At 45.3% G+C, this 119,768-nt stretch overlaps 3 protein-coding genes and 1 non-coding gene across 5 annotated transcripts; 3 read left to right on the top strand and 1 right to left on the bottom strand.

Moving 5' to 3' along the window:
* The first annotated feature begins 13,264 nt into the window (after positions 1 to 13,264).
* ZCCHC14 (zinc finger CCHC-type containing 14) lies at positions 13,265 to 64,376 on the top strand. The gene is made up of 13 exons (XM_074157948.1): positions 13,265 to 13,828; positions 27,259 to 27,382; positions 50,897 to 50,970; positions 53,967 to 54,038; positions 54,244 to 54,353; positions 56,234 to 56,328; positions 56,424 to 56,478; positions 57,891 to 58,164; positions 59,521 to 59,612; positions 61,053 to 61,180; positions 61,589 to 61,729; positions 61,815 to 63,293; positions 64,321 to 64,376. The coding sequence occupies exons 1-13, from the start codon at positions 13,265 to 13,267 to the stop codon at positions 64,374 to 64,376; spliced, it is 3,264 nt and encodes a 1,087-aa protein (XP_074014049.1).
* A 4,989-nt stretch (positions 64,377 to 69,365) lies between these two features.
* Positions 69,366 to 78,963, bottom strand: MAP1LC3B (microtubule associated protein 1 light chain 3 beta). Its single transcript, XM_074157960.1, has 4 exons — positions 78,833 to 78,963; positions 75,995 to 76,050; positions 73,429 to 73,535; positions 69,366 to 71,308 (listed from the first exon to the last, which is right to left on the bottom strand). The coding sequence occupies exons 1-4, from the start codon at positions 78,870 to 78,872 to the stop codon at positions 71,134 to 71,136; spliced, it is 378 nt and encodes a 125-aa protein (XP_074014061.1). The 5' UTR covers positions 78,873 to 78,963; the 3' UTR covers positions 69,366 to 71,133.
* A 7,848-nt stretch (positions 78,964 to 86,811) lies between these two features.
* Positions 86,812 to 86,884, top strand: TRNAM-CAU (transfer RNA methionine (anticodon CAU)). The gene has a single exon. It is a non-coding gene; the product is annotated as a tRNA-Met (tRNA).
* Positions 86,885 to 87,238: 354 nt separating this feature from the next.
* On the top strand, positions 87,239 to 111,914 carry FBXO31 (F-box protein 31). 2 transcript variants are annotated; one of them, XM_074157941.1, is made up of 10 exons: positions 87,239 to 87,617; positions 94,926 to 94,997; positions 97,407 to 97,493; positions 101,834 to 101,910; positions 103,273 to 103,440; positions 104,163 to 104,237; positions 105,935 to 106,044; positions 106,787 to 106,940; positions 107,567 to 107,931; positions 109,150 to 111,914. In XM_074157941.1, exons 1-10 carry the CDS (start codon positions 87,239 to 87,241, stop codon positions 109,370 to 109,372), a joined length of 1,710 nt encoding a protein of 569 aa, XP_074014042.1. In that variant the 3' UTR covers positions 109,373 to 111,914. The 2 variants fall into 2 exon arrangements, with proteins under 2 accessions (XP_074014042.1, XP_074014043.1); XM_074157942.1 differs by lacking the exon at positions 97,407 to 97,493.
* The last annotated feature ends 7,854 nt before the right edge of the window (positions 111,915 to 119,768 follow it).

A 119,768-nucleotide genomic window follows, 5' to 3' on the forward strand; every position in this document is an offset into this window, starting at 1 on the left:
TGGCTTTCAAGCCACATGCAGGCACCCAACTGATTACCAGAGCTGCTGAGCACTCAGTTTTGATCTTCAGCTCCGAATGCATTGATCCTACGTGCTTGCACAACGCTCTGGAGTGCTGCAGAGCATCCTTTGCTCCTACTGACATGCTGGCAGCACTCAGCCCCGTACAGGATCCGTCCCTAAATCTGTGTGCAAACCTCCAAAATTGCAACAGCATGCTTTTCCTGCTGGGGAGAGCGTGGTGGAGGGACGTGTCCTAAAAACAGGAAATCACATCCTGGGAAAAACCAGAACCAACTGAAATGAAATCCTGGCCCAGCTGAAGTCAATGAAGGTTTCGTCATGAGTTTGAACAGGGCTGGGATCTCGCTCCGTCTGCAACAGGCGGCTGTTCCGGTGTCCCAAAAAGACCTCTTTAAACGAGAGCAGGCTGCCCATGGTTTTCATCAGGCTCAAGTATTTCCTATGTTTATTTTCTTGGCCAAGCCCCAGGTTTGCCAATTGCTGTACCGTACGCTCTGCCGGCCTGCGCTCCCTCCCGTGTAGTCAGATGTCGGGAGTATTTCCCCTTCCTACCCTGAACTGCTGAGCCGTGAGTCCCACCCCACGCTCCTCCCCAGATACCTCTGCTTTATATTTACTCCGCAAAATGCTTCGGGATCCTTTTGGGAAGACAGATGCCCCAGCAATGTAGGATAACACCATCCTCCAGTGGATCTTTCCATGCAGCCCCGGCAGTTTGCTATTCCCATCCCATGAAATCAGAGGTACAAGAGGGACTGGAGAATTGGGTGCAGGGTTTCTTCTTGCCACGGCAGCAAGGGAGCAGTTGGAGATGGGCTGCCCGTGGAGGTCCACCTGAACTCCGCATGGACTGCCTGTGAACCACAGTTTCCATCCTTGTGACACCAGAGAAACCACCGCGACCAAAAGGATGGCCTCAGCAAACACCGGCACTTGGTCAAGCGTGGCTTTATTGCAAAACTGCTGCCTCAGATAAGCCATTTGCTCCTTTACCACCCCTGTTTCTTCATCTGTCAGCTGGAACTAATTGCCGGCACGTGATGCTAACTTTTGGGTCCAGAAGGACCAGCTTCCTCCCAGCACCGGGGGAAAAACCAGGCTGTGTGCTGGCTGCCGACATTGTCCTCACCCACCTGGTCATGACACTGCTGCTCCTGCTTTATGCTGAAATCCCGGGCAGGATAGCACAGCTCAGCCTTGCTGGTGGGGCTCAGGGTCGGCCCTTCATCCCATCTGCTCTGAATCACCCACAGCGGCTGGGACAGGAGCAGACGGCTCCAAACCCTGAGCCACCTTGGCTGAAGTCCACAGGAAAAGCTGTCAGCGTGTGACGCAGAGCCAAGCAGCGCCGGGCTTTGGGATCTAGACACACTACCCTTCCCTTCCCAGCACTTCTCTTACCTATCGCTTTCCAGCCACCAACCCCACAAAGCTTCATATCCCCTGGTTAACCTGCCCACCAAAGAGCCCCATGCTCCAGAAGAGCCCTGTGCTGGCCAGGCAGATGGGGGAAGCGAGGCACAGGGACGGATCCGCCCAGCATTGCACTGTGAATCACCGCAGAGGCAGGTCAAGGACAAAGGTATCTCCTAGTCCAAGGCTTCATCTTGCTTCTCCCATGTGTTGGCACCGGAAAGAGGAATTGGTGTCCCATGTGGCCACCTCAGCTCTTTCTGCCGGCAGAAGAAGAGCCGGGGTCTCCACACTGCTGGCAGTGAACAACTGATCTGAACAGTGTCACCAACACTTCTTCCACAAAGCTATAGATCTTCAAATTGTTTTTCCAAAGGTTCAAAACCAAAGAGGAGACTTTCATCCCGCTCTGCCTCTGCTCTCTCCCAAAGTCTGCATTTCTTTTCAAAAGCCTAAATGGGGAGGACTGAGTTGCTTTCACATTTTAAAATTTCCTCTTATTTTTTTCAATCTCATGCTGTTAAAACAGATCTCCTAATTTCTTTGGATTGTCATTTTTAACCCTGTAGATGACTGTTGCTAATAATTTACCAACACCTCTGTTGAGAAGTGGAGACCAAAGTCCTGTTGGTTATTTCGGTGGTTGGATACACTGCATTTTGAGAGCTGGACACCTGTGGACACCCCTCCAACCACAAAAGGATTAAAATACTGCTGGGTGTCTGCTGTGTACAGCACAGACCTGAGGCTGATCCACTTGATAATTGGGTGGTTTGTGCTGTAGCTGAAGTTGGGTGATTTTCAGCAGATTCAGACTAGAAGATGGGGACCCCGTCCTTTACTGTCTGTCCTCATCGATAGACCCAGAGCACGGCATGTGATAAACATACAATTTTTCCCAGAGCATCACTCTCTAGAGCTACTACCTGTGGGTTTTTTTCACTTTTTGTGGTTAATACCCTTTTTTTAATGATGATTTCCTATTTATGTTCAAATAGTGCCTGGAATTCGTCGGCAGCATGGATATCCCACGCTCTCCGCATTCACTTCTTCAAAACACATCTCTGCCCCGTAAAACACCCACCCTGCAGAGGAGATCCAGGAGAGACCCCTGATATTTCACAGTCGAAAGGCTGGGAAGCGCTGCAGGAAGGTTTTCCTTTTCTGAGAAGGGACTGATGACCCAGGGGTCATCCCCGACAAGTGTCAGTCACCCTTTTTTCTTACAACCATCCAAAAGGATGCCACAACACCGTGTATTTGTATTTTGGGTCTAGTCACCTTAGTTTCCAGGCAATTCAGCTCTTTGCGTGTCCATCCTGTTGTCACTACCTCCTATCGAGGGACAACCTAAACTGGGGAACACTGGACTGCACCCAAGTCTCATCAGTGCCACGTGAAGCCCAGTAAAGACCTCTCCCATCCCCAGGAGATGTTCCTGGTCACACACAGCGGTGCGAGGAGGGCTCCGTCTCATTGAGTTTGCTGCGGGCTGTCACCTGCTGATGTGCTTTTGATTTACAGCTGCCACATGAGCTCTTCCCCATCTGCATTTCATCACAGCAGCCAACTTACTTTAGTTGGCCTGGCTGGGCAGTACGAGGATTGGGTGCCCCAAAATGGGCACGGATTTGCCCGGTCCCAAAATGTACAGGGCAAAGTCACGTTTTCCATGATTTCTGGGGTCTGCAGCAACAGTAGGTTCCTGGCACCCTCTAATGGAAAAGATAAGTCACTGAACTACCATTCCCCCAGCCTGCGAGTCTTGGCTCCTGTATTTCTATTTTTAATCTAATATCACGGTAATAACTTCTAGCCAGGCACAATCTGCCCCGTGCCAGCACGGACCCGGAGAATGTGCCGAACAAATGTCAAGGCTGCCCTGGGGAAGGGGAGGCTGCCTGGTGATCCCCCTCCCCGAGCCCTGGAAGCCAGCACGCACAGGGATTGCTGCTTTACTTATGGAAATGCAAGGCAATAGCTAATCAGCTGTGACATTTGTGCCTTGTTCGCGAGTTTAAGACACATGCTACTGGGCTAGTCATGTTACATTGCCCGTCCTTCCCTTTCCCCCTCCTCTCCCTTGGCCACATCGATAGGGTGGTATTTCTCAGGTTATTTTTTCAAGCTTGGCAGCCTGGAAACATCTCAAATCTCTGCCCAGGTTACACTGGGGTCTGGAGCTGGTCTGTAAACAGAATTACTGCTTGAATTATAAGGTTTTTTTAAAGCGTAGCTCTTGCTGACACCCGTAGCCAGAGAAGTTCTGCAGAGCTCTTCAAAGATTTGTCCCTGGGTGTTGGGGGACACCTGACATTTAGAGGCATGGAAAAAGCCTGGGTGGTGGCAAGCACAGCGTTCCTACGATGATCCAGCAGCCTTGCACAGCCCACGGCCAGGCAGAGGGGACATCGTGCTCTTGGCATCTCATACAGGAGCCTGGCCTGGGTCTGAGGATCCCTGGATGGACCATGGGGAAGGACTGGCTTTTCCTTGGGTGGCTCGGCGAGATCGCTGCCCCAGGTAGAGCACGGCATTTCTGCCAAGGCTGAGCCTGCCCATTGCTGACCTGCCAATAGAGGATGCAGAGCGTAAGGAGGACCCAGCCCATCAATCACGCTCACGTCCTCTGCACACTATACCCGGAGACAAATAAAATCATTTAAATAACTGTTTAACACAGTAGAATCCAACTTCCAGGAAACACTGACCCATGCCAGTCTCAAAGCTCTGAATTTACTGCAGCGCGCAGGAGGTTTGCAACCTTAGCTGCGTAAGGTGGTATTTCCCTGGGCAAAAAACTCCCCCAAAACAACGAAAGCCAAATTAAAAAGCAAACTGCCCTGAGCCTGGTAAATGTGCCATTGCTGAGACCAAGAGTTTAACACCCCCATAACTACCTGCGCATCTCTTGTCTCACAACAGAGACAAAACCAGGCTGCAAAGTGCCAGAGCATAAAAAAGAGTAGAGGACCAGTATGCCCTGAGGGCTAGCTGAGACCGTCGGATGTTATTTTACTGGTAAGTTTAAGGCACAGTGGAACACAGACCTCTGGAAGTGAAAGCGAGTACTCAAATTCAGCAGGTCTCTTCTAAAATCCCTTTAAAATCCTTGTACTTTTAGAATCCCAGTTTCCACAGCAACAAGACACACAGCTCTCTGCGGAGTTTAGGGCTATAAATAAACCCCAGATCTATAGTTGTGATATTAGCTATGAGGGCTTTAAAAAATTGCATGTGGTAATGAAGTGAAAGGATCAGTGCTGAAAGGAAACAAATTTAACCAGGAAAAGATGGTTCCTATCTTGGTTTAGAGCCTAGCTTTGAACAAAGGAAAACCGACCAAACACCCCTCCTGGTAAGATCCTGCCTTTTCTAAGGGTCGGATTGATTTCAGTCGAATTGCTGGAAGCGGTGCCTTGCGATCTTCGCTTTATGTATGTTTAAACTCTGTGTTTAAATGGTCGTCTTCAAAAAAAGAAGGAGAAATGGCCATTCTGTTGCGGTGGAAGCGATTAAGCAGCTCACACCGGGCCAGATTTTAATAGCCTTAGGTATATTGAACCTTGCCTGCCATCCCAGTGGCTCCACTGCCTCTGCTTTAGTGAGCGTCCTGATTTAGAAAAGGGCTTCTACGTGTGCTAACTTTAAACACATATTTTAATCCTAATTGCTGCTCCGAACTGGGAGCGTTGGCCGCTGTGGGACCGCCTGCAGGGGAAGATGCTATTCCCTGAGACGCAGTCAGAGGGCAGGAATTCGGTCTGCTGGATCTAAAGAAGTGCTGTCCTTACCCCTTGACATCAGCGTATAAACAAAGACGCAATCCCATAAGGAAAGATAAATATTAGCTGTGTTAGAAGCAAAGAGGAAATTAAATAACTATCACGTGGCATAAAAACCAGCTTGTCAGGGGAGAGAGAAGTGGTGGTTTTGAGCTTGCAGAACAGATTTGTATACAGTAGTGAGGAGGAGGAGATGAGGAAGGAGAAGAAAGGAAACACAAATCAAAGAGTTATTTGGAGTTTCCTCTGTTACAGACAGAAGGTCCATGTTATTCTAACAGATGTACCGCATGTCACCAGTTTTCTGGTGTTTGTTATTTTAGGGATGGTCTTAGGAAGAAAATAAATTCCACTCTAAAGCTCCTTTTTATCCATTTTAGGCAGTCTGTGGAGAGAAGCCCAAAGAGTGGGGCTGTGGAGATTCCTCCAGGCTGAGCTGGTGGGACATCCTCTGCTCTCTCCCCAGCAGACAATTGCTGGGAAGGCAATCCACCAGCAGTTCCACCTTGGTTTGGGTCAGGTTGGGGCAGAAACCCACCAGCAGCACCATGGAGCTGCATTGCTGCTGCTCATCAAAAGAACTGGGAAAAAAAAAGACATGTGTTACAACATGGATAGACTTGGACAAAATTGAGGTAAAACTTGTGTGGGTCTCCATGCAAATGGGAAGCTGCTGCCTGGCCAGCGATTCTCTGCACAGTCCCCTGAAGCCTTGGGCTGGGGGGACAGAAGGGTTCTGCAGCGAGGCTGGGGTAATTCATTTAAATGTAATCCCTTTGAGTTCAACCTGGGATCTGAACGTCAGTCTGGGTTCTCCCTGGCCTCAGCAGCAGCAGGAAAGAACGTGGGTGATGGTCTGCAGTTGTGCCTCTCCGGATGAGTTGGCTTTGCAACCCAGTCTTTCATGAGCAACACCAAAATCAGGCTTTGCTTCTCCTGAAGGTGTTGGCTTGCCCATGGTAAGAAAAGCAAGACATAAAGCATGTTATCCTGGTCACCAACACAAAGTGGTCTGATGGAGAGACCGATGCAGACAGTATGGTGTGTTATAAATCTGAAAGCAGGACAGAGCAGTCTGCTGTCGAGGCGAGTCTTACACAAGGCAGCTCTGACACAAAGGCATGTGCACCGGTTTGAACTGATGTCTGGTTTTTTTAATGTTGCCACATTCACAGCCAGACTGTGCTGTAGGGACCTTTTGGTGGGAAAGAAACACCATAAACATCATCCTTACACAGAAAAAAAAAATAATAATTAAATGCCCAGCTGCAAGTTCTGGGCTCAGAGTGCAAATATTTAATTCTTGCACCTTCTGCCCTAGTGACATTTCTGGACGGATTCATGTTTTCTAAAGGGCTTTCAAGCTTCTGTGCTCCTTGGTACCATCTAGTCTGGAAAAAAGCAAAGCAAAAGAAAACATATGAGAAACCTTCCCTTTCAGAGAACACATCAGGCATAAGACACACACTCTGGGACTGACGGTGCTTTTCCTTCCCTGCGATTAATTGATCATCACATAGGGCATTTTAGAAGCAGTCCTTTTAATGGAAGACGCAAAAAGTTGGAATCAATAAGCAATAGTAAAAGAAAAAGAAAAAGAAAAAAAAAAAAAGGCATTGCGGAGGAAGCAGGCACCAGGCCCATTCTCTGAGGGCTGTCTTGCTCCCACTGAAATCAAAAGGAGTTTTGGAGTTGGCTGCAGTGGGAACAGGAACAGTCCTTAAGGCACTAATTAGTACAGCTGGCTGAATAATGCATAATGAACAGTTCATTCAGCTAATTTAATCTCTTTTTCTATTCATGAATTGCCCGTGAACCAATCCCAATTTTCTCATTTTGGTCTCCATTCAGAAGTTATTTGTGGGTTTCTCCAGGAAATCATCCCATCCCCAGTGTGCAATCCCAGTGCTCATCCCAACATGTAAATATTAGACGTTTGCACAGGAGGGCCTGAAGTGTGGGGCCACCAGGTAGGGCAGATGGCATCATCTCTTGTGCCCAAGCTGATATTTCTGTAGCCAAGTGTACCATGAATTTTTACATGTTTGCAAAGAAGCACTGAACTTTAGATCCATATCGGGTAAATACTTGTGCATGTTCCTTCTCTTCCTCGTGCCTTCTCCTTGAGCATTTTAAACAGATCTAGCTGGTTAGTGGAACGCCGACCAAAGGCAGAGAGAGGAGGGATATGATGTGAAAACACCCCGAGGAATGTCACTGGAATAGTCAAGTAAATACTTCCAGATTTTCCTTTCCAGCTGTAGTGCGATTTGGCTGTAGCGCGATTTGGCTGTAGCTGGGAGTAAATGAATGTTGTGTAATGGATGAGAGCTGGAATCGGCCTGTGGACAGGAGGGGACGACTCCATCCCGGGTCACCACACGTCCCCCCCCGGCTGCCGGAGCAGCACCCTGCACATGGGGAGAACATTGGCTCTGGCAACCTGGACCCCAACGTGGCAAGCAGCCGTGCTAGCTCAAGTAGAAGGAAGAATGATTGCAACACACCCTTGTTTTGTAAAGTGTCACCCAAAACGTGACTTTCCTGGGGTGAGACTGAAGTAAGGAAGAATTCAGAGCAGGAATCAAAAGGAAATAGCTGCCCCGTGATGGAGATGGTGGGGACAAGGAGGCTGTAGCTTCAGCAGAGGCCGAGACATCCCCGTCCCTCCAGCCATGCGGAGCACGAGAGGGGGGGACAGGCCAAAGCACGGGCAGGGAAAGGCAGGGAAAACCAAGAATGTTTCTTTTGCAGCGGTTTCCAAGATGGATGCAAGGAGTAAGGGAAAGGAGCTGGGGGAAGCATTTTTGGCAGCCCTGGACTGTGGATTTTCACGCTGAGGCAAGCCCCAAGGGGAACCGCGCAAAGCCAGAAGGTCTGCCTGGCTTCTGGGGCCAAGAAGGGACATGCCAGGGCTATCCCGCTGGGGTAGGGACTCAGGGGACACTGGGTGAGGGAAGCTCAGGGCTGACCTGCACTTTGAATTTTGAAAGGTGACAGATGAGACAGGGCGGTGACAGAGGGGGGACCTTTACTCAGGGAGAGGCAAGTCTATCCCTTGTGCCTCCAGCCGGACAAAAAAAACCCAAACCCTGAAAAATCTCTATTTAGAGACACGTCTGTGCCTGCCAGAGTCTATCGGCAGAGGGCAGTGACACTCGCACGCACACGTGTGGCACACACACACACACACATCTCTGCCAGCCTTTAATCCGTCCTGCTTCTGCTGCTGTCACAGCAAGGACACCTTCCACCACCCCTGCCCAATTTGGTGTGTTACTGGGAAGGCATTCTGCAAGGGATGCTCCAGGCCTGAGAGCTGGCCTCTTTCTTTTTCTATTTTTTTTTACTTTTTTTTTTCCTTCCCTTTTCCCAAAGCCCACGTGATATTTTTCTATGTGCTTCAAAGCTGGGGCTTGTTTGTTTTTTCAAAACCAAGAGCTCCGACTCCAGCGTCTGCGAGGAACCTTAGAGGAAATAACCCTCGTGCACAGAAGTAGTTGAGTGAACATGCAATAGCAATATTTAACTTTCCCTTCCCAATAACAGCGCAGGCGGCAGGCAGCGCTATGGCTCCTGTCACTCCCGGCATCCTCTGGGATCCTCTTTTCTTCTGAGAAAAGGAGAGCTTCGGGTGGACCTGCAGGATCAAAAGCCTTCACTGAGGCTGAGCGGTGAAGAGGAACGGGAGAGGTGGACCTTGGGCAGGTCAGAATGGGCAGTTTTATTTGGCAACGGGGAGCAAGGTTTTTGGAAAAGGGCAGCCAGGAAGGGCATGTGGGGAGAGGCAGGGGGTGATCCGCTGTGGAAACGCTGTGGGATCGAGCAGAGGAAGTGCAAGGAGGGAGTGCTGAGTTCCACAAAGGAGCCAGCAGCTCTAGGGTGAAAGTACACAGAGGTCCCACTCAAAACAACTCAGAGCTGGTGGGGTTTTATATACACTGATATACAGAGGTCTGCTTTCTCTCTGCACGGCGTCCTGGGACAGCATTCAGTCCCCAAAGTGGGGAAAGCTGGCTTATGGGTGGAACCCACATGAGGGAAGGAGGCCCATCACTGCTAACTCGTAACAGCAGCAGGTTCATCTGTGGCTTTGCAAGTCATTTCGGGAGAAGACTTAGTGTTTCCAGGTTGAACTTCTGGCAGAAGCGCTAAGATTTAAGCCACGTTTAGGAGGTCCAAAAATGCCAAACACACAAAAACTTCTGCCCATTTAATGACAAGCGTTGAACAGCCTCCTAAAGGAACTGGAAAACTTTTAAAAGGTGACAGACAAAAGCTCTGAAAAGGTCCCTCTGGAGGAGTCCGTGGGCTGGGAGCATTGGACACGGGATAGATCTGGGTAACTCAAGTGGCCTGATAACCAGCAGCCCCCTAAACAAAGCCCTCCCCGCACCGTCTCATTTCAACAAGTGGAGATCTTATCTCCTGTTGACTCTGTGGATAAAAACCTGAAATAGCTCCTGCACTCAGTTACCCACCTCATGCTGATTTATTTTTCAGTTAATTTTTATTTGCTTTTCAACTTTCCATGTTGCACTGAGTCAAACTCACATGAACAAGAAATTATCTTTGTGGATTTGGCTACGTTTGCTCTGATATAAAGGAAAAGAAGGACTTCAGCCAGGCTCCTTGGTTAAACAGGATTGAGGAAATCCAAGGACGGGTTCAGATCCTCAAGATGGCAGGTGACAACAAAAGTAGCTGCATCCAATGTTGATGAAACGGACCCTCTCCCCTCTCCTGACTGGGACAGCTTCTGCATGTGCTGAAAATACGAAAACAGAAAATTACTTTACTCTCTGTTACTGTTTACTGATTACTCCAACAAGGAATCTTCTCCAGCTGTTTGTCTCAAACACACACGAGAAGAATTTACAAGGAGAAGCTGCAGGAAATAGGGTGATCTGAGGATGAAACAAGGAGCCAGTTTTGGTGCCCAGAGGGCTGTGCTCTTCCGGGGGCCATGGCTGTACAGGGACCCCAGAACCACCCTCACTCACAACCCGGTGCCTCCAGCAAGTGCTATCACGAGCTCTTACAAAGTTGATTTATCTTGCTGAGGGTGGTTCCTTGCTTTGCCCACTGGCTACCCAGGAATTCCTGGTGGCTTGTGACTAAATTATATGTCATGCTCCTTTCGGTTTCCTCTGGCTTCACCCAAAGCCACTTCTAATCAGAGAAAAGGCTCCCAGTTCATATACAACACTTCAGAATAGAGTTTGTCTGACTGTCTGGCATTGAAGACAAACAATTTCTGCTCTGGCTGTAAACCACAGACTCGCTCTTTAGCAGCAAAATTCTCAGTTAAACTTTCATTTGGGCTCAGGCTTAGACCTGGTTCCCAAGCAGAAAAGTTTAAACCTTCAGCATGCTACAGACCAGGCAATCACCAGATACCTGACTTTGAGCACAGCGTCGTGCTTTCAGGATGGATTAATGCTGGGATAAAGACACCAACGTAAGCAGAAAGGCCACCAAAGAACTCGGTGTCCTTATGCCTACTGCCTGGCCCATGCTGCAATTCAATGCAAACCTTTCCTATGGGACTGAGAGCCCTTCCTCTGTTTTCCGCACGTCCCTTCCTCCGATGGACAATACCGAGCGTGGCAGGAAAAGGAAGCACATATGGTTTGCACTCAATGACGGATCACTACAAGGAGAGGACACAGAGAGGCTGTGGGATTTTCAAGGACCCTCTCACAGCAGGAGCCTGCAACACAGAAGCAGAGTTGTGTCGCTTTACAATATAGGACATTATGCAACCCCAGTGAGTGTCCTTTGGCTGCTTACCCTCGCATTTCAGTGGAACTTCAATAAATGCACTTGATAGTCTATGATATTCCACTGGGAAATAAAAAAGGATAAACTACCAGCATTTGGAATTTTTGTGGTGCAGCAGTTCATCTTAGCAAGGTGTATAATGAGATTTCCAATAAACCACCACCCAAAGGAATAAGCCTTTTTCTCTTATAGGGTACCAAGAGAAGTGTTCACACAACTCATGCGACAGAAAGCAGCCCGCGTTTGGGCATCGTGTGCATCCCATAAAGATCAAGTCCCGACAAAATGCAATTGTGCTTATAAAAACATCAACGTTAGCTCTTTTGTTTATCTGCGTTGCAGCAATATTGCACTTGCTAAAATAAAACACACCGTCCATCTTCCAAGAAGATTACAATCATATAAAAATCAAGTCTGGACTCATCCTTTGCCTGCCTGGGGCTGCATTTAAAAATGTTATTCCTGGCCTGCTCCACTTCAAGATCTCCACCCGCACCATTTATCGAGCTGATGTGCAGGCTGGCTACTGGGCTACAGCAGACAAACAGCCCAGTCCCGGGGAAAAACATTATGAAAGAAAGAAATTATGCGTCCGCCTCTTGGTTGCTGGATGCCACCTGTGCAGGCAAATCTGGGGACGATGAAACCGCTTCAAGGCGTGCATCGCTACACTGCTGTCAGCCAGAATCCCGGTTTAGAATGGAGAGTGGGAACGTGGGGGGAGAAAACGTACTATTTTGAGAGGCCTTTAGTACCTCTTTTGTTCCCACACTGTGTTTAGAGACAATCCGAAGGGCAACTGCCACAACGGCTTTGACTCCAGAGGGCAGCTTGGTTCGGTGACTGCTCGGGCCAATGCCAGGGCCAAACACTTCATTGAGATTTTGGGATCATGCATCCCTCCGCTCCACCCTTGGGCCTGTCGCCAGCCTAAAGCGACAGCTGAGGAAAGAGGGCACGGGCACCATTCCCTCTTCTAGGCCATAAGGCTCTGCGAGGATGCTGTTGCCAGAAAAGCGAGGGGAAAAGGTGCGTACCACACTGGAGCTGGCAAAGAGCGTGGGGAGCACACCTTGGATCAGTGGACAGACTGCAAATGCACCTGCCGTGAAGGGGGGAATGAAGCTGGTCAAACATGACTTCAGAATCAGTCAGGATAGCGCCCTGACGCACCCCTCCAGGCCAGTGCTGACCGAGCCACAGGGACAACCCTTGCCCTAAGGGGAGGGACAGGAGCCCCAGGCCTAAATGAGTCACCACAGCTCCCCTGCGGGGCCAGCCCGGCGCGGGGCAAGGCACAGATCTGCCCTAAGAGGAGAGCACTACCTCAGGCCCGATCCCCCATCCCCTCGCAGCAGCTCCACTCCCACCACCGGCGCCCGGCCGCAGACAAAAGGCGGTTGCTCCCGCCCCTCTCCTATTTAAGCCTCTTTTTGACCAATCAGCGCCAGGGGAGGGATCAAGGGAGGGGGCTAAAAGCTGGTGATTGACAGGCCCACCTAGACCCCGCTCCTGTACGCGAGGAAGAGGGTGGGAGTACAGCGCGCTGGCAGCCAATCTCCGGCTGCGAGTAGTCGGCTCGGCCAATCAGCAGAGCGGTGGGCGGGGCCCGCCGCGGGGTCAGGCCGGGAGTGAAGGCGCTCCATCGCTCCTTCCTCTGTCTCTCTCTCTCTTTTCCCCCCCGCTCCGCTGCCGGCTGGGACTTCTCACCGCGGGATCCCTCCGCCGCGGACCGGCGGTGCGCGCGCGCGCTGCCTGCTCCGGTCCCCCTCCGCCTGCTCGCTGCCTTCTAGCGAGGGATTATTTCCCGCGGTTGTGGCGGCGGCCGCGGCGGGGCGGCTCCGGCGGGGCCCAGCGCGGCGGGACGGGCTTGCGCGGAGGATGGCGGCAGCCGGCGCCCGGCTGAGAGAAGGAGCCGCCCCGTGAGGAAGGACGCGGGAGCGCAGAGGCCTGCTCGGGGCCGCCGGGCCCTACCGGGTGGGGACCCCGCGGCCAGGCCGCGCCTCAGCGCTCGGGCCTGCGCCGCCGCCGGCGGCCACCCTCGGGGGGAACCCGGCCCGGCCCTGCCCGCCGCTGGGGGCTGCCCCCTCGCCCCCCGGGGGGCGGGTTTGCCGGGGGGGCGGGAGCGCGGAGGGGGCCGCTCGGGGGGTGTCGGGGCGCCCGCCTTACGGGCCCCCCTCGGGGCGCTGCCGCCCGGCCTCGCCGGCGCTGCCCCCAGCAGGGCGTGCTCCCTCCGGGCCGGGGGTAGGCGAAGCACCATGGTGGAGAAGCGGTGCCCGCGGCTGCAGCGGGACGGCGTGTACCGCTGGTTCTCCGAGCTGCCCTCCCCGCAGCGTGTGGAGTTCCTCTGCGGCCTCCTGGACCTCTGCATCCCGCTGGAGCTGCGCTTCCTGGGCGCCTGCCTGGAGGACCTGGCCCGCAAGGACTACCACTCCCTGCGCGACTCCGAAATCAAGGCCAACAACCCCGCCGACCTGGGGAGCCTCACTAACCTGACGGACGAGGTGGTACGCAGCAAACTTTTGGTCTCTCTCGCCTTGCTCGGGTCTGCCCACCGAGAGGCGGCTGGGGTCCTCTTCCGTACCCTCACCCACATCGATTCCGTCATCAACAACTATGGGCTACAACTCAACGAGGGCCGCACAGGGGATGAGTTCCTGTTGCTCTTTACCATGGCATCCAACCACCCTGCTTTCAGTTTCCACCAGAAACAGGTGCTGAGGCAAGAGCTCACCCAGATCCAGAACATCATGGCCAGCACCAGCAAGAATCCCAGCACCTCTACCCTCAACACCATGGCAACCTATCCTGGGTGCCATAAGGTGGGTATCCTGCTTCTGCACACTGTAAATGGCACTGCTGTGGGGCACTGGGTTGTGTCTTCAGCTCTCATTTTAAACCAGGCATTCTTAGTGATAAATTGCAGCGTAGGAGACTGGCAGAGATTGCTTGCTTGGTTGATGATGGGGATGGTCGAAGAGGGGATGCATGGAATTTTTATGGGCTCATGACATTTAAATGAGAAGGGGTTCACAAGCTGATCAGCAGGCAGCACTATAAACCTTAGCTGATTGGTTCTGGCAGTACCTCTGCTGAGGGGACAGTCCTGCCAGTTGCGTGGAAGAGCAGTGATTTAATAGGGGAAACAAACATGTAATATCTCTAGATTTGGGAACAAGCACCTGTTTAAGTTTCCCTGGAAGAAGTTGGAAAGGAGGATCAGCTTTGGGAGTAGCTGTCCAGTGGCAAAGGCATCTTGGTGAGTTTGGGTTTTGTTTAGATGAATGCGATGGCAAACATTTTGAGTTTCTGATAGTGAACTTAAATAAATGTTGTGGTTGCCTGTCTCCCAGAATCTCTCAGGTATTGATCCTGGTGTCAGCGGTTCACTGTCATTAACTTGCTGTTCGTTTATTCAACTGCTAGCAATTAAGCTAGACAGTAACGTCTTAAGAGGTGCTGTTAGTAATTAGATATGTTACTGACTGCTTAAGTGCTCTTAGCCTGCTACAAATTAGGGAGTCAAACTGTCTTCTTGACTGAATTTAACCTGCTTGAAAGTTCAAACTAAGTACCAGCTAAGTGGGTGCATCTGCTTAGTTAACAGGCTGCAGCTTTTGAGGATGTACAGACTCAGTCAGCAAATAATGATGTTACCCTTCTATTGGGAGAGATGGTGTATGCCTGAAGGCTGTGAAAATCCCTGTGTTGGAGTAGTATCCTAAATAAAGCTGTTTCTGAGGGCTCAGTGTAGATTCCATTAAGTTGAGCATTGAATTTCAGATTGAGACAGAAACGTATGCTTGGTCTTCTCCTGAATACAAATTTCCTTCCGATTTTGAGTTTCTTTGAATACTGCTGCTTTAATTATAAAATTTAGATGAGCATTATTAAACTTCATATTTCTTTTAATCTTCCCTTCCTATGTCTTTAAACAGTGTTTCTTCCTGACATTGTGTTTTAAGAAGAAAAAACAGGGTATGGGAATGCCTCTTTATTCAGTTTAAACCTCTACATGAATAAAATATAAATGGAAAGAATATTTCATGCAGAATGTAGAAGAGTATAATTAAAACCAGAAAAAGCTTCCTTTCAGTTACTTCACTACTTGAAACTTCCCTTAATCAAAAGATGCACAGACGATAGGTTTGAAAGGAAAGACTGTAAATCATATAGAAGTTTTCCCAAAATAAGATGAGCAAAAAAAGACAAAAATTATGCAGGCAGGAACATTTTTCAGAGTGTGCTTTCAAAGCTTTGCAAACAGTGCAGGATTTATGTAGCTGAAAAACTCTGGCACTATTTATGTCAATCTAAGATGGACGGAGAATCCATCCTACCATTTTTTTTTGCCAGCAATAAGGTATACAGGACAGTCATTGGATTATCGGGTTGGTTTTCTCCTTCTGAACTCACTGAAGGGTTGTCTCTTCAAAAATACTTTTTTTTTTAAGAAATTGGTGTTGAAGAATACTGGTCGTTAAGTACAGAATTGAGGCGGGGGGAAAGGTGGCTTTGCATTCACAGTCTGTGGAATATGTATTTTGTTTGAACACATGCAGATTTCCTCTTTTAAGTTTGTTACATTTTTTTCAGTGTTGATGGGTAATTTTGCTACTTTTAGAGTAAGAAGTTGGCTTAAAACAGGAGTTGGATGAAGCGAGTGGAAAAAACAATATCTTTCTCCATTCAGCCCCGTTTAAATATGCACAGAATAAATTCCAACACTCTGGGCTTAGATCTTGTGATGTTACTAAGTTATGTTGTGACAATACTTGTGTTGTAACATCACCTAGGGAAAAAAAAAAAAAACAATCCAGATGTCAAGAGAAAGTGAGCTGGGCTGCTGCCTGCCAAAAGTCCTGCGCGCTTCGGCCTCTTCAGAATTGGAGGAGAATTTCTTCCCCGGAGCCAGCGCTTTCTCATCGCTCTCTTGTTGCTTTACTACAGCTCGAGCCTACGCCGAGCTGGTACTTGAAGTCAGCGCTGTGTGCTCGATTGTATGAATGCTGCTCCGAAAATGCTCAAGCGCGTACCTCTTTGAGCTCGTCCTTAGAAAATGAGCTGGAGAAGTGGTCGCCACTCGAGGCCCTGAGAAACTTTGGGAAGCTGGAATGGAGTGGCTGCCTAATGGCATGCAAATAGGGAGCTCTTTGTGCACAGGGCTGGTTACCCTTCAGCCTTTCCCTTGTGCCCAGTTTGGGAGTAGGGACTAACACTGGTGCGACTTTTCTGTATAACTAGAGGTCTGTTACAATTCCTGATGATTTGTTTATTCAGGGAGATGCAACAAAAAAGTTGAACAGAGCTCTCTTCTCTTTTCGCAGAAACAAACAAAAATGTGCTGCTTCTGCTCAGTCGGTCCTATTAAAATACAACTCAACTTGATATTAGCTACAGCTTTTTTCCAGAGGACTGGAGCTTGCAATCCTCTTTCCATCTCCTGTCTCTTTCACATCTTAGAGTGAAATTGCTCAAAAATATCTTGTGTACAATGTGTGTACAATACTGAAGAAACTGAACAGTTGATACAAAATTGCTGTAAACATTCAATGAGTCTTAAAGTTGCTTTGGTGCAGGTGGACACATTTAAAGTTGATTAGTGATGCAAACCACTGCTTTTTGCTGTTGTCTTTTACTGTCTGCTGGAATTGCTGACTGCGAGGAGGCTCAAAACAGCTGCCAATATCTTTTTACTTTATTTTGTGCTTTTTGAGATTATTATTATCCAAGGATTGCATTAATCTTAACTTCACAGGAAAAGGTGGCTGTGGCTGGCTTGAAGTAGGTCAGTAATTATTAGATTCATGGTTTCTACTGGATAGCACAAAATGAATATTCAGTTTCCTTGCCCTAAGAAGGGAGAACAGTGCCCTTTCTACAAACAGACTATTGCTTTAGTCTCTGTCAAGATGGTAATTTCTGCCCCTTGTCTTGTCCTGTATTTTCTTCTGGGTTTGAGTGGTTCCGACACTTGAAGGACTTGAGGTCTGGATTCTTCAAACTTTTTGCTTGTAGGCATAAAATCTAAGGTATGGTTTTAAAAAATGGACACAGTGCAAATTGTCTTCAGATGAAGCCCAGGCACATCTAACGAATTAGGTCTTTAAAAACTTTTGTTCCTGGGATTAACCATAGTGGGGTTATTTTGAACTGGAAATGATGCAGCTGAGTTTTCAGGCTGGTTTTGCACCTTTTGCCTATTCAGCTGACTTTTATGCCTTTCCCACAAAGGAGATAGAATGGTTTTCTGGCCAGCACTTAGAGCCTAGGATCTGAAGGCTCATTTCTGTGCTGAGGTACTGTGCTTAGAGCTGCAAACTGCGGCTCTTTTCATAGAGAGGGAGCTGGAAGCATCAGGGCACAGGAAAACCAGTAGCCAAATGTCTCCTGCTGTGCAAGTACCATCCAGGTGCTTAGACAGGCAAATTGCCACTGCTGAATTTGTGACCCACAGAGAAGGGAGAAATGTCTCAAATCTGGCTCCCAACATCTTGAACCGCCCATTCAGCCTTCTGTTGTGTGCGACTTGTGACAATGAACATCTGGTTTTGCTATAGGTAAAAAATTTAATGTTTTTATTCATTCTTGGTTGCTTTGAGGCTGCAGTGATGCTGTCTTTACAGAACCCCTTAGGCTCATGTCCTGTAGATAATGACATACCAGGACCTACTCGGATAGTGGCACTCATCTAGCCATAATAATATGAATCTCTGCATGGGCTAACTTTTTCTCTCTAGAAGTCTACTTGCGTTAGTAACGCTGAGGACATAACTTCCAGAACTAGAGAAGTTATTCATGAGTCTGTCACCTTTGTATTTCTTGGAGTTGTTTCATCTACTCATTGAGATCTTTCTGTAAAAACAAGGAAATAAGGTAATGCTTTGGCCACAAAGTGCCTGCTTTGCGAGCTGGCTGAGAAGAGCTCTTCGGTGCAGTCAGTGCAATGATCTGGTGGTGGCTTCAGCTGCAGAATCGGGGTCATAAATAGTAGGTCTGACTACAGTTTGTTTGCAGCTGAAAGGAAATAAGAGTCAGTGACACTGTAGTTATGTGGCTCTTTCGGGTTGATACCTTGTGAATGGGAATATGGCTCTTGCCTAGTCAGCTTCCAAATACTGCACCAATGGCTATTTCAAGTTTATAGCATAAGATGCTATTTTTCACCCGCGCTAATTCCCTAGGCTCATCTAAAAGTTAGAAATAACTAAAGACTGTTTATTGGGAGCTGTGTAGAGATGATGTTCTGGGGCGTCCATTTCAAATACCTTTGCCTTTCTGCACTGTTTGCTACGAGTGATTGAAGTTACAGACACCATCTTCAGAGTTGATTTCATCTGTGGAATGATGAGTTGGAAAAAATATTATTTGTTGGGTAGAAACCAAGTCATTGAGTCCTCACAGAGTTAAGCAATCTAGCTATTAAGTGATCTGTGCCAGATGCTTTTATGCTAGCTTCGTAGGGATAGAATAAATCATGAAAACCCTAACTTTTAGCCTCCTAACCCACTGAAGGTATTTTGTAGCTTTAGTAGATTACCATGTTAATAGCAGTTGCTAGCTGCTAGAAGTGTTCAGAAGTGTTTACTTGCTGATAGCAGTAGTTGCTATCTCGGGAATGATCTCATTTTCAAAACCACACAAAACTAACCTCAGGAGCTGTTGGGGCAGGTCCTGTAGCTTCCAGCTGGTGACATGTGCCAATCCTTGCATGTCCTTTTAGTGTTCAGGGTACTTGAGGCAACATGGATTACACACGCCTCTTGATGTTTCAGTTAAGAAATGGGAGGCTTCCAGTTCTGGCTCATTTCTTACTGATACTCTTGTTTGAAAGTTTTTGTGACTCTGATAAAATGGTTCAGTCTCAAACCTGCAGTATTTTCAGAAATGAGCTCAACATGTAAAGGGATCCTTGGAAGACAACGGTCTCATGTAGTTACAGTATTAATTACCACCAAATTGACTTTGCCCAGTTGTATGTTACGCGATGAACTTGAATTTAAGAACCTAAATTAGTTTGCTTGGGAAATGGACTGTACATCCAAACATCAGGGGCAGAGCAGCCAAAAAATATGTGTTGAGCTAATAATGATGTTGTTTTTTCCGTGAGCTGTTTTCCCTTTCTTTTTGTGCAGGCTGAATTAAGTTTTTAAGAGTGTGTTCCACTTCACTTTTTTTTTAATTTACTCTTTTTTTTTTTTTTTTTTTTTCCTCCTCCCTACTAATTACCTTGTAACTGTTAGTTGTCAGTTAAGCAACATTGAAATAGGCGTCATCTCTTCTGGAAGACAAATACATGGGTGTTATTCTGTGCAATGTAAGGTGTTGGAAATTTTGGACTGTACCAGACTTCAAACTGTTTTAATTGAATCAGCGTACAAGCTGTATGCAGATCCTCCTTGGGAAAACGGAGCCAGTGGTAGTTAACCACACCTAACAAGCATTCCAGTGTCTAACTTCAAAGGTACTGAACAGCATCCTTGTTTGGAAGTATGTAGCCATTTGGTTTAGCATGGGGTTTTTTGTAAATGTTTGAATTGCTAAAAGTGAGATCCTGTCATCTTTTCACTGGTTATTCGATACAGCACGGCCTCTTTCTAGCAGGGCAGAGCTCTGATTCTTCTATGGACTTTAGTGCTGCAGTACCTGTGAGGCTTTTAAGCGTGCTCTGGTAAAGGGACATGTATAGTCATCACCTATATTCAAATACTGCAATGTCAGTTTTACTACTTGCTCTTGAGCCCTTTTTCTCCTTAAAAAAAACCAAAGTTATTCTTGAGACTATAGATAGGAGTTTCTGTGAATCCACAGAATCTTATAGAAATGCTAGATCTAATTTGTCTGTTGAAATGAGAACCGTTGTCACGCTTAAACTAGAATTTGATTTTACTCTGGCAAAAGAATTGGAGCAAGTTGAATTGAAGTTGTTCCCTATTTAGATTGGAAATGGGTATTAAATCTAGCAAAGAGATGTTGATGTGTATTTCTTTGCATGGGTTTTGTAATAACCAAACATCTAAATCCCTCACTCTTGCCTCATGCTAAAATGGAATTTTTCCTTGGGTCTCATTGGTACCAGTATCCAATAATAAGCATTGGAAAGGATACACTTTTTAGCAGGTGTTCTGGCCAATACAGGATTTCAGGATTTTTGTAAATAGCTGAAGTGATCCAGAAATAATAAGATCAATTACTTCAGGGTAAAATCTTTATTTTAATTAAAGGCCTGCCAAGTCATGATGATAAATAGTGAAAGTGAGCATTTTTCATGCATATTATAGATTCTTTTCCAATGTCTTTTTCTACAATAAGCAATTGTATTACAGTCAAGCTATAACTTAAGTAGATGTTGAGGAGATGAAGGAGGGGGAGATTAAAATCAGCGAGTCTGTGATTTGTCAGATTACTTCTGCCAAACTTGTTAATCGGTGAATTGTTGCAGAAGAGACCAGAGTGGCAACGAACCATTCTACCAGGCAAAGGCTTATGCCTTAGCAGATTTTAGAATTGCTTCTTTATCTTTTACCTCCCAACTGTATGTACTGGCCCCGTGGGGTCAATTTCCCACCCATATGCTGGCAACCAATAAATACGGTAGCTCTAAAGTCAACACAGTATTAGCGTTAATATGTCATTAAGGGCTGAAGGTTTGTATAGCAGAGAGGACCACACTACACTTTGAATTCTCTTGGGAGATTTAAGATAATCTTCCCTTCTGGTAGCTGTGCTTTTAGCTTTTGGTAGCATTCGGGTGAAGAAACAGAGATATACTTGCACATCAGTGCTGGGGCATAGAGCAGTAGTGTCCCTTTCAAGCTCCGATTATAAACAGTTATCTGGTTTGATTTTGAGATGTTTTTAATGATCGGTTTGGAAAATTCAGATTTGGTTTTTGTTTTGTTTTGGAGCAAAAATATCTTTCTTGTCATCTGTCTCTTTTGAAAAATGCCTGATGCACCAGAAGTCTAGAATGAAAGTGCCTTGAATTAGCACAGTGCGAGTGAACTGGTTGGACTTGCAGCCTGTCCAGTAAGCTATAGCAAATCGTGGAAGATGAGGTGCATGAAACAGGGTGTTGTTTTCTTGCTTATTGTATTAATACTTGGGGTTTTTTTCTGTTGCCTTTTACAGAGAGTTTTTCCCTTTAGAGTTCAAACTTTAACTCAGTGTGTCGTTTCAGCAGGAAATCCCACATATTCTGGCTGCTTGGCAAGCTCATATAGTTAACTGTTGGAGACTGTAGTGGTGGCAGAAAACATTGCGTTAGCTCATATTAAATAATTCTAAAACTTCTTTGCAGAGCGCAGCTTCACTCATTTGCCTTGTGGGGTGAGTGCACATCTCTGCACAAACTAGACTTGCCAGGTGCTTTCAAATGCTTCTTTTGACTGTCTGCAATAACAAATATGCAGCACAGTGTAATTAAAGTCCAGTTACTCTATGGTAGATTTATGTTCCTGGCATTAACAAAGTTTTCACGATTCTTTAAACAAAGGATTTTTAGTGGAAATGACCTAGTCTGTAAAATATGACCCAGGCTTTTTTTGGTCCATCTGCTCTACTGAATTTATAATGGAGCCTTGTAGTAGGTGTGTGATTGTCCCGTAGCATTTAAGTGCCACATGCTTCATTTCATTCCAGTAATGGTCTCGCAGAACAAAAGCATCTGATCTATTATCCCATTTCACTGTGAATTGCCTGTTCACCCTTTGTGTTCAAAGATGGATTCCTTTTAACTGACTTCTTAGGAGAGTAGGTGTGGGACCTTCTGTAGCTGTTGAGAAACATGGACACAATTGACTTGATTGCACCTGGTCCTTACGTCTTTTTTGGTAGACACTGGCTGTTGGAACTACATGAATTTCTAGCACAAACCAAACTCTTCCAGTTGCGTTCATGACCCAGTCCAACAAAGCAACTAAACATGTGTAAATTTAAGTGTTGAGGACTTTACTAGGTATGTGAAGAGTTGGGGTGTGTTTGTGAGTGTTCCTTAAACATCCTTGTGGAAGAGTTCAAATCTTCAAAAGGAATAGTTTTTAATTTTGTTCTTCTAGTGGGAGAACAGTCGGGTATTTGCATATATAAGTAAATGCAGAAGTGGTGCCTGAGGCTATGGTTTCACAAGCAGCTGGGCAGACTAATGGCTTGTTGCTATTAAGAGGACGATGTTCACTCAGTCTTGCTCCTCCTGGTTTTGTAGTCTCAGTAGATTTTGAGTTTCGGGTCCTCGCATTGGGTGCTCTTGTTTCTGGCTCAGACTTAGCCTACTGGACAATCGTATGCGTTGCTAGACTGATGCCTGAGTGTTAGCAATGGATTTTTTCAAATTTGGGAACCTGAGTTAGGTACCTGCGTTGGGAACTAGCAGCTTAACTGCCTGAGCATGCACGGGCTGTATCCTTGCCATCAAGCTTCTGGAGGAGCATTTTTGCAAGCAGGATTGCACTGTGTTAAAGACCTTGGTGTTAACCTCAAAATAAGCTGCTGTTAATACTCGCTAATATGAAACTGGCAGGAGTGAATGGAGTTGACTGGCTTTCCCCCCCCCCTCAACTTCAGTACTCCAATTTCTGAGTGTACTCTTAATGTTATCTGCATCAGCGTGGAGGTCAGTTTATAATTATGAAAAACCTTCTTTAGTGGAGACTTCCCAAGCAAGAATTGGCAGAAGCATTTATCTGTGGGACTTTCCCAGTATATCATTGGCCACTTCTGAAAACTGAACGTTATGTGAAAAAGTTTTCCTGCGTGATCAATGGGAGAATGTGTTCATGTGGCTTTTAGCTGTGGCCCCAGTATCTCACTTAACTGACTCATTGCTTTTATATTTTGTTTACTTTTCCTGTGTAATGCATGACCTAAATTTCATACCTAACTAGGTATAGAAATCAGTATTTTATTTCCTCGGACCCTGTATCATTGTTTCCTTAAATTATAGGTCATGTTACACTTTAGGTAGTGAGCTGTGTTGATTTTTAGTATTGGCTCCACTTCAAACTAAGTCAGCAAATGCTTTACTATTAAACCATGTATTTTCTGTGTTCTGTTTGGTTATTTTTAAAAGGAACATATAATTGCTGTTTGGGTAAAATTCTTAATGTTAAGTTTGATTTCTATCAGTCCTGTTATTTTTGTGAAAGACTTTGCTGTATTAAATGTTAGGCATTGTCCCTGGAGGGCAAAGCTAAATCTGGCTTCGTGCATTTACCATTTTCTATATTGACTTCCACTGTCTTGGATAGTGGCAGAGCCACTTCAGGTAGCAGTTGCTGAAAGAGGAACACCGCTTGTTGAAGTAACTGCTCCGGGTGATTTTGTCGTGTAAATTTATTTTCCTGTGTGCTTTTTGATGGATCAAGTGTTTTGAAGAGCTTTCTAGAACTTTTCTTGCTGTCCCGAGAAGACCTATGCCTGTTGGTACGTCTCTGATGCTGAGAAGAAAATCACTGCACTCTGCTGAAAAAAAGTTTTATTGTTTGCTGGCAGGTGAAAAGGGACAAATGTGATAATGGCTAAAATTCTAGCAATGACTTCTGATGCCTTGACATGTTTGTCCTCGACCCCTGAGTCAAAGCGATTGTTTCTCTTCCTGGTTAGGTCCAGGGGGTGGAGGGCTTCAGGGTGACATTCTGTGATCCTTCTGTTTAGCACATGTTGGGAAGGATGTGCTTTTCAGTAGCTGATACCAGTTTTGATATTTTTATTACTATGGAGAGTGAGGCACAGAATAATTCAGGCTGAACCTCGGTCATTAGGTAATGATGAATTTTCTTTGTTGTTTTCAGTTATGGCTACTGCTTGAATTTGAAATTCAAGAGCTAAGCTAGGTTTTAATCTGGAAAATCAGAAGTTCATCTGTGAGCCAGATGTTCTGCTATGGAGGGAGTAGACACAACACTAGAGTAAAAATAGTTTAAGAATTTCTTCTGCACCCATTTGAGTGGTGCATCTTCTAGAGTCATTGAATAAGCCAACAGGCCACTCTGATGTTAAAACAGTTTATGAATAATCAAGGAAACTATGGATAGGTGTAACCGAGGGCTTGGCTTCTCCCTGGCTCTCTACCAAATGCTGTGCTAAGGGTGAGATTAGGTATAGTGGAGAGTATTTCTATTGCTTTAACTCTCTGGGGTTGCTGTATTATTTGATTAGTCTTCATGGACTGTTTCTGTTGATGTTGTCAAATAATTTAAGTTGAAAAATCTGAACTCTTCTGTTCAGATGTCTGATGCTGTGCCCTCTGAGACCTTGAATGATTCGTGAATTTTTCTGTATTTATGAAATGTCACTCCTGTGGTTTATTAGGAAACATAGCCTGAACATTTCTGGTTTCTGTGATGCCAGTTTATCCACCTTTACTGTGGACTGTTACTGCTTTAGAAAACAAGCCTTTAATAGTTCCTGAACAGCAGATGCTTATTCTTTAATGGCATCTTGGCTTTCTTCAGAAATGTTACAGATCCTAAAAGGTCCAAAGCAATTTGCTCACCACTTCTTAGAATCTTTATCTCACTGGAATGCCTTGTTCTTTATTTGGAATCTAGTGACTGCTTTTTAGTAGTTGTTTGTGCTCAGCCCAAGCTAGGGATTGCAGTAGTGTTCAGCTGTGGGGAACATTCCTCCCAGAATCTACCTGACACTGAATTTCTACAGCTGAATTTGGACAAGTCCTTCCTGGGCATCTACTGTTAAGCTTTTGCCAGCGTTTCTTTTCTCCCAACCCTGCCAAAGCAGTATCTTCTGCAGTTCGTAGCTGATGGGTTATTGTACCTCTGTGTTTTCCTTGGCCTCAAATTAAAAAAAAAAAAAAAAAAAAAGCTGTTACTATTTTGGAAATAAAACTTTGATTTGCAAAACATTTTTCATTATTTTACTTTTGCTAAACAAATCCAAACCTTTGCAGTATTGGTATGTTTAAGTCAGTGGAAAAAATTATTTAAAATTTGGAATGAAAGCTTTAAGCAGTCAGATTCACTGGTTATAACACCATTCAGCTCACTAACAAAGCGCTCCATTTGGAACTAATCAGAGCTTTGTGATTTTTTTTTTTTTCTAGGCCAATTTGGAACTGCTTTGCTTTGATGTGCGGCTGAATCAGATAGTATATGAGCTCAGTCAGTCAAGACATATGGGCTAAATTAATCTTTACCAAGTATATAGAAATTAAATCTTTATGGAAAGAATTGGAGGTTATGTATAAACAAAATACAAATTTTAAACTGCACGCAATGCTTACTGTAAGGGTAGGGGAGAGAAGGGAATACAAGACAGGAGGCAATATATTGTAACAAACTTCTTGTTTGGAGATCTGTCTGAAACCATGTGGCTGTGTTCTTACTCAGTTTCAAGTACTGTGTTTTATATTTGCTGATTGTTCTGAATGTTTGGAACCTGGCTGTTTAGGATAACATAGTCTGGCCTGAATCTAATTTTCTGGCTTGTGCTGTTCCTGGGTTGCTCTTCTGCCACCTCCCCTTGCCAGGAGGATGATGGTGTCATTGCTCAGTCCACTGGAACTTCCTCTCAGCAGCCACCCACCGGAGCGAGAGTTTAATGAGCTCCAGGAGAGAGACGCTGTGGGATAAGCTGTGGTAAAGACTGACTTTGGCAAAGAGATTTAAACTATTCTCCACCCTCCAAGTTTAAAGTTTAATGGCTGGTCTTTCTAATGGGAAACCTTCACACTAACATTTTGTTATTGGTGGAAAGATGTGCTGAAGAAATATAGTTTACTTTTTGATCAAAAATAAAGTTTACTTCTAAGCGCTGAAAAGGAAAGCAGATACTTTCTTCTGACACTCATCTGTCTTTCTGAATTGATTTCTTTGCATATATAAGCTTTTTTTTCTGGATGTCAAGTGTACCAAGTCTTTCACTTGTGCTGCTGCCTTAAACGGCATACAAAGCTATACATGTCAGTCTTAAAATGGAGCTTACAATAGGTTTATTGTATATTGTGTAGCGGTAAGGATGTGCTATTTTTGACTTGGATTGTGTATTCTAGTTGATGTTGATGACGTAATGCTAAAGGTAGGGTGAGCAAAGTATTGTTTTAAGCGTAAATTGTCCTAACTCATGGCACTGACTCAAGTAATCAGGGTCTGAGTGAGCCCTTTTCCTTACAGGGACCCGCAGTCGCTGGTATTAGTTACCATGAATAAAGGATAGCTGCTTTCGTTATGTTGAGATGCACCTTTTCTCCTGTGATTTGTGAAAGGCTAAAATCCACGTTTAATTCTAATTACAGATCTCCATACCAGGGTTTCACGTTATTCAAAACGTGGCAATTGAAATTCAAGCAATGCACTAGTTAGTGCGAGGGCTTTTGTTAGCCTGAACTACCTCTTTAAAGCACACTTTCCTCTTCAAGATACTTAAACCCTTGTTTTCAGTACTGCTAATGTAACTGTTCATCTACTTCAGCTTCTCATTACCTAGTAAACAAGAGAGTAATTGCCTTGCTCATGAGGCGGGCACTGTTATACTACAAGTAATAGATGTTTTAATGTGTTGCTACATAATTATGAATGCTCTCCTGGACAGCAGCTGAAGTGGACAGTCTTCAACTCTGCTTTTTCTAATGACTTACGCTAGTTTCTGTAGTTTTAAGTAATGGTGAGGATATGTTTTCTTCTGCTAAATGCAGTTTAGAAGGTACATATTAGGCCATGAAGTCTGGTTTGATGATGCAGCCTTGCGCGTGGCACATTTTTAGTGTGCGGTTTTTCATTGAAATACGCTCATGATAGCAGGCTTTTAAATGGCAAAGACAAGAAAATTAGATTTTGCTAAATTGGAATTCATTCCTTGTGATCTGTGTGGAGATACTTTGAAATGCCTCGGCTCTGCATCTGTGTGGATAGGTAACGTAACATAAAAAGGATATTTTCCAAGAGCTCCTTTCCCTTTGCTTTCTTGTTGAAAAGTTAAGAGCTGCAGTGTGGAGAGGTTAAGGGTCTTGCAATATCTCTATTGACTGCTGTGACTATTGTTTAAAAAAGAATTATACTTTAAGTAGCTTTATAGATTAGCCAAGATAATCTAGATTTGTGAATAGCTGCTGACTAAAACAACTCCCCTGAACGGTTACTTGGAATATCAATAGTAACACCCTTTGGTTTTAAAAGAAGAAAATGTCTCCTGACTGCCTTCAAAGTGGTTCTGCTCACTCTGGAGGAAGGTGTGATGTTTGCTCATTCCCTCAGTTTATTGCATTTTTGTGTTTTGTTTTTTTTTTTTTTCTTTCCAGGTCACTCCAAGGTCTGAGACCCCCATCAACAGTGTCAGTAACAGTTTGGAAAATGTACTACATACATCAACACATTCCATTGAGGAGTCATTACCCAAGAGGCCTTCGGGGAAACACTCCAAAGGTGTGTCCTTTTCCGCATGTGTGTTTCCAGTGGGGGGACAAACTCCTATCTCTTGATGGCGATTAGCAGTATTTTAATTGATTGGAGACTGGAATTTTGCTGCTTCTGGATTGGGTTGAGCAAAGGAAGTCATGGAAGGGTTTTTGTAGGAAGTGTTAGTGTATCAGTGAAAAAATGGTCAGTGAGACACAAGTGTACTTATTCTTCTGTTGGGAAATAAACAAAGTTCCTTGTGAGATAAAATATAGTTCAGCTCTCCTGAAATATTACATTCTCAAAGAGTGAGTATCTCTGACACTCCACCTCGCATCCTTATAGTAGCAGGTTATTTCTCGGATGAAGCATATGGTGATGAGTGTTGCTTTACTGGGGAGACGAGAAGGCATTTAAAACAGCAGTTAGGCTTCCACTTCCACCTTGCTCTTGGTTCCCAAGAATGTGAAAGTGAGAAGCTGAGGGAAGAGGAGTGGAGGATAGGGGAGTGAGCTTGCACCTTTTATAGTTCATGTGCACCCTGAATGTTGTCACAAAATAAGTCTTATTTTTGTAATATTATATTGCACACTGACCTGGCTAAAAAGTGGGCTTAGCAAATTTGAGTTAATAGGCATGCATTCCATTTCTGCACTCCAGGCTATGATTACAGATATTAAAATGTCTAGGTTAAAATGTGACTAACAGTATTTTTGTTTAATGCACACAAAAAGCACCGATAAGTGAGGAAAGTCTTTGAACTGTGAGCTGCTATTTGTGTAGAATGGCTTTTGTGAAGTCTTTGTGGTAATAATAAAAATAGCTCTGTATGGCACAACTAATGCAGGGGAAATACACCATCACATTGCCAGCACTGGTGTATTGCCTTCAAATGTCATTAAAAATATTGTCATATAAATTGTTGGGGTTTTTTTGATTTGGACTTGGTCTTCAGAGTTCTGTTTACTTCTCTGCCACTGGTTTGCTGCGTAACCTTGCAAATACAGTTTAATACCACGTAAATTGTGATCAAGATTTTCAAAGCACATCTTCATTCAGAGGAACTGATACAGCTTGGAAAGGGTTAAATGTCCCAAGGAAATGTTCTTAGCTTGCCTCTGCCAGACCTCCTTTTCTGTGACATACTCAACTGTAATCCCAGTAGCTGTAAGTACCAATAATTTTTTACAGCAGAATAGTGCTGTAAGTAGCTATTTCTTCAGCTGTAAAAGCTATCAGGGTAGAAGAAAATGCAACACTAAGCAGAAGCATGGCTCGGTTTGTGGCTTCCATCTGATTAAAAATAGGACAGGGTTCAACACTGTTTTCATTTGTACTCGGTGATTGCTATTCCAGTACCATATATGCCAAGATTAGTCATGGTACACTGTGAAAATTAATTAGCTTTTCCTCTGATCTGTTTTTCTCTTATAGAATACCTGCTTAGTTTTCAGAGAATGTAGCTTTTTAATTTATAAGATTTGCCTTAGTGATAGCTGGTAAAAGATGTTGTGGTACAAGTACGGTTTTCTTACTAACTGATACTCTGCTTTCTGGTTCACCAGCACCAAAGATTGTGTTGAGTTCTCCTTGATACATGACTATCTGTCTCGTAGCGAGTTCTGCCTCTGGATTATTTGCCAGCCTGGAGCCACCATTTCTCGCTTGCAGATTTCTAATTCTCCTAGCAAACAGACGCATCTCTTAATTTAGCAGGACCCCCTACTTTTTTAGAGCACATGAAATTCAGCCATGAGAGTATGGGATGGACAGGTTGCTTGACCAGTTCTGTAATTCTTGTGTTGATATTTTTCTAGTAAGTCTTGTTTCAGACAGCTTGAGGGGACAGGATTTCTTCTCCCTTGTGGTCAGAAACAGCAAGCTGCCGAAGTTCGTCATTCCTTTCTTGGCAAAGTACTGGAGCTGGAAGTGTCTCAGTTAAAAAGGCTGTAGCTGAAACAGACAAAAAATGAGAGAGCCCAGGAGAGGTGCAGTATCCATTGTTCTTAGTTGGATTAGAGACAGTTTGTATTAATCCAGTGAATGGATTTAATCCTGATCTGTAGAAATGTCAGTGACATAATGTACTCTGTACATAGTTGAACAGTGAGTGGGTTTGTAGTAGGCTTGGACCCGAATGCTATCAGTGGTTGTATTTTCCTTAATCCACACTTTGAAACTAGTGTTTAGCATAAAATTTCAAGTTTCTACATGGGAGAGAGACAAGAGTGGAGTATATTGCTGAATACTCTTTAACAAACTGTGGTAGAAGCCTGTTTGCACTTGTGTTTGCATTAAGTTGTTAGCTGGAAACATTCATACATGCTTCGTGTAGAGACTTGTCAAATACATAACTTCTGAATAATTTCACCATCCTATCTGCAGAGAATATTGCTGCCTTGGGAAACGAATTTATAAAATGAGTGTCAGTCTGAGAAGTCCCTAAATGTTTCCTTTTATCTCAGAGGCCCGGCTAACTGGGAACGCTGTCAGGCATTGGGGTAATGGATCAATGCTGTAATGCCCAAGTTGTTGGGAGTGGTGCCCAGCTTGGGGCAATCATATGGTTATTTAGCAGAATTCTCCAATTTTTCTACGCTGGTCCTTCAGCCTTAGCTAAAGCCCAGTTTCCCTTCTGCATGTATTGGTGCTAAAGCAAGGTAAACCAGATGGACATTTCTACAAAGTAAAAGTTGTGACACTAGGAAGATGCTGTGCCTGTTGACATAAGCGTTTCAGGTATCTGTGCTTTATCTGGCCTTTACTTTTGTAAAATTTCAAAAATTTGTCCTATGCAAGTTTAGAAAAAAAAAAAGGATGGGTATTGACACAGAAGGATGTGGACAACTCTTCTGAAGTCTGATAGCTGTAACAAGCTGTGTAAATTGTGCTTTTTAATTGTATTTTTTGATTGGTGATTTAGGATTGTTCAAACCTGTTTTTACAGATGTGGAAGTTATTTTAACTGGTGGTAACTTTAGGAAGTGGTGACTTCTCAGGGACTGGCTGTTGTGCTTGTAAGCTGCAGACAGGCTTATATACAGGTTTTTAAGGTATTGACAGATCTCACTGGTCAAGAACAGAGGCAAATACAGATAGATTCTTATGTTACATGTAACTGAAATTCCAAGAGGGATGTGTTGTTAGATGTTTCAGTCTCTCTTTCCACTGTTTCTAGAATGTAGTCAGGTTTTAACTATGGGTTGATCCGAACAAAAAAAATCATGTTCAAATGAAGGCTGGGCATATTTTGCGTACTGCATGGGTTGATGTCACACTGTCTTCCTTGGGTTGCCCTTGGCTTTTTTTCTGCAATACTACAAGAACTGAACCCAGCGCAAATAGAGCTGCGGAAGGTGTCAGTGGCAGAAATGTTGATTCCAGTTTCAGAGATGAGATTTCACACCTGCAAACACTTGCTGGGTAGGCAGCAGTGCAGCGTGTAGTGACGGTGCCTTCTATAGGCAGGTTTGTGTTTCCCAGCACAATGCCAACAAACTCGGTGTCCTGGTTTGAGGTAGAACAGAACCAATTTCACTTTCAGCAATTCTACTTTTCGGTTAAGTCTCTTCTAACTAACTGTGCTCTCTGAAATTAGTAGCGTATTTTTCAGACAGTGTCTGCTTCTAGCAGTGGTAAGGCCTGATGTTTATAGTTAATACCAAGGAATGGTATGCAGAGAGGCTCTTGCGTATACTTATTCCTATAACAACCAAGGCCAGCTCACCTTCTCATTTACCAAGTTGGAGGGTTGGAAGGGAAAAAATGTAGAGGGGTCTCACTTGCAGGGAGGAGTGGATGGGATTGGTGACTCGGGGTCTTCATCCCATCTGCATCGTGCTCAGGATAAAAGCTGAGGGATCGAAGGGGTCAGCCTCTTCTTCTATGGCTGGCGTCCGAGGAGGATTCTGTCTGTTCTTCTGCCTTTGATGCCAATCTGTGTGTTCCTGAATCCAGATCCAGAATCCAGTTCCTGTCTGTCGCGGAGTCCAGTCTGGGACTTTCCCAGTGCCTGATGATGATGTCATCCTGGGAGCTTGATACTGGTTTTGTATATATTTTATATATTTCATTATTTTCTTATTATTTTTTCTTTTTATTATTATTCCATTAAAGTAGTTTTAGGGGTTTTTCTTGCAACCCGTAAGTCTCTCTGCCTTCTCTTCTGGGAAGGGAGAGAGGTTAAAGGGAGCATCTGTTGTTCATTTAGTGGCCAGCCCAGCCTAAACCACCACAATCAGCTAACTTACTTAGAGGGATTGTGATAAAGGCACTGAGGCTGGTTGTCTTATATTCAGGATTTTACTCTGGGTTTTCTGGGGAGCCACCTCAGAACCTTTTTCCAGTAGCAAGTGACCCAGGTTGTTAAAGAAGGTCACTGGTTAAAAATAGTATATTGGCTAGCAACTTTTGTTTTGCAGGTAATCCTCTGCTGGTAGCTAAGGGAAATTCAGTTGTTATGCCAAAGTCCAGAAGGAGCTATCTCACCTACCAGAGTCCTATTCACAGAGCTAATTTATAACAAGCCTGTGGGTGTAGAGTTGTTCTGACCTTGTGTGGCAATTCCCAAAAGAGAGTAGTTATGGTTATCAAAGCTGAATGAAAAATTCATCTTATTCCGTATTTTTAAAAAAAAGCAATAGGAATTTCCCATACACCAGAGATGTTATTAATTACTGTAAGGTTCCAAGCAGCAGAACGATTTGGCCATTAGGTGGGTAGCACCGTAGGCAAGTACTACTCTTGTGCATGTGACATTTTAGCAATGTATTAAACATGGTCAGTGACCACAGCATATTTTCCAAAAGCGCAGTGGAATAAAGTACATTAGACCAGATGTTGAAGGGCAGAACAAAAGAATCTTTTATTATAAAGGCAATGTAAGTTGCAAAACATTACAGTATGGAGACTGTGCAGTCTTCATACTGTAATTTCTCATACTACTGAGGAAAATTTTGATTTGTCACAGCCTCTGTTTTAAATTTTCTGCAGTGAAAGTTCTGTGTGTTGGTATTTATAAGATGTTCATTACTGCTTTGAGGCTTTCCAGGTGGCTCTTACCACTGTTTTCCTCCACAAAGCAGTCTGGAAGATGGTTTTCTCGACTAAACAAGTCTCATTTTCTGCGAGGTGACAAAAATTCCCTTATTCTTGTGTTTCCTATATATTTATCTTGCCTTTCCGCTATTGCCACACAAAACCTCAAAATTGTCTCCAAGCCAGTCTGATTTCGAATGAAGCAACTGTTGAAATGTGATCCTTTTATAGTGAGGCTGAATCACAATTCTTGCAACACACGCATCTAATGATAGGCACAAACTGCCTTCTGTGGACAGAGAGGAGTAAAGCTTTTAGATGTAAAATGGGTGCAGTAGGCTTTATTCTCCATTCTGTACTCCATTTAGTACCCCTGCTGAGCACAGTAAAACTTCCTGCTTAATCGAAGGAATGCTATTAGTCCACATACAGTGTCCTGCAAAGCCTTGACAGCATCCCAAGCTAGAATAAATGCTTGAATAAATAGGATAGAATACATGCGAGAATAAAGAGGATAGCACATGACTTACTGGCTGCAGTCTGTGGACATGAGGAAAAACAAACTTTAGACAAGATGCATCTCAGTAATGTATTGACTTAATTTTGGATTAATATTAGGACATAAAATATCCTTGTGTACAGTGATTCTGTTGACCTCAGGTAGGATCTGAGTTGTAGGTAGGTTAAGATGACTGTTATGTGCAGCAAGCTTTGGTATCTAAATCGTTTCATTACAATAGTCAGCAGAAATGTGTGATGTAAGCTATCAAGAACTTCTAGCCACTATTTTTGCTACCCAATTTATTTTCCTTGGCAAAATGTATTTGTACAGTCTTGCACCTTTTTTTATCTCCCACTTCCTTGACTCATCCTTTTTCCATAAGAAACTAGACTGCGGGAACTCTCTTATTTAATGGCAATTAACAGTCTTTCCCTCCTGAAATGTATGACACCAGTTGTTCAGCCTGCTGAAAGGAGGGAGAAAATACAGGGGGAGAGAAAAAAATGTTCAGAAATCCTTTTGGTTCAGGGTCCGGACTTTATAGTGCCTTGTTCTGCATCAGTTGTGTAGCTGGATTATTCTATTTTTAAGTAAATACATCATCTCCAACAATATTGGATCGTCTACTCTTAGGGTAGGGCTTAAAGAAATATTTAGGCTATGATAATCCTTCAGGAAAAATCTCCCTCTACCAACTGTATATAATTTTTCAGCTGTTTGTATATGTCTTGGTTCACTTTATCTCTGAAGTAGAACTCTGCTTATAAACTTCAGCAATGTATGTTGTTAGATCACACACAAGGCGTTGCTTTCTCGACTATCTCTAATATCCTAGTTGTTTTATGAGTATCAAGTACTAAGAGTTAATTCTAGCAACCAAATCCAAGGATTAGCGTACTTCAAAAGAAATGTTTTGATGTTGCATATTTTCCCCTGTGCTAGAAGATTATTGTATATTAAGAAATTTCTTGAAGCCTGTATGTCACATAAATCATGCAGCTTGCTCTTCTGTAGCTGGGAGTTCAATTCAGGTTGCAGGTTTAATTTTGCAATAAAAGACAATACTCATGAGTTTTCAATTAAGTTTTAAAAAAATTTAAAAAACACTGCATTTCATCTCAAGCTTTTACGGATTGTGCAGTTGTACCCTCTGCTTATGTAGGCAGGCATAGAAGCCCATTTTGTGTCCCCAAAGCCAGAGGCCAGGTTGAGTAGGTCACACTCGGGCTGTGTCAGAGCTGCCAGTAGAGTTCCACGCTCCTGGGGCTCTACTTGGACTCTGGCAAATTCATATTGTTAGCTGTTAATAAGTTAACTGTTGTACTCTCTAGAGGTTGTAGTCGGTATTTCTTTGTAATCCTTGTTGCCTCCCTTTCCACACACCAAGACTTGTCACAGTGATCCCAGATCTCTCCTGACAAGATACAAAGGGAGAGGAGGGAAGAGCATGGGGACTTTTCTAACTGAATGAAACGTAGGCTTCTATCTGCCTACTTATGCAATCGTTGTCATAACCTTTCTGTGTAAATACTTAAAGGTGCTTCTTGCTGAAGTTTGTAACTCATGGCCTAGATTCCTTCACGAAGGCAGCCCTTTGTGGTTTGCAGGCACTTCACATGAAGACTTTTAGTCTTGGCCAAGGTCTACCCCTTGGCCAAGAGCTGCAATGAGTTGGCTTCAGTGGAAAGTCATGCTGTATATATTTACCCATGGCTGTGGTTTGAGTTTGTATTACAGAAGACTCTCTAATGCACATTTGCTATAAGCAGTTTTGATTGTGTATATACCGTATGCCTTGTTTGCATATTAACATATAATCATGCTTATATCAAGCATATACCTAAGTGCATTATCTTGAATCTGCCGAGTGGTTCTTTCTTTAGTCTTGTTTGGGCTTCTTGCTTGTCTTTCCTCAGTAAAGGTGATGGAATCACTCTTCCTCGGCAGCTCCGTCAGTCCCTACTTTATTAACTGTTGAGCCTGCTGATTGAATTAATTCAGATTTGACAGAGGTTTTATTTACAGTAGTGTCTGGATAGAAGAGACTCATTCATGCTTCCATCAAGAGGAGAGGTAAGACCAGTTCAGCCCTTATCCTGTTTTCTCTGCCCAGCCACTCATTGTGTATGTTTTTTCTGGACTAGAGGCAAGATGTGCTGGTTGTTGCCCAGTTGGCAGCTCCAGAGAGTCCTGTGCACATCACTGTAGGGATTCAAGGGTGAACTGGCATCCAGCAGGAGTAAGTGGGTGTGCAAGAGGCCAGGTGTCTTGCAATGGTAAGTGTGTCTGGGAAAGAAAAATAGCTAGTTATGTGTATCTAGGGAATATGTGGAAAACTTGGAAAAATCTAAGGTAGACATGGTAGATATGGAAAGCAGTATTGTTGTAGGTCTGTCGTAGGGGATATGGGGCTGGAGTCTCTGCAGAAGAGAGGAAACATACAGCACAGACCCATGGGGAAAAAAGGCTTCATTTTGCTCCTTACTAATTAATCTTGCTTTTATTTATTCTTACGTTATTTAAAGACTTATTCTGAATTTGTGTACTGAACAATATAACTTTCTTATTAAACATTACAAAATGACCAGCTTTCTGTTACAGTAAGGTTTGACAATGAAGCACTTATTTTGACTACTCTGCAGCCTGTTCAATTTGGTTTTAGTGGGAGTTGGATGATACTTGTGTTTATAATGAATTAGAATCCAGCTACTGTGAAAAAAAAAAAATTCTAAGAACAGTATGTTGGTAAATTCAGCCGTGCCAAGGAATTTAGCTTGCTGTAACGCTTTCCTCAAGCAAGTTCCTGATCTTAGATAATGGCAGGATAGTTGTCAATGTGTGATGTGAGAGGATAAATTCATATTTAATGCTATTTGCCTTTTTCCGTGGCTCTTCAGAAGCACAGGAGGCACCACTTAGGCACGTACATTCCTAGAAGGACTTTTGTATTGCCAGTTCATGTCTATGAAGTCCTGGAAGCGTCTGCTATGGCACATTAGTTGTTAATGCAGACGAAATTAATAGCCATTACATCAACAGCTATGGAAGCAACAGTGTGACCTTCTGTCAGTAATGGAAACAACATAAGAAACTTGAGCTTTTAATTAAAATTACATTAAATGAGCAAAACCAGTTTTTCTCAGATCTTTAGGTAATGGCTTAATGCAGCGCATCTTCTGACAAAGTGTAGCAGGGTCAGAATAAAATGAGAACTTTACCTGCTGTAAATCTTGGTGGAACTAATGCTTAAACCTTCATTTATACTGAAAATCCTTTATAAAGGAAGGGGGTGGGGTGAGAGGAAATTTGAAATTTAAAAAACTTATTGAAGGGTAGAAAACATGTCATGCAGGACTTCAAGAAAAAATGGAGGTGAACTTTAACTGCTGATGCTTGTCTCCTGGCAGTTCCTGCTGCAGCCTGATGGCACATAGCTCACTAAGACTGGACATTTCTGTGTCTGCTGCTTGAAGATGGAGTAAGGGATGTGTGAAATGTTCAGAAATGCTCAGCTGTTCATTGCATCTCTTCAGAACTTAACACCCTTTAACATCTGGAAATGTCTGTTTTGAAATAACCCGTCTCACTGCCATATTAAACAGGTATACGAGAATCTAAAATTAATGGCTTGCTTATCCTATCTAGATTTACATTTCCCTGAAACTAAATTGGACACAAGAATATTGCTTTCAAGAAGAAAATTGGGAGTGATTCACATGTATTCCTAGAAAACCATAATGTCATTGCCCATGTTTTTACATAGTCACAAGTATACTAATGACTAAATGGCAATTTTCCTGTGTATGGCATGCTTAAGAAGCTTTTCTAGCTGGTTAGTTGTTAGCTGGTAGATGTTCTTTCCCTTCCCTTATCAGTTTTTTGTTAAATCTGCCATTTTCCAAAGCACATTTTTTATTTTCATGTACCTTCACATTTAGATTAATTCTATTCTCCAAAAGGTGGCTCCCTGAGGGTAACAGGCTTAAAGTACAGTAATTTTATCGATAGGTAGCTGGAGTTCTTACAGGTTGTTGCATATATAAGTAAGAAATGTTGTCATCCCTCACAGATTTTTGGGTCCAGATCTGAAAATTCATGAGAACCTAAAGTAAATAATAGGTTTCTTGCTTAACTTTTGATGTCAGCATTAGGATTCCCACATTGGGGCTTTTCTTTGCAGACAGGGGAGGCTGGCAGTTTTCGAAAGAATCAGACCACAGTAGGGAAAAGATGCCAGACGTTGCAGGACTTGAGATATCATTAGAGAAACTGGTAATACTAGGAATCGGAAACAATAAATTCTGGTTTCAAGTAGGGCAGTAAGTCAGAGGAGGAGATGCATTATCCTTAGTACTGAGCACTGACATGATGTACTGATCTGGTTTGAAGAGGAGGAGGTGGGTGGAGAGGAAGGATGAGAACATGTCACAAAAAAAAGTTGTTTACTTTGCCAGCAATTTTCTTTCTTTCCCCTACTACTACAGCAAAAATTTCTTTACTCTGTTTCCCTTCTTTCTAATCTGGAAATGACCTTATTTAGTAAATGACAACACTTTATTTCCATGAAAGTGATCATAATTTCTCACATCCAGTATCTGGCACAAGGGAACAGATGGACTGCAAAGAAGAAGTAACAAATGTAATAATACTTACGCTGGTGAGAGAGACCTTTTGCAAATGGTAACACATGAGTCTGTGTGCAGTTAGAGGGGAGGAAATTGGTCATGTTTTTTAAACAGTATTCTCCTGCACCTTGACTACCAGCTGATGCCAGCCTTGATTCACAGGTCAGAAGACAGTGGCTAATTTTATTATTTTTTTTTTAGACTGCAGATTCAAACACAGAAGGAATTGGTGCCTCATGTCCTTTGAGGATCACTGCAAAAGCTACCAATTCCTGTGTTCTAGATAAGGCTTTGTTTGTGATCTACTGGAGAGTCTTGTTTACGTATCCATCAAGCTAGGCTAGTTCTTGCTTCACATCAGGGCTGGCTTAATGTTTGTATAGCTCTCTGAGAAAAAACTGAGGTTTAGGTCAAAATGTTAGGGATTTCTTTAATTGGTGGTCAAAAAGGCTCTGTGGACACTCTTTGTAGACAGAAGCAAGTTCCTCTCCTTTGTTTTGCTTAAATAGTTAGATATTATTTCTCAAATTGTATGTGCCCTCATAACTTACACCTCCTTTTGCTAATAGCCAAACAAGAAAATGGTGCTATTAACATTGGGCTCGTTATAAATAGAATCAAAATGAATAAAGAATGAAGCTGAGAACAGTCAAAGCAGTGAAATTTTGTGTATTAATTCAATTTTATTTGCGGTTGTTTAAAGAAAGCTGGATTCTTCTGTTTAATGCAGGCTTAATGTAGTTCTCATAAACTGCATCTGTTGAAAAATGCCAGAGCAAAGCTGGGTACTGAGACCTGGATTAAGAGATGTGACAGCTGTAGGGGTGATGAAAGCCTGGAGTTTTTCATGGGTTGATGGTAAGAAGTAAGTTGAGAATAAAATCTCGTTTGGGGATGATTGCAGATAGTGGAAACTGGGAGAAGCTGAAGGGATCATACTGGCCCAAGCCTGCTGTAGCAGGGTGTCTTGTACTTCCCTTCGGCGTTTGATGCCGGTGCTGTCAGACACGTTCCTGCAGCAGAGGAATTGTGGCTCTGATCCATACGGTGTATCTGTTACCTTGTGCCACACAAGTAGAGGAGGAGACAAATAGTCAACTTTGGCATTGTTGAGGTGCTTTGTAACATTTCATTTCTAATTTCATTTTCTCTTGCTCTTTTATGCTGGAAAGTCACAGGCTGTAATTATGCAAAATAATGGGTTTGATTACAGTAAATTTTATTTCTCAGGTGCACAGAAATGCTAAGCTAAAAGGTTAACGTTTCATTTGCTTTCTGACTTGTTTTTTTTTTTATCTCCCTGGAAAAAAACCAGTGGTCTTGCTGCATTACTTCACCGCCTGGAGTGGATGCATTTCATCAGTGTATGGCGCGGATTCTATTTTTAACGGTAACTCAAAGGGGTAGCCCTGCTAAAATTACATCATTAATATACACAGCTGAAAGGAAATGGCATAAAGCACAACAGTGCTTTAGAAGATTATCTCTATTGTGTTTTCCACTTCTGTGGATGAATTATTCAATGTGTGTCATTCAAGCAGATACAGTTGGCCCACCATATTTGCAAAGCATTCAGACTTTGTTTCCTTGTAAACAGTCCCGTGGGAGAGTGTAATAAGTGAACTTTGTCTGCAAAAAAGAGTAGATATGTAATAGGTATTAGTGGCTTGGGGAGGTCAAAGTTTGTGTTTCTTCCTGTCCGTGTTATTAAATAGTTCAGGGATTTGCTAGATATCCTGCTATTTCAAAAGATGGTGGGGAGGTAGAGCTTTAAACTCCAGTTTTGCTAGAAGTGTATTTAGTTTCATTCTGTGCCGCCTGCTGACGAATCCAGTGGCAAGTGTGGAGATTCAAAGCTTCAAGACTTTGAGGTTTTTAGTAGATGGGTTTTGTTTTGTTTCTGTTCTTTTTACTTCAGTTCCTGGGCATTCTCACTGCCTTGGCAAATACTAATTACATCTACTTTGGCCTTCTCTTCCCTCTTGTGTTTGCTTCATAGATGTGTTACAGAAACAGTTGTCTAATAGTCTTACGGTATCTCAAAATAAGCTTAAATGCTAAATTAGAACTTTTTTCTGTCTCTTTGGATTAGTGGTCAAATCTTGTCTGGGATCCAGAATGAAAGAACAGTGATTTATACAAAAGTATAAAAGGGAACAAGAATATTAAAGCCTGAGACCAGAGACCTGAAAATGTACAAGGACATAATTGCCAACAAAAGGAGAACCTCACAGAAGTGGTTGTGCAGAGGGATGTTTGTTTCTCACTGAGCTAAGCACTTGAATGCATTTCTGGCTCTTGGCAAGACTGTATGTACTCAAGGTTTTGCCTATTGTAGATTAGTCCCTTAGTCTGCCCTTTGTACCTAGTATGCTAACAGAATACATTTTCATTGTTAACAAGGTTTTCACACTATAATTCTTCAGGAAAAAAAAAAAAAAACAAACCCTAAGGTGGTATAAAATTCCTTTGTCCTTGCTGCTCGTGCTTACTTGTTATTGCAGCCTTAGTCATGAGTTTCAAGATGATGATGCTGTTCTCAAAAATGCAGAAAACAGCACGTGCTTATTTACATGAGCATTAAACTATGCTAGTCTGGAGTAGCTGTCTTTCAAGCAAGACTAACTGCCTGTATTCACGTGCCTTGGAGTTGGAAATGCACATTTCTGCTGTATTTTTGCTTGGGAGCTGGAAACTATTAACTCCTTTAGGTAGCTGAAGAAATCCTTTGGCCGAGGCTGGAGCAGAGACCGTCTGATCTCAGCGCCCTGGTGTTTTATCACCAGATTTGCCCTTCAAGCCAGGGCGTGCTGGCTGAGCAGCTGCTGCCTTGTAATCTAACTGACAGGGGGCCATCCCTGCCGATATATGGTTACCTTCTGCAGCCCACAATCTGTATTTGACTCTGCTGTAGGGAAAAAAAAAAAAAAAACCACAAACCATATGTCTATATAATATGTATAATTAATATATATACACACATGTAATGTTCAGGTCCTGACTTGGTGACTTTCAAGCTTTGCTGGGCAAATCCTCAACGGATGCAATTGCGATTGATTAAAACTGTACTTGTTTTTATGCAGTGAGGATTTTGTCTTGTTAATAAGGAGTAACAGTGGATTATGATTATCCAAATGGAACCCAGAAGACTTGAATAAAATCTTGTGTGATGAGGAGAAATTAACAGGCAGTAGGCAACCTTAACTCAATTCCTATTTTCCTCACCCTGCAAAAAAAAAAAAAAAAGGTGGTTTGTTGTTAGTTCAAACTGCACTCAAAAGTGGCATCTTGCATTATTTCACTGGTGGGTGACTCAGTTTGTCCATCTGTGTTTAGGACATTGCTCCAGACTTCAAAGCGAAGGCCAGCTCGGATTCCCAGCTGTGGTGACTACCTGAGTGTGTCCTGTTTTCCCTCCCCAGCTGGTTTCCTTTCAGGGGGCATTGAGGAGGTTTGTGTTCCCTTCCTAAGCTTGGGGAAAGCGGCTGTTCCATGCAGACACACCAACTTCAAAGGCTTCAGATGGATAGGGTTTGTTTCCTCTAGTGACGTTTGGGATTCAGCGAAGCCTGGGTTTTCTGGAGTTTGGTGCACTTGCCTATAAAAACAGTGATTAGGGAAAGGACGGACACTACCCAGGGTGTTTTCCATGGAAAACGGACTTTGCATTTCTAGTTTTGTAGGTGAATGTAGCATTCAGATTAGAACTAATAATCTGGCTTGCTTTGGGTTTGCGGGGGTTCAGTGAATTATCTGCCAGAGAAAATCCTTTCTAGGCAAGCATAAGGCTTCTCTAGGATGAGTTAACCTTCTCTTAAAAATATGAAACAAAGCCAAATTTTTGTTTAAAAGTGATCTAAGAACAGCAAATAAAATAATCACTTGGACAGATAAAACTAGACTAAATATACAACTGCATATTGCTTATCCAGTAAGTTAAAAGTATTTATATACAATGTTGAACATCTCTCTTGATTGCAGAGATATTTTTACTAGCATGTGCTGTGTAATGAGATATGGGTAGCCTGCTTATTTTAATTGCCTATACAAGAATGTATGCTAGCGGTTACTGAAGCTGCCTTCGAACTGAATGTTTGGGCCTATGGTCACTTTTGCAGGAATACATTTCAAAATGAGCTGCGCGTTCCTCCGGAGAAGTCTTCTCTTGTTAAATTGGAGAAGGAAGATGAGTCATTGGGCCGGATTTCTAAGAAAATTAAGTACACAGCTGCATTCATAACTTACACATGCTTTTCTCAGTTGTATGAAAATAGTTAATTAGATGCAGTTACATGTAGAATTAGCCAGCTTGGGGAATTAGGCAGTAAATATATTTTACAAATTGAATTCTGAAGTGCTTTTTTTTAAAAAAAAAAAAAAAAAGCAGTCCCCCAGCCCGCAAGCAACAAAATCTGAGCACATGCTTAATTTCAAACACTGTGACTGGTGGCTCAGAATTTGTTGTAGGATACCTTTAAGCCTTCAGTGTTGCAAGTGTTTACCTAAAATCGTGCTTGAAAATGCCAAAGTGTTTCCATGGTATTAAAAAACATAGTTCAGGATTTCTTTTTGGATATGTTCAGCCTGACATTATAAAGAGATTCTTCTTCGCTTGATTAGAGCTGCTTGTTCAAAACTGAATTGAGGAATCTGTTTACCTGTTGCTTAATTGTCCCTAACTAATGTCAAACTCCTGCAGCCTTTCTTGGCTCTGTGTCATAGCTCTATTTCTGCCCTGAGCATTATTATATATATTTCAACAGCATATCCTTGGTTAAGTATATGTTTCAAGGCACAGCACCTGTTTAGTGGCATATGTTGGTGCTCAGATTTAGTAAGGCAGCGGGGCTGTTACACAAATATGTCCAATACAGCAGCCCTTCCTGGATAATTTATTCTCTAAAAGCTTTTTCTGGCATTAGAAAAGAAACAAGGCAACTTGTAAGGCAGTTGTCTCTTCAGTGGTGATGGCAGGCAGTTCAGCAGCAGTAAGGCAAAAGTTAGTACTCTTGGCCTGAAGTTATCTGGTAAGAAAAGCCTTCAAATTATTGTTTGAAGCTGTATCTTGACTTTGAAAGCAGCTGGCTGATTCTTCTGGATTTTACATCTTCCTTTCCAGATGGGAGTCTTCTCCAGCCTCCAGTACAGCCAGCTTTTTGTTTTATTTAAGCTTTTGAACCCAGTGGAGTTTCGAAACCATTCTTTAGGTTGATTGGCTTTTGTGGTTGGCTTGAAGTGCTGACAGAATCATTCAGTATTACTCAAAACAATGTATGAATTCAATTAAAATCTTAGAAGCTAAGATATACAGATATATTTTTTTTTTTAATCTGTCTTTTTTAGAGAAACAAGGTCAGTTAGTTGGCAAGGTAGATAAGCCAAACTGGGAAATCGCAGGAACATGAAAACTACTAGTTTGACTGGAGGCGAGTGATACAATCCCAGCATATTATTGCTTCCTATATGCTGCCAAAAGGCATGCAGTGTCCTTGATATTTTTTATTTTTTTGTTTAAAAGCTGGGTAATTATTTCCTGTGGAATATTGTGCTTCATAGTCTTCAGTCTGGCTTTAAATTAAAAGTAGGATTAGCTTGTCACTTAAACTCATAAGTACGTGTTGTTCTTCATTTTAAATATTCTCTAAATTGGAAGAACTCTTATTTCTTACAAAGAAAAATGACAGTTCTAAGAGTGTTTCTTCTTTTAATGTTGCTGCTAACAGAAATTTTTCATTATGTCCATGAAGCTTTAATTTCCAGTGTCTTCCTGTGTGGTTTTGTAGAGGCAAGAGCCAGCCGGAAAACTTTCTTGCAAACTAGTAAAACTGTTCTGTTTGGTTATGAGTTTTTTCCTAGCTGGAGCTTGCTTTTCAAGCAAACGCCATGGAAAAGCTGCTCTCTGCTATTCTACTTTCAGTCTTAAGAGATACCAGCAGAAAACGGGATGATGGACCCTGTTACGAGGCTGAATTGAGTCCTAACAAGTCCAACATACTTTAAACTTGTGTTCTTTTCTCCCTTTTTTTCCACAAAACCATCTGTCTTATGAAGAGAAAAAGATCAACTTAGTATTGACTTTTAAGGAACCACAAACTCTTAATCTTAAGAGAAGTAAAGGCCAAAAAGTGGAAATGCAGGAGCAACAAGTGATACGTGTTCAGTAACTGCCAGCCAGTAGTTCTCGGGTCGTGGGCTGCTTCATGAGCTTCCGTCACAGGAATGGGGCAGAATACTAAATTTTCCCTCCTTTGTTTTTCTAAATGAAAGCTGTGACGGTAATTAGTCCTGTCTCCTGAATTTGTGTTAGCCAGGCAGAATTAGTTCCTGCAGGATACTTGGTTTAAAGAATTCGGTAATCGGAAAATGACTGCTCCATTTGGAGTCTCGAGTGAATGTGTGACTTTTTTTTCAAGAGCATTTCAATGATTTTTGTACTGCTGTCATCATTACTAGGTTCCAAAGATACGGTAAATATAGCAGTCTTCTCCCTGGAACATAGGCTTTGATTCCTGGATGGTTCAGGCTTCATGGAGTACTTTGAAGGTACCTGATGTGGGAAGAATAAGCAAAGATCTCACTATGCTTTCACATCAACCACTATTTTTCTGCCCCTTCTTTGGAAGGGGGAAGTAAATGCTGTATAATTTATGGTTCATTTTAAAAATTTCTTAGCAGCAGCAGGTTTATATTTGCATAGAGGTTTTGTTCCAATTATGCCTTTTCACACGATGTTTTCTCGATCCATAACCACTGTATTATGTGAAAATGGGTTAATATCTTAATAAATCACCCTGCTGTGTCTGGAGAGTTCTGAGAATGAGATATCATTTCTCTTCACTGCTAATATAATCATGAAAGGTCATTCTTACATGACAGCTTAATGTAGTGAACTGAAGAGAGAATTGCTTCATCCCTTTCTATATTTGACTTTTTCCAGAAGAAGTAAAATAACATTATTTTCAAAAAGAAAATTTCATTACCCGTTTCCCCTCACTTTTAAGGAAATTCTCTAAGCATAGTTCTTGATGCTCTCAAGTGGAAGCATTTTTTCTCCTCTAGTGTAACTATAGACAGACAAGCTCATAGCTGAGTGATAGGCACTTGTCACTTAAATTTACCTCTAATACTTTTTAATTGTTTGACACTTGCATTTTAAAAATATATGTTCTGCCTTTTCATGTTCTTTCCCTCCCCAGAAGCACAGTTTCCCTAAGTATGAACACTACATACCAGTGAGCATCTCTTGTTACATTATTTGAACTCTGGCCCATCAATATTTTGATGCAGGTTGGGTGTCTCCTAAAAGGAGTAGTTTGTGTGTGAGTTAATGTGTCGTGGAGCGATCCAAGGTGTGCTTTTGCTGGCTGTTGAATAGAGCAAAGTTCAAGTTGAATGGTTTCTGTGTCATCCTCTTAGTATTTAGTGATTCAGAGCCTGTTAGGTCCAAGTTTGAAAGTTCGTCTGAGCCTTTGGTGAAATGAGGCCTTGGGGATGTTCTTCCAGCGAAATCTTTCCTCTGAAGAAGTCTCAGGGACAGATCAACAGTGCCAGCTCTCTTCTGGCTTTAATGACAAAACCATTACAAGTTATGTCATAGTTCTCTGATTTGTTGAAAGCAATTGTAGTAAATAAACATGAGATGGACCTCATTTGAGGCTTTGGGACGTACCATCAACACCAAGCTCTGGGCAACCTGGAAGATGCTGATCAATACCCGAGTCATTTAGTTCTTGGTTCTCACTGATCTGCTCATCTTACAGACTCTGGCCAACCATTTCTGTGTGTGCTTTGAAAAAACTAATATTTGATTCTGCAAGTTTTCTTCAGGCCTCCGGTATTCCAGTTAATGAATAAGTTTCAAGAAGTAGGAGGCTAGGGAAATAAAATAAATTTAGTTGATCAGAAAACTTAGTATGTTTGTGGCAGAAGAGGATTAATGTATTTGCTGATAAGAAGGGTATATCTTAGGGTTTTTTTTCGTTCTCCATCATAAGGTAGATAAAAAGCTTTAGAAAGATCAGAAATTTGAAGGCAGGAAGCTTTCTGAAAAACAGGCAAAAGCCCCCTCTTAAGCTGATACTTAGTTTAGTTTCTCAGCTTCAATTCAGTTGATCTTTCTGTTAAAAAAACCACCAAACTGCAATTTCATGTGCTTTGTGACCATAAATATGCTTTGAAACTAGGGAATAAACTTTCTCCTGGTTTCCCTGACTTTTGCCTGTATGTATGGGAATATAAATACTGGTGGGTTTGAGGGCTGAGAGGGAAGACTTTGTGGATTTTTGTTTCCAGTTTTTGTGCAGTCACTTGGGGTTACCTTCTGATGTCCAATGCACAGCAGTGATTGAGCAATGCTGCTTTTGAAGTATTTCTTTTAGAAAAACAAGAGGAGATGGCATGTGAAAGTCTTGGTGCTGCATTTTTGGTTACCACTTCTGTGTAAACAAGGATGTGGAAAGTATTTTATTAGTTCCTTTTTGTCGGTTAGACCTTTTCAGCAAGAATTCATTTGCTGTGTTTGTGTATTTCCATGAAGGCACAGCTTCATGCATGAAAACTAATAAATCCTTAAATCCAGAAGCATTAATTATGATTATGTATTTGTATAACAAACTAAAGAATTTTACTTAGGATTTTTTTCCTGCTTAAAAATAAATGGTAGCATTTCTGCTTTTTTGTCAAGTACCATGTCTCAGGTTCAACCCAGTCTCATGGCACTCACATTTTACCACCTGAATGTTGGAAAACAGCATTTCCGTGCTACATGCCATGTAAACTCAACCTACGTGTGATGACTTAATAAAAAGGGAAATAAGTATAGAGTATAGGTATAGAGTTAGAAATTACTCCTTCAGACCGTGTGGTAAATAAATTTTTCCTAGTAGTCATTCACTGGCATTCACTTTAACCCAGTTGCTCAGCTCTCGTGCTGTGCCCCTGCTTTGCAGTTTTACCTGTAATTTTTAACTAGTATTGCACAAAAGAAGCTCTAGACTCTCATGTATGTTTTCTTTTGGTAAAGAAAACTGCTAAAAGAAAAATGAAAAGCCCTGTATAAAGGTATTCATGAAATCAAAGGAAAAACATAATGGTACAAATTATCTTGATTTGCACAGTAGAACTGGTGGAATGGATGGTTGATTTAATTCTAAAGCGCTGCTGTTAGTGCTGAAATACTGGATGTTATTAACAGGGGCTAGCCTTCAATCAACACTTGTGATTTTCTTGAATTCTTTACTTTTTCAGAAGGAACGCAGACATTCTCAGCGTCGATTGAGGCGTTAATCTTTCTAGTCCTTTTACTGGTTAACAGTGACTTGATGCAGAAATTGAAAGAAGGGAGTTATAAAAAACACCACCTACAATGGGACATTAAGGTGGCTTCCAAAAATGATGTCTTTTCTGCTTTGCCCACATCCGTTGCATGTTTTACCCTGACCTTGGCCTGCCAGGAGCAGCTAAGCCTAAAGTATTTGAATGGGTCTTTCACTTTATGTAGCCGCTGACATTTTAGAAGGAGAAGGTCCAAGATCCTGGTCATTCAGAAGAGAGATGCTGCTCAGTGGCTGGCATCAAGGAAGCCAGAGGTTTAATACCTGGTTGGGAGAAGGAGTTGTCTGAGCCTTCACAGAAACACTCAACTGATGAGATGACAAATGCACTAATATCAGCCAAATGGGTAAAAAATCCAGGCTAAAATAGGAAAATGGAACTGAATGAAACATCTTCAAACTCACTGGATCTGTTTTACCTGGTTGGATGAGGCTTTGAGCAACCTGGTCTGATGGAAGGTGTTCCCTGCCTGTGGCAGGGGGGTTGGAACTAGATGATCTTTAAGGTCCCTTCCGACCCAAACCATTCTATGATTCCACATCCCAGCATCTCTGCCCTTTTCTAAATGATCCCACAGGATAGTTGTAACACAGAGGGTGCCACAGCCTCTATGGGGGTTTCTCCTACAGCAATGAACTTCCAGAAACTTCCTTTGTATTCTTATATCACTTTCATATATCGTTTGTGATCTCATCCTACTGTTCCACTTACCTGCATTAATTTCCAGGGTTAATTACGGATAAATCTCTATGACCAAGTCTCCTGTGTCCCTCTGCCAATGGAGCTTGGAAAGCCCAGCACTGAGGGAGGCATGTACACACACTCACACACACACACAAGCACTTTTCCTGGCTCGTTTTCCAGGGCAATGCTGGAGGAGAGGAGCAGATGGAAGGGTATGTCTCCGAGATCTCGTGTTGTCACCGATCCCCTGCCAGGCTGCTCTGCTCGGGGTCTGCCCCATGGACAACAACAACCCCTGATGTGGAGAGTGTCTTGTGGATGAGCTCACATTGAATAGTTCCGGACCTAAAGCTTGGATTTTAAAATAGCACAAATACACTTGCTCTGACTCTCTCCTCAACTAGAAATGTTAATTTTATTTTTTTAAAATCCCCTAGGTTGGGAAGCCTAAGTGTTGCTGAATTCAGCATCCTGAAGAGACAACAGTATCACGTGTCTGTAATTCTGTACAAAGGTTTTCTTGGTCATGGAATCATTTATAGCGATATTGGGTAGACTCAGCTCTTTGAGCAATTTCCTGTGCTTTTGAGAGTAAATACGGTAAAAACAATTCTCTCTTTTTTTTTTTTTCTTTACTTTATAATTTGTTAGACAGCAAATTTAATACCCACTCACTCCTGCGTGGTAGATAGCACCTTTTTCTTCCTGAGTTTTGTATGATTGATTGCTCTGAATAAAGTTAAGCTTCATGGTAGGTTTAGGAAGGCTATTTTAATAAAATCCACCACAAGCTAAGTAATACAAAGAGTATGTCAGAGGCCACATAACAAAAACATGCAACTTGACAAATGAAACAAGAGCTCTAGAATTTTTTGGATGGATGATATTTTTCACAGGATTAGCTAGTGGGGAGAAAATTAGGGGGGCACTTTGTATAATATTAGAAATTATCCAGTCAATTGTCCCTAGAAGCGTATTTCTGCTGCACAGTGAACTGTATTTCATTATCTACAACAGACACTAATGTTACAAGGTTGAGTTTAGAATCACTGCAGTCAGTGCAGACGTATCTACCTAATGGTTCAACCTCTGCTAATTGCAACCATTTTCCAGAGGATAAATTCATGGCAGCACGTTACATTGAGTGGACAAGTTCAGCCCAGAACTTTAGCGTGAAAAGGTCATGTAACTGTCAGCACAACAGAATCCACGAGGTGATTTAAATTTTGTTATTAATCCACGTAGTAAAACAGAAATAGCTTTATTTTTTATTGATAGGTAATCCTATTTTGCTCGAATTGCTGTAGAGGAGTAATGACTAGATAGAAGGGATGGTATTTGAGTACTGTAGAAATGCCAATGGTAAGAACAGTTCAGCAAAGTGAGGCTGGAGTTGCTATAAAGGACAAATGTGAAGTAACACTCGCTATGACTTTCCGGCTTTCTTTGTCCTACTCCACAAACAGATGCTGCAGCAGTTGGCACTAGGCTTTCTACATGTTGTTTGCTCATCCCTCAGCTGTTTCACCGACAGTATGGTGATACCCCCTCTCAATATCCACTTTACAAGCTCTTTCTCATTATAATTCTGAAGTGCATATAATTCCCATCAATATTCAGTATATTTTAACTGTGATCACAATTAAGGGTGCCCTGAATTCTCTTAAGCAAATTGTGCCGAGGTAGATTTTTTTCTTAAAATGGCAAGAAAACCTCTGAACCATGTGCATGTTTAAATCTTCATGGTGCTACATACTGTCTAGATAGCTCATGAATATCTGGTGTGCAGAAGATGTATTCCTGCGGTGCTCAGCGTGCGGTGTAACAGCACAGTAGTACACAGTAGAGAGGAATCTGCTGAAAACTTTAAGAGGAGCAAGTCTCTACAAAAAGCATAATACGCAGCAGAAAGTAGTAAGTAGTGAACTGACATTATTCATAAGCTCAGAGTTTTATGTTATTGTAATTGGGAATTAGGTGGAGAAGGAACGGTTGAGATGATCATATGAATGTTAATTCTGTATTTTAAAGACCAGCGTGAACATCTGTAAATCTATTTAAAGCTCACCAGTTCTAAACTTTTCGACTGCAAATAAATAAGACTCAGAGAGGAGATCTTCAAAACAGCCAAGATGGCCACAATAAAGACTTCAGGTCACAATTGTTTTAAGGTAGAGGAAAATCAAGCTCCAGACGGGCACCGGGGTGGCTTTGGCTGAAGTCTCCCTGCGAGGAATGGGGAGCTGCAGGGCTGATGGAACAGGTTGCCTGGTGTAACATCGTCACTGTGACTTTGGCACTGCAACTGTATTGTCAGGCAGTTGTGTTATGAGGAAGTGATACATGCTAAATATAGGTTTGAGTCTTGCAGATAATATAGTGTACAAATAGTCTCGAAAACAGGTAAACATCTTGTAAATGGTGATTCCCCGGAAACAAAGTGGTAGGGCTCTGGGTTTCGCTTGTTAGAACCGCAGAGCAGAAACACAATATACACAGCACGCATCCCTTCAAGTGCCTGTCTCTTGGAGGTAAAATGGTAGTGACTTTATTTTAGTATAATTGCTTTTGAATTTATAAAGCAATGTAAATTGGCTTTTTATAAGAAAAATTCTGTCTGTGTATCCCCATGTGTGCAGTCAAAAGGCAGGAGAAACTTGCAAGAGAAATAGAAAGTCAGTAAAATAATCTTTGTAAAGTTTAGCGTCGTGGAATTTCTGATCTGTGCGTATTGGGAAATGAGAGTCTCCATGAATCTACCGTATCAAGTATCTGATGCATAAGACCATGTCTTTAAAGGCTGCGTATCATACATGGGCATGGAAGCAGTGACCTGTACTGTTATTCCACCCTTTCCACAGTAAGATCCTGTTTTTACTGACAACTTACTCAAATTGTGGTAATTGAGGCTGAAATTTTCCATGAAAGGGCAAAGAGGAATCATGATGTCAGCACAGCGATAAAAACACACTGAACCCCTTGCAAAATCAGCCTCTGAAAACACGGTGACTTTTTGCCCGTCTTCGTTTCTCTGTGTGCCAGTTTTCCCTCAGAGGGATGGTATTTGCTTCTTGATGTTATTAAGATGAATCCATGTATTTGTGCAGCGTTCTGTTACTACGCCGATGAGCGGTATGATAAGGCCATGGGGAGGTAAAGACCTTTGCATTGAGTGTATTGGTTTGGGTACCGGTTGAAAAGAAGCCTTGCTAAGGCTGGAATCGAGAGTGTCACGGAGCAGTGGTACCAGCCTTCCCATCTGCCCAGCGAGGCAAGTCCTGGTGCTACCAAAGAGTAATCGCTTTTGCATGCACGTGAGAATATCCTCCTCATTCTCCTAATCTCTCTGTTTTTTCATAGTGAGTGTTGAAAAAGTGGAATTAAAGGGACTGGCACACAAGAAAAGTGAAAGAAATGTTGAATATTCCTTTGAGGTAAGTTTTGGTGATTGGTTGTTGTTTGTTTTTTGTTTTTTTTTTTTTTTTCTATGAAAGAAGGGGAAGGATGATACTTCAGGAGGAGTTAATTTTTCAAACCTTATTTTTAGATCCCAGAAACTGGTCTAGTGGAGCTCCTGGGGGATAGATGGTAGTCACTTTTTTTAATCAATGATTTGGAAGTAGTCAGAAATTGCTGTTGGTGAATATTTGTGGATGATGCAGTATGGGACACAGGCAAAATAAAAATATTCCCTCTAATGCAGAAGATTGTGACAAGGTATATATTTAGGGGAAGATATCACGCTACACTTAGAGAACGGATATCAATGTGCTGGAGTGCAGAAGCTAGAAAGAATTTAAATCTTCTGGACAAAGAAGAGAATTTAGGCTCTTAGGGCAGTGCTGCACGTATGGGAAAAGAGGTAGGATGGTCATTCATCTTTGCATTCAGCATTGAGAGTGTGAGACTGTGCCTATGGTTCAGACCTTACTGGTTTTAAAAGTGGTGTTGAAGAGTACAGAAAACAACTATGGAAATTATTCAAGGCTTGAGGATAATTCTATGTAGTGAGAGACTTAAAGAACTTGACTGAAAGATGACTTTTGAGTATCATATAAAAGCATTTTCAAAGGGAAGAAAATATTTTATGGTAAAGGGGACATTCATCTTGCAGAAAAAGGCACAAGAGGAACTGTTGTCTGCAAATTGAAGCCAGACAAATTCAAACTGGAAGTGAGAATAGTTTCTTTGGAATGAGCATGGTTAGCCACAAGCTGGTAGGAGAAGTGGCTTCCCCCCCCTCCCTCCCTGTTTTTACTCAGTTGTTGGAGGTGCAGTCATTGCTCACAATTTCTGTGGAGGGATTACTTCATTCTGTGAAACCTTCTGTTAATAGCGGAGCCTGGAGTCTGGGCTCTGGTGAGGAAGAATGACAAACTGCTTTGCTCCCGTCTAGCTGGAACGACGTATTCCAAAATGTAGAATGCAAAGCCCAGAAAATGTCTTTGGTTTGCTTAATGAGGCAACGGAGCCAAAGAGTTGGTGAGAAAAGGAGAACCCGAAAGAAAATGGACAGTAGAATTTCAATTATCTACAGCTTTTACCCCCCCAAAATTTTTTTCTTTAAAACTCCCACCCAAGATAGAGCCTCAGTTCACATCTTCTTGTGATGTTGAGAGCATTAATCTCTGCGTGACTTGATTCATGGATAACGTTCTGAATTTTCTGAATCCCATGATTGTTCCAAATGTCATCAATATTAGAAAGGATTTTTTCAAGGGGTTCTAAAAATCTTCCTGAAGTATGCAGTTGTCTAGACTCCAGTTACATCTTGTGAAACATCTTTTCCTATTATAAATTTTTCTATAAATACCAGAAATTACTTTTACCAGTATTTCACTTGACAGCTTGTAACTGAAAGAACAGCACATAGTTTAGCTGAGCTAATAAATTGCTATTTGCTGGGTTAGAAACCCAACTATTAAATGTTTTGTTTAGTAGCTTGGCAATAGAAGGTCAATAGACAGAGCAGTTTAGTGTTTTCGGCATCGCTTGGCGATGCTATTGTTCCCTACGTTTACAGTTCACATTATTGTTTTATAAGTATTGAAAATTACAAGTTGTAACAAATGTTGGCTTATTACAAAATTCAAAAGAAAGAGAAACTTGTCCTATATTTTCTGAAATTTCTCATTAATTTAAAGAAGTATTAATTTATCATGAACTTTAAGAAACAAACAAAAAAACCTCACAGACTTTTGTAAAACCAGAAACAGTTTTCTTTTTTCTTTTTCTCCTCTCCTCTCCTCTCCTCTCCTCTCCTCTCCTCTCCTCTCCTCTCCTCTCCCTCTCCCTCTCCCTCTCCCTCTCCCTCTCCCTCTCCCTCTCCCTCTCCCTCTCCCTCTCCCTCTCCCTCTCCCTCTCCCTCTCCCTCTCCCTCTCCCTCTCCCTCTCCCTCTCCCTCTCCCTCTCCCTCTCCTCTCCTTCCCTTTTCTTCCCTTTTCCTTTCTTCCCCTTACTTTTTGGGTAACAGCTCTGCAGAGAGGAAATTCCTCCATTATGTAATATATTTTGAAATACTCTCATCAGTCTTTTTGGCAGCTTTCTGATGGCTGGAAAAACTTTGTGTATGTTTTCAGTTGTCATTGAAACTGGTGTCATGTGAGAAGACGGCCTCCTGATTCTTAAACACATAGACCCAGCTTCTTCCCCTATAGCGCTGCCGAAGATCCATATGCTTTCAGGCGCCTTGAATAGAGATCTTCACTCCAAAGGGACTTATCGTTGGCCGCTCTCGTGCTGATATTCTCCCTGCCAAAAAATCCTGACTTTTGGCTCAGTTCAACTAATCGTCTACCAACCGATAAATGCCTCTGTATCTAAGAATGTCATGACTTAATGCAGAAAGCGTATGGGAAGAGATGCTGAGCTCTTTCCCTTTTCTAGGGCGCATACAAGATGGTGCCTGACGCGTGTAGCTAGAGCAGGAACTGCAGGTTTCCTTTCTCAGGTTTTGCCTTTTTTTGCAGTGCAGTGATTTTGCTGCCATCTTCATCTTTGCGTGGCATATGGAGTTGATTAATTATAAATAGGCACTGTTGTGCTGTGGCGAGTCATTGGTATTGTACATCAGATTCTACAAACCAGCTGTTTTCTTTAACAGTAATAATAATAATAAAAAATTTCCATTACTTAGTCGTCTGTTTCTTAATACTGGATGTCTGCAGCGTGCAATGGCTGTGTAAACTATGAAGTGCTTTTTTAAGCATTCAGAATAGTCGTTAAGTATAATAACAGCAAGAACCGGGCAGCGAGGGAGGACTGAGTAATAGTTACTTGTGCACAGAAAAAGTTTTTCCTTATTGATGTCACACGTTACAAACTTCCTTGCAGTCTGTGGGGGATATTTGATACCTATTATTGATCTTTTGGAACCAAACTTCAATCCCTGACTGTTCGTTACTAAACTGTATGCTTTTTACTTCCTAAGGTCCTGTGGTCTGATTCTTCAGTGACGTTGGTAACCAAATCTTCCACTGAAGTGACTGAATTTGTTTCAAAGGTAATGGCAATATAATTAATACTTTGAAAACAGAGCAATGTTTTGTCCCTGTATGTAATTTTGTTTAATGACATTTTACAAAATGTACAGGGATAATACAGACAGATTGAATTTCCTAAAATGTTTGACTTCTAAATCGCTGTGCCTTGAATTTCATGAGTAACAAGTCTTTTCACTTATTACTTGTAATATCCTCTGCCTTTAGCTATCTCAGCTGTATCCAGAAGAAAACTTGGAGAAATTCATTCCTTGCCTCGCTGGCCCAGATTCATTTTACTTAGACCGGAACCACATGGACCTGGAGTCGGACCTTAGGTATGCTGGGTTTTTTGCTGTGGTGGTTTTTTAATCTTGACACTTGGCTTTTTTCACCAAGTGGAAAAAAGAAACGGGAAATAGAAATATTATGTTCATATTCTGAATTACTTTCAAGAAATTAGAGCCTGATCCTAAGCATTATTTCTTGATGTTCTGATAATTCCAGTGCATAAGAATTTTTCAGGAACTCTTTTCTTCAGAAATACAGATGGTAATAATATTCTGTATTAAGCTTCCTGGAGAACTGACATTTCCTCATTCCTTCTTAAAAACAAATAGAGGATCATTGGCTTTGCAGAAACTTGGTTTGGGCTCAAAAAAGAGCCAAAACTGCTTTAAAAAAAACCAACCCAAAACTCAGGAAAAAAATAATTGCCTGAATAATCATCTTTCTCTACTGAGGGATGGAGGTTTTTTTACTGTCCCTGTTTTAGGTTGTTGTGGTGTTTATTTTGCTTTAATTTAAAAAAGGTAGGTAGGTATGTATATGGTATAGCCATTAAATTTTTGAAAGCCATTAACAGCTAAGACATTTTTGAAGCCTTAGACCTTTTGAAGCCTCCTCACATCATCACAAATCACCTGAACATTAGCTAATCTAAACACCATTTAAAAAGTCATCATCCGTGGCAGGTCACATCAATTCTCTTTGTAAATACTGAAATAGTTTTGCTAGGAAAATTTGAGGGACTTAAATTATTTTCACCTACTACTGTCTGTATTTACGTGAAGTATTAAATGACATTTTAAAATACTAATTAACTTTTGTTAGAGCTTCGGCTAAACATCTGTTTTCCCTAAGTCGAGACAGGCTTTTGTCCCCCATTGGCAGAGCCCTGGTGGATATTGTTTTTCCGTAGTCAGAGCCAGCAGGTGCGTGCCTGGATTATTTTTCATGGCAAACGGCGTTAACGTTTCAAACGGTTCCTTCTGCGCTTCGAGGATCAGAGCCCATTGCCGAGAATTAGGGAGGGTGAGGGAGGCTGCGCGTTGCTGCTGTTGAGCTAGCAACAGTCTCTGCAAATCTAGGTTAATAGAGCAGCAATCTGCGTTTACACGGCAACGGTTGTCTCTTTGGAGCAGAGGAAAGAAGCAGTTCCATTAAGCTTTGAAAAATTCAGAAAGGAACTGTGATTTTTCAGGGTGGAAAGCACATCCGTGCATGTGTGTAGTTGGATTATTTTTTACTCAAAAAGACTTTTTTTAAAATGACAAATACAAAGATACGGTAAAATTGCTCTCTTTTTTAAACAACTTTTTATACTTTTTTGGATTTGGCAAAAGGCAGTCAAGTTTGCATAACAACAAGAAGTCTAGTCATGTTGATAGAATACACTTTATACATTGCAAAGTTTTAGGAAATTGCCATTTTTTTTCCCAAAAGAGGCACAGCAATCCCAGAGAAAATGTGACGTAAGTTTTACAGCCTTTTTCCCTACACCGCCAGACTCTGCATCTGCTGTTTATCTCAAAGAGGAGAAAATTAAATAACAGATATATCTATATTTTATGGTTTTCAGGTTCATGAATTTGAAAGGAAATTTTCAAGTTTGTATTTGAATGTGTTCTGCCTTACAAGTGTTCAGTGTTCCTAAAATAAGCATCTTTACTGAAACGCTAAACAGAGTGAAAGCAACACAACGGTAACACGTGTTTAAGTAGTATTAAGGACAAGAATATCTGTGCATTCCAAGTCTACTTTGAATCAGATTTGTGTGGTGTTATTGATTTGGAAGGTCTTCTATGTTTTAGTTTCAAAATTTCAAATTCAATTTCAAAATTTCACGTCCAGTCTACGGTCGTGATGGCATAGGCAGCTGCAAAGCAGATATAACAGATTATGGGGGGGGGTTTGTTTGCTTTTGGTGAACATGCAGGTATTTGGCACCGTTACCTTCCCATGTGGTGAAAAATGACCACGTCAGAAAGTTCTTCAGCACTTCATCTCCTTCACAGCAACTTCAGAGTTCAAGTAAGTTTAAATGAAATTTAGAAATGAATTTTTTTTTGTACTGATGTGCATTTCATAAGCTGATGCCATTTGTAACTTCTGTTCCCTGTTTTTAGATCCTGGCAATCCTTCCCTTTATAAAGTGGGAACTACGCTGGGAACATCCGGAAGGTGAAATACTTCTTTTGTTTATGTTTGTTCTGGTTAGTTGTAAAAACCCATGACATAGGTAATTATCTGTCTCCCCTTGGGGATTTACTTGAGTCTACACTTTCATATTCGTCTGTAGAAGACTGTAAGAAATTCTAGCCTTGGTGTGTGATCTGCCCAGATCAAAACAGACAGATGGTGAGGATATCGGTGTAAGGTACTAGCATTCGTAGTGTTGCCATTTGTTCATTCTTTAAATGCTTTAAGAAAACGCATCTTATAATAATAACTGTGGGAGCTCAGTATGGGTGATCGCTTGAAGAAAAGTTTTGCAGTGAGTTGATCTCATAGACAACAAAAGTTGGGTAACAGTTTGCAAGTCAAAATATAACATGATCTAATTTCTGGAAATAGAAGATAGAATTCAACTTCAGCTTCAAAAGTAAAGGATATAAAATGTAACTACCATTGGACCAAACTCTCTGCAATTGTGATGGAATCTCTGGGCGGTTGCGAAATCAGTGGTGGCTCTCTTGTCCTAAGAAATGTGTATGTTCACGGAAGAATTTTGGGGAACCTAGTTGCAGTGTTCCTGCTGGCTGTAAAACCAATGAACACCCGTTCTAAGCAGCGTTTCTCAAATTGTTTAAAGGTGTAACTACTAATTGGCATCAACACTTCAGCAGTGATGGATGATTTCTCTGTCATCTGCTGCTTAATGCCTAAGTCGGAATGGTCTCAATCACATACTTAAAAGGAATAATGATCATCCGAATTGTAGGCCCAGATCTGGTCATCCCCAGCCTTTGTGGGCAAAGGGAGACTAGAGCATCTCTGGAAGGGTTTTTCTCTCTGCAGCGTATTTGAATGTTCCCTTATAGAGCAGGGGTTTCCTTTCAGGGGGAGGAAGGAAACTTCTTCTAAGGGAGGTACAAGTCAGCCCTGGGAAAAGCAGGAAAGAAATTCTCTTGCCTTTTGTTAGAATTTAACAAACTCAGAACTCATTCTTTTAAGAGGTGATTTTCATTTTCTCCAACAAAAACCAGAACCCTCCAAGGAGCCCTAAACGTGGGTTATTTTGCCACTTCCACATGTGAAAAAAACCAAAACACAGGATTATGTTTGGGCTTCTTTTTAATAATGCGGAGCTGAACCACACCCATTCTCCCTAAACCTTTTTTTTTAATCACAAAGGTAGTAGAACATATATTGTCTGTGATTATAGAAGGAAACCTCTGCTTAAGCTGAAGATAAGGCAAAGATATTTGCCCCAAACTGCACTGTTTTTAGTGTGCTGTTGAACACATAGCTACAAATCAGCGTAGGTTTAACCAGAAATCCTGGAAGTGGTAGTTATATATATGGCCGTAGTAGCTGAACTCTGGGTGATACAGATTCAGTGGGATAAATCAAATAATATTATTGTTTTGCAGGCCCATCTGTGGAGTGGCCGGCATTCAGGCTTCTCAGAACCACGTTCAGCACTCGGCTGCTGCTCCCGTTGCACTACCCCATTGCTCCCACGCCGGAGGCACGGGCTCATCGCTGGCCTATCGCACCCCGATGGACACCTCTTCTTCACCCATGTTAATGTCTTCCAGTCCACAGACCCCTCAGACACAGGAGCAAAACGGGATCTTAGACTGGCTCAGGAAACTGCGGTTGCACAAATACTATCCTGTCTTCAAACAGCTCACCATGGAGAAGGTAGGGCAGTAAATTAAGCAAAGGGAGCCAGATTTTAAATTATCCTTATATTCTCTAGCGCAGAGAGAGAGGCTGCAAACATCTGCATTTAGAATTGCAGAAGTTCTTGGCAAATGCTGTGAAGGTTTGCGCTCTCTTGAAGCAATAAGGTTTTGATGAAAACCTCCTTTCTATTTTCGATCTGTGCTGTGTCCGGGGCCTGGGCTGTTCAACAGCTGCCACCTTGTCCAGAAACCTTCACCAAATGCCTGGAGATCCAACTCGCACACTGTCGCAGGAGCTCTGCTGGCTCCCTGCATCTCTTTGATGTGCAGTAGATAACAAAAATTTGTTGATTTTTTAAAATTTCTGCTTCTGGGTTGGTTTTTCTCCCAAAATATTTGGTTATCCTTATTTTAAAAAATAGATTCACAGAGATTTCTGACATGAACATTAGTGTTTGCACGTACCTGCAAGTGAATGTGAGGTTTTTGTTTCCTGCAGAAATTCTTATGGAAAAACAATCGCTTACGTATGTGCATGGTAGAAGTCACAAATAGTACCTATGTGTGCTGGATTTTATCTAAATCGGATACTTCTATAGCATTTACTCAGCTCCATCTGTAAAATCCGTGTCCTCTTACTGTCTTTTAGCCTTGAACGCCCTCCAGTGGACTAAATGCTTAGGTTAAGCCAGGTCTAAACTGGGATAGGTTTGTGCTGGTTATAGTATGTTGTATGTGTTTAATTAGAATCTGTTACTTGAGTCTTCTGATTTGATTTTCTTCATTATGTGGGGGGGAAATATATAGTGGGTTTTTATTTAATAAAGTAGGAAAACCGTTCATATTCCAGTGTGTTTTCAAAAGCATGTATTTGCCAGCATACTTTGTTGGCTTTAATTTTCATGACATTATATTACAAATGTATATATTTTATTTTCATATTCCATGTCTATATTTTATTATACAATTTAATTTTGGAGTATATTTTCCAACTAAACTGATGAGATGACTGCACATTGATTTCTGCATTAAATGACAAAACTAGGAAAACTAGAGTGATTTTTTAAGACAAACAGATCCTTAAACTCATTTATAACACAAAGTTCTATTTTAGTATGTATAGGAACTACTTCATCTTTATTGTGAATAGTTAATATAAGCACACACCTAATTAAATTTAATCTACAAGTGTTCTTTCTTTCATGCCAGTCCCCTACACTTTTATTATGTATTGATTCTATAATTTAAAACTGGAGTAGAAAGTTTCTTTGGATTAACATATGTTTAAAAAATAGCTCTAAAGTTGCTTTTCAGAAATACAAATAAGAATGTTTCAGGCTGTAAAACTAAACACACATTTTTTCTTTACAAGTTTCTGAGTCTTACTGAGGAAGATCTGAATAAGTTTGAATCCCTCACCATGGGAGCCAAGAAGAAGCTCAAGACCCAGCTAGAGCTGGAGAAGTAAGTGATGGGAAAAAACCTCTTTTTAAGGTCATAAGATACTTAATGCAAGTTTTACAATGGTCTTCTCTTTCCAGACCATAAATCTACCAGGATTCCCACCTGTAAATATGGGTAATGCTTATCTCCCTTCCTCTGCAGTTGTGTTGGTTACTGTGAAAAACTCGTGAAAGGAGGGCTGACTAGATTAATATTTAGTACTTAGTGGTTTACTGTTGCCTGGTCAGGGTTGTGGTAAGGACAACCAAGTGTGAAGAATTTGTGAAGTCCCTTTTAAAAGGATGTGGCAACCCAGTTGTAACATAAATGCCTGTCTTCACCTGTCACATTGACAGATCTTCTAAGGAGGGGGACATTTTTAAAATAATTTACAAAAGAGAAATACTGTCAGTAAAGGTTTGTTTTTTTTAAACTTATATAAAAGGGATTGTAAAGCAGATGTGAAAAGCCCATTTAGATTTTGGGCTTATCACCCACCTGAGATCCATGGGGTAGGAGGGAATCAGGCCAGCGAGCCGCTGGGCTGTAGGGTTTGCAAACTCTGGTGCTGCACACAGAAAGTCAAGACGCCCAGCAGGGCTTTTTCTTCGTAAGACCTGACAATTTTTTGGGCTTCCAGCCAGTGCAAATGGAGCACAGCTACTTTGAGAGCCTCCTGGGTGTCCTGTGGTGACCCAAGCCAGCTGTGGCTGCTGCAGCTGCTCGGGCCTCTGCTGACTGCTGGGGCTGGAGTGTGGGTTGCCGGATGACACCCGTGGAGGATCCGGGCTTCTGACTTTGTATGCGGACAAGCCACTGAAAGTCAGGGCTGTTGCAGGTGACCCTGGTCTCAGGAAGCTCACAGCTTTAGGTGGTGAAGGCAATATAAAGGAGGACAGTGCTCTATGCAATATGAATAGCCCTTTGGGGAAACTGATGCAACAGATTGTCCTGGTTTTTATATCTCCACTTAGATGGAAATGTTTACTCTGCAGCTACTCAGTTACTTAAAAAGCAATTAAAAAATCCAGATCCATGCCCATTTATCAAAGCTCCTTGACGGTATTTTTCATCAGTTTCAGTTTTTCCAGAGCATGTTTGCAAAATGAAAGCTTTCGACCACATTTGGCTTCTCTTTGGTTGTGGTGGGCACGGCTGGGTTTGGGACACGCTTACGTAAGGTGTGGTGGAATTTAGTCACCATTTGGTGATGTTTTACCTTGTACAAATAAGAGCATTATTATTGTAATCAGATGGCAAATAGGCCAAATGTAACTGCTGGCAAGAAGCTACGGTCAAGATTGATGTCATTTCCGAATGTTTCCATTTGAAATTAGCGTAACATTTTAGTGGATTATTTCCTGGGCTTTGTCTGCTTTAGTTTCATTCAGAAATTGATTCCTCTGCTGTTGTGCTTCAGACAGTTCTTGTTTCTTCATACCTTTTTCCATCACCCCGTAGAGAAAAATCGGAGAAACGGTGCCTAAACCCCACAACACCTTCTTCAGTTACCAGCAGTGGTGTGGCCAGAGTTCCCCCTACGACGCATGTGGGACCCATCCAGAGCATCCGTGGCAACCATGCTGCAGGTGAGAGAGAGGAGCAGAGGACACTGCTGTGCTCCCAGGGCTGAATATGTCCCGGCACAAGAGTGAGCTCATTCTTGTACTGCTTTTTCACCAACCTGGCATAAGTGTTATCTTCCAAAATGCCATCGGCTTAACAGGGAGCAATCAAACAATCCAATTCCTGTGTATACAGAATGTAATAAAAAGTAGTTTCTGCTTGATGGCTCCCATGGGAATGGCTAACTGCACTAGTCAGTGACTAGTTACGCCTCCAGACTCCTGCTTCTTTGCCGATGTGTATGTCTGTACAGCTTGAGCCATCACTGTCTGAGAGGTGGTGTGGTCAAACAGTTGTAATTAGGTCCTGCCAAGTAGGTGTTACCGCTCTTGTTTGCGTTCCCTGATTGCTCACACCCCCTTTACCTGCAGAGCTGCGAGTGGACGTGGATCAGCCAGCCCACCCACTGCCCCGGGAGGGCAGCTCTTCCGAGTACTCCAGCTCTTCTTCCAGCCCCATGGGGATCCAGACGAGGGAAGAGAGCTCCGACAGCGCCGAGGAGAACGAGAGACGTAAGCAGAAATGACCAAGAAGGGTGCCTGTGTTCCCAGCTTTGTCTGGTGAAGCGTTTGTATTTATAGGTGCTTCTGTCCCTAGGTTTGGAGATTCACTTGGACGGCTCAGAGAAGGAGAAGCCAGTGATGTTACTGAATCATTTCACTTCGAGCTCTGCCAGACCCACGGCTCAGGTCTTACCAGTGCAAAACGACGCAGGCTCCAATCCGTCCAGCCACCATGCTCTGCCAATGCAGATGATGTCAGCGGCCTCGACTCATATCACCCCCATTCGGATGCTAAATTCAGTGCATAAATCAGACCGTGGCAATGCAGACATGAAGCTACTTTCATCGTCTATGCATTCGCTTTTATCTTTAGAAGAAAGAAATAAAGTTTCTGCTGGACCTAGGGGCAGCATAAAAATGGAAAAGAGCTTTGGAAATACCGTGGTGGATGTAATGTCTGCATCTTCTCCCCACCAGCCCTTGCAAGTGCTGTCAGGGGCTGCTGAGAACAGCTCACCCACATCTACCATCAACTTTGGTCCTCGAACGAAAGTTGTACATGCCTCGACTCTGGACAGAGTGATTAAAACAGCTCAGCAGCCGGGATTAATAGTAGAAACGAGCACTGCTGCCACTGTAACATCCAGCACAGTCTTCCACGTGGCTCGTCCACCCATCAAACTCCTGGTGTCTTCGTCTCTTCCTACTGATTCTGCCATTGCTGGACAGACTTCCTGCGCCAGTAATATGCAAATAACGGTGTCCCCTGCAATAATAAACCCCCGGACTGCTCTGTACACAGCCAACACCAAAGTTGCCTTTTCCGCAATGAGCAGCGTGCCAGTGGCGCCGATGCAAGGCAGCTTCTGCGCCAACAGCAACGCCGCCTCCTCCAGCAGCCACCCCTCCACCTCCTTTGCGACCATGGCGAACCTGCCCAGCTGCCCCGCGCCCAGCTCCAGCCCCACGCTCTCCTCTGTTGCCGAGAACAACTTCTACAGCAGCAGCAGCAGCAGCAGCAGTAGCAGCAGCAGCAGCAGCAGCAGCGGATCCGCGGGGAGCATCCCGGTCCCCAACCAGAACCATCACCACCATCACCACCAGCAGCAGCAGCAGCCGCAGCCGCCGGGGTGCATGGTGTGCAGCTCCTGCGGCTGCAGCGGGAACTGCGGTTCCAGCGGCATGACCGTCAGCTACGCTAACTATTTCCAGCATCCATTTTCAGGACCTTCAATGTTTACTTTTCCCTTTCTGCCCTTCAACCCTCTGTGCAGTAACGGCTACATCAACACGCAGCAGTACAACAGCAGCACCACCTTCCCCGTGGTCCACACCGCCTACAACAGCGGCATAGCTCCCGACTCCGTCATGACCGGGCAGTCGACGTTTGCGGTTCCGCCAATGCAGAACTTTATGGCAGGGACGGCAGGGGTGTATCAGGCACAGGGGATGATGGGAAACAGCAACGGTTCGAGTCACAAAAAAAATGGGAATCTCTCCTGTTACAACTGCGGGGCCAGTGGTCACAGAGCTCAGGACTGCAAACAGCCTCCCATGGATTTCAATCGACAAGGTGAGAGCAGGTGGGGGGACGGATGGGGGACGTGGGACACGCAGAGAGTTGCCCTTAGCCCAGGGGAACAGCTGCGGACCTGAGGGCAGGAGGGACTCCGATGGCCATCACGTAGCTTTTCCTTTCTGACTTGCGTAAAAAAAAAATCTTATTCTTGAGAGCTGGTGGGTTTGAGCTGTAATTACAGAAGATGAAACTTACTTTTGTGCCCCAACGTGAGGATGGGGCCCAAGTGGCCCCTGGGTCAGACCTGGGTGTTCTGCGGGGCTTTGATGGTTTCTGGGGAGGAGAGAAGCCCAGCCCTCAGTCTGTTGCTGGAGGAAGAGAGGGAGGGACAGATCCCAGAGGAATTGTCACTGCTTATGCCTTGTCATCCAGGTCACCTTTGGTGATAACTGCAAGTTTCCCTGGAAGTTTACAAACTGAACGTCTCTGTTCCCCCTTTCCCTTCTTCCCCAAAATAATAAGAACTACTGTTCAAATGCCCTTGAAGGTCCCACGTTCGCTGCTGTACTTATTTTGCAGGGCGTGTTGCTTACATGGTCATAGCGTGGGCCTCTCCAGCAGAGAGCTGAAATCCTTAATTCCAGGCGGGAAACAACTGAGAGAGAAACATTATGTTACCAAGAGCACCTTCTAGTCTCATTTTCCTTTTTCATTTTGATTGACATATTGCATTGAGATAATTTGCACGTGGTGTTGACTTCAAAAATTACAAACTTTTGACTGGAGCGAACAGCACTGAGGTCTTACATTTTACATTGTGTCTTGTCTGTAGTGTATGTCTGTGTATGTTTTTATACGGTGCAGACAAGGTCTCAAGTGTTTGGCCACTATAAATTAACAAGTGACTGGTTTTGAGGCAGCAATTTACAGCAGTGTTAAAATGTTAACTAATTAGTGGAGTTTCTGTGGCTAATATTTTGATAGCGGTCAATGGGGAAGAAGTGACAGTGTCTCTTCGGTCTTAACGTAACGGGTGTGAAAAGGTTGACGTTATTTAATTCCCTTCTTTCCTCTCCCCCAGGTACGTTTAGGCTGAAATACGCTCCTCCCTCTGAAAGTCTCGACTCCACAGACTGATATTTTATCGTCTGGCAAGAAAAATACTGTAAGCCATGGAGATATAAGGAGATCGAACTACAGAACTGAGACGTCCAGTTGCTGTTAAGCTTAATGTATTTTTTAATCCAAAGGTGCTTTACTTTATTAGACTAGGTAGAAAATCTAGCTTAGGGGTGCATCAAACCCATTTTTGATTGCCAAATTCAAGCTTGGATCTTGTTGTTGGAACTTCTGACCACATGTCGTAGGACCGATGTGTCCTGGATGGATGGTGGGGCTGGCCAGCTGTAGTTTCTGTCCCAAATACAACCACCGACCTACTTTTTTTTTTTTGCTGGAGAATGTTGCCATAACGCGGACTTTCTAAGGTGAAAGGTCTGACTCCAGGGCAGCTACGTTGTGAAGTGGAAGCTGGAGGCTGAAGGTAGGAGTGGCCGTTCGCCAGAAGGACTTTGGCACCCCTGGGCTAGGTAAAATGTTCTACTTTTTTTCAAAAGTGATCAGGCACTAATCTCTGGGATTTTTAAGGATTGCACTACAGAAGAATGTAGAACTCTTCGAGCTTTCTGCACTTTCAGCAGACAGTGTCACTCTGAGACCAGTGCAAGAGGCAAAGAAGTTCCGACTTTTACAAATTGGCACCAGCAGGATGAGTGACTTCACCACACAAATCTTAACGTCAGTCTCTCCATTCCCTTCCAAAAGAACACACGGCAGTTTCGGTTCCTTCTGGAAAACAAACTTGTGCTTCATTGTCTCGCTTATTACTAGACAGTGCTGGGTTCCCAGCAGTGGAATACACTTAGTTTCCAAGGGTCCAAGTCCCAGAGACTCCAGAGTCATAAAGGCTTCAAGGATATTTTCCTGTAATACACAAAACAACCTTTACGTCCTGTTACTGTATATAGGTCTCTTTCACAGAAACCTTATTATTCTGCTTTTGTAAATGAATTTTAAACCATCCTAAAAAAAAAAAAAAAAAAAAAAAAAAGGAGAGAGAGAGAGAACTCTGGCAGCAGAGTTTGTAAGCTTTTGCTTTACTTTATATAAAAAAAACCCAACCTTTTGACTCCTACCCCAAGGCTTTTGCTCCAGGATTCCGAAGTGGTAGAAGTCAAACATGTAAAAGGTAGTAAACTTCATTATTATCAAGACTTTGAAGGATTTCTTGTCAGCCTCCTTCGTTGCAATAGATTGTAGATGACTAGCTTTGGTGTTAACTACTTAGCGTACATAATTTGTGGGTGACAAATCTAAATTAGGACTCGAGAGGAAGCCAAACAAATCTTGAACTGCTAATTTGAAACAGTTTGGTCCTGTCTGGTTGAAAGAAGATACTAATCCTCATGGCTCACCCGAGGAATTTGACGGCATTAAATGGGTGAGGCCTTCTCTTTAAAACGTCTGACAGAGAGATATTTGCATATTGTAATTTGGAAGACACCTTTAAAGTCTGAAGCCTTGTTTACACTCGGAGGTATTTCTTACACCGATTTAAACCACACCGGGATGAGCAGGACGTGTAGAGGCGCAGCTGAGTCTCGCTGGGGAGCGAGGGCAGTGGTACCCGAGGAGGAGGTTTGGATGCGGAGCAGAGCTGCCCCGAGGAGATGGGCCTTGGCCACGGAACGTCCGTGAGAGGGGGAAACGTGGTAGCTCGACAGTCAAGACTTCCCTGGACAACGGTCGTAGGGAAGAAAGGTTCTGTGCCACCCTTCAGGCAGTGGGTGGTCAGCAGGAGAACCGAGCGTCGCCGGGGAGGCCCGGTGACGCGAGGTGGCCAGACGCCACACTGGCTCCAGGGAGCGCGATCTGCAGCTCAGAAGCGCGTTCGGCTTCGCGGAAACCAAAAGCTAAATTTGCCTAACGTTTGGTTTTTAAAAAGGGAAAAAAAAAAAAAAGATATTAATTTTTATTCCTATGCAATGAAAAGAAAAAAATAAAACCACCCCCGATTTGTGTATTCTCAGCCCGGCTGCCACCCCTGCAGCATCGCACACGGGGCTCCGCCTGCGTGCGAGGAGGTTACCCCTGTTCCGACCAACACCCTTCAGACCGACAACACTAAAGTGATGAAAACTGACAATGCAATTTACTCTGCCTTAATGAGCTCGAGACAATGGTAGGAACAGTCTGTCATACTGTATCACGCTGAAGGAAACGCGCAGTTTTCAGTGACGATGTTTACGATTCACAGCTTGGAGGGTCTCTCCAGTGGCCTGGAACATGTGCTGAAAGCCAAACCTTAACCTTTTTGTTTGTTTGTTTGTTTCTTTTTTTTTTTTTTTTCCCCACTTTTTTTTTTTAAACGAGATTTTAAAACTGAATTGTATTTAAATAAACTGTATTTCGACACACACGCAAGTGTTCCAAACCCTCTCAAAATAGCAAAAATCAACAGAAAAAGAAAAAAAAAAAAAAAAAAAGGAATAATTTCTGTACCGATTGCGTTTTGTTTTACTGCCCGAGGCTGGGCACGGTCTCGTCTGGTATTCATCACGGAGTCGAAACCGTTACAAAAGGACTGTAAAACCGAACTTCTGTCCAGCAAACTGTTCCATTCCTTTCTCCAGAGCTTGCTTTGGGATTGTTTCCTTTGTGTAAAGTTAAGGCTGATGTTTCTTCAAGTGGCTTCTGTGTGCTTTTAGGTAACGTTTTTAAATGGTGAAGTCTGGTTTTAGAGTAAGTTCGAATTCAGCGAGTTTTGAGTACCGTAAAGCACCCCGAGTGTAACAGAGAAACGACTGCTGAGCCGGCAGCGATGGCAGAGCCTTCCCTAAACCCGGGCGAGTTGTGGCTCCAGATCTGCCAGCGAACGCTCTCCGCTGTGTACCCAGAACTGCCAAAGCTGGTAAGTCCCAACAGAGCACTTTAGTTCCATAAAAATAATCCTTACTCTGTTTTTAAAAGGCACAAATCCATCTTTCCCCCCCCCCCCCCCCAAAAAAAAAAAAGGCAGCTTCTTTTAGAATAGTAGTTCCAGCTTCACTGGCTGAAAGAACCAGTTCTTAAAACCTATTTTTATACGTTGAAAGATGGAGATGTCAAAGAATGCTATTTATTCCTATCTTTGTGTTGAAAGTCTAAAAAAGAATTAGTTCCCAAAATGGATTTCATTGTGGAATAGAAATGATTTTTTAAGCCTGAGAGGGAAGGGAATCCCGAGTCGTCCCCCCCGCAGGGGCAGGGAGAAGGTAGCGATGAGCCGTTCCCTCGGGGGAGCGAGCGACGCGCGGCGCAGTCTCAGAGGGGTCGGCAACGGAAACACTCGAAATGGGATGGAATTTCCAGCAAACTCCTCCTCGCCCTGGCAGTCTGCAAATTAAGCGTTAATAAATCTGCCGGGCTCGACGCTGAGCAGCGGGAGAGCCAAGAGGGGAAGCCTCATTTGAGCAAGCGAGGTATCGATCAGACAGTTCCACAATACTTTTCCTTAAAATAACACGGCACACTCCACTTTTTGTGAAACTTTTTCACACCGCGGTCATTAAATCTTGGCAAATCAAACGCCAGACTTCCAAAAATAATAGTTCTAGCACTAGACCTTTACCGTTACCCCAAAATCCTGTTTCACGCTATTTCTGGCTGATGAGCTTTCAGGGTGAAGGCAACTCAAAAATTAACCACACTGTGTGGTATTCGGCAGAGCAACAGCCCTCCCCGAAATAACAATGAAACCCCCATGCAGGGGTTCACCGTGTTTGTTCACTGGAGGCCACGGACACCGGGAGCTGTGGATTATTCGGGGGAGGCTGGAACAGCTCTTAAATCGGACGGATGTGGGCAATCCTGGGCAGAAATCCACGTACCGGAGCGCTCTGGGGGGTCTCGACACCACGTTTGCCGGCCGAGGCGCCCCCTGCCCGTCACCATCTTTTGTCACCAACCCTTGGAACTACCCCTTTGCTCTCTTACATTTATTTCTGACGTGAGCAAGAAACCGCGTTGGTACCGAAGCAGAAAAGCAGATCCTGCGTGTTTTCAAGTGCAGATTTAACAGCTTCTCTTGGACATAACTTTCCACTAGGAATGAAGGAAACTCCTGCTCCCATTTGAGCCATTTCTTTTACTTCGGTCAATTCTAGTATTACAAATTGTGCATGTAACTTTATAAATATTTTAAATAGTTTTGTAAATATTTAATATTCAGCTAATTTGATTTTGAATTGTAAATGTCAAGTATTCTGGTATTGGGATTTTTATGTTTTATTATACTTTGTTAAAAGTAAAATTGTACATTTTTAGAATGTTTTTATCTGAGTAAATTTAATGTATGGAAAATAAAGAGTTAAACAGAATCCCTTTGGATTTTTTTTTTTTTTTTTTAATTTAAGGGACTTCTCCAGCTTTTGGCAGTTACCAGGGACTTCTTTTGGTTTTGGTTTTTGTTTTTTTTTTTTTAATTCCCTTTATTACTTTTGCTGTCTCTCCACCCACAGACACCTGCGGGTGAATCACGGATCCGTGACAGCGCTTCCAACTGCTCTCCTCCCCTTGACTCAGCTCCCGGCTTTAAAAGCAGATTCCAGCTGCTGTCCCACCCCCCCGCCCAAGCCCCTGCCTGGTTTCCCGGGGAAAGGGGAGGATGCGCAGGGAAGATTTGTGCCCCGATCCGCAGGAAGGCAGCAGCCGATTGTGGCCGGCGCCTGGGGTCCTTCCTGAGGAGCAGCTGCAGCACCAGGACTTTGAATCCTTGAGGGAGAGGTTGGTGGAGCAGGAACAGAAACAAAATGGGGATACAGAAGCCCATCCGTGTGCCCCGGTCCATTCCCATCTGCAAAGCAGAACTTTTACAGGGCCATTACACCTCAAATTCCTCCTCCTGGAGGGTGGTGGCTCCCCCTCCGAGTTGTTAATGACCATCAGTATCGGGGGTTTCAGTACAGGCGTCTACTCGTTGTCGGCAGGACCTGGTTCACCACCTTTTGTGGATCCTCTCTGTGTGCCCTTCCCTGCAGAGCTCCGACTTGAGAAAGCCGTCTAGGAATAACCACACCAGCCAGAATTAAGTTGGGATGTAATCCATCCATATCAGCACTGTATTAATTTTAAAAAAGCAACATTTGTACAGGAATATCAGTCAATCACGTCGTAATTACAAGTATGGTTGTCAGTTATGAGTTAAACAATTCCTTACACGAACAAAACTAAACGTAGAACAAGCTGCATTTAAAAGTTTACGTTGGAGTAAAAACACAAAGAACGATTAAAAAAAAAAAAACAAAACGAGATGCATGCAAAGAGGTGTGGGTAGGTACAAATTGTACACCGTATCGAGCTCGAGTGCCAGGACGCAGTAGTATTGCTTCTTCCCCCCCACCCCGTTATAGTAAGTTAGCTTCCAGTAACGGCTGTAGTTAGTTCACAGACACATAAGAATATACAAGAGTAATCTCATCCCGCTACGCTTCGCTTCACGACGACTCTAGAGGAAAAAGGCAGGTCCTAGGAGATACCTTTCCTCTGCACGGGACAGTAGTGACGCTTCCAAACCCCATGCAAGTGGCAGGAGACTTCAGTGATGGAAAAAAAAACCCCAACAATAACAACAAAACAGAAAAAAAAAAAAAAAAAAAGCATTTGTTCATCAACTCTCGACAGCAACTCCTGGACGTGACGAGCTGCTTCTAAAAGCGGTTCTCCCTGACCCCCCCCTCGGTGGTGACATGCAGAAGGAGTGAGAGAGGGGTTAAGCAGCACAGGGCGGTAATTCCAGTGGCGTGTCCGAGGCCAGCGGTGGGAACAGAGGTGTTGGCGTCGGATGGAGGCCCTGAGCGCACCCGCGCTCCCCACGGGCGCTGCTCCTGTCTCACATTGCACTAGCCCGCTCTGGGCCAGCTGTGGCCATCGGCACAGCCCCCCCGAAGTGCTGGCAGCGGGGGTCCCTTCACTGCCTTCTCCCTTTGCCGGGCAAGGGAACGGCAAACCTCCGGGCTGGGGTGGGAGGGATCACCTTTTGGAAGCGAGCCCACGTGAACAAGGGTGTTTCACTGAACACACAGGGATTGGAAATTCATAACAGACCGGAGTTTATTTCAGTTATTACCTGTCCAGGTGTGTATTTTACAGTTAAACACTTCCTAAAACTACAATAAAGCTGTGGTGTTTGGTATGAGTATTTCAGAAACCGGCACCTTTCCTAAATGGGTGGTGCCACAAAAAACAGAGACAAAAAAAAAAAAAAAAAAAAAAAAAAAAAAAAAAGAATTGTTAACTCCCCCAGCTCACCCCAAGCCCTTGCCTGAACCCACCGCAGCGCTGACACCAGTCTCGCTGAGCTGCAGAAGACAAAACTCCGCTTCGGAACATTAAAACCTATTTGCTCTCACGAGAAGCCTTCCCGTTTTTCTATTTTTTTTTTTTAAAAAAAAAAAACAACCAACTTTAAGGAATCAAAGGGAGATTTTCCAGAAAACTGTCACACGAAACACTTTAGCTTCTCCCTGGTGCCTGTTTGCTTGTTAAAGTCAATCGAGTGTCCCTTTATTTGCAATTGTCACGTGCGCAATTGGGTTCCATTCATAAAGTCCAGAAATGTAAATGTGCCTGTGTGGAATATTACAGCAGGTTTCAAAGCCGGAGGTTGCTCGTCTGTACTGTTTTAATAGTCACAAACAAGGCAAGGTAAGATGAGACACCTGCTAAAGCAAGACTACGCTAAGGTACTGAGAGCGGAGGTGACATCCGTTTCTTTCCCTGGGGTGTGTGTGGGGAAGAGTGGGGGGTGACGGCCAAGGGTAAACCAAAATCCTAGGCTAGAAGCCGCTTGCTTGTCTTAGACAGAAGATTGCACTCCGAAAGTCTCCTGAGAGGCGTACACCATGTAGAGGAAGCCATCCTCGTCCTTCTCGCTCTCGTACACCTCGGATATGGGTGTGGAAACGCTCACCATGCTGTGTCCGTTGACCAGGAGGAAGAAGGCCTGGTTGGAGTTCAGCTGCAGGCGCCGCCTGTCGGGGGGAAGTGGGGGGAGTGGGGAGGGGAAGGAGTTTGACAGTGATGACTCTGCATTTCCACTCACATCAACACAGGACACATGGCAAAACAAAGTCCTCCACCACTGACACCAGTGAGATGTCCCCACCCAAAGCAGCCCTGCCCCTGGAGAAGGCATTTGCTTCCCACCTTGAAGTTATATTAAATTTATCTGCTAAATCCACTCGAATCCATCTACTGACAGAAGCCCTTATTTCACTGGAAAAGCCTGGCTCCAGAAGGGCATTAAACGGAAGTGAAGAGTTACTCCTCACCAGGATGGCGCCGGGGCAGTGGCATCATCCCTCTACAGCCAGCAAACAGGCGAGGCCTGAGGGACCTTTGGCTCACAGCTTTGCTCAACACCTTCTCCTGGAAACGTAAACTCGGGCTGACCTTGAGAGATCCGCGTGAAGTTGGGGAAGGAGGATGGCAGAGCTCCCATGAGAAGGCCCTGGACCTTTCAAACTCCCTTCACCACCAGCTCTGGAACAGCCTGCATTTAACCTCTAGAGCATCTTGCCCCCTTTTCTCCTCCCTCCCAGGAGAAGCATCCCACGGAAAGGCAGAGCGTGACAGACTTTACAGACCGCGTGGCACAGTAAACATCTAACTTTGGGGTTTCCCTCAGATTGTTCACTCTGATTGGGGGAAAATAGCTATTTTCTGCTGAACTGCTTGCTGGAAAGCAGGTTTGCAGAGAGGAGCTCTCTCACCACTCCATTAACCAAGTAAGCACTCAGATATGTGGAGGTGCAACCAGAGAAAGAAGGAAAGAACAGATCAGAAGAGCTTCCTGCAGCTTCTGCTCCCTGCTGAGGGGCAGCAGCAGCTGGAAAAAAAGGATTTATTTAGCCTCCCAGCCACAGCCCTGGAAAGGGACCCTTCCAGAACCAAGCTCTAATCTCTCCAGAGCGAGCAGGCTGTGAGAAGGCAGCAGCCAGGGGAGGGGTGGGACGGGTGTGCTCTGCCATGCACAAAAGGAGCTGGCCAAGGACCAAGTCCAGCTGGGACCAAGTCACCTATTAACAATGAAGCCAAAGAAAAAGGTGGGGGAAACCCTTCAGCTGGCTGTTATCCTTTTTGCCTGGGGCCTTTAATGTTCATGAGAAATCCTGGAAGACTTGAGCAACATGGTTCCTGCTTCCAAAACCCTATCTCACCTTCTTACTCAAGTAAGAGCTGGGATTTGCTTGCGACAGACAGTTTTTGTACAAGCCTCCGAGGCAGGGAATTGTTTGGACACGTGGGACAACTCTCAGATTTTACAGCTTGTGGCCTCCAAGAACCAGTTTCCTGCTACACTGTGACCAACAAAAAGCAAACTCTGGTTTGCTGCTAACTTCCAAGTTTACCGCTTGAGAAGTCTTACTAATGAGATAGTCCTCATTAGTATGACATGAAGCCAGGGGAAATGCACTTCTAGCAGAATTTCTGACCACAATTTTAGACCACAACTTCCACTCCATGGCTACTTCCCCTTCGCCTCTTCTTGTCAGCAAAGCTCAGCTCCAGAGCGGAGCAGGACCCAAGCCACAGTCTGTGCACACAGATGGGACAAAAAGACACGGATCTGAACGTGTCTTTTTCGGGCCTCAACACTGTAATCAGGGGAAACCTCATTTCACCATCAAAGGATGCCAATATCAACCCCGAGCAACAGCTCAAGAGCTCTGGCCATGAGCCCAAACTCCCCCTCCTGTGGGTGGGAAGGGGCAGGCACTCCGCAGAGGGACTCCCATCCAGAACACCAGGAAGGCATCCCAAAATAGCCAAGCAGGAAGCGCTGGAGCCCTGGGTCAGAAGCACCCATGTTAGACAGGGATTCGTGGCCCCAGACTCCCTCCTATGTCTCTGGGAACCAGAGACTCCTCTTGAAAGCAGAGTACCAGCTCAGGTCTTTCCAGAGATTTTTCCCCAGCAAAGCCAAAGGAAAAAGCACTTCTCATGAATTTGTCCTAGGGATGATACCAAGCGCTCATTAGATGAATTTTTCATTTAAAGAGCTCCCAAATGCATACACCAGCTGGGGAATTAACAAAGAATCATACAGCCTTAGGCTGATGCAGCTTACGCTGAAATCACAGCATACTACCTGATAATTTTGATTAGCTCGCTCATGTTGACGTGATCTGGCACCAGGAACTTGGTCTTATCCAGAACTGGAAGCTGCTTCTCTCCCTTGTACCTTTCAATGATCACCTGAAAAGAAACAGAGAGAAAGGAGCAGAAGATGTGAAACGCAGAAACGGTGTCTGTGCCCTCATCTCACAGCAAAGTACAAGAATTTCTGCTAAACTCCATTTCCCTTCATCTGTGAATGAAGTATCTTAAATCTGAAAAGGAACAATTACAATTATCTTCACGTGCCTCTTGTTCTGTTTGCAAGAGTCACTGCACGAAGGGGTAACAAAGAGGCATTTAACAGCAAACATCCACAGCTTGGGTGCCGTTTTACAACAGTTCATTTGCCTGAATCGTTTCATCTAGTAATGAATTACCCAGCAACAAGGAAACTCAAGAAAAGATAAAGTACACTTCCCTCTAAGACATCACAGCGGCTGACTAGGGGCTTGGGCTGCTACAGAACTCTGCAAACTGAACTAGTTTTCACTAGAATTTCTCCAGTTTCAGGCCATGTCTTTCTAAGAACTACACCTCCAGGTTAGAATGCTCTTCCATTCACCTTCCATAGGTACTCTAATGCATGAGAAAAAGCTACTTTCAAAGGCTATAAAGCCTCAGAGGAGAGAATTTCCTCCTCCTTAATCTCAAGACAGCATGCTGAGGAACCAGTAATTCTGTGAAGATTGTTATGTAGTAACTACTTAATTCACAAGGAAATTGCAGATTTGCCAATTTGAGTAGCACCCTGCCCAGCAACTGTGTTTAGTTCCTGCTTTTAAGAAATGATCTCAGAATTCGTGCGCTCCCGTTTCCACAGCCATGTGGGCTTTGTTGTTTTTAAATCAACGGTAGCTACGTGACACCATTCACTTGGATCATTTCCATGCTCACGGGGTCTGGCTGTGTCGATACTCAAAAGTTGCACAGGTGAAGTGATATTGAGCCAATTTAATTATATCAGAGAAAGATTTCCTTACACCGGTTTAAATATACGCTGGCTCATTCTGGAAAAAAAAACCCAACACTATTTTTAAAAAGGTAGACCGTAACCAGTAGATAATATTTCCAACAGCAAAATGAAGGATGTTGACAGGACAGGAGGAATTTACCATCTAGCGTGACATTGCCATCTTATCTCATCCAGAACTGCTAATGATAATAACGAGGCAGTGACTCAAGCTAGGACATGGACAGGCAACCACAGCAAGCCTCCAGGGATCCCAGCAGGCCTCTGCCATAGTTGCGAGTTTGCATCGCTGCCTCTTCTGCAATGTGCTTAGGTACCTCTAATTTCTGCTGGTAATATGTCCGTGGCTGGCTTAAATGAGAGCTTTACTATAAATCAATGGCTTTCAATCTGTGGTCACAGAGGCTGGGGACCGGGGCTAAGTGATCTGTGAAAGGTGGGTGAGAAAGCAATCTTCTGTCAGGAAACAGATTTGTTGGGAAAGGACCTTTTGGGGAAAACCGCACATTCCAGAAAAGTCAAAAAAATCTCTCCTATAAAATATTACTTGTTCCCATGGCCAACAGCACTGTAAAACAGCAGCAGCAGCTTCGAGATGAAGCAGTTTAAAGCTAAAGGAAAGCCAAAAACCTTTCGGTTTCTATTTGACATGGAGGCAATTGTTTCTGGTGATGAATTTGCACTGTAATTGCGGACAGTTTGCAGTTTGCTCACAGCAGAATTTCCACTTGCAGGGATCATCAGCTCTCATCACCAAGAACCAAAGGCTGAGGTGTCCCCATTAAGTTCTCTCTTCTGCTCCCCAAGATCTCCTCAGACCTTCCCTGTTCCACAAAACAGCCATAAGGACAGTTGCATCTATTGCTTACTGTGGTGACAGCCGTCACACAAAAGCCCAGGACTTCAAAACTTCACCAGTTGTGGAGAATTCATCAGCAATAGACCACAATCTGTGACTTTTGCTTCCTAGAATGCTTTGCTTTGTAACCTTGAGGATGCCATAAACAAAAGAAAATAAAAATGCAGGCAGCATTTCGAGCTGACCAGCTAAAGAAGAGTGACAAGGTAAGGGCTGATCCCTTCTCTGAGGTGGCCCAACACTAGGGTGGAGGGGGTTGAAAGCCAAGCAGCGTTTCTGGAGACCTGCTTCCCAGAAGGCAAATGTTTCTTGTCTTTCTCGGCACAGATTGGTGATTAAAGCCGTAACTGCCTCTACATTACTGTGTATTCTTCTTGGTTAGTCTCTGCAGACTCTTCTTTTGGAGAAGAAAAACACTGAGATGAGAAGAGCTGAATACTCAGGAGAATCTCAGAGCTCAAGCGGGGTGTGGTTTTCTTTGAAGTTACAGCATGTAACTTTAGTACACAGGAAACCTCGTTTCCTCCAGTCCCCAGCCAGCACCTTGCTCTGCCACACTGACTGCCGGTTACTAGTTTGAGAATGTTTCTGAAATCCAGGCTTAAAGACCCTGAACAGCCAAATTTTAATTTGGTCGCTCTTTTACAGGTTTCTAGCTACTAAAAAGAATATGAGACTGGAAATTGAAGTGAAAAGAACCAGACTTACTGGTATTTTAGTTGGATGCTGATCTCGAATCAGTCGTACATCTTCCACTCTTTGCTCTGCAAGAGATTAAAAAAAAAAGTCTGTTCAAACATCCACAGTTAATGCCGTTATTACTTTATTTCTCCACCCTTGAAAAGAGGGACTGCACGTTAGTAAAAGCCATAAAACCAAATTCAGGCAAAGCAGTTTTCAGATGGGACAGCACTGTCACAAGTAAAAACCTCTCTTTTGACAGATGATACTTTGCTCTTTAAGCCAAGGTGGCAAGCACTGCACACACGCTGCCTGGGACTCCTAGAAAGTGCTAAAGGAGACAGCTTCCTCCCTACATACCTCATTTTCTACCCACTAAATTTAATCTCATAAATTTACGGCATCAAATTACACCACCCAAGTTAACGACTAAATATCCCATACTATTTCTGCGAGATCCCAGAAGAGGAAGTTGTCAACAATTATCTGAGACCTAAGACTAGCCGAAGCCTGGCAGCATCAGCTTACGCCCTGCGCTCTAGCATTACCGAATTACAGCTTTCCGTTTTGATTATGCCGCACCCGTTGTTGCGGAAGCTGTTGGTTGGTTCTTGTGTACCTAGACATTTCACCGTCCCCTGTGCCAGTTTTCAGAATAAAGTTCACCTCTCCTCAGACATAAATATTAATAGCACAGATACTATAAACCAGGCTGAAGTGCACCTCCGAGCCAAAGTAAACAGGCACAGTTGCTTTTAGAGGCAGTTGCATCTGCTTATACCCTGCCCACTTTCAGATTCAGTGAACTCAATTTTAACCTCTCCAGCTCTTTTCAGCGGGCTGGGGCTTTCCAGGCCATCCCCATCTTATAAACACCTCTCAGAGAGAAGATTTAGTGTTGCATCACAGCTTTACCAGGGAGAAGTGCGCTGCTCATGGGAGAGGAAGAGCTTAGACCAGCAGCCCAGCTCCTGGCTGGTATGTTAATGCACGGGGCACGCTACCTGTTCCGTCACTCAGCAAGAACATCACTCAGCTCGCCATTAGTCCACATTAAGTCCGCGTGCATGAAATACATCTCTGCGCCTTGTTACAAGCCCAGTAAGGAAATGCAACTCATGTGAATCACGGTTTTAAGCTGGAGGTGAATCAAGCAGAACTAAGGCAAGGAGTATGCAAAGCCTTCACCTGACCGAGAACCTGGAAGCCATCCTGCTTCACATCTCACAGCCCAAGCCACGCTCTTACAGACCAGCATTAACACTTCAAGGGCAGAGATACCAGCTAATTAAAATACTTTTTAAGATTAACCAGAAACACAAGAGATACGGTGAGCGAATGAGACCAATCGTTAACCCAGTGAGCACAGAGAGGTCTGATTAACTTTTCAACTGAAACAGGTTTGTTCACGGCAACGTTATTCAGCAGAACTCCCTGGAGTAGAAGGAACATAAACCGGACAAATCATTGAGATTATTGTATATGGCGTGTTCAAAATCAGGCTTCAGTCAGCCACAGATAAACACTGTTCTCTGACGACATTAGTTGCAGTGGCAACTGCTTGGCTGCCATCCTAGCTGAACTTAATACCTGCAACAGAGGCTGCTGACAGGCGATGGGGTCAACAACAGTTTTGGAAGACTCCAAGAAAAGGGGCAGCTTAACCACAGACTCCATTAGATCAAAATTCTCTCTGCTTCAATGAGGAGAACAGCTTATGTTTAACAGAACAACAAAGACAAGGGTGGGCACACTAGAAAGCTCTCTTAAGCAGCTTGACTTTAACCCAAAAGCAGGAAGAAAAGAAAATCTGGATCAATTACTTCCACCGATTCCATTTTACGTATGGGATTTTATAGCTCACGCAGAAATAGGTTACGCTGCCAGTTCGTGTTACCCTCAGAGCGTTTCAGCCTACCTCACCGACACACATGAACAGATACCGAGCTCTTTGATTGCTTTGGTCCCATCCTAGGCACAGAAAGAAGTGTTGGCACCGCTCTATCAAGGCTGTTCCTTCTAGAAAGAGACTAATCTCATTTCCCCAGCCATCATTACACAGCTCTTTTCGATGCCTTTGCTAGTTTTCAATAACTAAACGGAGGCAGGGGACACACGTCCCAGTCCACTCGCGGCTCCCCGGGCAGAGAATTCCTCACACCGCGCCAAGTGCCAAACAGCAAGTGGAGCTTAATTCTGCTGTCAATAGCGGGGACGAAGCCGGACACTGAGCAGACGGGGCCGGGAGGGAAGGGCAGGCCCAGCTCCTGGCACACAGTGATGTCTCCCGGCTCCTGGGAATTCTGCGGCCGATAATGGACGATGTGGAGAGCCCCATCTCCCCACCCAGCGCGGGGCTCACCACGGTGCCACCCACCGCCACCCTCGGACACCCAAAGATGACCCTGCCCCAAACTTCCCGGCTCTGTCCCCGCAGAGGAGCGGAGGGGCTCGGACCTCCTCGGCGGGGCGGAACCAGCCCCGCAGCCGCGCAGGGCAGCGGAGGCCGGGCCGGGGTTTGTTTCCATTGCAGCCCCGAGCAGGCGGCGACAGCGGTCGGGGACACCCGCCCAGCCCCGGGCGGCCCCGCGGACCGGGGCAGGGAGGCCGGGCCCGCTCCGGCCACGGACCCCCGGCCGTCAGCGGGAGCCGGCCAGAGGAATCTCCGCCGCTCCGAACGAGATCTGTCCCCTCCCCGCCTCACCGATCCCCCCCTCCCCCCCCCCCGCCCCGTAGCGAGGGCAGCCGCCGCCGTCCGCCCCCCGCGGCCCTCCCGCCGAGAGACAAGGCCCGGAGGGGGCCGGGGCGGCCGTCGGGGCTCTGTCAGCGACCCTGCCCCGCCGCGTCCCTTCCCGGGGAGCTCACCGAAGGTGCGGCGCTGCTTGAAGCTCTTCTCCGAGGGCATGGCGACGGCGGCTCGGCCTCAGGCCCGGCGGCGGCTCTGCGCGGCGGCGACGGACAACTGCGAGTGCCGGCGCCCGCCCCCCGCCGCCGCCACCGGCAGCTCCGCCGTCAGCTGACGCCGCGCGTCACGGCGGGGCGGGCATCGCCGCGGCGGCGCCGACATCTTGAGTGTGGCGGGGCGGGGCGGGCCACACGCCGCCCCCCCGTCACCGGTCGCCGCGCCTCGGCGCCTCGTCCCGCGGGGGACACGGCCATGGCCAGCTCAATGCCCCGCTGTGTGCCCCCTCGGCGACACGCAGCTATGGCCGCCTCAGAGAGCCCTGCCAGTGTCCTCCTCGGTGACACACAGCCATGGCTGCCTCAGCCCTGCCATTGCTCCCCTTCAGCGACACACAGGCATGGCTGCCTCAGAGAGCCTGCCCTGTCCTCTGCTCAGTGACACACAGCCATGGCCATTTCTGAGTGCCGTGCTGGTGTCCACCGTCAGCGATACATGGTGATGGCTGTCTCAGGCCTGCCATGTCCCCTCTTCAGCAGTGCATGGTGATGGCAGCCTCAGAGAGCCCTGCCATGTTCCCCCTTCAGGGATGCGTGGTGATGGCCACCTCAAGAGAGTCCTGCCATGTCGCCCTTCAGTGACACATAGCCATGGTCACCTCAGAGAGCCCTACCATGTTCCCCCTTCAGCGATACGTGGTGATGGCCACCTCAGAGAGCCCTGCCATGTTCCCCCTTCAGGGATGCGTGGTGATGGCCACCTCAGAGAGCCCTGCCATGTCGCCCTTCAGTGACACATAGCCATGGTCACCTCAGAGAGCCCTACCATGTTCCCCCTTCAGCGATACGTGGTGATGGCCACCTCAGAGAGCCCTGCCATGTCGCCCTTCAGTGATACAGAGCCATGTCTGCCTCAGAGAGCACTGCCAGTGTCCATCCTCAGTGACACACAGCCATGGCTGCCTCAGAGAGCCTTGCCATGTTCTCCCTTCAGCAATACATGGTGATGGCCACCTCAGAGAGCCCTGCCAGTGTCCACCCTTGGTGACACACAACCATGGCTGCCTCAGAACACCCCAACATGTCTCCCTCTCAGCCACATCTAGCCTTGGCCACTTCAGAGGGCCCTGCCATGTTCCCCCTCAGCAACACACAAGCCACAGCCACCTCGGAGCAGCCCACCATGTACCCCCTCAACAACATGTGCTCTTCAGCGACTCTGCCTCCATGCAGAGGTGCAAGGTTTGCCTTGGGTTTGCCTTCAGCGCAGATAGACATGAGGAGGCCGTGGCAAAGTTTTTGTTTGGGGAATGCAATTTTAGGGGCAGCTGTTCCAATTCCCTTCAGAGCCCACCACCCGGGCTCGTGTGGTTTGTCAGGAATTGATGAGATCGCAAACAATTTCAGCCGCAAGCCAAGTTTGCTCGCGTTGGTCCTGCAGATACCGCGTGGCCATTAAAAATGCCCAACTGTCTCCTCCTCCAGCAGATTTCTGACACAAGCTGTTGGCTGTGGACTTTCAGCTGCCTTCCTTTCTCCTTCTCTCACATATGTTCCCAGCACTGTGTTTTGAAATATAGGAACGGTTTTGCAGTAACAGGGCTACACAATCTCGTCATACAATCCAGCGGCTGAAGGAAAAGGGGGTTGCAGCCAGTGGTGTCCTTATGAGTAGAGGGAAAAGTGCCATTTTCTATCCAGCTTAGAGATTATCATGGGTTTTACATTTTTTGGGGGGAGACGATGCATTGAAGTTAGAGTGATGCTGCGCTCACACGCTGGAATGAGGGTTCATTACCTGATTTTGTGATTCAGGGTCATACAGTTCCGGTGGCTGTATAATTATAGGATGAGACCATTAAAGATGTGACTAACCAAGGCAAGAAAAACAGCCCAAAGGTGCTATGAATGTTCTACGCATCACATCACTGTCCGGGGACAGCAGGTGAGACACAGTGGAAGGTCAGCTGAAGGCTGATACATCCAAAACTTAAACTAGCAAGTCCCAAATTTCTGTTTCATCAGAATTCTTTCTTATTCAAATGGCTGCCTTTTAAAATCCGCTTTCTGGGCTGAGGAAATCCTGCCACGCTCTCAGAGTTGTACATCGGGGGCTGCCATGGGCTGGGTGGGTGCGGGCAGGGGGACAAGCCCTGGTGGAACCACGCAGTGTTGCTTTTGGGGTGTACAGGTCAGTCCCTGTGGCAGGGCCGACAGTACCGATCACTGTGTGTTGTGCGGTTTTCATCCACGCTACCAACTGTTAGCAGGGCTGTAGCTCAGGCTGAAAGCATCCATATGGTGCTTAGGAAGAGCCACAATCAGAGTATCTGCTGACAGGCTGGGCTATCGCGTGTTCCGCTCATGAATAATCTGCAGAGACTGTGAGAAGGAAAACTTAGATCCACACCGAGACGTGCTTGACCTTTCCCTCCCCATCTCAGCCTTCGCCTGTGTCTGTGTGTCGACAGCACAGACAGTTGGTGAGTCTGGATTTGAGAAAGGTGTCAGGCGCAGTTGGGATGACAGCATGGACACAGCCTTTGGGACCGGCTCTGCCTCAGCGCGATTCTCCATCCCTAGTGAGAAAAAGCTGCTTTTGAAAATGCTTTCACTTCAAATTTGGTGACTACACTGGAACAGAGCCCTTTAAAATCTAGCCCGCAGAGCATTTTTTATTCTAGTCTTACAACACTTTACAAAGCATTTAGTTTGAAGAAGAGAAGACGTAACTGAAAGGAGACATTATATCATCTTGAAATATGCAAAAGGTTGCTGCAGAGCAGGAGGGAATTAGCTCCTCTTTGCATGCAGTGAGCCTAGGACAAGAAATAATGAGCTTACATCTTGGGAAAGGCAATAGAAATTAGATGTTGGGTTAAGGGTAAGAATAGTTGAGCACCGCAACAAATTGCCTAGAAAAGCAGTGGAATAGTCACCATTGGATATTTTTATTTAACAAGAAATTAGTAAAACATCTGTTCTGAACAGTTTAGGGGGAATTGTTCTTTTCTTAGGGAGAAGGATGGGGTAAATAATCTCTTACAATACCTGTCAGCCCTCGTTTCTCATGAAGCAAAAGAGATGGGATTTGCCCAAACTTACAAAGCAGGTTAGAGCACAAGCTGGGTTTGGATTCCAGCTCAGATCCTCGTGTCTCCACCCCGTACAGCAAGATATACTAAATCTTAAGTCTGAAGTAAAAAAAAAAAAAGCCAGGCTTTCCCAACTGTTGTATCTTACAGAAGGTTGGGTTTGGTTTTTTTTGTTAAAAATGCAGTATGAATGGTGACTCTGAACAGCATTTCCAGCATTTCCCTGGGGAGAAACTCCCACTTTTCCTATCTTTTCCATATGAGCTTCCTCACAACACAGTGAGCGTGTTTCACAATCAGAATTATAAACCATCTTCTCATTTCTCTGATACAACAGTACCGAAAAGGCTTTTTACAGTGCATAGACAAAGCCATTCCTCTGCAGTGCTACACCCTCGCTGGAAGACAGCACTTCAGCGTCTAGTGCTATTAGCTCAGCAGCTGTCAGCGGTATTGAATTCACCAGAAACATGGAGAGAAAACCCCCATAAAACAAAAGGAAGGACACTGTGCTGAGAGTATCTTGCATTTAAACCTGAATCAAGGTACTTTCCCCCAGTTATTTATCATGAATTGTTCTTATTGATCTAGCTCAGGTAAAGATCAATGTGAGCTTTGATTTTTTTAATACAGCATGCTGCCATTATTGGAGATTTTCAGACAGAATCAGATTGCAGTGAATTGTGTGCAATGACTTAACTCTTCTGAGAAGTTTTAGTCTTAAATTTGTCTTAAGATGGTGACTACCCTGTGAACAAATTCCCAAGCTTCACATTTCTCTGCAGAAGTCACCGTCTGAGTTAGGAGACCTCTAGCAAGAAGTGATGAAAATGACAGAATATCTCTCTTTTCAGGGGATATAAAAGTGTAATTTGAGAAAAGTAAAACTAAAGAAACCACTCGCAGAACATTTTCCCTGGGTGGGTTTTCTCTGAGGTCTAACAACGGATGCTCCTGTCCCTCAGTGGGAACACTGACACCGTCTCTCTCCACTGTCTTGGCCACCTATTTCACAAGACCTCTGGAATATAGCACTTTTGAGGGGATTAGACAGATGCTTTTCTGGACAGGAAATCCAAACTAACACGCAGACGTATGCAATGTCGTCACAAAAACATCATTTTCTTAGAATGTTTGGCTGAAAACTCATTGTACTCCCCCTGCAAGAAGTATTGCCCAAGACATCATTGCCATGTGCTGTAACCCTGACATCAGTTGCTGCTGCTGTTCCAGCAAACATTTCTTGGCTTCAGGATCCAGTTTTAAATGGGAGCCTCTGGTTTCACAAGGAAACACAGTAAATCAGTTGGTGTAAGCAACAATAACTTATGTTTATGTATTACCTTCCACTCAAAAAGATCCATAAACTCTTGGCAAGCAGTAATGACGGTGTGAGGGCGGGAGGCATAGCAGGGAAATTGTGGAATAATACAGCATGCAACAAAGTCTTCTGCTGATTTTAAATAATTCTAGGATTTAAGCAATTCCACACTTATTCAAATATTAACCGAGTGCTGCATAGCCTGTGGCTTCAGTAAACGCCCTCCCTATTTACATCGTGAGAAACGGAGGTGTGCAGAGGCTCATCGAGCTGCCGGCGATTGCACAACCATTGCTCAGCAGCCGACCCAGTAATAGCATCTCCAACACCTGACTGTCCCGTGATCTGTCCCAGGCTGGATAACGCTGCTGTGAATTGAGCTGCAGGAGGTGCTGGGCACAATGAAATTCTTCAGGCTGGACCGTGGCCAAAGCAGAAACAACAACAACTGCTTCTAGTACAAGTGCTGTAAAGTCTTTGGTGACCCCAAGCACTCATGACCACAGCTGATTGTCAGATCGACTAATACCTCACTGCAAGGACAGTGGGTTGAAGACAGACCCATACCTTCTCTCATAAAGAGAGGGCACCGAGCTCAGCTCCGAAGCAGGAGGATGCAAAACCCTTTCTGAGTCAGCAGCAGCATTTTCTGCAGCGCACTGGATTGTCCCTGAGGATCCCAGTCTGTCCACTGATCAGTTTTTCCTGCAAAATGTGGTGAGATCAATGTCCAGACAGAAAGGAGGAAGGTGGGAAATACTAAAATTAGGATGAGAAGAGCTATTCTCCAGCTTAAAACAGCAATGAAAGGATACCTGAGATGAAAGTATGTAGATCACAAAAAACAAAGCAAAATTATTTGGTCTTTCTATTGAAATATTCTCTCTTCGAAGTGTCCTGCCTCCAAGGATGCTCATGACAAAGCAGAAATCGCACTGCAGGCTGATGCCAAAAAACCACGCTGCAAATACTTTGTGTGGCAAACAGGGCTTGCAAAGAGGGTTTGTTCATCTGCCTGGGCTTGCCTTGCCATACTTTTCTGTCCCTCCTGCCAAATGGAAAAGAAATAATTCTCTCCTGACTGTTCAGGTTGTAATTGGCTGGATACGCCATCAGCTGGCTCATCCCCGCTCAGGGGCTGGGAAGGCGTAAACACTTCCAGGATTACAGAAAATGAGGACACAACTTTGGGACCAATCCAAAGCCCTTCGGAGTGAGCGCAAAGGCTAATTGACTATAGCCAGAGCTGCATCAGCTCCTTAATTGCTTGAAGGGAAGTAAAACAATAAAATTTCTCCTTTCAGTATGTCCTTTTTCAAGAGCCCTGTGGTAATGGCTGCAAGCCGCCTGCCCGAACCAGCAGGACTGGGAAGCTCTGGGCTATTACTCTGCCAATGTTTACAAAAAAAAAGGTGCTCAGACACTTGGTAGCGCCACAGAGGATGGGAGATGATGATAACGCGCTTTTAATGTTTTCCCCGTCGTCAGAAATGAAGCTGGAAGGGTCAGATAATGGATTCAGCCACAGAGAGGAGAAAGTGCCAGTTTTATGGTCTGATGGCAGGGTGGTAAAAGCTGAAGTTGTAAGTTATATGCAGTTATAAGCACTCTGTTCCCCACCAGCTCTCTGCCTTCTGGGCCCCGAGGAGCTTTGCTGTGCCCAGCAAACCCTCTCCTTCTATCGTGTGATGCTCCCCAAGAACAGAACTGGGAAACTTCTCTGTCTGGGTCTTGAGACTTGGAGGGGTGACAGTGATTGTTTCTCCTCTCTAATGTGATGAGAGGCTGGGATTCCCCCACGCTGCCCCATGGGAAGGGGACATGTGGGGTCACCCTGATCACTGAGAGCTCCCAGGGCTTGTCACCTCTGACTGCTGGGCTTCGCTCTCTGCCAGGTGACATCGGTGCATCCTGGAGGTGGCCAGACAGACTTTTCCCCTTCTTCCTCTTAATCTGGAGGGAATGGGCATGTGGCGATGGAGCTCCCTGGGAATTGGCATGGATTTATGATGGGCTGTCCTGCCTTCTGCTGGGTTGGACTGGAAAGGGGGTCAGTGGGCCAGGAGGAAGGTCTGGTCACTGAGGGATGGAGGAGGACGTGGTGGCTCAGCATCCATGGAGTCAAGGCTGTGGGATAAGGTTATAGGGGTCAGGTGGGAGAAGGAAAGGGAGAGAAGATCGTGGGGTGATTAGGCACAGCAGGAGCATTCAGAAGAACAGCAGAAAGAAGAAAATCCAGACAAAAATAGAAAATGCAAAAGAGGGAAGAGCATGTGTGTGCTGTAGACTGCTGAGTTTCTGCTCGAGGCAATGTCACCAAGGACATCTTTTGTTTCATTCACACGAAAACCCTTGCCATCAGTACTTTTCCCGTCCTCTCCATGAATCCATCAGTTCCTGAACAAACAGATGTGACAAGGCCTCCTGGAGCTGTGTCACAAACTTTGAGTACTTGGAGCGTAATGTAACGTGGGGGGAAAACCGTGTGATTCCGTACAGGTGGAAACCAGCTAGAGACGTATTTCCAAACAGTTGACGTTTGGTTTAGGTGACTCCTTGTCCACATACCTTGTTTTAGGTGCCTGGAGCAGCTTTACTTAATTTAATTGGAATGGTGGGCGCTACACTCACCCTGAAGTGAAGTCCCTGAAGCCCCACAGGATTAGCAGAGTATCCAAAACGATGTCCTTGTTCCGCACCGGGCAGCGTCGGAGGGAGGAAGGCAGCGGTTCAGGCTGGAAGAAGCCACGCGTTGACTCATCCCGTGGCCACAGCAGATCTGTCCCCACCACGAGCCTAGCAGCCTGAGCTCATCACCTCCTTGTCCCGAATGCAGGACCGGCCTGATCCTTGGAAATTGGGGTATTGTCCCCCTTGACAACAAGGGCTGCCCACTATTCCTTGGCAGAATCCTCGGGCTGTCTGACATCTCTCCTCTTGTCCCAACGTCTTGTCCCAACCATCTCTTCTTGCCTGGTGGGACTGATGTGTGTTCCTCCTTCATCTTCTCCAGGCGGACAGGCGCCCTACAGTGATTCTTGTGGGCGAGGTTTGGAGACTTTCTGCATCAAAAGTCTGTTTTCCCATCTTCTTCCAATTTAGGTCCCCGTGTTGCCGTGGTGACCGCCGCCTTGAGACCCTCACCGAGGGTGAGGCCCCCCCCTCCATTCAGATCCAGGGCAGCACTTCCGCCGCCGTCGCAGGGGTCCCTCTTCTGCCGAGCGCCTCAGGGAACGCACGGAGTTCGTTTCACGGCAGAAACCCCGCTGGAGCCGCCGCTCGCACCGCAGCGAGGCAGAGGAGCTCGCCTTTCATTTCTGTAATTTTGTGGAGACAACTCGATTTCCTTGGCAGCGGGTCCTCACTGCAGCCCCCACAGCCCGTTCCTCACCCGGGTGAGGGTGCTCTGGAGCCCCGAAGGGCGCTTTCAGGAATGCGAATGGGAAAAAAGAGCCATTTGCAAAAAAAGGTCAGCGCAGGAAAGCGTTTGGGACAAGGGGGCCACGGGTGAGTACTCGTACAGAGGAGCCTCGTTAGCGCAGTAGGTAGCGCGTCAGTCTCATAATCTGAAGGTCGTGAGTTCGATCCTCACACGGGGCAGAAGTGGTTTCCTCGTTTTTTCCTTCCTCGGAGGAAATATTTTTTTTTTCCATCGAATCGCAGCGGGAGGCGCGGAGGTGGGGCGGGACCGGGGGCGACGGGGGCGAGCTCCGCAGGCCGCCATTACCGGGCACGGCCACCCCTCCACTGGTCCCCGGGCCGGCGTTCGGTCCCCCCGCCCGCTAGGGGGCGATAGCGCCGGGGGGGGGGGGTTGGGGGGCGGATAACGGCCGCGGAACGTCCGTTGCCGGTGGGGGCGTTGCGAGGCGCTGATTGGCGGTGCCGCGCGGTGGGCGGGCCCGTCGGCGCCGCGCGGCGTCGCGCACCGCCCCGTCGGGCAGAGCGGCCGCGGCCATGGCGGTGTGCGCCCGGTTGTGCGGGGTGGGCCCGGCCCGCGGCTGCCGCCGGCGGGGAGCGGCGCGGGAGCAGCGGCGCGGTGGCGCCGGTGACAGCGAGCCCGACACCGACACCGATCCTGAGGAGGCGGGCGGCGGCGGCACGGAGGATGAGGAGGCGGCGGAACGCATCGAGGGCGGGCGGCCCGCGCCGCACGCCGCCGAGGCCGGCACGGCCGGCCGGGCCCCGCTGTCTCTCCTGGAGCTGCCCCCCGAGCTCCTGGTGCAAATCTTCGGTTCCCTGCCCGGGACCGACCTGCCCAGCCTGGCCCGCGTCTGCACAACCTTCCGCCGCATCCTCCGCACCGACACGATCTGGCGGCGGCGCTGCCGCGAAGGTACCGCCCGCCCCGAGGTTGGGGGGTCGGGGTCGCCCTGAGGAGATGGCCCCGGGGGGTGCAGAGAGGAAATAGGGCTGGGGGTGCAAGGTCAGGGGCTCGGAGGGTAGAGGAGGCTGTGGGGAGGTGATGGGGTTTGGAGTGGGGGTCCTAAAGGGGTGCAGAAGGGAGATGGAGTCTGGGGGTTCAGGAGCGAGCTGAGGGCTGAGGGGGTGCGGGTTGAGGGGCCATGAGGGGTGCATGCAGGGCTCCATGCCTGGAGGGTGGGGAAGAGGGCAGATCTTGGGCCTCTGGGGCACGGTCCCTTCTTGGTGGCACTTGCTGCAAAAGGTGTGAGCAGCTCTAGCAAAAAGCATGAAGCTGGGGTTGTTCCCCGGGTGGCAGCTGGAAGGGAGGAATGGGGATGTGCCCAGGCCTTGGCAGGTGATGTATCCGTGTAGGGTGTCCTTGGGTGAGTCCTGAGGATGGGGTATTTCAGGCAGCAAGGAAAGGGAATGGACTGGGGAAGAAAGGGTGGGTAGCTGGGGGTCCTGGGGCCATGGAGGCACAGCAGGTAAAGTGGGAGCTGGGAGCTCGCTGGGGTCTAGTGAGCGGGTGGAGGAGGGCAGGCCTGAGTAAGGTCATCTGTTCCTGTCTCATTTTAGGAGGAACAGGGCCAGGTTTGGAGGGGTTCCTGGTTTGCATGTTCATTTCCTGGGGAGTGTCTGTTACAAGGATGCTGTGCTGCATTAATGCAAAGGCTCGGGGGCATTTTTTTTTCAGTAGTGCCTCAGTTTTGTGTTGCTCTGCTCCTGTTCCGTTAGGCTGCAATTCTTACTCTTCACTTCTTGTCTTTTTCACCACATCAGTGTGTCTCTGTCCCCTGTTTGTTAATCCAGTGACTGTCCAACCCTCCAAGGGCTGTCTTGCTGTGCTCATCGTCTCTCTAAATAGCGTGATCCTGCCAGGTGCATCTGCTGCCAACACATGAAGTCATGTATATTTTGTTGTTGTTGTTTGTTTTCTGTTTTTAATACCAGTGAGGGCATGAGGATGAAGAATTTAGGTATGTTGGAGTGGCTGCCTGCCATAGGCTGTGGGGTCTGTTCACATGCATTAAACCTTGCAGGAATGAATTCGTGCCTTATCAGCACTATCCAAGAACCCTTGGACAGTACAGAGGATGTACCTAGAAAATGTATACCAAAGCATTCTTACTTGTTAGTTCAGCATGGAATTATCCCATTGTCCCAATAATTTAACATTGTTTTTTGGACACAGGCTAATAAAATGGTATTTGTTGTTTCCTTATAATCTTCTACTGACATACAGAAACATCAATGAGGACTCTATTTCATGAATGATTTGCAAAATGTCACTGTTTAATTATTTTGATAGGCTGTGATCCTCGCAAAATGTTTATATAGAAACATATATAACTTCTAAATGTAGGCTAGATTATATTGTAATGGAACCACTAAAGCAGGCCTGATGGGGAAATAGATTTATTTATTACATTCATGACTGCTCCTTGGATTTTCTTGCCAGTAGATAAAGCAATGTGCAAAAGCTTAGCTGAAATTTAAAGAAACACTGGGCTTTGTATGGCTAAAACTAAACCGTACAGGGAGGGAAAGAATATATTAAGACTACACTTCCGTCTCAAGGCCCTTAGTTAGCTATAAAACAAATTTTTATTCTCTTTTCACACACTGTTTCTTATGTTTCCCCGATGTATCCTTTCCAACCACTGTCAGAGAGCGTATTGGCAGACTGCTGGTGTGATTGAGGTAGATCTCATACCAAAGGCATGGTGCACGAGCTGTGCTGAACAGATAAGGGTCAGGTTCCTGGCTGAAAAACTTACTACATCTATGAAACTGTGACTGCAGTTTTTTAACCAGTCGTGGTTCTCCAAGTGATTGCTAATCTGGACTTCTTGCACTGCTCATAGTGCTTTGCGTGGCTCTACGCAGCAGTGTAAGTAATTATTGTGGTGGTAGTACTGTAACTTTGAGTATTTGTACACGTGAGTATAAAATTGGCGCTCCTTTGCAGTTAATTTCTCTGCATATATTACAGTGATATGTTGCACATGCTCAGCTAGTGATGTGTGTTAAAATGTGAGCGTGCAGCTGTGTGTGTGATGACTGCAACTACTTGAGCACGGATTTGGACATCAAATATTGGCATATAAATACATCTATAAAATTTAGAATATCCTGTACTGTATTTCATTTATAGCCATACATTGGCATACAATTGACAATTGTACATACAATTGACATACAATTTTACATTGTATAATAGTCAAACATAAAATGTAATTCCTTTTTGTAGTCTTTTTCAAAAACAAGTCACTTCCCAACTGAGGACGGTTCTTAAGTGTGTGCTTGTATCTGCCTGAGTCTTGTTGTGAAGCTGCATGTCCTAGAAGCAGAGAGAGAGCGTGTGTGCCTGTCCGAGCATACTCCTTGTACTGATGGCTTATTCACTCTGAAGCCTACTGATGACGGTCCAGAGCTGAGCTCTTTGAAGATACCTTCAGACAGGAACAGAGCAGAATGTAAGCAAGAGCCCAGCCATTGCCCAAGGTAGATGGGGCGCTCGATCCGTTGAGCGTTGGTATCTTGCTCTTGCACTCTTTTGGGTCGACCCAGTTGCAGATTAGTCTTGAGAACGAGTTGTGATTATTAGTGCAAGCATCCAGAGGGCCTGTCCTGAAAGTGGAGTGGTTTTTGCTGGTGATAGTGAACCGGGAGGGTGCTGGGATTAACCAGAAGTAGTTGTGTAACACTGGCATGGCTGTTTGGGCTGTTGTCCTTTTATCATTGCAACTGTTTGGGGTAAACAATGTCTCTGAATTGCTTATTTGGCAAGAGGAGGATTGCAGTTACTTTCATGTTTTCTATAAATAGGAGAGCGCTGATCTCTGCAATGGGAGCAGAATTAAAGCCTGTTTCACCCTGGCTGGTGGCCTGACCTACCTTGATTAACACCATTTTAAATGGTAGCCACTTTCATTGTAAAACAAATCAGTGCAAGTGCAGCAGAACACCTGGAAACTGACCAGTAATTCAGAATAACAAGATCTACAACTTGCATGAAATGGCTTTTGTTTGTGAAAACAACCTCCAACAGCTTTTGGACCTGCTGAAAAATGTCAGCCAAAGTATTAAAGATGCTGACCTTCAGCAGGTTTTATAGGAAGTGGAGCTTGTGGAGAAGAGTGGGAAATTTGGTTTATACACTCAGTGAGGGGACTGTTGTGTGGAGTTCAGCTGTTAGGAGACTCCGGAGAATCCACGCAGGAGTTTGATGTACAACTGCTTCCACAGTGGGCACAATTTCTTGTGCTGCTGCACCCTAGTAAATGTGAAGGTGGTTTTAGAGAGTCACGAGGCTCTAATCTGTGTGAAGTTAAAGAATTGTACAGTGGGTTCCTTAGATGAACCATCATGGGCTTTTCTTCATCTCTGATCACGTTCTTTGGCTTTTAGACTACAACTTGGCAATGGTTTGCTGTTCCTCATGGCTAATGGCAGGTGCTCGCTAGCCGCAGCCATCCTTCAGAGGGTCTTCCTTAGATCTGTTTGTAAGCTTAGATCTGAAGCTACCCAGCTTTTGCTTTAGGGTTTCCACAAATGCTTTCATTTGTTGCAGATCAAATCTTTTGCTCAGCTCTTTAATACCCCAGTGGTAACTACAAGCCTTCCCCTGGGGAAAATGATTTGGTGTATTTTAATCTGATAGTTCAGCCTTTGGAAATGAGAAGTCAGTTCCAAATGTGTCCACCTGTTATTTTGGAGATGCTAGCCTGTGAGTCTCCCATTTTTGTGGTCCCTGAAACAATCCAGTAAATTTCTATGCGTTCTGTGCTGTGTGCAGCCTTGTAAACACACATTTATCCAGGAATAATTGGAGAACTTGATTAGTCAGGGCACAGTGGAAACTTAGCAATGGTAAGGGTGTTAAGCTCTACCAGACATCCTAATTTCCTCTGAATTGCGGATGTCCACATACAGCGCTTGCAGCTGCTTACTGGCATCGCTGTGCTGAGAAAGAAAAAACAGTAATTTGGTCTTTGGTATGAGTGTAGGGGCTCTTCCCTACCTGAGTTTGAAGAGCCTTGTTTGTTTTGGTTTGGTTTTTAAATCATGTGGGCTGCACAGAAGGAGGTGTGTGACATGGCTTCTTGTACAAAGGACCGTGAGGCTTAGGAGAGCGTATGATAAGAGGAGGCCAGGGAGTAAATTACACTTGCAAAACTGTTAGTGCAGTTCATAACAAGTGGAGACTGCAAGTGGAGACTGCTTTTCCAAGTCCTTTAAATTCCAGTGCATGTGACCATGGAAACAGCACTGTGTCACTGTGTTAGGTAAATCTTACAAGCACTTCTTATAAACCTAATAAAACAGGCTTGCCAGCTGGTCAAGTAAGAACTTTAAAACCAATTTTCATCCTTGCTTTTGAAGCAGGATTCAGTAGCCATTTTCTAACAGTATAAATTTCGTGTGTGAATTTCTGTGACTATCAAATGCTTAAAATACTTTGCTCGGTGAGCTGTTGCACTGAGATATGTCTCCTTAAAATAGACTTAATTGCACCGAAGTTGAATTTCCCAGCAAGCTTAAGCCCTTTAAATCTTTCTTGGAAAAGGCTTTCTATACTATGTAAAGAAAACCTTACTAGTTTTATTTTTCTGTAACTGTCTTAAAGCTCTACATACTTTTAATTTTATGTCCCTCTTGTCTTCTGGATTAAAAAGAAATGGCCAGTTTTTGTAGGCACTGAGAGACAAGAGACTGATTTTTCCCATCAAGTGGCTATCGTGGTGTTAACAGCTTATGGGTCAGAAGAGTTAAAGTGATACACACTCTGTGATTTTGACTCTTTGTAGTTGTTTGCTGAACAAAACAGGATATGGGCTAGTTAAAAAATTAGATGAGTGTTAAAGCACACTAAAATGAGATTATTTTCTTTCTTGGTAATACTTTCTTATAAGCCCTGAGTATCTAATGTCAAATAGTCTGTAGCAATATAAAAATTCTAAATTTTTGTCTTTTTTTTTTTAAGGAGCTTGCTGTTATTTGGGAGAACTGAATCTTTCCAGGAAAGATTTGAACTTCAAAACTTAGGAAGTGCACCTTTAATAGTGGTTTTGGCTTTTGTAAAATTTCACCGCAGGTGATCAAGGGCACTTGCATGAATCTGGGATAGAGCTTTAACATCCAATCGCTTCCCACCCCACCCTGTTGTTTCAAGATACCCGCTGGTAGTGGCTCTCTCATGGCACCGCACTGAGACTGCGCTCAAAACGATTTACGGCGTTACTAGGGAAAATGCTTTGTGAAAAATCAGCACCTTCTGGAGGAAAAGAGAACGTCACTGCGCTAGTACCACTGTTAGAGAGCAACATGGAGAAATGCCATTTGGGCAGGATCCTCTGCATGTCTCCTCCCTTTCTGATGCAGTATAAATACCTTCAATGACACTGAATTTAATGTGGCTGCAATGCCTGCTGTGCAAAGTCCGCATCTTACCCATTCTGTGGCCAGGTGAGTATTTGTTTACGTGGAAAGAGCTGGCTGTTGTCAAACAGCAGGCTATGACCATGCTGTTTCTGTCATCTTGTGAAGATCTCTTAACTTTCTGATCTGAGCTGAGGAAACATACTGTTCCCTCCATCCCTTTGATGTAATTACCAAACACGTACCCGCTTGTGTACATATGCAGACCAGTGGTTGAAAACCCTGATAGCTCTGGCAGGAAGGATAGACATGGGGTGACCTGCAGGATGGGTCTGAATTCCCAGCCTCCGGCAGAGCTCTGGTTTCACAGATCTGCAGGGCGGCTGTGTTGGGTCAGCTGGCTGGAGCCCAGCACTAAATAGCTTGTTTATGCTGGGCTGAATGTACTTTCCTGCGAGCTCGTCTGTCTGCTCTCTGGATAATTGTGCTTTCTCATCCCACCTTGTGTTTGATAACACTTAGAGCTTCCTCTGGCTTTTGCTACGGAAGTCAGCAGGAATTTTACCACCGACCTTTGCATCTTTTAATGAAGGGCGACGTGTTTGTTGTACCTTCTGCCCAGTCTTACCTTGACTGAACTTGCTGCTTACCCGAAGCAATGTTACGCAGAACGTGTATTCCCTGGAGGTGGGCTGACAGTAAGCTTTGTGCGTGCTTTATCAGCATGTACATGTACCACAAGTGTATTTATAGACAGGGGGAGGTTGAATTCATTCAGGGAAACTTCTGCTTTTCTCGTATATGAAAAGTGAATTCTCAGTTTGCAGCAGGTTACCAGCATTAGGTAGTGGTATTTGGCAGCTGCAGTATATTGTTAATTCAAGGATGCTCGACCAAGGATAAGTTTCATATTTAATGATTTGATGAGGGTCTTCACAGATCCACCTTTGTGTCGGATATCTGGCAGATATTTGGTATTACTGAGGAAAGCTGATGTTTGATCTGTGGTATTGATGTCTTTGATGTCAAGGAGGGTAGTTTTCCGTACTGAGATCTGTCAAGGTCACTGCAGCAGGGTGGGTTTTGTTGTTGATGATTTTTTGGGGATCTCCCTCCTCTCATTTCCTCCCTCTGGTCTTCTAAGGATTTCTTGCATTGGGATGTTAGTACTTGGCTTTTATTTTTTTAAAGGTTCTTAGAAGTTCAGCGTTGACTTCCTGAAAATGAAAGGAGAGAATCTCATTTTCTGCTTCAAAGCTGCCTCTAAGATCTCTGGATTGCTTTGTTTTCAGGGTGTTCTGTAAGCAATCAAAGGCGTTTGAGTGTACAACAGACCCATCTCAATCTGATCTGCTTTCAAGTGTAACCATATTTGTACATGCTGATGCCTGTTTTATGTCTCCCTTTCATTCTTTTTAAAGTCTGTGACCTTTTCTTTACGTTCCTAATAAGCAGTTTTCCCTGCTGGATACCTCAGTGGGAGTAGGTAATTACTACACACAATCATGATTTGATCTAAATGGGCATACAATCCCAGCTGGAATGAGTACGTCTTCCACATTTCACATTCTTTCTGGTCTAGGAGTAAGCATCTGTAACTTTGCTGTGTTTGTGTGTTCCTTATGGTGTGTTTGTTGCAGGCGTTGATTGTAAAATGTGTTAGATTCCCAAACTGCAATGAAATTACATCTAGTTTTCTGTTTGCTCTTCAAAGCAGAAATAAGATTCTTGGAATAATGTGCCAGCTTGCAAGCATGCACCTAATAAGATCTCATTTTCTCTCAAACAATAGATAGCAAGATCCTGGGTAGCAAACACCTTTGTGCCGGAGTTGACGTTATTGTCTGTGTCATTGCAGAATACGGTGTCTGTGAGAACTTGCGGAAATTGGAGATCACAGGAGTGTCCTGTCGAGATGTTTATGCCAAACGTAAGTGATAAAGCTGGTACAGATCTGTATGTCCTTGCTTAGTACCGATTTTGAAAGCATATACGTGTTGAATATTTATTAAACTTTGACAGCATAAGTTATTCAGACTTACTTGCTAATGGCAGGGGTTACATCTGTGAAGTTGACATGTTTGGAGTTTTATTTAATACTAAGCAGATGCCAAGAATTGGGATGTCTACACTCCTCAAACCTTTGGTGGGAAAAGAGCATGTAATTTAACATTATAATAAAGTGTAGTGAAGGTTTTTCATCCTTTCCTGTTTTGCTGTTTTTGGATCTTGCTAAGGAATTGACTGATAGTTTTGCATAGCCCTAATACAGCTAAGTCTCTGTGTCAGTGAAAGGATGCTGTTACATGCTGACAGTGGGAAAGTGCTGTAGGTAAAGTGATGAGCCGCCTTCTGGGCTGCTCCTGGAGGAGGAGAGCCTGGCAGGGCTTTTTGGGAATGTCGGTGGGAGTGGGACCCTAGCTCCTTAGACCCTCTGTGCCTTCTGCAAGGTAGAGGCATGTCTTCTGTCTTACAGTAGAGAAGGGTGGGGACGCCATGGGAAGAGAGAAACCAAGGTAGGCTAAGGACTGAATGGAGGCCTGGATCCATGGTGAGGTTGTTTCCCCTGTCACCAAATCTCACCCTTTGCAGTCGGAAGCTGAGCTGGTTGCGAAGCCCCTGAGAACTGCCAGGCTGTATTGTCTTGGTTCCTCACCACAAGTTTTCTAAGGGACCTTAGGATAAAACCCCAAGATTTAACCTGCAGCACTTGAACTATGGCTTCTGGCCATTCAAACATGGTCATGTTTTATGAAACAGAAGCAGAGAAGTCAATCGTGAGAGGTCTCTGTAGGCTTTGCATACCCAAAGTTTGGCTCAGCTTCTACATGTACAGTATTTGCTGAACCTTGAAGCAGTGATGACCTCAGGCATTGATCTCAATGCTGGAAAGAAGAACAGGTAGAAGGGTTTTAATCCCATCTTTGATAGACTTGCTGAGCATCCACAGGATCATCGCTTAGTGTTCCTCCTTATCTATTTGTGCACTAGGAATGAAACTGCCTAATTTTCGTGAGTGGGAGGGCTGAGTGATGCTGAGCCAGCACTTAGATGTCCACAGAGAAGTCTCGTTAGCACTTGAGGCCTCTCTTACTTCCCATTCAATGTAGTGTCTCTGTATGACGCTGGTGAGGTAACAGCCATACAGCACATACCATATTGGATCTTAATTCTGCATTGCCAGTCTCAAATGGCAGGATGTCTTGTCATGACCTATAATCTTTTTCACTAGTTGTAGTTCCATGGTTCAGATATATTAAAGTGATATTTTAGTGCTTTTTTTTTTTTTATACACAAGTTCTATGTAAGAATGGCCTTACTAGCTCAGAATGCTCTTTCTAGCCCAGTATTGTGTCTCACAGCCATGGCTGTGAGCAGTCACCCAGGGAAAACCAAGAAGAGGGCAAGCTGATGTGATACTTTCCTAAGTGCTCTCCCAGCTTCCGACTGTTTTCTTGTTGGGGGATTTCCAGAGTCTAACAAAGTTTCTTGATTTATTAGCCCTCAGTAGATCTGCATGTATGTTTCCAGTCTTCCTTTGCACCAAAGTCGTTTCTGAATCCACAGCATCCGTTGGCAAAGTGTCCCACTTGACATGTGAAAGCCACCCCTGTAATTGACTTTATTGCCCTTCTGAATAAGGGCTGTGTCCGTATCCATTCAGCAATCCTGACTAGCAGTGGTTACTCTAAAGTCGGAATGCTTGGCGGCTGTTTCTGGCTCTCAGAGATGCACCATCTCTGCTTCCTGCTCAGATTCAGCCGTTTGCCCTGTTGCAGATGCTTAGTGGAACAGTTTCCTGGTAGCGTGACCCCATTTTCTCTACTGTCCCATAAATCTCTTCAATTGCAGAAGAGTTAATTTGAGGCTACTGGCAGGACACACATGCACCTTTCTGTCCACTGAATGTGCTTCTGTATAAAGTAGTGTGGAAAATGGGGAACTGAGCTTAAGTGCTAGAAAACATAACTAATCCAAGGCCTGGGCTACTGCCCATGTAGTTACTTGGCCTAAGTGGTCTTACTGGGACAGCGGTGCTTATCACAGTCGCACTAGAGTTTGAGGAGGACCCTGATTCTGCTTTGAATTCACTGGATGCCATTTGTAAATACTGTCTGTGGGAATCTTGAATGTGCCAAGTTCTGTCTGAGTGAGTGATCCTGCTAACTGGGGATACCTGAGACTGGGGCTGATGGAAACAAATGGTGCATCACAACTGGAAGTAAAGTCAAAGGGGAGTTTGACTTTCCTGCGTGGTTGGTGCGGATTCATCGTACTGTTACGTGCTGGTTACAGTGGAGCAGAGTTTGCTGGTACTTACCCTGCTGTGTCTGTTCAGGTATAAACCCACGAGTGAAGTCGGGGCGTTTTATGAAAATCCTTCCCGACTACGAGCACATGGAGTACAGAGATGTTTACACCTGCCGTACGTACCTCCTGCTGGTTGATGCTTCCTGCACTAAGCACACAAAAGATGCTGATGCTGCATGGAGTGTGACGTTGCTTTAAGCAAATTTATTTTGGGGTGGACCATGGGACGGAGGGCACCAGTTAGTCAGTTCTCTCTGGTGTGTGTTAGTAGAGTGACGAGGTGAGTAGGGCAGGCAGTGAGGTATATTAGTCTCCTTGTGAAGTGCTTTGAGTTAGAAAGTTGTCCTGACTGGGTGCAAAAAGGAGGATCTCTATTCACAGTAAAGGAGCACTCACCCTGCTCTTTATGGATTGCTCCTCTCTTGGAAGGAAGCATTCATATGCTCTGGTGAGGGCTCCCAAAAGCAAGTTTAAATAAGCTCTGGACTGGCAAAAAGCTTTGTCTTGATCCAGATGAGCTGCGTTCAGGTCCACAGCCCTTCCCAATGAAAAAAGCTGAGGTTTCCCATACTAATTCCCTCCCTGCACAGTGAATCCTTTTAACCACAATCTCCCTCTCTAGGAAGCATTCTGCTGGTGTTTCAAAGATTGTGATTTGCCTTCCTCAGTCAAATATCTGCTCTGGTAAACTGTTCTTTCCCTCCTGTGTTGAGGGAAGAATAGTAAAACATTGGAGTTCAACGCTCACTGATCTGCAGGAATTGGGGCGAAGTACTGATTAGTTTCCATCAATTAATGAAGCGAGTACTGCTTGGTATTTGGAGGGGGTGTTGAGCTGTCTCTAACGCTCCTTTGGGTCTGCAGAGGTTTGCAGACTCAAGTTACTAACTCACTCGTGCTTGGGAATGAAGTTTTTTGCACACGCTAATGAGCAGAGTGGATGCTGCAGACATACCTCTGCTAAAGACAGCAGCTGCGCATGGGCCACGCAGAGAAGTTGATGTCTTTAATGTGAGTCATGACCAACAAGCAGCAGCGGTGTTACAGCAGGAATCGGTAGAAGGTTTTAGGTTTGGCAGTCGTGCCTGTCAACACCAGCCTTGTTCTGGAGCTGGATGGGAAGGAGAGGGGTGTCCAGACTGCCCTGCAGGCTAAGGGATTCCTTTGTAGATTGCTACCTGGGTGTTTGCTCCAAACATGCCGTTTGTGGTGGCTCTGAAATAGCGTTTTGTGCTGTTTCTTCACTTGTTAATTAATTAGCTGCAGCCCCAAGCTTCTGATGGCTCATGCCCCTTTTCTCTAGAGACGTGTTCTATTACTTGGGGAAAAGCCGGTGTGGTGTAAGACGCAATTGCCTGTTTGCCCCTTTTCCCCCCTCCTGTGTTTTAAGACCATGTTGCAGGGACGTACCATGTGAGTGTTCCTTAATTCATATTGATGCAGCGTTAGCCAGGTCAGCCAAGATCACTTTCCCCAGGATTTTAAGCTAACCTGGCTGACACTTAGCTCTTTCCTCTAGCAGGTCAGTTATCACCAGCTGGGGGGCAGCAACTGCTTACATTGTTCCAACTCATTCTGCTGCATCCCAGTAGTCCAAGAGAGTTGTAGTGGATCAGGTCTTCTCCACTCAAAAGCGAGCTACCTCTGCTTTAAAGGATGCAGATTTCACTGAGAACTCCCATGTTAGCTTTTTGCATTTCTCTCTGTGCTGTCCAAGCAGGACACAGGTAATGAAATGAGATTTAGTTAAAACTAAAAAGTAACATCTGAAAGCATCTGCTCTCCTGTTTTAATAACTCATTCTTTCCCAGCCAGCCTTCTGTTGATGGGAGCTTGGGCATTCGCTGCTTTTCCTAGCCCATCCCCAGCTGGACTCAAGCTGCTTTTCCATCTGAGGAGTGTGCAGGGCTGCTTGTGGCAGCGTGGGTAATAGGCTGGGTGGAGGTTGTACTGAACCATCCAGTCAACGTATTTTTGCTCCATTTGGCAGGATGTTTCCATCAGAAATTTGCATATTTCCATCAAGTTTCCATCAGAAATTTGGATAGGCAAGAGACTTCTTCAAGGTTAAGAAAAATAGGCAGTGAGCATAGCAAAGGAAAACCTCGTAGGAAGACCCAAGTGCTGTTTTCTTTTGAGGAGCAGGGAGGAAAACAACTGTCAGATCCATCCAGTCTCTCGCCAGGGAGAGCCGGAGCTGGAATTCATCAGGTTTTCCCTGCAATGAATATAGCTGCTGGCTCGCTGGAGCCTGAAAACGGAGCTGTGCTTTTGGTTTGAGACTTATTTGGACCTTTGGCCAAGTACCAGCATTTTCCCCAATAAAGTCCTTTCCTGAAAGAACAGGAGAAGAAAGAGAAGGAGGCCACAGCACCCTGAGCAAGTGAGGGAGATGACTAGCCTGTTAAGGTGTCCCTGCCGTGGGTGTTGGTGTGCTGGGAAGGTGAGGCCGGGGGGAGCACTGCCCACATCGCAGCCTGTTCCCATCAGCTCATCTGGAGACTTCTGTGGTGCCAAAGAGCTGAGTTTTTGGAAAATTAAAAAAGAGCTGCCCACAGTAGAGGTGCAGACTAAGCACAGAAGCGCTTGTCTGTCCAGTGGGTAGGATTCTTCTGGAGGTTAATGGGATTTTTTTTGGCCTCCTCTCCTCTTTGCATCCCCAGGTTTCCGGGTGGTTGGGGCAGATGGTGAAGCAGGCTCTGTCAGTGACTCAGCCATGTTTCCTGAACTGCCACAGCTCCTGATGAACTGAGCTGCAGCTGGAGCTGGCTGTTTACTCGAAGTTAGCACACGAGCTGCCCTCAGTAGATGTGTGTCTTGAGGTGGAAGGGCTTGCCTTGTCAAGCAGACACTTTCCCCACTGTTGAAAAGTCCATTGATCTTAGCTACAGCTCTGAGAGTGCTTCAGGCAGGAGCTGAGGGAGAAGGAGGGACATTCTCAGCACTCTTGGATAGCTTAGCATCAGGTTTTCTGTCCTAAAAATAAAAAATACCCCTGGGTTTTATCATCTCCATGCCAGACAGGGTAGAAGGCAGACTGTGATGGGTGGAGTGGCTAATGCACATACCATTTATTAATATGTAATTACTGCACTGAGACGAGAAGACTGGGAATGTGGTTTGCTTGCTTGTCTTAGTGCTGTTTGGGCTGCACTCGGTTCACTGGGTGAAACCAGGCCATCAATCTTAAATTGTTTACTGCCCAGGAAAAAGGCTCCTCCAGGCCAGTTGGCAGCAGCTCTGGACAGCCCTCCCTGCTGTCCTAAACTTCTGTGGAAGTTTTGGTGTAATGAAAACACCTCCTACAGGTCTTGCTATCTTAAGTAGTTAATGAAACAAAGATGTTGTAACAGCTGCACTGAAACACAATTCCTCCTATAAATTGATGCAAAGCAAAAACCATTATTCAGGTCAGTCCTGTGGCCTTCTGAGTTGGCCATGAACGTCATTGTAAGGCAAGTGTAAGTGCCACCTTACAAATAATCTCCATCCTCTTCTTCCTGCCCAGAATGCCAGATTGTGTGTAATATTTTCACGTGAAGGTCATGAACTGGTCATGTCAGGAAATTGTATGGACAGAACTCATGGCTGAACATGTAAGGACTGGAAACAAATAGCATCTCTCAGCTTCCCTCGAGAGGAGGTTTTTTAAGATCATTCTGTAATAGGCGTTCTCTCCTGCTTGCTGAAAATGTTCCTTCTTGTCCTTCAATTTCACTTCAATCAAGTGCACCCAGGTCCGAGATAAGAAATGGGGAAGCTTCACCTGCTACAGTAGGGTTTGAGAGGGACTTGGAAGCAGCTTTTGGGCACTGCTGGGATGTAGCTGCTTACTTAGAATTTTTAAGGTGGTTACTGACCTGGTAACATCACCAGATCTTCTGCGCTGGCATGGTCTGTGCGCTTTGCCTGTGCTCTCTCAGTGGCTATTTTTAAGGATGCTTAGCTGGAGACAAGTTTGTCTATATAAGGTGGAGAAGATATTTCAAAATATTCAAATTTCCCTGTTCCTTACTGCCTTTGTGCCTTCCTTTTTTTTTTTTTTGTTGCTTTGCAGTCTGACGCATCAAGTACATTTTTGGTAACTGGAGATGGCAGATACTGTATTTGTTTTTAGCTCTGGGTATATCATGTGATTTGCATTAACAGGACTGCGTTGCAAAAGTTTTCTGAGAATTCCTGGCAAGGTATCTGGTTGTTTAAAATCCTGGAAAATAGCTCCTGCACTGGGCCAGGAGCAGGGCTACAGAGAAAACCATAAATCTGTATGAACTTGTAGGAGGCCTCAGTTCAGAATTACCTGGCTGTATTTGGATATAACCAGTTTTCTTTAGTAAAGGCAGTTGTGGGTGGTATTGGTCAGTGTTGTGTGCAGTATGGTAGCAGTCTTCCTGTTATTTTCTTTCCCAATTCCTTAGCTTGATGTACTCACTTCAGTGTCTCACTGTTCCCTAGTGCTGCACCGATACCGACACATCCTGGGATTGTGGCAACCAGACATCGGGCCCTATGGGGGACTGCTGAATGTGGTGGTGAGTATCTCATTCTGGGGGCTGTGGTGTCAAGCACTGATGAGTCTTTTGCGTACCGCTTTCTAGACCTGGTTGCCATCTCTGGGCTATTGAGAAGTCTGAACAGTCAGCCCTTAAGCAAGTGATGGGGACACGGATGTGACTTCTTGGATCTTTTTATCCTCATCACCTTTCTCCAGACAGTCCTTTTGTTTTTCAGCTGTACTCCAAACAGCCACAGGAGCCCACAGAAAACATGAGCAATGTTCCAGGGAAAGGCTTGATTTATATTTTAGTGCATATATTCCAGTGGCTTGTGCAGGAGTCCTTCTACATTCCTTCTACATTGAGTACAGCAGAGGTTTCAGCACTGGCCCATCACTTACTGCTTTATCTTGGCCTGCAAAGGGTTTTGCACTGGATTTCGCGCACCTCTCCTTCCTGTAGTTTGCAATACTTTTCACTAGCTATGTCCAAGACTAATGCATCAGATGTAGGGATGTTGATGCATGACTGACGCAAGACCTGTGGAGTCTGGCAGCTCTTGTGTTCCTGCGGAGAGCAGTTAATGAACAACACTTGACTCTGTATTGGTGAGAGCTGGGCCAGAAGTTTGCTTGAAGCCCTTGTTCTTTGCACCAAGGTTCAGTAGCTGACAGGTTGAAGCGTAACAAATCATGAGGCCTTTGGGTTTTGCAAGATTCTGTTCCATGAACTGATATAAGAGTGCATCCAAGTGCACCAATACTTACATGCTATTGTGACCTTATAAAGACAAGTGTGCCTCTGTGACGCTGCTCTGCTTTTGTCTCAGATCCCTCTGTTTAGAAAATATCCTTTCTCTGGAATTACAGGGCTTGAGGGGAAGGATTCTGTTAGGCATGCAGGAAGAGGGCTGGCACTTGCACCTCTTCAGCAGAGGAGACTGTTGCTTCCTGTGCTGTCTGTGAGTAATAGAGCCAAATAATTCCTTGTCCAAAAGGCACGGATAATCATGAGAAGCAGAAATTGTCTATTCGAGTATCTGCCAGCGTGAGCTCTCAAACCAATTAGAGTTTGACTAGCTGTGTGGTCTCTTCAGTGTAGTCTCTCCCTCTGGATCCTACGCACCAAGCATCCGTCACAAAGTCGTTTGCGGTAATAAAAGCCTGATCATTTTCCAGTGATGCAGAAAGCCTTGTAAAGAAACCCTCTCCCTCTTCACCAAGGGTGTGCTGTGAGTGCATATGGTCTGGTTTAATTGCTGGAAAGCAGTTTGGAAATGCAGCAAGCTGTTCTACAGTTCCTGCCCTGTTGCAGAGTAGGCCCCGGAATTGTTTGCTGCAAACTCAACAGGAAGCGTGGAAGGCTGATCCTGTGTCTTTGTCTCCTGTCTCTCTGCAGGTAGATGGTTTGTTCATCATTGGGTGGATGTACTTGCCACCTCATGACCCTCATGTTGATGATCCCATGAGATTCAAACCTCTCTTCAGGATTCATCTCATGGAGAGGAAATGTGCAACGGTTGAGTGTATGTATGGTCATAAGGGACCTCATAACGGCCATATCCAGGTGAGCTCCTCTAGCACTTTCAACATCTGTCCTAGGTGCTCTGTGTGTGTGCACATTGGCTCTGGAAATGGATTCATCAACAATTTCATCATTTCTCTGTATGAGAATTCTATTTAAGGGATGTGGCTTTCACCACACCACCACTTGTATGTGTGGATGCCAGCTTTACGCTCATTATGTGTCTGACAAGTTGTGTGGGCTGTTCCCTGCTCTGAATTTGTTCCCTGGCAATAGTACAGCAGGGCTGTTATACTGTCTTCTGTTGGGTGGGAGCACCAATATGTGTACAGCCTGGGGGAAATGACACACAAAATGGCCTTGTGCAGCTGGTGAATGTGTCCAAGCAGACGCACAGACCTGCTCTATTTTACAGCTCTCTTAAGGTGAGACCTTGGGAAGGTGACGTAGCATCCATTCAATGTACATCGGATGCTTTGAAAAGTTTTCTGAGAGGTTGTTTCCTTTTCTTTGAAGAAGGAAACTCAAATAGAGAAGCAACTTAAAACCAGTATCTTTCATTAGAATGCATTGGGCTTTTATTTATTGCTCTTATTCTTCTATTCTGTAGCTGTTGCACTTGGTATCACTTAATATTTTCTCTGTTATAGCAAATTCAGTAACGCTTGTTTAAAGCATTTGCTCTAAGCAGTCTTAGTTATGTCATCCGAGGCATCTCTAATCAGGTCTATAACCTGTTAAATTCTCCTCCATGGTAACTGCAGATTGTAAAGAAGGATGAGTTCTCCACGAAATGCAACCAGACAGATCACCATCGGATGTCAGGGGGAAGGCAAGAGGTAAGAGTACTTTACCAACAGTATGGATTAAGGCTGGATGTATGTCCCCTTTCTGAAGATAAAGCTGCTAAGTTCTTAGCTAATGTTGGAGCCTGGGAGGTGGTCTTCTGTCTTCTAATTTCTGTATATCTGAACATACATGAAAACCCAGGCTGGTAGCCTCTGGCTGATTTACTATGATTTTTTTAAGTGAGTAGAATTGTTCTGTGACTTGAATCCAAACTTAAAGTGGCCACATTCGAGGAATTGCAGGATCTTGGGGAACTTCTTCTGTACTTGCCAAGATGTGGTTTAAGGATCCGGGGTATGCGATCAATTCAGTGTTAGATCTGCAGAATGTCTGGGTGGAGACCCCGTGCCTCACCTCAGTGTGTAGCAGAGTGTTGGCAGGCTGTTAACGTTCATCCCGTTGAGCAAAAAGCTGCTTTAGGCCATTCTCTGTGGCAAGGTGCTCTTTGAACCCCAGCACACTTTTTCTTTCTGTTTTGTGACACCATTCCTGTTTGATAGCAGGCCTGTCCAAAGAAAGACAGCCACATGCTTTGTACTCCATGCAGCACTCACCAGACACTGATCTCTGTGGTGTTGCTGTCTGTATAATTAAGATCTTTCAGACACAGGGCTAATGTTGAGTACCAGCTGCATTTGCATACCTGCTTGTCAGCGGGGCATCTCTGTACTGCTTGGCGTCTTGGTTGAGGGATTAAAAGCTTCATTTGGTTGTTTATCCCATGTCTGTGTTAGCTATACTCAGCACGGCAGATTCCTGACTCAAACTACATGTTTTAAGGTGCAGGTATAAATGTCAGGATGAAACCCTTCAGCTAATACCTGTTCCAGGTAGTTTGCTGCTGGCTAGTTAAACGTGACAAATCTCATACTTCAGTTGCTTCTAACAAATGCTTTAAAATGTCTGTCTACTAATGGGAAACAGCTGGGTGAAAGGTTTAGTTAAGTGTTTTCTGGTTCTGTAGCAGATGAGAAATGCTTTAATACTTTCAAAGCACTGCGTTAAGTGTGCGTGGCATTATGGTAATTGGAGGATCTGGCTTTAGAAGATAAAGCAAGCTGGTTTGGAATATCACTTGGTAGGCTGCTATCTTAGTGTAAGCTGTTATCATGCTAACTCATGGTAGGGTATTAACTTGTCAGAGCTGGTGTAAAAGTACTTCAGGAGATGTTTTCAAAGCACTCTTTGGATTTAGATGCATCAGTATTAAATCAGCAGGATTTAACCTCCTAAATCTTCAGTGCCTTTCAAAAGCTTCCCCTTTTATGTTTAATGTGCCAGGATAGGGCACAGGAGTCAGCTTATGGGCGCACAAATGAGTTATTGTAAGGTAAGTCAGGATATAAAGAAGTAGTAGATCACCTACTTTGTAGTAAGAGGTGATGCTTATGCTTTTATTCTGAGGAGGCATATTGGTTCTGTCTGGGATTTACTTGAATGGGAGCCCTGTTTATTGTGTGGCAGGTATAGGGCAGTTACCATTATTACTACTATTATTATTTCCAAGCCAGTTGTGTAGCAACATGTATTTGTTCCCAAATCCAGCCGTGATTGTCTGTCTTTGGCAGAGTGTATGCCGTGGCTCTGCTGGGGAATTGTGCTACAAGGCAAAGTCATGTTGGAGTATGTCACTGTCACAAATGAAATGCCTTTATCTTCCCCCTTTTCTCTTCTCTTTGTGCTGCAGGAATTCCGGACATGGCTAAGGGAAGAGTGGGGTCGGACTCTGGAGGACATCTTCCATGAACACATGCAAGAGCTCATCTTGATGAAGTTCATCTACACCAGCCAATACGAGTAAGGGCACCAGCTCTTTCTAGGTATTGAGGCTGCTGCAGCTTCAAGAGCACAGTGGGTCGCTTGTTATGAAGATGTGGTGCTTGCGGTGGGCTTTGGCAGCCAGAGGGATGTTCTGTCTCTGTTGGCTCTGTGCAAAGATATGGTGAAGCACAATGCTTTCCAGTTTTACTGAGATGTAATGTAATGACAGCAGTAATAATAAGGTACCAAGTTCTTTACAGTAACTATGCACAGTAAGATGGTTTTAAGTCATTTAACTGTGTTTAATTTGAAGACAGAGCAAATACCTGTGATCCCAAGGAGCTATCTGCCTATTACCTGTATTAGGAAGCAATATGCTTTGTAGTGCGCCAGGGAGAAGTCACACACTCCCTGAGAACTTGGGGGTTTTTTTAACCATCACTCCAAACTTCTAATAGCAGCCACCTCGCTGTAGCACATGTTTAAATACGCTTCACTCTTAAGTTCTCCAGGAATCCCAGGGAGTGAGAAGGTTTACTGTGACCTTCCTGCAGGCGCCTCCTGGTGTGCTAACCAGGATGGGTAGAGAGCAGTGGCGGGAGGGAGAGCTTCCATAAGTCTAAAGCAGAATCTGTTAAACTTGTTGGTATTGCTGAAAACACAGATCCTGCCTCTCTCTCGATGACAGCCCAAAGCTGCCTGGAGGAGCAGACTGCAAACACGTTCATCATGTAAAGGGATTCTCTTAACCTCTCTAACCTTTCGGTTTTTTGCACAGCAACTGCTTGACGTACCGACGCATCTACCTCCCTCCTAGCAGCCCTGACGACCTTATAAGGCCAGGTCTCTTCAAGGGAACGTATGGGAGCCATGGGCTGGAGATTGTCATGTTGAGCTTTCATGGAAAGAAAGCGAAGGGGACTAAAATCACCGTGAGTGCATTTTCCTTACTCTTGGATGCTTGTTAAAGCATGCTCTTCTTGATGCCTTGCATTCATAGGAGAGATCTCTGTCTGGGAGGTAGTTAGTTGTTGCCACCCCAAACCCTGTTCGTCGTGGGGATTGGTGGTAAGAAGTGAATCTTAACACGTGCAGAGTAGCTCGAACCTGCTCTGCAAAGTTTCTCATGACGCCACCCGGTTCCCCCTGCCTTTTCTCTCCCAGCTGTTTTCTGTGAACAGCTGGTAGCAGGTCACTGGAGATCACTTGTGTGTATCTGGGGAGCAGGTACCAAATGTTGGCAGCTCTTCACTGAAGCTGGGCTAGTGAGCTCCTTCCTCTCTGCAGGCAGGGACTCTGACAAAATGCAGTTGCAGCCTTCACTTTCTTTCACCCTTGCAAGTACGGACTGGCTCATATTTTTGATTTCAAAATTCTGTTTCTGGGAGGGGGAAAGCAGAGGTGATGTAGACAGCTCAGGGAACGATGAACAGAGTCCGAGGGTGATTGTAGAATAGGGTCAATTATGTAGAAGTCACATGATGGATGTGGGGAGGATACAGGTGTGAACTCTGTAACACGCTGCCTCTGCAGCCATGCTGTTGCTTCCTGTCTCTAGGGAGATCCCAACATCCCAGCTGGGCAGCAGACTGTGGAGATTGACCTGGCGCACCCTCTGCAGCTACCAGACATTGAGAACCTTCGTGATTTCAGTGAGCTCTCTCGCATCGTCCTGGAGGTCCAGGAGCAGGTGCGTCGAGAGGAGCAGGAGGAGGAGCAGCGGCAGGAGGAAGATGACCGCTCCCAGCAGGCTGCCTCTCAGCCTGCTGCGAAGCCTCTGGGAGGAGAAGGTGCCGAGGGGGAAGAGACTGCAGCTGGGGCGGAGGGGACAACCCAGAACAAGGCACCAGCTTCCCAGCCTTTTGTGCTGCCCATGGGAGTCATATCGAGGAATGAAGACTATCCCCGGACCTGCCGAATTTGGTAACAGGGACTAGCAGTTTTGTAGCCTAGTTGTGCCAGTCACTTCTTGAAACGGAAAGGGGGGGGGGGTGTCTTTGAGGCATGTTCTGCATCTGATTGCCCTTTACCTGCGTGTGAATCTCCCAGCCCCCCATGCTCGCATTTTCTGCCACTGCTGCCCCGTCTCCCACACTGCTGTGTGCTCCTTCTCTTTCTTACCACATTGTCATTTGCCGTCCTGCTTCCTTGCTAGATTTTATCCTGCTACTTCTGAAGCTAGCACCTACCCTGTATTCCACACCTCCCCCTTTTTTTTGTGTGTGTTTTGTTTCCAGAACTGCCAAGCAACATATATTTGTAGATCTGTCCAAGCCGCTTCCCTTTGCTGTGTGTGTCATTTGTGTTCTTTGGCTGTAGGAGCACAGTGCTCTCTCCCACCCCTCCCTGGCCTCTGATGCCTTAGGGCCAGCTCTGGAAGGTGCTGAGCACCCTGAGCACTGGCTGCAAGTATGCAGAGAGCCTTGTTGAATGGGACCTGAAGTCAGTGAAGCAGTGTGTACTAAATGAAGTGTAGAAAAAGAGCCCAAAAGCTGAGGCTTAGGAAGGTGACCTTCAGCCAAACATCTGTGTTCATGGAAAAACCTACCAATAGCTGGTTAATCCCAGAAGGCCCCTGCTGTCACAACCCAGTTGTGTTTGAATAAAACCCTGCTCCACCTGCTGCTTGCTTGGAGGTTAGGCTGACCTTTACTCCTCCCCAGCTCCAGTTAGGTTTTTCTTTTTTTAGATTTTTCTTTCTTTCCCTTCCCCTGGATTTTGTTGCAAGGTTTGCCTCTCTGGTCCACCCTCTCAACGTGCCTTTCCTTTTCTGTGAGGATTGTCTGGGCCCGGGTTGATCCTTGAGCTGCAGCAGTAAATCTCTGATGGATTACTGCGCTGAACTACACAGAAATTAAGCCTTGGTGTGCAGGTGCTAATTTGAATAGCTAAAAGCAGCAACCTCCAAATAGCAATGGAGAGTTTCTTTTCTTAAAATGGTATCAACAGTGTTTTGTGCTGTGTGATAAGAGCTGACTGAATGTAAAACTCCCTGTTCTGTAGCACCTGGCACTGGGTTTGACAATGGCTTGATCACAGTTTCATATTTGTTCGGTTGGGTTTTTTTTTATTTTATTTTATTAAATGTTGGGTGGTTATGGCTATTCTTACATCTTTTTTTCTATTCTCCTCTCCCTGCAGTTTTTATGGAACGGGGCTTATTGCTGGCCATGGCTTCACCAGCCCCGAGCGAACACCGGGTGTTTTTGTTCTTTTCGATGATGATCGCTTTGGATTCATTTGGCTGGAGCTGAAATCCTTCAGTCTCTACAGCCGGATCAAGGTCTCCTTCCAGAACGCCGAAGCGCCTTCCCGCGAGGCTTTTGATGAAATGCTGAAGAACATTCAGTCGCTGGCTACTTGATGGGTGACTTGTGATGGACAGGGCTAGGGGTTGCAAAGGCTGCTGCACTCCCCAACCAGGGCTGGGATGGGGATTCCTTGCTCTCGGTACCTCTGAAAAAAAGCATGCACTTTTAATAAAGCCTTTTTACCCCAAATGTACACATCCCGGTTAAAATATCCATGACTGCCCTTTCCTCCCTGCCACCCTGCACTGCTCCCTAGCAGTCCTCGTTACCCAGTGTGTAACATAGCTTTGTATAGCTGAAGGGATCCTGCAGAGGAGGAAATAGACATTTCTTATTGCAAAAAGAATGTGTTGGAACAGAAATGACTCAAGGTCAGAGCCGGATCAGAAGAACATCTAATTGACTGGATGGACACAAGCCCTCTGCTCTGACCATTAGCAGTCTCCCGAGGAAAGAGCTCTTCTTCATGGAGGGGACTCATTAAAGCCTTTGCTGTGCTGTGTGCTCATCTGTCCTCCTGGGAGACTTGTTTTACCCCCCTGGAAACCTGTGTGGTTCCCCCCCCTGCAGACTGGCTGGCTGCTTAGTGATAAATTGTGTCAGCGGTGACCGAGCATGTCCTCCTCTCCAGAAACCTTTCTCTGGGTGCAGCTTCATCAAGAGAGGCTGGTGTAATACCTGCATCCTTGGCTTAGTAATTGGAGTGGGTGGTTTCCTTTCGAGAAATTCCCTCAGCTTGGCAGCAAGGGGAGGATTCCCCACTGTAAATGACGGTGTGCGTGGTGTTGCCCTGGCTTCTGAAGCTTGGTGGATGTGCTGTCCCTGGGGCTCCAGGTGTGGGTGTCTCCTTGAGCGTAGAGGAGGTCATTCTTTTTTCTTAATGGAGCTGGGTGTGGAACTGGAAATGAGTGTAAACTGCAGAAGCTGGTGCATTCAGAACTGGTTTTGTAGCTGAAAGGTTCGCCTTGGATCTTTTAAAGTGGGCCTGAAAATGTAAAGGAGGGAGAAAAAAAGAAAACTAACTGTGAAATAAACCCAAATGCAGCCTGCTGACTCCCATCTGTGATGGGCAGCAGAAGGTGCCGTGTGTCACTGGTATTGATGTGACCCCAGTTATGTGTCATTCTTGTATCAGGTTGCCCTGTGCAGTCTGAAGGAGTAGTGAGGGATTCTCCTAATATTGCTGTGGCTTGTTCTGGCGCCTTTTATGGTTGGTGCTGACAGGCGGGTGCTGCTGCTCCACTCACAGGACCCTTCTGTTCCCTTTCTTGTCACGCTTGTTTCATCCCAGATGATTGCTGCTTGCACAGAAAGCTCCTGGGATTAATTTCTTTCCATGATACCTGCATTCTGTGTGGCAGATCTGAGCTCTGCTGGGAAGTTTGGGCTGCAGGCAAGGAGGCAGATTCCCCATAGACTGTCCTATGCAGGAAAATCCTATTCAGTGCTAATCTACAGACTGAATTGTGCTATAAACCATCAGCATTTGCATCAGCACGTGTTAATCCTTTGTAGGAAGAGGTGATGGGGATCCTTGCACGGAGAGGAGAGAGCTATTTGTAAGGAAGCTCTTGGTTACAGGCAAAATACATCTTTTGTGCAGTTGCTCTCTGGCTGTGATGATAAACTCCAGGTTTCTTCTCTTCCAGTGTCTAACAAAACTCTGCCCTTACATCTCCTGCAGGTTTTGGTTTGTAAGCATGTCTGTATGTGTGTTGTGGTGGGAGGATTCAGGCCCCTTCAGAGGAAAAGTTTCAGTCACTGCCTAGTTTCCCTGACTGCAAGAAGCTTTTATTTTCACTCTCACAAGGGCTTTTTGCCATTTCTGGCTCTTGAGTGTGCCCTCAAGCTGTGTGAGAACCGAGTCTCCAGCAGAGACTTGGAGCAGAAGGTCACGTCACTCACAGGATTAATTCCTGTCTCTTTGGATATAGTTTCACAAACCTCTGGGAATTTGAAGGTGATTTGGGGCACTTTTTTCTTTGTTTCCTACTGCTTTGTCAGTAGTGGAAAACCTGCCTCAGTGTTAGAGGTGAGGATCTGAAGTGCTATTACTGTTCCAGTGAATAAGCTATAAAAAGTAGGTTGTTTCTGAGCAGCCTGTTCGAGGTGTTCCTGTCAGCATCAGCAGAGGGAAGAGTTGACTCAGATCTCCCCCCATCACGCAGGGCTGGGCGAGGGGAAGGGTGGCAGTTCTCTGAGCTGTGGTGTGCGGGCAGAGGGGGGAGCTGAAGCTAAAATTGGGCATTTTGGCCTTATGCTGCCTTTTGCTGCAGCTGCTGAGCTGCGTGCAGGAGGAGAGCATGTGCTTAGTCTTGCAGACAGAGGTTTCCAGCTTGGTGATGCAGATTTCAGGGATACCAAAAGACATAGGAGTCTGTTCAGCATCTGGGTGGCCAGTTTATCTTGGAGCTTGCTGTCAGGGTGGTGCAGCCAGTCTGTTGGCTGCTTTCTATTCTCCCTAACAGCCTGAAGGGATGAGAGAGGTCCCTTGGGCAGCTGTTTCAATAAATTGTCCCGAAAACCAGATCTTCTTCAGCTGCAAATGAATCCGTAGCTCTGATTGTGGGTTCCTCCTTATTTCCAATATCCCTGAAAAAAAAAAAAAAAAAAAGAAATCTTGAAGTTTTACATAACTGACTTTGCTTTTTGTTTTTTAAAGGCAGATTGAAAGTCCAGACTGTATTGAATGCACTGCAAGCACTTGGCCTGAGACCCAAGTCACTGTCTCCTAAGTACAGACGCTGACTGTAGCCAGTCTCTTCCCTGGAACCTGCTGTGTTGGGTTGGCTGAGCGTGCGAAGGTGGTGTAGGCATGTTCCACTGGGGCCTAAAATGCTTTTAGTATTTGCTACCTGCAGCTTGAATTCCTCTTGATATCAGGAGTCTGCTTGGGGAGTACAAACCCATGGGTAGCAGTAGGCAGGAGTGTTTTGCTCAGTGCTGAACACAGGTCTGCTCTGTCGCTTGGGCAAGGACCTGTTGGTTGGCTGTTGGCACAGGTTGTGCGGCTGCTGTTCACGCTAAGATGGTTCTTCTGCTTGTAGCTTGTCCCTTCTGAACGTTTTCAGTGGCAGTGTTAAGGGTCTCCCTCCCGAGGGCGAGACACGCTTGGCTGGCTGGAGAGAAGGGCTTTGCAGAGGCTCGATGCCCTGCAGGAGCTTTTCACAGCTCAGCTTTGCCCCTGTAGTAGCATCTTTTTATTTATAGTGCACCTGATTGGCCTCAAAATGTCAGAATGTGCTAGTCCCGATCAAAGGCAAAACGTGCTGATACACCATGGCTTTATTCTGTCTAGAGCAAAGGCAATGAAAATAGCAAATTTTGTATTAATGCTCCTCCTCTGCCTTCTCTTCTCACCTTCTGCTCCTCAAAGCCTGGCAGGCTTTTACGGCGTTTCAGAAGAAAATTCCCTCTGATTTGGCTTCGGGTGAGGAAAGCTGTCAAGACGGTGAATTTGGAGAGACTGGCATAAATGCTCTGGGTGCTCCTGTGCCTTTGCTGGTTCCTTTGTGCGTGGCTACATCAGTGCTTGCAGAGAAAAGCAGAATAACACGATGAGGAGTTACAAGGTGCGGCTCTGAAAGCTTTGGGAGAGGGGAACCAACAGGGAGTGCAGCCGGACGTAGAGGCTGGTGGTTTGGATCTGAGCATCGTCTGTGGCCGGGGAGGGGGATGCGGCCGCAGCCCCGCTCCTGCCCTCCCTGGTGGTACCCGTGGGAAGCCGTGCTTGATGGTACAGTGTTTTGCTGTACTTGTTCCTGTTTGGTACAGGCGGTACCACTCCCCTGCACAGTATGTCTCGGTGCCTACCCTGCTTCTTTCCTGAACCCTGGTTGTCCAGCTTGGTGGGATATTTCTGTGAGCTGTTGACAGGGGTAAAGTGTGGCGGTGCCTTCCAGATGGTGGTAAATTTCTGGTGCTGACGTGTCCTCGTCCTGTTCACTCTGTAGAAAATCTTGGGGACAAGTGGCTTTGCTTTTTATCCCAGATGGGTGGAAAGTGCTGGGGAAGATAGAAAGCAACTTGTCAGGGATAGGAATACTTTCTTGGCAGAAGCTTTTTGAAATGAGCAAAGCGCTTTCAATTAGGTTGCGGATTAATATTGCCCCTGTAACCACAGCAAGACCTAGGGCTTAATTCTAGCTCAGGAGCAATAGGCAAGCGACTGGCTTACGTGCTCGGGCTGTGTTGTGCTCCTCGGTCACGCTTTCGGTGTTGTCAAAACACCCGGGTTTGGCCAGCTGGAAAACAGAAGCATCACAGATCCTCATCCAGCCGGTTTGTTTGTGTTGGGCCTGATTTCATAGCTATAAATGTGCTGTGATCAGGCGCTGTGGTTGTAGGAGACTCACTGCCGTCCACATGGACTCATCAGGCTTTTTTTATTATTAAGGAGGAGGAAGAAGAATGGAATTACTTGTAACTTTGGCTGTCGGCTTCCCTCTGGAGTGAACAGTAGCCATGGCTGCTCTGGAATGGGACAGCAGAGGTCGGATGGCAGTTGTTTAGGAAACTTGTACTAGGGAGAAAGCAAATTCTTGGGCAAGTGTGCTTGGAAGTGTAAGCTACCAAGAAAAAAACAAAATGCAGCTGGCTCAATGTTTACTTTTAAGCAAGGATGACTTTTTATTGCTTTTTATTAATTTAAAACTAGTGGAACTTAATGGAAGTGTTGGGTGTTGTGTGGCAATGGGTTGTTATAACCTCGACTTGCTAGTTTAGGAAATGATAATGTATTAACTCTGTCTTGTAGCTGGTTGCTCACGCGGCCAATCATCTTCTGTTGCGTTCAGCTGCCAAAGGATTGTGTGCTGGCCGTGGCGCCGCGGGCCAGACGGACAGCATGACTTACCAGTTGGACAGTGAAACGTTTGAGATGTGTGATCAGGCGGTGGAGTGGAAGATAAGTTACCAAACTGTGAGTGCCACTGACTTTTTATTTGTGGGCTAAATTAAAATGTACGATTCTGGGGTTTGTTTGGATTGCAGTCTTTTTAATTTTTGAGGAAAAGAGCATTCGGATTGACTGTGTTCATTAGCTTAATTAAAGCAATCTGCACTTTTTTTTTTCGTTGATTAATACTCCTACTTCCTCTAAGCAGGTGTACCCTGTTTCTGCGTGTATTTTGCACTAACCCTTTTAACGTGACACCGATGGATTAATCTGGGCATCTCCTGTAGGCGTTGAGTGTAAATAAGTCTCTGTAAAGTGCCCCGTGGTGCTTACTAAAAATGAGGGTGAAACACCAGGTCTCTGCTTCATATGGAGGGCAGCGCAGAGGGAAAAGGTGAGCTTTCCTTTCTAGAATGCCATTTGACATCAAAGCAATTTGGTTTCGTGCCACAGATATCCATGTGGAACGCGATAACTGTAGTTTAAACGACTCGCCTGCCCCGTCTGCTCCCCTGTCTGAGGGATGGGGCTTTGCCTGTCCTTTCGGTTGTGGGTTTGAGAGGAATGGGCTGTCTAAAAGCCAGACGTGACTTTGCAGCACTTGGCCTACTTCATCCCAGGTATCGAAAAGCTGAGCAAAATGTGTGTTACTTTTACACCTGATCATTGTTACCCAAGGAGCCTTTTCCAATTTCAAATAATAAAAAGGGAAGTTTTGTGAACTTACTTCTGCTTGCTTCTTTTTGTTCTCCAGGAAAGCAGCGGGTGAGTTCCACCCTTCTGATGTGCAGCAGCCTGGCTTCCACTGCACAATAAGAATTCATTTTCCCTTGTTCGGGTACTCGGTGAGCAGTTAAACAGATTTCCTGAAGATGGGAGGCACACACCCCCACACCTCATGTTACAAAGTCCCAGCTCTTCCCTTGTCCCTGTTTTCTGTTGTTTCCCCCTGCATCTACCCCACACACCCCCATGCCCTGGGGTGGATGCTGGGGCTGGCAGAAGTAACGACCTGAGCCCTGACGAAGTCTCCCTGCCCTCCCAGCCACAGCTTTCCCTTTCTGAAAGGAAGCATGTGGTGATCCTGTTTTATTTTATTTTATTCTTCCTTCAACATGGTCTGAAAGAGCTCAGCTGGCACAAAACTAACACGAGGGATGAGGAGGGGGAGGCAGCGTGACCGCGTAAACCCCCTTCTTTATGGAATCAGGCTTAGAGTTGTCTGTATTTCTCTACACCTTTTTTCCGTGTTTCCCCTCCTGCCTTCAAATTCGCACCCACCTCAGGTCTGAACTGCTCTCGCTGCTTTTCCAAAAGAGTGATTATGCTGAAATGGGAGAGTTTGTGGCGTGAGCTCGGCCGCCACCAAGGAGTCGTTTGTCCTTGTGCCTGGTGGTGTGCCAGGACGTACGGCGGAGTCCCCGGTTCGGTGTGAGTGGCCCAAGCCCTGCCTTTGCTGGAGTGGGTGTTGTGCTTCCAGTGATGCAGCCCGATTCTGCCGGTACGTTTCTTGGCAGATTATTATTTTTGAGAACAAACCTTGGCTGGGGAGCACTAAACTATCAAAGTTCATGCACGAACTTTTAATCTGGAAATGCCTCTGCCTTAGTGCCAGTAGTTAATCAAGGCCAGAGTGCGGTTACAGCTCCTGGAGTGCAGTCCTCTGTGAATGTGTGACCTCTTCCATTCCCCCCCCTTTTTTTAACCACCAACTCCTTGCATTAATTTCCTGGTGCTAAAGGCACATCTGACCCTGCTCTTCTACGTGAAGTGTTCTATATACGATCACACAGTCGTTCAAGACTTAGCAAGGGAGAACAGTAAAGCATGGCTAACAAAGCATGCCATAACTCCTACCATATGTTTGGCCTTCGAGGAGCACAAATGTTTCTCAAGTGGCAACATTTCTGGATACCAACCACACGCACCTCCCAAATGCTGGCTTGTCATCCTCCTTCCAAAGAAACTTGGAGATGTGAAGGTTGGGTGCTGGGCAGCTTAACACCTCTTGGAGAGGAGTGGGACAGGGCAGGGCTGAGCCTCCCTCACCTCCTGTGAAGAGTGAGGAGCTATCTGTGACCTGGCAGAGATGTTCCTCAGCAGGTGGGTTCCTCCTCCCGGCTTGGTGATGGATGAACTGCTTTTTCCATCTGCAAGGGGTAAGGTCTCGAGTGTCACAGCCGGTTATGGGCTGTTAACTGTGGAACAGGCAGAGGGTTGTCCCTGTAGTTGTCAGCTTAGAAACTGAGGCCATGCAAGGGTAAGTTTTATCCTTCTCTGAGAAGACACTTGTGAACAGGCACGTCCCACACTGGCTTGGGGACTGTGTTTGCAGCTGGGTCAGTCTCAGGGCTGTGTTTCTGCTCCACGGCTGCCGTTTGTGGTGACGCTGCTTCTTCCTTCTTGGCTTGTTTCTAAAAACCACAAGGCTTTGGTGCCTTCACGTGGAGTCAGAGGTCTGTTGGCTCCAGCCAGGAAGGAAGGTGGGTCTCCCTCCTTAATGCTGCACGTACGTGCCTGAAAATCAGTTCCCCGTGTGAGCCCAGCTCCTGGCAGCAGCCGGAGACCTTACCCTGGAGTGAGGATGGGATGTGAAAGCAACGTCAGGTTGTGCCATTCCCTCTCAGTGCAATACTTGGGCCTTTCTGCCTGATGCTTGTTTTATTTCTGGCTGTTGGGAGAGGCAGGTCTGGAGCCTCAGGCTGACTGACCGGCCCCCGCCAGCCCAACGGAGCGTGGTCCAGGTGTTGTGTACGCTCATCCAGGGCATCGGCACCCGTGGGCTGTGTGAAACACTGTCTTGAGCTCTCTCTCCGTCCTGATCTCCCTGCTCCAGAGGGAATGGGCTGGGACAGAGGCTTCTATTCACTCTCATGCTTGGGAGGGCTGGAATTTTTCCCTGTTCTCTGCTTATCAGTCACCTGTTTCACCCTGAGCTCTTTCCCTGCTGTGAGAGGGGAGCATCGTCTGCCTTCCCTCCTGCTGCAGGAGGGGATGGGAGGGGGACAGATCTTCAGGGTTAGAGGCTGGGAATCCCTGTGTTGAGTCTGGGGACCAGGGGAAAGAGGGAGGATGATTCTTGATCCAAGGGCGGGTGTTTCCCACTTTCCAAACCTTCGGAGGCACCTAAATGGGGAAATGTTGGGCTGTTTTGGGTCTGCCCTCTCCTCTCGGCATCCCTCCCCGGTGCATGGGCTGGGAGGAGGATGAGTAAGTCAGCGTGTGCTTTCCTCACCCCGCTTCCCAGCAGGGCTTGCTTTCTTCCTCCTCTTCCCAGTGGAAAAGGTTAATTAGTGGCAAGCTCTACATGGCTAATTAAAGACGCTTGAGCTCTTTCTTTGGTTTCTTGGAGTTGCCACCCTTCGGCTTGCACGTTGCTACCCCTGCTGATGCCTTCTTGCCGTAATTAATGCGTGCCGGACCCGCCTGATGTTCTCTGTGCCTGGCTCCCCACGCGTCTGGCTGTGCCCTGGGGACCCGGCTTTAATGTCGCAGCGTCCCTCGTAGATCCCGCCTCGGGAGTCCTCCTCTCCGGGGCGAGGGTCCCCCGGGGGGTCCGCGGCAGCCGCTGCCGAGCGGCGTCGCTGCGGGGGGGGTGCTGTGGCGCGGCGCGACCGCCAGGGGGCGCCCGGAGACCGGGCACGGGCACTCGTGGGTCTGCGGGCACTCGTGGGACCGGCACCCCCGCGGGAATGGGCACTTGTGGGACCATGGGCACTCGTGGGACGGGCACCCCCGCGGGAATGGGCACTTGTGGGACCATGGGCACTCGTGGGACCGGCATCACCGTGGGCATGGGCATGTGTGGGACCACGGGCACTTCTGGGACTGCCACCCCCGTGGGAATGGGCACTCGTGGGACCATCACCTCTGCGGGAACAGACACTCATGGGACCACCCACACCCACGGGCATGGGCACAGACACTTGTGGGACTGGACCCCCGTGGGCACAGACACTTGTGGGACTGGCACCCCCGTGGGCACGGACACTCGTGGGACCACCCACGCCCACGGGCATGGGTACAGACACTCATGGGACCGGCACCCCAGCAACCTGAGACTTGGGACCAAGCACCTTTGGGACTCAAGACCGCTGGAACATCCCCAGGATGAGGTGAGGACCCTTGGGGGGCACCTGTGGGACCTGGGCACCCCAGGGGACTGGGTGGCAGCACCCCCAGGATACTCTACCACTGCCCTTTGTGTCTGCACCAGCCTGCTGGTGGTCAGCCTTGTGCACCCTCCCTGTGGCAGTGCCACGGTGCGTGGGGGGACCTAGAAGGGGGCCCTGGTGTGTGGGTTTGCCACACTTGGAGGATGGGTGGCCCAGAGAGATGTGGGGACAGTGCTTTCTCCCACTGAAAACGAGAGGGAAGGGCTGAGGCAGGTAAGGAAGCGCTGACATCTCCAGGAGCACAGCAGGAGGTGAAACAGAACACCTGTATGAAGGGCAGAGAGGGCAATGGGAGCCTGTGGCCACCAGCCATCAATTCCCTCTGAATTATTCAATAAACAGCTCGTTAGCCGACCTGACGCGCTTCCTTCCCTGCTTCCTGCTCCATCACCGCATGCTCTGTCCCACTGTCCGTCAGACCAGGATGTTGGTGGCCCCAGCATCCCTCCGGTGCAGGCTGGGTCCAGGCTGTCCAGGAGGGACAGCATTGTTCCTGCTGGGGCTGGGTCTCCCACTGGGGCTTGTGGGCTTCTCTGGGAGAGGTCCCTCACACTGGGAGAGGTCCAAGCTGGAGCATCTTTCCTGCTCACTCACCGACATGCTGTCACACCACCCACCCTTCTCCGCGAACGTTTCTGTCTCCCCTGAGCCACCGAGAATTTAAATTTAAAGCAACTGCTTTAAATTTGCATGTAAATTCACTCGCCTCCCTCTCTCCCTTCCTGTCTCACACCTCTCCACGCTGTTTTTCTCATGGCTGGCTTCTCCCTGGGCCTTTTTCTCACCTCCTCATCCCTCGCTTCACCTCTGGGGACCCAAATTAACCCCCGGCTGGGGCAGGTCTTGCAGCTCACCCTGGTTCGTGCACTCGCCTCCCTTCCCGCGGAGCCTCGGGTGACCCTGCATCCCTCAATCCTCGTTACCGTAATACCTGAGACACGGAGCGAGTGTCCTTTTGGCGGTGACCTCGTTACCTGCTCCAGTGCATTTATCCCACCCTTGCTCCCAGCATATTAGGGGGTGATTTGCAGCCAACTGCCTGTTGTCCCCTAATCCCGGCTGGAGGAGGCGAGCTCCGTTATCTGTCACTGCATCAGCAGCGCTAGGGCTGCCTGGCTCAGCCCCCTGCGCGTTGCTGCTAATTAAAAACAAACGAGGAGGGGATGGCTGGCAAGTGATGCACTCGATGGCTGCGACTGTTCCGCTCCATTTAGGAGTTCCGCGAGTTGCACGAATAAATAATGTGGAAATTTAATTTTCTGCCACTCTGGAAGGGAGAGAGCTGGGATGTTATTTGTGCTGCTTTCTGAGCATCTCGCTTGCTGGGAAGGGGAAACCTGCCCCTCGCTGGGACCCTTCCCAAAGGCTCCCACGCCG

The sequence above is a fragment of the Numenius arquata genome, chromosome 13, assembly GCF_964106895.1.
Source record: "Numenius arquata chromosome 13, bNumArq3.hap1.1, whole genome shotgun sequence".
Classification (NCBI taxonomy): Eukaryota; Metazoa; Chordata; class Aves; order Charadriiformes; family Scolopacidae; genus Numenius; species Numenius arquata.

Coding starts and splice junctions, on each gene's coding strand:
- ZCCHC14 (XM_074157948.1), top strand. CDS start 13,265: ATGGTGGAGAAGCGGTGCCCGCGGCTGCAGCGGGACGGCGTGTACCGC. Junction 56,479..57,890: donor ACGCTGGGAACATCCGGAAG/GTGAAATACTTC, acceptor ATTGTTTTGCAG/GCCCATCTGTGGAGTGGCCG. Junction 61,730..61,814: donor CGCCGAGGAGAACGAGAGAC/GTAAGCAGAAAT, acceptor TTCTGTCCCTAG/GTTTGGAGATTCACTTGGAC.
- MAP1LC3B (XM_074157960.1), bottom strand. CDS start 78,872: ATGCCCTCGGAGAAGAGCTTCAAGCAGCGCCGCACCTTCG. Junction 76,051..78,832: donor CAAGCAGCGCCGCACCTTCG/GTGAGCTCCCCG, acceptor AATCTCTTGCAG/AGCAAAGAGTGGAAGATGTA. Junction 71,309..73,428: donor GAGCTAATCAAAATTATCAG/GTAGTATGCTGT, acceptor TCCCCCCGACAG/GCGGCGCCTGCAGCTGAACT.
- FBXO31 (XM_074157941.1), top strand. CDS start 87,239: ATGGCGGTGTGCGCCCGGTTGTGCGGGGTGGGCCCGGCCCGCGGCTGC. Junction 87,618..94,925: donor GCGGCGGCGCTGCCGCGAAG/GTACCGCCCGCC, acceptor GTGTCATTGCAG/AATACGGTGTCTGTGAGAAC. Junction 94,998..97,406: donor TCGAGATGTTTATGCCAAAC/GTAAGTGATAAA, acceptor GTGTCTGTTCAG/GTATAAACCCACGAGTGAAG.